Below are 102,959 nucleotides of genomic sequence, written 5' to 3'. Positions count from 1 at the left end.
CAGGTATAATATTTGTTGCCTATGATGTCATTAAATCAAGTCACCACATTATAGGCAGCCAATCAGATGTCAACGCATACAATGTTACCAATCAGGATTCAGAGTAACATCAGCAGCCAAGCAGCCTTCTACATAACAGCGAGTCATTATTCAGCGTTGAACAAGTCAATTCTATCCAATCACGTTTAACCATGACAGCCGGCCAATCCTGGCTGCAACACATACAACCTGGCAATGAGGCACAATGCATACGTCTCACCCAATCCGGTTTGAATAATTTACAGGTCTCTAAGTTTACATGGACAGCAGCTGGAAAATCAGAATTTAGGATATAAAGTTGAGCCGATCAAGATTGAACATAAAAACAGCAAAACAAGTTTTGAAACTGGTTGCAATGCATACACATCCTCATCTCGAAGATCAGAGGGGTATTAACTATTTCATACAATTATTAAGCAAATTATCTTATTCCGTGACATATATTTAAGAATGTGACAAATGCATGAAATACACACCAGCTAATACAAAATGTGCATTAATTAATAATAATAAATCTTCATCCTAATGATGTTGGTGTTACTGATATTATTGATTACCATGCTGCTGCTACTGCTGATTAATGATGATAATGCTTTAGTTGACAATGACAACGGTACAGATATTAGAATTAGCGTTCACGATGATATATCGGCTGACAATGACCAGGATTGCTACCTCTGGCTGATGACTATAATGACACATCTAGTTTTGCTACTACTGTCAAACACTGCAGCAACTACCACCTTAGCATTAAGATACTGCTGATGCTACTGCAGTTGATGATGCTGCTGCATATGATCATGCCATCAATGATAATGCTGTTGTTACTAAATGATGATGCTAATGCTGTGCTCGCCAATGATGATAATGATACTGCCCGTGCCGTTGCTGCCGACAAGGAAGCTAACAGTGCTCTGGGAAGCAGAGCTGGGGGTGAGCTGGGGGTGAGCTGGTGGGTGAGCTGGTGGGTGAGCTGGTGGGTGAGCTGGTGGGCGAGCTGCTGGGCGAGTTGGTGGGGGAGCTGGTGGGGAAGCTGGGGGTGAGCTGGGGGTGAGCTGGTGGGAGAGCTGGGGGTGAGCTGGTGGGGGAGCTGGTGGGGGAGCTGGTGGGGGAGCTGGTGGGTGAGCTGGTGGGGGAGCTGGGGGTGAGCTGGGGATGAGCTGGTGGGAGAGCTGGGGGTGAGCTGGTGGGTGAGCTGGTGGGTGAGCTGGTAGGCGAGCTGGTGGGGGAGCTGGTGGTTGAGCTGGTGGGTGAGCTGGTGGGCGAGCTGGTGGGAGATCTGGTGGTTGAGCTGGTGGGTGAGCTGGTGGGCGAGCTGGTAGGCGAGCTGCTGGGCTAGCTGTCCAGCTGACAAAGCAGCGCCACGCCGCGCTTGATCCAGTGGCGCGGGTGGCGGTCGGTGAGCAAGCGCATGCCGATGACAAAGTTGGTGGAGTGCCCCGTGGTGGACAGCGTGCCTCGTCGCTCGCTCGTCTTGTACAGAGGACACACGTAGTCGTCCGCCTCCTTGGAGCTGTCCTTTTTACCTGGAGCACAGCAGCACAAAGGGACAGTGGCAGAGTCAAGCGGCAGACAAAGCACTGACTGCCTGCCACAAAGGGACGCATCATTGTCACCATCATCGGCTGTGTTTAATCCACTGTTGGAGGAACGCCTCTCCCCATGCCGCCACTATCTCCCGCAACCTCGAGATGCACCATTGCACCCAGTGCCAGCTCGTGAGCCACTTTCATCACTTCATCTGCTCATGGAACGTCCTATCTGAAGCGTCCCATTGCCCGGCTGCCACTCCATCAGTATTCTTGACAATCGGCCAACGTCCCTTCGAGTGACTTGGCCTGCCTGAGCCCACTCACTTTTATTAACAATGCCTTCCAATTGAGGTGCGAGCACACGGCCAACAGCATCAATCGGTCAATAAACAGAACAATATTACAGATACCGTACAGGGAGGGGAACGCCCCAGATGCCCTTCAAGTATTAAAAAAGGGAACGTTCCAGGACCACGTGGAATAAGCCTGGACACCGTCAAAAAACAGGAGCTGCTTTTGGAATTAAAAAAACACTGGAGCTATTTAATAATATTGTTTGGTTCTTTCGGTAAAGTCACGTAGACAGAAAAATGATGAAATGAAAAAAAATCACGACATTTCAATCGCAACACAAGCAATCGTCCTCAGGTGAACAAATACAGCAGGCGGACTGCTGAGACAGGAAGAAATATAGCGAGATTTTTTTTCATTTTATTATTTTTCTACCTACGTGACTTTACCGAAAGAACCAAATAATATGAATTCCTGCAGTCACGAAAGCTTTAAGTCAAGACTATTGAATAATGTTTAGACAGAAATGGGACACTTCAGTCATGTAATGATGTGTCAATCATTCATCAAATCAAAAAGAGAGACAAGATTAACCAATTAGTCTCCGCCGATCATACCTACATATATAGTTAACTAAGATCAATGGGAAAATAATATATATACAATACTACTGTAATAAACGACTGGACCACGATGTCTGGCTCAGTGTCCTTTATTCGGTTCGTGCTGTACACCCACACGGCTGTCTTTACTCTGTAGCTTCTCCACGGTGCTGACTCCAATGTCGGCCCGATCCACAACAGCAGCTCCGCTGCTGTTTCTCTCACACAGCCCCCCTTGGCTGTACTCGCTGCAACTCCTCTCCCTCCGCAGCTCTGACAGCCTCTTGCTGTCTCTCTCTCTCTCCGCAGCTCCTCCTGGCAGCCACACCGCTGCCTCTAACATGCAGCCCTCTCTCTCTCTCTCTCCGCAGCTCCTCCTGGCAGCCACACCGCTGCCTCTAACACGCAGCCCTTCTGGCTGTCTCCTCTGCAGCTGCACACCACTCCGCAGCTTCCTCTTATCTTCGGGGTTGGCTCCCGATGGCCGTCGGCGCCCCCCCTCTCCACACTCGCCCGCGTGGCCTCACTCTATTCCGCTCACACCCCGACTGCCTTCCCCTTCCAGTTTACCCGCTTAAGGACCCGAACCTTCCCCCCACGTCACATGACTCCACCCCCCGTGACGTCACATCCGGAAGGTCGCTTACGCCCGCATTACACCACCCTCCCCCGTAGAAAAATCCCAGCCGACCTCGGCTGACCAATAGCAAATCGTAATGCGGCGAACCGAGCTTCCCCCCCTAAAGGACACTAAGCATACAATGTAACAGCAAGAACAACAACAACAACGCAATTAACATCAACGAACGTACAAAAAGCATGCAATAAATACAACTGTAAGAAAAAAATAACAAGACAACAACAATCAACGAAACGTAAGCGATTTGGAACGTGTGCGGGTCGCCGGCCCGTCCCGGACGGTCGGCGGCCCACTCGCAGAACGGGAACGCGATGAAAGTCGAGGAATGACAGGGGGTAATCCCCCTGTCGCAGCTGGAAGTCCACCGCCGTCCCGTGTCTCTAAAGAGTTAGTCTTGGGCTTGTCCTGTGACCGTGCCCGCAGCTGGGTCGGAAGGGCTGCAGGGCTCGAAGGTCCCGCAGACCTGGCAGGCGTCCTCCGAGCAGGGCCCCTCGTCCCCCGCAATGTCACGGCCGGCCTGTCTGGAACAGGTACGACAGGCGCTCTAGCAAGATCAATGGACGCAGGCAGGGGAGAGTCAGCAGCAACAGACCCCGGCGGGATGCCCAACAGATGAAAAATGACATCCGAAATAATAGTCGCAGACGCGCCGGAGTCGACCAAAATGCGTACGTCCACCCCTTGTATAGACCCCGGTACCGTGGACGAGCCCGTAGCGGCCGCGACGACTCTCCGTGCCAACTTGCGCCATTGCGTGACCGAGCGACAAGGCCCCGTCGAAGGGCATGCTTTAACCACAACGTTAGGATGGCGCAACGACGGTGATGGGTGAGGTGTAAAGCCTTGCCGAGTGTCTGGTGCGTGCCGACATGCCTGTTTCGGAGGATCTTTAGCCGACTTGACCGGTGCCGAGGCCTCCTGCTGCGGCGGAGCCGGGAAGCGGGCCCAGCAGTCTCTGGCGTAGTGGCCCCTACGCCCGCAGCGGAAACATTCGGCCTCGTTGCGCCGAAGCGCAGGCCTCGCCTCCTGACGGCCCCGGTCTGGTAGCGCCGCGCGCGGTCTCGGCCCGCCGCGTCCCGTCCATGGAGCGGAGGCGGCCGTCAGTTGTTGAGGGCCCCGGTCATCCGGAACATAGACAGCCTGCGCAGGGTTCCACCCCAGCGCATCCCCTTCTTTGACGGGCCCCCCCGTCCACGCCGTCACTTGTTTCCAGCGACGGAGGTTGAATTGCGCATCGAGACACTTAGCAGCCGTCCGGGAAGTTAGCTTCTCATGCCCACACACAGGCATGGGGATCCCTAGATCCCGAGACAGCTCCAACATTTTCCCTAATATGAGAGGCTCGAGCAGGTCCTGTGGCGTCTCAGGATAAGCTGCCATGGCCAGCTCCAGCACCGCACCCCTGAACGCCACGGGCGACTCCTCTGGTGCTCGTTGTCGTTGAGCGAATCGCCGATGCGCATCATCTGGTGGCTCATAAGCATCGGCCATTTCTTGAAAAACACCACATAAAGTTGCCTTCTTATCGGTCGTTATGGAACGGAAGAATCGAACAGATTCGTCGTCCAGGAGAGTCGGCAACACCTCCAAAGCCTCCGCATCGGTCCATCTTGCTGTGCGTACCGCCGCCAAGAAGCGGCAGGCGAACGCGCTCCAGTCCCCACCGACGGAAAATTCTTTAACCGTTGTAAGGTGGCGACTCCGACTCCTCTTCCCGCCGTCTTCCAATGGTGGTGGTTGTGATGGCAAATTCAAAATGGCGTCGGCCCGCGGCGTGGCCAAGATGGCGGTTTGGCGCCACGGAGCGCGCAAAATGGCGGCCTCTTGCCGCGTGGGCAATGGCGGCGGCAGGACAGGCAACGTGGCGGCCCGCGGAGCACCACTTGCATCATCCATCGTCCCTGGCGCGACGAGATGGCATAGATGCGCCAGGACGTCCTTAAGTGCCTCCAGTTGTACCGCCATCGCTTGCCATCGTTGATCCGCGTCTGATGATGTCGACGGACCCGCCACCGCGCCAACATCCTCCACTCCCGTTCCCGTGGTCGCCTCAGCCGGGCTCTCCTCCACCACCCCAACAGGATCCGTGGTTGGAGGGAGTTCGTCGTCGTCGGACGAAGAAGCCGATGCAGGCGCCGGATTAACTTTCTTCCTCACTTGTTTCGACATGCCGTTGCACTTCCGACACCAGTGTAATAAACGACTGGACCACGATGTCTGGCTCAGTGTCCTTTATTCGGTTCGTGCTGTACACCCACACGGCTGTCTTTACTCTGTAGCTTCTCCACGGTGCTGACTCCAATGTCGGCCCGATCCACAACAGCAGCTCCGCTGCTGTTTCTCTCACACAGCCCCCCTTGGCTGTACTCGCTGCAACTCCTCTCCCTCCGCAGCTCTGACAGCCTCTTGCTGTCTCTCTCTCTCTCCGCAGCTCCTCCTGGCAGCCACACCGCTGCCTCTAACATGCAGCCCTCTCTCTCTCTCTCTCCGCAGCTCCTCCTGGCAGCCACACCGCTGCCTCTAACACGCAGCCCTTCTGGCTGTCTCCTCTGCAGCTGCACACCACTCCGCAGCTTCCTCTTATCTTCGGGGTTGGCTCCCGATGGCCGTCGGCGCCCCCCCTCTCCACACTCGCCCGCGTGGCCTCACTCTATTCCGCTCACACCCCGACTGCCTTCCCCTTCCGGTTTACCCGCTTAAGGACCCGAACCTTCCCCCCACGTCACATGACTCCACCCCCCGTGACGTCACATCCGGAAGGTCGCTTACGCCCGCATTACACTACCAATCAGATTCTGGAGATTAAGGGCATTATTAGTAAGACTTTTAAGACTCAATTGAGGCTATTCTGGACAAATGAATGAATATTATTTCGTGCACGATGGCTAGGAATTGCTAGGATTGTAACGCACTACGTGAATGACAATACCATCACTCACAAAAGACAAAGATCACGCTTAAATCCTTAACAGACTGTTGGGGCAAGTGCTGTTAGCGAACACCTTTGAAGGCCGGCGCGGTATATGAAGGGGTGGGTGGCCAGCACCACACCCGACCGCCATTGTCTCCCCAGTGGCGATGTTTAACATCACATGAGGTACTCATTTGAGGCTGAGTCCACCTAGGGGAGGCCCAGCACAGGCTCAGATAATCGTCACTGGTGTTAGTGGCCGTGAGTGGGAATCGAACCCGGATCGGCGGGTTCATAGTGCATCGCGCTAACCGCTACACTACCGCTCTCTGCATGCATACATACACACTCACACATACACTCCCACGCAAATGTACTTCCACACATACACACACATACACGTACACACATACACGTACACACATGAACCCATTTGGCTCAGCTGTGAGAGCTGCATTTAAAATATACATCCACCCTCTCTCTCATACCTCTCACGTGTTCCCATGGTCCAAACAAAATAGAAATTATAACTTAGTGCGTTACAATTCTATAAACCTATTGGTTTATTGGTTTATAGAATCAGTCATGTATTTGTTTTATTAATTATGGCTCATTAGTGAATTATATTACAGACGCGACAGTGCAATTTCAATTACCACGAACTAATTCCAGAGCAATTATTTGTACCACAGCTATCCCATCCTCTGTTATTGCCCACAAACAACAAACATATTCACAGTTTAAGCCAATATGAAATTACATTTTAAAAAACGCACTGCTCGTGCGACGCCCTGATTTCAAACCACATTGAAAATTCAACTCGAGTAACTCACCGCAGTGAGCAGTACAACCAAATTCACAGCTGGGCGGAAATGATAAAAAGAACATATATACATAAATAACTAATATAACCAGGGCTCTCGCTATTTTAAATGCTAGGGAAACGTTTCATGAAAAATGAAAAGCCCCGACATTTCATTTTAATTGGCAATTTCAAAAATAATGTTGGCGTAGGCGGCAGTTTAACAAAAGAATAAAAAACCAAGCATAAAGGTTACGGGTGAGCACATGGGGAATTATGTTGTTCGGTTGCAGCTCCTTTCGACTCCAGCTACGGAACGCGTTCTGTTTATCCACGTTAAATTAGCGAGCACAACGCAGATCCTTAACCGTGCTGTGGGGATACGAGCATTAATAGCAAACGATCTGCTGCCACAGCCGCGAGAGGTCTAATGTGCTGGGGGGTTTTTTTTACTGGGTATCTCAAGGAGTCTCAGCTAATGGCCTTTGCATCGCTGTGCATCTCTGTGTGGGAGAACGTTTGTTGATTCTGCGATAACGCAGAAGCTCTCTTCATCCCCGAGGTGGTCAGGGTTCTCATAATAATAATGGCCCGGGCCGCCAGAGCACTGAGATTCGGAAATTACAATCCAGATTGAAGCCTTTTATGATTAAAACAAATTCTCAAGTAATCTGTGGGTCTTTTTAAACAACACTCGCAAGTGATTTCTTGGTTTTAGCATGCTCACTGATGACCAAAACTAGAGTAATAGCTACTACATATATAAAATAGGCTTTAGCACTCATATTAAACCCGTTAGATTTTTAAGGCAGCCATCAACACACTCCATAAATCCCCGCAAATCTAATAACACTTGATTATATTTCTGTGCTCTCCGAATGCTTCAATTCCCACTACATCTGGGACACGTGATCTCCATGACATTCCGGAATTCCTCAGTGGAATCTGTTTTCAAGACAATATTCATGAAAAGAAGCCATGTAACCCCCCACAACACTGGGTTTAAAGTAAATAACTTATACATATCATGTATCTAGAACAGATCTTGACTTAAAGCTTTCGTGACTGCAGGAATCCATATTCTTTTGGGTCTTTCGGTAAAGCCACGTAGATAGAAAAATAATACAATTAATAAAAAATAATCACAATATCACGACTTTTCGATCGCAACACAAGCAATCGTCATCAGGTGAGAGCTGCTGAAGCAGGAAAAAATATCTGGCGTGAGCGCTGCTGAGGCAGGAAGTTATAAAGGTTTGAGATGGGTGTAGCCCAAGGGTCAGTGGGCGGGGCTAGAGATGAAATTTGCATGTAAATGTAAGATAGGAGATATCTTGATAAACGAAGCTGTGGGGGTGGCCATTGTCTTGTGAGAGATTAGGCATGTCAATGTAAGATGTTGGTTTGTAAATTTAAGCTCAGAGAGAGCTCGGAAAGAAACATCGCCACATGGAGGTGGAAAAGGATGGCAAGCCGCAATTCACTAACACATCTAACGGTGGCTGTGTTAGTGAATGAAACGCAGAGAGTCGAAAATAACTGCTAACATAGGAAGGGAACACACAGCCAGTTATGACCTAAACTGGTTAATAACGTCCAGTGTGATGCTTCCAAAATTCGCCTCATCAGAAACAAACAGGTCCAAGCAGCAGTTTCACGCGACCGCTTCACATGCATCATTCAGTGACACACCACTCGCTCTACAAACCCAAGGCAAGGCCACAGACCACATCAATTGACCCCTACAGCTCCTAAGTAAAGCCAAACTTTGTAAATGGTATGCCTTCAAAAGAGCACTTCATCCAGGAAGTGATTTATCTGTTTAGAGGCAGCTCCCCCTTGTTTCTGGTTAGCAAATATAATGCATATGTATGTATGTATGCTGAACTTCTTTCGCACTGCATGTAGCCAACAGCACTAATCGGAGGTGTGGGGGAAGGACAGCAAACTTAACACAAAAAGTTATAAGGAAATTAGTTTTCAATCTACATTTAAAACATCTAGTATGATCTTCTCCAGCCGTTCTTTCTCTTAAAATAAGGCTTTGTACTACTGTATTCGGATGTGGTCAGAGTCTCTCCACCTGCTTTTGAGTGTCACAAGCATTCGAAGGCTTCGCGAGCACACCAAGGCTTACTATTGCAGATAATATGACAACTCGCGTAACCCATCTCCTCAATATAATGTTGCATAGCATCAACACACAAACCAAATCTTACTTTAATGGATGGGCCTGCCAGCTTCTTCATTTATGCAATGCAATTCACATTTTAATGGAAGCCGTGAGTTAAGCAGCTGGGACGATTTGTTTTTCAAAGTTGGGTCAGCAGCTGCCGTTGCCAAACGACGGTCTGCATTACATTGGACGGTGCAGCACAATTGCAGATGCCACGTAAATCAATGTGACACTACCAATGGGCTAAAACATGTTGCAGCTGTTGGTAATGTGTGTGTTTTATTGCCAAATAATCATTGATGACATCGGCGAAATATTCCTACGCAGAACCCTCTCTTCTTGTATAAAGAGTATTAAGACTCAGTGAGGCTTTCCTGAAAGAAACAAAGGGGCATTGTATTATTTAATTATTCATAGATCTTGTCTGCAAAATCTCCGTTTTGACCAAACAAACGATTCCACTTCTCTCGCTCCACATTCGTTTCGGCAAAGCCAACAACCCATCACGGTCAGAACAATAAAACAAACTACAGTTACATCGTGACTTTCCTTAAATAAGCTCTCAAAGTGCCTTACTAGACACACATTCCTTCACACACCCTCAACCACCAATCATGTAAATTCACCCGAGTAGGGCATTCAACCATTGCATGAACAATCCCCACACCATCGCGATCCCTCACGGTCCTGGCAATTCAACCATCCATCTCACTGAATTATTCCATAAACAAGCCACATTCCATACACGAATGAATCCAATACCTTCAAAATTACACCGCACATGGAGTTATAAGGATGATTTATAAATGTTGACTGTGAGGCTGCCAAGTATGTGCAACGGCCCTCATCGCCATTCGAATACCGTCCCCACCACCATCCCACCGTCCCTACAGAGAATCCGATTCCCAGCCTCGCTTGACCCCACACCTCAGAGAGAACCTGGGTACTAATTACTTGGACTGTATATCACGGACTCTCCTACACGTGTTTCAAGTTGTATTCATGAAATACAAATAATTGAATGTCACGCGAATGTGAATTTCAGTTGTACCGCCATAGCGCCCTCTAGTGACACATCACACCATGCTGGAGACCCCCCCCCCCCACCCTTGCACAACAACAATAATTATTAAATGTTATATAGCGCCATTCATTCTAACTGCATCTTATAACGCTGTACATTAATTATATATGAAAGTGGGAGTCTTGAGACTACAGTTCTGGTGACGCACAGCGCATGATGGGAGCCGCTCCACGTCAGTCAATTGAGCCCAGCGACGCAGGGGAGTTTGAAAGCTACAACGGTGGCGCTCTCATACAGCCGGTAGGCAGGATCTGTGAGGCTTTTCGTCACATGAACAGATTGCAGTGCTGTGTGCCAATGGATCAATATCGCTTTAGGGATGAAAAATAAATACATCGGTTGTTCTTCATACTTTCATGACATGTGGTGTATTAATAAGCCACAGCCTGCTGATGTAACTCGGTGAATTTGGAACAAATGCAAGGTTGCTGTATTGAATAAATAAACATTGCTGGGAAACACCGACCTGTACACAACCTCCCTAGAAAGTTGTAGTCAATGCAATTTCTTGGAATTAAATTAATCCCTTTGACGTCTATATATGTTTTTATTTACAGAATTCACAGTGCAGATCTAACCGACAGTGAAGCAAGCTTTAGCTTGTGCATGTGTCAAACAGGCAATACAGTGCCAATGAGCACGCATAGCACGTAAAAATAATTAACATCGTTGTGGAGAATATAAATAACAAAACAAATATGTCACAACAATAGCAATGACTGTACAGTCGAGTGTTATCAAGATGATGGGAAACACAGCTGTGAGTGGTTATGGCAAAGCACGTATGCAGTCACTTACTTGGTTTGATCCAAATGACCGGCATGGCATCAAACAGCACCTTGGGGTGCTGCTCGGCCAAGATTCCCCTGCGACACACGGTGGACAGTCGGTGAGTCTGGGCAAACATATCTCAGTGCACTGATGTAAGAGTGATGGATACAAACGGCAATAGTATAACATCACTAATACGCAAATTAACATCGCTTTCCGTAAAGATAGTTGAGTGACATCGGTAAAAGAAATCATTTTGATATAATAATAAACAACATAATAATATAATTACATGTAATAATAATTAACATAATAATCCTCCCTATAACGTGTATGTCACGAGGGGTTTTGAATATACTTCATCACACAGGTGAGTAGGGGTTTGTGATGGAGGGGTCTAGACCAGTTCAGGTATCGCTCGGCACTCATGCTCGCCCTGGCCAGGAATCAAACTCAGGTCACCAACTTCTGCCCGGCTGCCTTATAATGTTGCCTGAAACTACCAAAGACCCGATGTCATCACCATCATTTGCAAGAGCGAAGCCAATGTGTGGTGACATAATAGCTCAAAAATCACATCAGCATTTACAAATCACAAAAATTTGAAATAGTTTTGACTGAAGACATCAAGATGTCCCTTGAGATTAACATCGAGGGAGATACTTAATCCCACTACGCTCTCTTAATCCCACTACACTCTCAACAGAACACTGAATTAATTAATGAAGGAGCTTCAGAAATTACAATTACATACACAGCTTATGATGTTCACTCATTTATAAATTACACATGTATTGAACCTGGTTAATGATGGGCAATCAATTCAGATTAAAATCTTATTCCAGTCAAGTTTTAATTTCAACCTGAAATCAATAATATTTTCCGCAGGGAATTAATGTTGAATCTGAAAGACGAACACAATGCAGATCCTTATATGGCCAACTTATTTCGGGAGCTCTTTCATGTGAGAACTCAAATGTGTAATGCCCAGTGAAAACTCACACATGCCAACAAATAAAACTAAACCAATCCAAACAGGTTGGCAACCTACTTGCTCTACTGGCTAGCTCCACAGCCCATCAGATTAGGATTCACATGTAAGATGACTGCTGCCTCATATACCGACTCTGCCTGTAAAGTGCTGTATTACAGTACAGGAAAATGCCGATGGGGGCTTTAAGAGAGGTATTGAAGGAGGCTAAGGAGGGGGACTGCTTCATGTACAGTGGAGCTTGATTCCAGTAGATGGGTGCAAGGAGAGAGAAGGACCAAACACGGGATTGGGCACAGGGAGAAGCAGCCACAGAGGAAGATAGAGAGGAGATTGGGAACGAAGAGCACAGGAGGTCACATTGAAGGAGATGAGAGAGGCGAGACGAGGTAGGCCAAGAGATTTAAAGACTAGCGTGAGATGTTTGAAAAGACAGCGGTAATAAACGGGAAGGCAGTGGAGTTCAAGGAGTCGTGTACTCTGTGATAACTAAACACCTCCTCCAAGGAGTCGTGTAGTCTGTGATAACTAAATACCTCCTCCACATTTCACTGCTTTGGGCCTCAATCCAACAGCCACAGCACCACTGCAGCTGTTATTCCACCATGTCTAGCACTTAGCACTCATAAAAGAGCAGTAATACTCAAGGCATAAGCATCCATACCATGAAACATAAGTGCGTACTCTAATATGAGCAAATGCTGTTTGCAACTCAGGTAATGGATTGAGTACATTTTTCTGGAAATGTATATTATAAAAAAAAATGGTGTCCATATAAGAGAAGCATTAATGTAACACATGTCGAGTGATTCTATGAAGTAGATTTCAGTGTATATGGATTGTAATACCAGTTACTGTATATCCTGCATTTGCTTTTAGAGTCACTTCACAAGGCAAATCAAGATCCATCTGGCACTCCTCATCAGCCAAGCCTCACACTGTCATGTGAGAGAACGGTCATGAAAGATGACACATTACTAGAATTAATTCTGGGGTCACTTCAGTAGACCCCGCTAGCCCGCCACAATGACGGGCCAACACAATACCGTCAAGCTCTGTCAAAAGTATTTCATTGAATGCCAATCAGACAACAATCAAATATTTGTCTTTTTTTTAATTCGATCCTTCAGAGTCAGATAAAGTCAAATTAAGTCAAAGCTCACTTTATATATATGATCAGTAATTGGTTATTAAATTGATAATCTAGTCAGAGGTGTTTGCCTAGATTTAAATCAAGGAACGCAGTGATGCCATCTCAGGTACTCTGACATAAACGTTCTAAATCCCTGTTGCCATCTGGCCCTCCTCCTAATTTACTGCAATGCATTTACCGACCATGCTGGTAAATTGTGTATTCAATAGGGGCACACACAACACAAGCACGAAGACCGAGGCGGCTCAGTACTGACTTGCGTCTGTCCCAGCGTGCTCCGTCCAGAAAGAGTCCATTGATGTAAACGCCATCCTCCGGGGAATCCTCACTGCTATCCTTAGCCAGGACCTGCACGAGGAACCATTCAGCACTCAGTGTGTGGGTTAGCCACAATTTAAACCAATGAACAGTAAATATATACATATATTTTGGTAGCACAAGGGCAGTTCCACAAACAAGGCAACCTCAGTCAAAATTTCAGAATAACTTTAATTGCACATATGGGATGTCATTGGGAAGCTAAGTATCTATGGTTTTAGAATATCTGAGTTATTTATGGATTTCTTGAAACAATAAACTGAATGTACCACCACCATCCCTTTGTCAACGAAAAAGTTAATTCATCAGTGTGGTTGGTTTAAGATGTCTGGCCAGGTGAAAGAGTAGGCAAAATACTCTCAGATGGAGGCCCGTCCACCAGCAGGAGAGCGAGGAAGCAATTGCAAGGCTGCACCTTTACGTTTTTAACACGGTGTACGACCGAACATCAGGCACACACATCTTCTGCCCTCAGGGATTCTCACAGTTACGCACGTCGTTGTACAAATACCTCAAACTCGAAGCCCAGCAGGTCGATGGGGATGGTGTGCTTCCTGGCGTAGTTCTGCATGGCGCCCGTCAGAAAGGCTTGCGTGAAAAAGAACCCGGAGAGCCAGAAGACGTGGGGCTTTCCGTGGTCAAACCAATCCTGTCAGCACCCAGACAGCAACTTTGGAGGGTGGATTTGTTGTGGATCAATCAAGATGGAGCTGCTTGGTGCATATGTGTGTGAATGTGTGGTTGTTGGTGTGACAGCCATTTAAAAGACAATAAGGTTCCCACATGGGGCACCTTATGATGCACCAATCCCACTTCCAAAGTTTCTGCATTACCATTATGCATTCTTTTAACCACTTCATATATCTTAACCACAGCATCAGGCAACACAAAATCAGTTGTCTGGATTCAAACCCAGGTTCTCAGCAGTGCTGGCTCAGCAGTGACAGCCAATATGAGCCTCTCAATCCATCCGGTCACCTGAACTAGGACCACGACTTTTAGAGATGTGAGCAAACAGGGCCCTAGGTGTGGCCATAAATTTGTGTGAGCCACAAACCGTCGCCTCCAAGGTGTTGCATAGCAGCCGTGCGTCACCTGCAGGAACTTGAGGCGGGCGAGGAAGTCGGTGATGTAATTGCCGAGTGGTTTGAGGCTTGGATACGATCGCTTTGCCCAGCTCTCTGGGACCTTCCCCACCATCAGGCTGCTGGTCAGCGCCTCCAGCTCCGAGCTCATGACGACCAGACCCTTGATGGCTTTCTGCAGGTTCTGCAGCGTGCTGCGGATTGTCCTGATCAAGCTGGCAAGCGCACAGATGAGGGCGACGCAGTGCTGGTGAAGACCTCGAATAATATGCATTTTGCCACTAGATGGCAAACATCACTCAGCACAACTGCACATCAGAAGAGCAGTGATGTAAATTTTTATGCTCTGAAGCTGTAAAGAAAAGTAAAACCTTTTAAAGAATGAAGCTGCAGTGTGCACAACTGCTTTAGTACTATAGATCTTTACATACGGGTGAAAGGGCCATTATGTCAGTCTAGTATCTATCAGAAACATCTGAAAAATATCGATGATAGATAAAACACTACTAGTTCTTATCTTCATTAGACCTCCTTTGCCAGTACCAAAATATAATAATAGGGGTTTTCCCCTTTTTTCTGGCAACAAAACTGAAACCTTTTTACAAGTATGCATGTCTGCATTAACCACAATACTTGCAGTCAAAATGCAAATAAAAAAATTATCAGAGTGTTTTTTTTTTCACAGCCTGGGGGACACGGAGGCTTGTAACAATGCATAAACAAATGTATTAATTCAACTCATATATATATATGTCGATGCGAGAATTGATTATACTATTTACGATTCATGAACATTGGATGCTAATGTAATATTGTTACATGTAGGTTAATGGAGTAAATGAAACGACACAAACGATAGAGAAAAACAATTGAAACAATACAAGCAAGATGGCATAAATGACAAAATAAATAATTGTTTCTTTTGTTGTGAAATTCATCATTAAAGCGTGACAATGTATTGCTTCTCTGGGGTGAGGTGTGAATAATTCTATGTCTAGACATGCCTACAGGACAAGCCGAGGTAGGAGTCTACTCGACAAGGGATGTTCGTGGTATTGGTTTGCACGTTCCTTTAACAGGGAGGGTGCGGGGGGGGATGTTACTTGTTGAAGCGTTCCATTTCCTGCACCAGCACGGTGTTCATGCTCTCCTCGTAGCGCACGGGGAACTTCTGCAGGCCGGCCTCAATGTCAAAGTCCTTGGGCAGCTGTCGGTGGCAGGGAATTCGCAGGACAGGACACGTGGGAACGTTTCAGCGACAGATGAGTGCAGCTTCCTCATTGTCACTCTATTATCGTTATGGTACTGTGCATCACTTTATCGCCCTTCAGCGTGGTTGGTGTAGTTCAAGATGATTTGTTCTGTTTATTTACTATGCCCAGCACTTTTCGTACATTGTCCGTAACAATATTTTTTAAATCAACATTTAATTTGGTGACACGCCTTCAGCATTTGTTGCTATGAACCAGTCTCAGTTCCCCAACCTCCTAAACTTGATTTTTCAGGTTAGCTGTCTTGGTGTTGCCTGTAATTAAGATTTATCCTCTCCCTGGAAATGTTGAAGTGTCACTTAGATAAACAAGACTGTAATCACGTCCTGTTTGAATACGCTGAGGACAGAGACATCTTCTATGATATGAGTTTGTCTCTGAGAATAAAGTTAATTTGAAACATAATTTTTCCATTTGAGCTCCTGCATGTCCATATTTTACACTCCAATGCCCAAATATACTTCTTCTAGAAAAAATCATTTCCTGACAGCAACCGTATATGCATGACAATTTGACACTAGTTTCAATCGTAACCCAAACTCTGCCTCCCACTAATGCTCATCTTCCTCTGCCTCTCTTTATCTTCACCTGCCTCCATCTGTCTTGCCATACCTCTACCTGTCTTTCCCATCTCATCTTGTCCTTCTGTCTCCTGCTCTCTCCTTACATCCCAAGCATGCCACTGCCTCTTTTTGCCTTGTCTTCCTCTGCCTCTCTCAATCTTCACCTCCCGTCCCCTGCCTATCCTCGTTTTCCCTGCGTCTAATTGTCCTCCTCAAGCCCCTGCCTCTGTCGATTTGCCCGTGTACTTTGCTGAGGATGTCTCCAGCGATGTCCTGCAGGAGGGCGTCCGTGTTGCTGGCCGAGCCACCCTTGCGCCCACCGCCCTGCGTGAGGACGAGCGAGTCGAAGAGCGTCCGCGTCTGCTGCAGGTCCTTGGAGACGTCCACGTTCTCGTGCATCCCAAACACCTCGGGCTGCTGAGCGAATGGCAGCTTCTGCTCCGAGTGATAGCATGGGAGTAGGGGGGGGTGGAAGCATGGCGTGGGGAAGATACAGCACGGACGATTTAGAGTTGATGAATGGAAAGCGTTGGGTTGCTCTTCAAGAGGGTATGAAAGTTTTAGCAGTGGGAGGCATTGAAAGGCAGCTGAAGGTAGTTATGGAACAGATAAGCAAAGGGTGGCACAAGGATGTAAGGGACGAGGTGGAGAGACAGTCGAAAGTAGGTGGAGACAGAGGGAAAAGTTAATGAAGAAGTTAATGGATGTACAGCGGTGGGAGACAAGAAGTCAGGGGTAATGGGAAGTAGAGAGAGGTGGTGGAGAGCACATCATGCAAGAAGAGATAGAAGGCAGAGATAAGTCTATGAAGACAAGGAAAGGCAGTGGAATGCAGTAGAATGTAGAGATAGATGGGCAAACCCAGTGCACACTACTAGAAGCAGGTAAATAAAGATAGGCAACAGTGAGGTAGGGAAATTTGAGCAAAGGCAGGGAGTGGAAACAGTAGATGGAAGCAAGCATAGGCAGTGCGAGGCAATGGGAGGTAGTGGAAGGCAGAGCGAGAAAGAGATGGCAGTGGCAGAGATTGAGAGGCATTGGGAGGTGAAGGGATACAGAGGGAGGCAGTGGAAGTCAGGGGGAGTGAAGGAGGAGGAATAGGAAGAAGAGTTGGTGTGATATACAGAGAGAGAAAACACAGCAGTGGGCAGCAAGAGAAGGCAGAGATAGACAAGGATGTGGAAGAGGGAATCATTGAAAAGTGATTAAATGGAGGGGAATCAGTGTCAGATAGTAGAAGGCACACAAAGCCAGGCAGACGAATAGAATAGCAAGGAGAGTAAACAGCGGGTGGCAGAGAGACACAGGAATAGATGTTGAGGTTGCTACAGATGGCAACACCTTTATGAACTCAATGCAGTCTTCGTAGGTGCCCCTGGGTGGCGCACGGTAGAGGCCGCTCGGCGAGAAGTTGTAGTGGGCGTCCTCCAGCAGTTGTGGCGAGTAGAAGTCCTGCAGGACGGTGAGCAGGCAGCGACGGTCCCAGTCGTCTGTGACGCGCCCGCCATAGTTGCACTCGCCCGTCAGGTAAGAGATGGCCTCGAAGGGCACGTGCTCATACTCCGTCACAAAGAGCTGCGGCAAACGCAGACACATACACGAGCATGATTGCACGGCCACCTCCTGCGATCGTCTTTCAAAATCCTCTTGCACCATCCGGTCAGCTCATATCCTTACCTGCAGCTGACGTATGCTGATGCGCAGGTCGGATTCGTTGAAGCCGTATGGGATGTTCCAGCCGAGGGGTCCAAACTTTCTGCGCTCCTGCACCAGCCCGTGGAAGAAGCACACGCCGAATAGCAGCTTCTGCCACACCTGCAAGGGACAGAGATCCGAGCAGCACCGTCAGTGTGTTCCCAGGAGCTCACCTACAATCAGTGAGGAATCGGGTGTTGATGAGAATATCGCAAGGGTGCAGACACATACACACACAAATTATTACCTGTTTAGCCTTACAGGCTATAAGTAGTGTTAGCGAGCACCTATTAAGGCCGCCAAGGGGCGTGTGGCGAGTACCATGCCCTTTGCCTCTCCAGTACTGATGCTTACACGCTGCCCCAGATAGTCATCTTAAGGATGAATCAGAGAGTCAAGAAAAGATTCAGATACAACCAATCACAGGTGTTATCCATGGCTAGGAATTGAACCCGAGTTGTATAATTCCTAGCACAGTGTGCTATACATTGTGCCAGTCACCACTCACACCGACACACAAACCACACAGAGCACTGAGTAGTTTCCATTTATATTGGTAGGCCTGAGCCAGTGGTGTAATTTCTACACGATTAAGATGGGGCCAGCCCCTCCATGTAACAACTATTGAATTCCCACATGATGGTACTTATTATTGTATCAGTCCTAGAGAATGATAAGCTGAGTTGTCTCTAGACCTTGTAACATTAAATGTGCTCTACCACTGTCACCAATTACTATATCCCAACTGTGACATGGGAGTAACATCAGTACATCATGACCATCATATGATCATGTCAGGGAATGATCTCAGAAGGTGATACCACACAACTACATATAGTATAATGTGAATAGGCCTCTCTAACTCAACACTAAAGTATGCTCCCTCAACTGTTGTAAAGACAGGTTTTAATGCATGTTGATATTTCCCTATATATACTGCATGTATATGCATGTGTGTATTGAATCTAGACTATGCTCAATAACATGCCAAAACATATTATATGATGGATAACGTTTTGGTAGTCACTGGTGACCGAGCTGATACCACTAAATTAAAGGAAGCAAGTGCGTGCTGGTTAGCTGGGTGTGTCGCCACACGTCTGCAATCCGGCCCTTTTGAGGCAAGGTTGGTGACTCGTGCCGAGATCGCAGTTAAACTCCAGAGCCTGTTGGACTATCAGGTGGCCAGACGATGACAACAGAGCAAGTGTGTGTGTGTGGGACTTGGCCTTAAATGAGTACCTGGTGCAGTGTATAATCATGACCTTTAGGGAGACAAAAGTGGCCAGGTGTGGTGCTGGCCACCCACCCCCTCGTGTGCCGTGCCGACCATCATAGGTACTCGCTAACAGCACTTGCCCCAAGAGTTTGCTGAGGCTATAGGGGGGATCTTTGTCTTTGGGGAGTTTTCTCAGTGCTTCGGTTTGCTCTCACGTGCAAACAACTCACGAAAAAGGAAAACACCAAACAAGGGTGGACAGAGACAGCAAATGGGCTTCCTTGGATACATAGATGACGTCAATGTATTTATTCTCGGTTAGTGAACCTGCAATTCAAACCTTGGACCTCGGCATTGATGATTCAGTGGTCTGATAATAAAGCAATACAATTTATTTGGCTTAGCACCGCGTCAGCACAAGTCCCCGTGAAAGTTCATGTTGCTGTGGGTGAACTCACGTGCTCTTTTCCAGGACAGCTGTTGAAGAAGTCAGGGTCTGAGATGGGATCGCTGAGGTACGACTGCAGCAGATTCATGCGCAATCCGGTCGGAGGCTCGTTGGTCATCTTGACCCCGTTCTGCAGGATGCTCACGGGAAACTGGACACACAGATACATTTAAATGTACGTGCACATACAAGTAAATACACGGATTACCCATTTAGACTCATAGAGCATAGTAATACCTACTCATGAAGGCAAATCTCTTGAGTCCTGATTCTCACACAACGCAAAAGGTATGCATTTAAGGCTCAGTCAACCAAAGGGAGGCCCAGAAGAGATTCAGATAACACTCGCCAATGATAATACCAATGGCCGGTAATACAAGTCAAGTCAAGCAGTTTGTAGGAGAATGTGATAGCTACTGCGCTGCCACTCCCACAATCGCACACAAACACACGAGGTTAGCCTTGTCATGCTCGCGAGAATGTCATGGTACGTGTTGGCATATGCCGTGGTGGGTTTGTCACAACTACAGAAAAATGCATACTCAGCTGCTTTCGTCTCCATAGTACAGGTATTTACAACTGCACTGGGCATTCATTCATTTTAGACTGAGTTTCTCTCGAGGGGGGCCATGTATTGTACCAACATTGATAGACATTTTATGTTCATGACCACATTATACAATACTAGAAAAAAGGTCTGATTTATATATAAATGTTGGACTTCGTTCTGACACTTATTTCTGTAAGCTCAATAGGTCAATAACTCAACATAGTCATCACCATGTATGCTCCAATACTTTGATTCCTTCTGTCAGATTCCACAACTGTCGCACAATCGACAAGCGACTTCTTCCAAAGTATTTGTTTACAGTAACCCATCATCTAATTATAGGCCTTCCCCATGGTTGCCAACCACTGAGTGCCACTCCAATGCCTGTCTCAATAATTTGCCCTCCTCCATCCTGTGCAGATTCTTCACCCATCAACACCTACTCTGCCGGGTTACATCTATGATGCTTTATTGCCACGTTCTGTTCCGAACTGCCAAGTTGCCACGTAACTCTTAGCATCCTCGACATGCACGTACACTCAAGACAAAGGTTGCACAAACGAGCTCACAATGGTTCAATGTGGTTCTGTGGCTATTGGAGCCTGAACAGAGACCCTGTCTGATGGAATGGTCCTTAATCTCACTCGTTTCCAGGTCAAGGTGCCTCAGTGCGCTGACATATCGTATTCTTTTATCAAGGGCCCACTGTGTGCTTAATTCACAAGGCACATCAATAATTAGCTGTCTTGCCACTCCTTCGGGGACGACAGGGGCAAATCGTGTGTCTTCCTATATTATTTATTCCCTTTTCAGTGGAGTCATTTCATCATTGTCATCAACAACCTCGATGTCAACAGCAGCAACAGTTCGGTGGAGTTATATTATCCTTAACCAAATAATCTATTTTTCGCTGAGAAATTCCTGTGAGAACATGCTGCTCAATAATCATAACGCGCTAATGTGAAAGGCGTTTTTGTTGTATTGCACCGTGGAAAATAGCCACAATGCCATATACACTTTCTAGTGTACACATACACAGAGCAGCCAGACATGACCACCAGCTTAATCTAAACAAAATAAAAGTGCTATTCTTTTTGTCTTCCCATGTTAAAGTCACCATTTCAGTAGCATGTGAATTTCACCTGTATGAGGTATTGATAGTATCGCATATCCCTTTTACCTTACCATCGCATTGGGTGTGTTTGGCTGTTAGACATAATGGCCATCTCCATACCACGTGATTTTTAGTCACACAGGCACACTAGCAGAGCGCATTTGTAAGTAGGGCTTAAACAAATAGCACGAACACTTGTATTGTTGACATGCTCTCCTGAACCAATTGTATAATTCTGAGAAGAATGTAAATCAGTTATTATTCACCTGTTGAAGTTATGTACCTAGCTATGACTTCATTAAAATCCAACATCAAAGTGTCTGCTCACTCAGATGAGCAGTGTCGGAATTTCTGATCCATGTTGGCCCTGACACAGTTGTGTCAATTCCACATTCCTACGATGAGAATCAGTCTCTGGAGAGGACAACTGTTGCTGAATAAGCAAACAGCAATACTCATTGATTGATTTGACTCCCGACCGGGATTTGAACTCTCAACCTTCATACTGTGAATTTGGTACCACCCGGCCAGCAAGTGGTTCAAAATTTAGACCAAATTGTGTCCTATTCTACAGGGCCAATGTCATAACTTCTCAACACAATTGGCGTATCTACTGTGTTTCTACCAGGATGCGAAGAATTGTTTGGCAGGATAGAGTAGACAAGTTGAACGTTTACAAGAGACTGTAGCAGCAAGGGACTCTAGAAATAACCAGGAAAGCAAGGCATGTCTTCAGTCGGGCAGGTTACTGAGGCAGCCATTGGAGTGGCACCCAATGGTCAGTGACCAAGAGGAAGACCTCGAGCCAGATGGTGGTGATGCTGTTGTAAGAGTGGTCTGTGTAACGAGGGAAAGACGTCAAGCCAGGCGGTGGAATACATGTGAGGTGTTGTACCCGCAGCAGTATAGGTCGTGATAACCTCATACAATAACAATAACTTTTGATTTTCACCAGCTCGGCTATTTAATGTGCACAAGAGCAATGCTTTGGCCATGTGCACACTGTTGTGGTCGGCACCTTGTCCGACGGGTAGCTGGTGAGCCACAGCCGGAAGTCTGGATGGCAGTTGTCAGGGCTCAGATCTTCGCAGATCTTCTCAAGCGAGGGCATCCACGACACGGCCAGGTGGCAGTTCTGCAGGCACACCCACTTGCCCGTCCGCATGGCTGCTTCAATCATGCGCGCCGCCACGGGGCCCTGACCCTGGCCCAGGGAGATGGCGTTGAACTTGTCTCCCCCATAGTTGCGGTCGTTGGCAAACTTGAGCAAGCCTGTGGGTGGGTGGAGGATGGTGTGAGCCAATATGTGTTAATTTAATGATTGCAATTGATTGGCCACCCAATGATTGCAAAAAAAGTCTTCGGATTAAATTATATCTCTCAGGACTAAATATTTGTATTGCTTCAAAATATGACAAACACTCCTAAATGAATGAATTTCAAAATTGTATTGGTTCCAACTCCCTCCAAGTAATGTTACCAAATGAGGGGTACTCATCATTGGCAAAAGTCCACTCTCAGTAAAGACTCCAGTCTAGTTAAGGCTCCTAAACCCTAATGTTACACCGGTAAACTGTAAGCAAAACCTTGGAGTTGTCATTGACCCTAAGCTCTTGATATCTTCATGCATATCTCAACTCTGAAAAACCTCAAACCTATATCTGCGCAAAATCTCCCACATTCTCCATTTCCTCACTCAGCTACCACCAGCACTCCCACAGTAAATGTCCTTTTTGACGTCTTAGTCTCTCTTTTTACTGACACTGGTCTCCATGCCCAGTGGGCGTAATCACATGCTGCCCACGTGCGTGTGTGCTGGAAGCACTCACTGGCCATGGGGTCAGCGCCGGGCGAGAGCACGAAGACGAGGGGGATGGCGGCATTAGAGTCAGCGTAGCTCTTCACCAGGTCAAATGGGGGCGGCTCCACAAACTTCTTGCCCAGCTTGTCCGTCACAAAGCTCGTGATGGCCGGCACGACCTGTTGGATGGGCCGGCGGAGATACAGCGACAAGGAAGGAAAATGGCACCATTATCATTAACGCTGCCATATAACGCAAAAGTATATCGTACATGGTGTTGTGAGTAATGGTCCTTCTGCATAGCAGGGCAAGAGTGGTGAGATATCAGGTGTGTTTGGTGAGGGTGTTTGGTGAGGGTCAGGTGGATGACTGGCAAGTGGTGTCATGGGAGTGGTGAGGTGTCTGGTGAGTGTCTGGTGGGTGACTGGCAATGATGTCAGGTGATTATCTTGTGAAAGTGTCAAGTGGTGAGTAGTGTCAGGTGTCTGGTGAGTAGTATTGAGAATGGCCAACGGAGGAGGGATGGAGGATGAAGGAGGGTAGGTTAAGGAGAGAAGCATTGGAGCGACTTCCAGAGATTGGCAACCAAATGGAAGACCTAAAGCCAGATGGTGGATTACTGTAAGGAGGCACATTGGAGGATGGGTGTCAACTGTGAACGGCTTTAGGATCTAGCATAAGGAAGCAATGGAAAAGTGTGGTTGGACCAACGGCATTGGCCTTAATGACCTCTTATCCTCAATCTATTACGTGGAAGGGCTATTGCTGAAAACATCCTGTTATAAACATTGAGTGAGCTCTTCCCTGCTTATGTATGAAGGATTTGATTGATTGAATGCCGATGCAGGCGTGTCCACTGCAAGAGGCGGTAATGGATCAGAGAGCCTGCCTTGTCTGGGCGGAGGCACCGGATGACGATCATCTTCTGGAAGATGTTGAGCTTTGTGTCCCAAGGCTGTGGGAAGGGTGCATTGTGCGGAGTTTTGCTCTCGTATATCGCTCGCCACTGCTCCATTGCACTCTCAAAGTGCTCCCTGCAAAGAACATGGACATTATATCATCAACACCATCAACACCATCAATGGCATTTACTTAAATGTTTTACAAAAACCTATTTCAAACAAATCTCAACGCACTTACTCACACAATAAAAATGCTAGTGCTGCCTCTGCTCATGATGATGATGACGAAGCAACTGATTTTGCTACTGTTGGTGCTCTTGCAGGTGCTACTGATACTGCTGCTGCTGTGCCTGCTGCAGCAGCTGATCTTACTCATCCAGCTAATGATCACAAGGATGATGCTTTTCATTATGATGACGATGATCTTCTTATGACAAATGCACAATGCTGAGAATAACGATGTGTATAATGCTGCTACAATCACTGCTGGTGCTGACCTGAAGCCCTGGAAGCTGGGATTGTCGCTCATGCGACATATCTCGTCCCAGCTGCGGTCCAGAAGCCAAGTGGGGTCGGGGTTGTTGCGCTTGTTCTCCAGCCCCACTCCCCCCGTGAGCAGGAAGAGGAACTCCCGCATGTCCAGCTCTTTACGAGCACTGGGGGCACAGCACTCTCCATGTCACTGGCGAGATGTTAACTACCTCGCCTGGTATACAGGAGGCCGTGGGTTCGATCCCGACCCTGACACCTGTATATTTGGAGTTTGCATCATTGATGAGATTCGTCGCGTCGACAGCTCAGCCCAAGTCCAGGCTCAGCCCTGTTTTGCCTATGTGATCGAGTGCACTCCAGGTGATTAGTCGCAGGCACTTTACATACCAGCAGCCTTTGTGAACTATCATGTAGCAAACTGGATCAGTGGCGGCAAGCACACCAACTGGCAGGCTGCTCGTCCAACCTGAACAAAACAACGCAATCGACTGAGATATTTATGGTTCATTGAGACGCTCGCCCGTGGCGTGAGCACGACTCACATGAGAAGATTAGCACAGAGCACGAAGGAGAAGAGCAGCTTATCCCTCTCAAACAGCGAGCGGCACACGTTGCAGTAGAGGTTGTAGGTGAAGTGGTCGTTGAGGTATCGCAGGCGCTTGTCCAGAAGCTTGGACTTGTTGCTGAAACAGCATGGGCGGCACACACGTGGATATAAGGCCTAGTTAAACACACGCCCAGGTAAACCTAGTCGTTTGAGCTACAATGAAGTCTCAATATGTCAATCATGCCTCACCAGTTCACCAATCGATCATTTTACGCAATAATAATTTATTAGTCGTTTATAAAAAGGTCATGATTTTAAATCCCAGTCAGGGGTTGACTATAATCGCTTTATGATCAATAAAAATTTAGTATCACTTTGTGGAAAACAACTAATGTTATCATTCTCCCTTCACAATCTCGTATAACACTGCCTCAAATCAAGAAGCATATCTACTCTCATCTAATAAATATATTTATTCTGTCCCTCTGTCACCGGCTGCTTTGAATTACCGGCCTTAGGGGCTCTTCTAATGAGTCTCCGTTTATAAAAGTCACCACCAAATACAATTAGTTCACCTGTCCAGGATGGAGATGATGTAGAGGTTGGTGAACCAAGCCAGGGAGTACTGGTACATGGGGTCAATATTGGCCAGGTCAGCAATGCTGAAGAACAGGACAGCAGAGTGGCGAGCGATGGGTCTGTAGCCCTCCCGAGACTCTGCAAGCTTGAGTTCTGTCCTCTCCGCAACCTGAAGTAATGATATATACAGGCTGTTATTGCACTATACGGTTGCACGAGGCAACCTTAACACGAACCCACAGGTACCACACAAATCCATACCCTCAACACGTGCCCACAATCTCAACACTAACCCATAGCCTCATTACGTACACACAGCTCAAGCATGAACCCACAGCCTCAATACTAAACCACAGTATGCACTGTATGTATGTTGAACTTCTTTCGCACCGTACGTAGCCGTAATAGTACATAACTCCCACAAGTCATCACTAACCCACAGCTTCAACACAAGCCCACAGCAGCCTTAACATCAGCACACAGCCATGGAGAAGTACTTTCACCTCCATCACAAAATAAGAATCCCTTCATCCAGGCCAGAAAAACACATGTGGTAAATTTTGGTGCTCAGTACAGAGCTCATTGCATGTGAAAGAAAACCAACAGTTGCAACACCTCATCCTGTACACATAGGCCGGGATGTGAAAAGTGAGCGAGCAAATTTGACTATAGTAAGACGGCTTGAATCGACACTGTTTTGATGATGCAATATAATAGCACACGACAGTTTAAGCACAACCCTCTTCTCCACCTGCTGCTTTTTTGTGATCTCGTTGGACATGACTTTGGCCGAATCGAGGATGGTGATCGCCGACTCGTCCTCCAGGATGTTTCCCTGTGACGACTGCAGCGTCTCTAGGATCTGATCTTCGATGTCCTTCAGCTGCTTCTTGTTGGCAGCCGACTGCAGGATCAGTGCGTTCCTCTCCTCCTCCAGCTCCGGTCTACAAAGAAGACACACACACGCGCGTGCGACCCCATTCACTACTGTGTGGATTGCACTCACAAGTTAGTGAGCATCTCATAAGGCTGGCATTGCCAACGAGGGTATGGTCTAGCTTCCTCTTCTGTATGGCCTTGCTCCCGCTTATCTTTCACCTCGCATTTCTCCTTATGCTCCATCTAGACCCCTTCGCTCACAGCCCCGAGTTGCTGATCATACCAAAGACGAAAAATATGAATGCTGGCGGGCATGCTTTCTCTCTGGCAGCCCCTTCTGTGTGGAATTCATTGCCATTGCACATGCATCAGATCAGTCCCCTGTCAATTTTCAATTCACACTGTAGAACTTTCTTGTTAGCTGCTGACTATGACTGATATGTGCTGGGGTTTCGTGATGTTCACCCTTTTATGTGCTATTTCCATGGATGATGCTGTGTGGAATCAAACAATTGTTAAAGTCTTTATTCTTTTTTGGGACTACCAGGTAAGTAACACAATTATCCACAATGATTATGTTGTATAATTAGAACTATGAAAATATTTTAAGTTCGATTGTAAAAGAATCCTGTTAAAGTCAGCTGTTGACTTCATGACAACTGATCATTTATTAGCAGGAAGGAAGCAATGGTGAGTTGCAGAGGCACAAACTCATTGGTTAGATGACCTTGACTAGATAAAACACACAGACAAATGTGTTTACTTGGCAGCGGGACGCGTCCTTCTCCTCACCTCTCCTTGGCAACGACAATGCCCAGCAGCTGGTCTTCCAGGCCCTCCGGGGTGATCATGAAGTTGAGCAGCGACACCTTGGTGGCGAGTTCGGGAAGGTAGTGCGGGTTGCGCAGCTTGCTTGTCATGTAGAAGCGGAAGTCGCTTGAGTACTCGATGATGCTCTCGCCCAGGCGGATGCAGTCCACACCGCCTGTGCATATGCACAGCCACAGGGATTCACGTCAGCTGGTTGGCACACACCAATAATATAGCACTTCAAAAATGGGCTTGATGGATCACCACGTGCTGTGAGACTCCAAAATTGCCACGCTGCGAGGTGACTACGAGACAGTGCAAATGTATTTCTGACTTTTGCGTGCCTCTTGACGGACTTTCCCCTTATATTTACAGTCTACCTTCATTTACTCAAGTTTCCTCCCTCCCACGAGTATCTTACAGCACCCCCACCTTGTTTGAAGGTCTGCTTGAGCAGCAGCGGTTCGAGCGAGGGGTCCAGCTCCTGTCCCACATTCTCCAGCAGCGCGGGCGTCCCGAACTGGATGCAGTTCTCCAGACTGCGCATGTAGTCGCCATCTGTGAGCTTGATGACCGTGAGCTTATTGTCACGCTCCGAGTTCTTCACCCACTTGTTTGCCTGGCCTTGGGGGTCAATCATGAGAGGCCTGGCAGGATAGAAGGGGCAAAAGTGCAATCTTCTTCTGTGGTATGGAAATAGCAACATTTACAAGGGTAGGTATCGAGTTTAGATTGCCCGTCAAAAAACATCATCGCATGCGGAATGAACTTTTGTCGTCTCACCGAGAAGTGAATACAAGGGACGACTGCTCATGATACGTTAAAATGTCTGAATTTTGCCATAGTTTCAGTGTTGATTGTCTTTAATCGCCACTTGTGCATCAGACATCCACATCGTCCACGGGAGGTACTGGTGCGAATTATGATTGCCCACTGCCGCCAGGATTGTATGAAGCCACATGGTTTGGCAGTCAAGCGGTACATTTAGAGGGTTTTGGTCTCCACGTTGCTTCAAGTCTGTATATCCACAATAGCTAAATGTTGCCATCTATTTTGCAATACGTTAGTTACACGGTCATTGATAAGTACTTATACCCCATTGCTCGTTGAAGCAAGGCGATAATTTAACTTTTGAAAATTATCATTGATCAAAAAATCATGATATCATAATAGTCAAATTCATTTATGTTACCATGTACATCTCATCTCAAGCAATCCAATACCCTGCTGTTGTTTTTAAGTTTAATTATCTGACCTAGAGGACCTCCCGATGGCAGCTGTCCCTGTGCAACACACGGTGACGCAGTACTGGCGTGCAAGCGGCATTAGTCTGTCAGTAGGGGGGCGATGTTGCTCATGGTAATCCCGATTAAGTAATTTTCGTGTAATAAAAAAAAACTGCCAAATTTGAACCACAGTGAGTCTTCCACGAGTTGCCAGATGTTTACGCCTCAGGGGCTGAGTGCGACTGGAGGCAGGGGAAGGCACCAGCGTCTGGAGTTGTCAACGATGACGCCGTTGTCGATGGAGAAGTTGTCCGTGGGCAGCCCCGCAATGTTCCACGCGCGGATCTTGATGGGCTCCCCCAGTGTCTTGCTCAGTGAGAAGTCATTGGAGCATGGGATCTTCTTCTCCTGCAAGAGGTTTCACTTGTCTCATTCAAAGAAAATGCAATGTGTCCCAGGTCAACAGATATGGTGAACTCATCGCTGTTGGTGGCCCTCAGTCAGTTCTAGAAATTTCGCAACTCTCTGGTGGGTGACAATCATTACGTAGGACAAACAAAGTGGTATTCACTTTGTTGACCCCTGAAGGACGAAGGGATAAGTTAAGCCCCAACCAGGAATTAAATTTACAAACCTTTTCGGTTTGAGGCGAGTGCTGTAACCACATGGCATGCCATCCATATTCACCAGCTGCAAATTCCACTACTCATCCAGCTCAGTGGTTATGTGCTCTAGAACCAGACTCAATCATAAGTTTTGTCAGTTGAAATCCTGCTCAGGGGTCAACTCAGCCCATCATCCCTAACGTATTATAAAATGAATAGTACCACTTTGTGGGATATTAACAGGAAAACTAGTCCCTGCCACGTATATTTTAACCACTGGCTCAAGATCACCGACGAGATTAATCACCACCCATTAGTCATTTGAATAGGAGTTCGTTTGGACTAAATAAACGACTGACTGATTTACTGATTGGTTGAATGCTTGATTGACTGAACAGTTGACTGACTGACTGAATCAACGTCCGACTAATGAGCTGACTGAGTGACGAGGCTGCACCTTGCAAATCTGGGTCCAGCGACGCGTGCAGTCTTGTCGGAAGGCGGCAGTAAAGGCCCCGAGGTAGGCGATGACCCCGGATGAGATGAGCACGTCCCCCGTGAGGTTGTCGTACGTGTTCTGTAGGTCCTCTGCCGCTTTAGACCACCTGCACAAGAGTCAGAGTCCAGCAGTCAGGCGTGGTGACACACTATGAAACCTCTTTGACACGTGCAGAGACTGAATCAAACATTAAATTAAATAGCATGAACTACATCACTGTCGAGGATGCTGCCGTGATGTAATGGTGAGCGCACTGGACTACTATCCAGAAGTCACAGGTTTGATCTCCACATGCGGCAGTTCAAAAAAGGGGCAAGTTTCTTAAATCCTCGCCGCACCTCTCCACCCAGCATTAAAATGGGTACACTGGATCTGATGTTTTCGGTAGGTCGCATATGGTGGGGTATGGTGTGTATACTCATACCTCTTCCAGAAGCTGACCAGCATGACAAAGTAGGCCCAATACCCACGAATGCCAGGAGTGGCAAATGCAAGGGCAGCATCTTTAAATTGTATGTAGAGCAATAACACGGTCTCATCCAGGTCACTCATTGCTTTCTTTGTCAGCCACAGACTCCTCCATCACCACCCCCCTCCCCCATACTGTCCTCTAAGCACCTCGACTTCTCCCCGCCGAGCCCTCCTATGAGCTTCTCCGCCCGCTCCAGCTTCTTGGCGCAGAGGTCCACCTGGAACTCCAGGCGCACCTTCTCCTCCGTTTTTTCGTCGAAGGTCTTCTGCAACGCGGCAAGTCGGTCCTCCACCTCCTTGAGCTCGGCTCGCTTCCTCTCCAGCAGCGCCATCGTCTGGGCGAGCGATTGCTCGGCCTCGGCCAGACGAATTTTCTTGGGCGCCACAACCTGCGGTGGAATTATAGTTCTTGTGACTATCCTGCTACGTAAAATTAATCTTAGCTAATAAGACGTAAGGCTCAGGGCTAGCAGGCTAAGGAAGTGACGTGGCGGTGATGGGCACTCGGTGCCTGCGCTGAAACCTTCTCTCTGCATCACTTTCCCTGGCCCTGCTGGAATCACTAAAGTTACGACTAACTTAACACAAGTGGATGGCAGCATCTATGGCAAAAGCATTTCAAATAAACTCAAGACTTAGTCAACTTCGTTTGGATTTGAATTGTCAATACAGTGCAAAATTGCACAGAATTGCATTTGAGTGACTTAAATAGCCGAGTAAAACACGTGTGTTGTGAAACTTCTTTTGTCTGCATTAAAGTGTAGGAAACCTCTGGTTAATCATTAATAACCATCGTTTTCTTCCCATGATTGAATCATTCTCATTTAGGCCATGCCCTAACGCAATATCACGAGGCTCTACTGGTCGAAAATGTTTGATTTATTTGGCTCCGGACATGACTATGATGACAGATCAACAGATATAACTATCAAAAATAAAACTATACCTTGGCCACCCTGTCATACACCTCCATAGCCAGGATCCACTTGCAAAGGCCCTCAGCAGCAGAGGAGGCCTTAACCACCTTAGCTGGATCAAAGTCAGGGTTGGTGATGTATTCTGTACGGATCTTCTGCATGACTGACACCTTCACACACACACACATAAAAAGATCCGCTATTCAGTCTTACAGATCAGTGCTGCACAACTGGTGTGACCGAGGCAAAGTCACAGGTGTGCCGTGGTATTCTTTAATTGATCAAAAGACACACAGACAATGAAATAAAGCAATTAACAAACAAACAAATGGATATACAGACATCAACATAAAACAATGAAATAGACACACATAGACGTTCAAATGAACACAGTAGACATACACAGAAATCAAAATAAAACTATGAAATAGATGGAAGGCCATCCAAACAATTACCAATAATCCAGGCAAACACATACATACACACACACTGACTGACAAACACAAAACACAAAACTTCCCCCTCTTAGTTAACTGGCTGAGCCAGTGCTCCAGGCGAGCAATTACACCCGAGCCTCACACGCCTGTGGTTTTAATTGAGTCGCGACAGGACCTGGGGAACAAGCAGTGATTGAGGGGAGAGCATTCCACGTTTCCATGACAACACCAAGTCTTTCCCGTAGCAGCATATCACTTGAGCACAATCCACTGCTGGATGAAGGGCCCACGGTGTGTTTTGATTCAGTGTGCCGTGATAATCGAGCAAGCTTGAAAATGTGCCGTGGAATTAAAGATGTCGAAAAGCACTGTTATATTTCAAAAGGGCGAGAATTCTTTGTGAACACCTAATAACCCTGATGCATAATATGCTGGATAGTGTGGCTGTTGCCAAGCCCAACTGTTTAGGTATTCGTAGCATAAATATTCATGCACTATGTCTAGTAATCACTTCAAAGTGAATCTACAAAAGCGAGACTCGGGGCATATTCCAAAGAGCACGTACCACTGAAGTATATGACCAGTCGTTGAACCTAATTCCCCATTTCCACTGACACATTCCAGACGTGCCAGTAAGGGGCCATCAGAAAATATGGATAATTTTCCATTGGCTATTTTCTGAGTCAAGCCAGAGCTTAACCATTAAACTCTGGCCTCACAAGACATTTGAATCTGACTTAGGGCCAAACAGGGGTTAATACGATTAACTATGAAAGCAAGGGAGAAACCATTTTGTCAGAAGTCTTTGACCTATAAAAATACCATTCCTAGTAATGAAAATGTAGAATTTCCACTTATAGCTCAGGGCGACCAATGAAGAGTGGAAAACAGTGGTCATTTTCATAAAGAGACAGGACATTTTGACTTTGATCGCCAAATCTTAACGTTCACTTTAAATTGGTCAAAGACTTACCAAGCGCCTTCCAGCTTAACAAACGTGGGACTATGCTTGTTTTTGTACAAGGCCTTCATGGAAAGTCCACATTGCTATAGCAAGGATCACTCATTCCATGACAACCTACTACAAATGAAAGTGAGTTTCAAAAGTGGAACAAGCACTCTACACATACAACAGAAGTATATGGAATGTAAAACGCGTTACATAACTGGAACACAACATGCGATGGCAGTCTTACCGGGATGTTGTCCTTATCGTATTCCTTCAGCATACCCAGGAAGTTCATGTCTCCAAGAAGTCTTTTGCTTGGTCCCCAGAAGTCCCACACCTAAGCAACAAACATCATCACGACTACCACCACCAGTGTCCATAAAATCACCATAATAGACATGATCACCACCAACAATAGTGTGAAATAGGAAGTGACAGAAAAATGCTGTATATGTCATCGGGAAGCCGAAGTCATGATGTGTGGGGTTTGCATGCAGGATAGAGGAAGGCAAGTTACGTAGACAGGCATTTTTAATAAGTTTACAAAAGCAGTCCTCAGAGATTAGGTGTCCACTGAGTAATAATGAGAAGACCTAAATCAAGGTGGTAGTGAGGAGACTTTAAGAGCAGACCTTGGAGCTTGGGCGTTAACTGTGCAACAACTTAGAAAGCCAGCGGAAGGTATGCAAAGCACATTGGCATCAATGTCTTTGGTCTTGATGACCTTTTGATGTTGACCATGACAATCGAGAAAATGCACGGAAACATTGGCCCCTCGGCTGGACGCCAGAGTCACCTTCTGCCCGGGGTTGCTGGGGTCGTTCACTTTCTCGGGTTTGATTTCCTTCATGACGCACACGGCCGACATCACCAACTTCACGCCGGCTGGGGGGTTCTTCATGGACTTCACGATGGTGATGTCTGACGGCTGGGATAGGAGGCAGACAGCACAGATCCATTGCACGCACTCTCATTACTAACTGGGCATCGACATGCTGCTCCAGGTTAGGTCATCATGGCAGTCATCTGTAACCTTCAGGGAGGTTATCCTCAACATTCTCTGGCACAACGTCCTTCTACTGACATCTGAAGACGCCTTTGACAACATGAAACACCTGTACAACTGTCATTAGAAGTGTTAGAAAGAGGTTCCTTGGGACTGAGATATCGTATCGGCCAGTTGTGATTAAGGATATGGTAAGTTTCCTTGTTATGGTGAAGGTAAGATTAGGGGTTGTAGTGTTATAGTAGGGGATAAGTTTGGTGGATGATAGATTATCCTAATGGTGAAGTTTGGTTTAATTAGGTAAGGGCTCGGGTTATGATTAGAGCAAGATTTAGCTTCCGTGGGTATACAGCTGGGGTTAGGGGATATCAATGGCGATGTTTAAATATTAAAACGTCCTTAGTTTTTGGTTTGATGGCAACCGCTTGTGTTGCGATCGAAACGTCATGAGTTTTTGGGCTTTAATTTGAATTGGAAAATGGTATTTTCATTATTTAAATATTATTATTATTATTATTATTTCTATTTACGTGACTTTACCGAAAGAACCAAATAATATGAATTCCTGCAGTCACGAAAGTTTTAAGTCAAAATTTAAGGGTAGGGGTATTTCATGTTGGGCCTTTCCACTCATACCCTAAAGGTTGTATTACGTATTTTGAACTTCTTTCACACTGTACGTAGACAACCGTGCTCATTGGAGGTGCGGTTTAGGTCCTAGCACGGTGAAGAATGTGCTGTGAGCAGGGTTGCACCTTGAGAGTATTGAGGGCGGAGAGGGCGGCCTCCAGGGCAGGGATTGCCTCGGCGAGCTCGCTCTCACACTCGTCCTTCAGTGCCTGAGCCTCGGACGCCTTCACTGTCGCCACCTCCTCGTCCGCCTTCACCACGCGGCTCTTGGCTTCCACCTCAGCCGACTCCTTCTCAATGACCTGGTGTCATCACGGCGATTAAAGGTATCTCATCATCATCAACAGCATACCACATGCATATCTTATCTCCATCATCGCCATTACAGTTAGTGGCCTCTAAGGTTAGAATTTGTCACAATCGAAAGGTCGTAAGTTAAGAACATGGTTGGGAGTTTTCCTTTTATCTGAGATAATACACGGTGTACAAGCCATATAAAAACTGCACCAATTTGGAAAACATCTTATGTGATTCAAGACTGTCTTATCTTAAATTTGATAACAACATTGTCATGGTGGGTGTTGTGGTTTGTGGAGTAGAGAGGATTCAGAGGACATATATTTATATGGACCTAAAATGTGTAGTCTCCCCTCAAGGGAGAAATTAACTGGAAATAAAAGTTATGCATACACACGTGGATTGTGTAATGCTTTCCAACATGTGCTTGTCCTTGGAGATATCTAACGATAATAATGATGTTTCTTCTCCTCACTTATAAGGAGAGCTCTTGATGACATATCACCACTATGCATCCATGAACTACTTCAAACCAACATCCCCTTGAGATCTGTGAGACCGGAGGACTTGGATCTTCTCACTGGCCTGAGGTCAAAGCTCCGATATCAGTGGAACCATGCGTTTGCGTGTGCTGCACCAAAAATTCGGCACTCTCTGCCAAGACACATCAGGCATTCTGATTCAGTGAAGGCTTTTACATCTCTCCGAACGCTTATTTGTTCATTAAAAATATTAGTTTTTTTCCCCTCTATTGATTTTTTGATGTTGATGACAACGCCGATGCCTTCACTGATTTTGAATGCTTTGGACCTTCGGGTGAAAGGCACAATATACATCCCAAATATTGTAATTATTAACCATTTGAATACATTTTCTGTTTTGCTCTAGGGTACGTTGTTTGCTAATATAATTATTCCTGTCCAGTTTCGAATACACATACTGCAAACCTTCATCATGCTGGCATTCTCAATCTTGGCTTTTTCCAGCTGAGGCTGCAGATCCATCAGCTCCTTCTTCATCTCAGAAACCTAATGGCAACAGGGTGGGCAAAGTCATGAGTATTAGCAACATATCCTTATCATTGGCAGACCAGACAAGTGACATTAATGAGACATTTGCTCTGCATTGTGTATTCCCAGGTATATGAAGCAGGTTAACACAGAACAAGCACTGATTAGACATCAAATGCATTCAAGGTCTACGCTCGTCATCTGCTGAATTTGAAGATTAAAAAAAATATGTGGTGCACCTCTAATTCTTAATGCACACACAAGTACAGTGGTAAACTCAAGCGGACAATAGGTCATCATCGCCCATGTTCTTAAACTCACGTGGTTATCAGATGACAGTATAGCAAGTTGGTTAATAACCTGTCAGTGTGAAATGTTGCATATCAGCCCCTAGTTTGCATGGCTTTTCTCAGCGGTATAAAATTACCATCGCTCTGGAATATTTTATTCAAAGAAAAACCACTGCTGACGTCCTACAAAGTCTTCCTCAATGTATCGATCCCAATGGTTTGTCCTCCAATCGAGATTTAAACTCGTTATTTTCATCCTATCTTATCTAGATTTATACAGTGCCTAAATCCAAGGCGCTTTACAGCAATAATAAAAATGGTACACACGATGAAACTGGTTGAGATAAGGAGTGCGATTTAAAAGTCATGGTGGAGTTATGGTGAAAGTTTGGAGAATAGGTGAGAGAGGTTAAGGAGGGGTTTGGTTATGGCTGGTCGTAGGCTGGGGGGTGGGGGCAGGGAGTAGCAGCCGGGGTAGTTATTGGGGTAGGGGTGGCGATAGGGGTATTGATAGGGGTAATGCTAGAGGTGGTGATAGGGGAAGTATGTATGTATGTTAAACTTCTTTTGCACCGTACGTAGCCAACCATGCTAATCGGAGGTGTAACAGGGGTAGTGATAAGGTGAGAGAATAGCAGTAGGATGGGCTTGGGAAAAGAGATGGGTTCCTAGGGAGGAGTGGAAACTGGCTAGTGATTTAAGTGCTCTAATCACAGCACTATCTGGGTGGATAACTGCATCAGCGATCCACAAGCAGAACCCGACACTGGTGCTGTTATCGGTTGGTACTGGCCTGGGAGCCGGCAAAAGCGAGCTTGTCCAGCCCGTTCGTGTAGCGCAGCTTGGCCTTCATGACGGCATCGCGCTGCTCCGTCAGCAGCTGCCGGAAGGCGGCGATCAGCTCCAGGTAAGACGTGGGAGTCACGTAGTTGTGCCGGCCCAGCTCCTGTAGGAACCTGCACACAATATGCAAACCAGCAGACATCAAAGCATCCTTGGCAATTGGGACTTTTGTTTTAAGGGCAAGTAACATGGAAGCCTGGTATAAAATGTGGTAAGACACGTGACCAAGCAGACGAGCTTGCTCGTGCACAGGGTGCAAAAGTGCAGGTTACTGAGACAGATTCGGAGTAGTTTCAGTTTTTGATTCCACACAAATTCCCGCACCTCCAATTAGCACGCTTGGCTCAGTACGGTGCAAAAGAAGTTCAACATACATGCAACGGACTTACGACTGCGACAGCTCTATAGCCGACGTGTGGAAGAACTTGCAGATCGGCACCACCTCAGTACGCTCGTGATCAGTCAGCTCCAGAGTCTGCAGGAACTTGTTGGCCACCCGTTCCAGGGCATCTTCCGGCCATGGCTGCCAGGAGACACAACGGTAAAGATTTCATCTTGAACACAGACTGTTCCAGGAAACACAGAGCTGATGGGGTAATCCAGAGAAAACTACAATTAGTTTGGAAAAGTTCAGATGAAATTAAAGTCAACAAAGTCAAGGTAAATTATCTCTACATCTTCACGGCTATTATGAGCTAGTGGTGAAAAATCCACATTTCCATGATGGACACCAGTCTCTTAATAACTTTCCATAGTCAAGATTTAACTTTCCATAGAGTGGTACTCATCTTATTAACCCTGGAGAAATAATAAACTAAATTGAGCACCAATTAGAATATAAACTGAAAACCTTTTGATGGTGAGTCAAAACAATCCACCAAATGTACCATGCCACTTGATAACATCACAGATGTTCACACTGTTTTAATTCAAGAGTCTTGTTAATCCTCACATACGGCTGTCAGTTACAATAACTACTCATGACAAAATCTGGTAATGATTCACATTGTATATAATATACACTACATCACGTGGAGTCAAGGGACATCAACAGCCAGTCACTTGTAGCTGTAGCGACGATGGCCACGGTGCAACGTTGTCTGCACCTGGAACCAGTCAATGGTGCAGCAGTTGATGAGCGAGGGGAACTGGCGCAGGCGTGTGCGGAAGGCGTCCCCGATGGGGCTGAATGCCACCACCACGTGCAGGTTCTCCCGGCAGCGGTTCACAAAGAAGGCGAACAGGGCCAGGGGGCTGAGCTCAACATTCTTGTTGCCGGCCTGAGCCACCGGCCTCACCGCCTGTAAGACCCCGCACAGGGAGGCCCAGCGGGGACAGTGGTAAAAGCAGCAGCAGCAGCGTTAGTGACATCGCGTGGACGAGCGTTTTCCGCTTGTTGCCAGAGTTCGTGATGCAAGCCCAGCACCCTCTGTGTTTTAAAGTCGATGTTAAAGATCACGTGACGCTTTTCAATTAACTGTATGTTGTGTGTGCCAGCTTTCCAATTAAAATATACCACATTTTTACAAGATGTACTGAATTTTTATTTTATTTAAAAAATTACGTACAAACATCGCCCCCTGCCTGCAGACGACACTATACATGTCCGTGAAACATACCACCTTCGTGATAACCGTGCGTTATAAGAATGGTGCAAATACTAGATATACTAATGACTTGCTCACCTTTTTGTTCATCTTCAAAACATGATATGAGTGTTAAAGTTGCAGTGTCTTAGTGCTAAAACTAGCATTGGGGCTGTGCTAATTTCCTTAGGTGGCCCATGGTGGGAAGTCAGACTCTTCATAAGACAACCACTTTTGTATGATGTGTTTCATCGACTCTTGAATGGGATTTGATCTCACAACCTCCTGACATGGAGTCAAGTGTTTTACTAATTGTACCACCCAGCATTGTCGCCTCATATACCATATCCCAACGCAAGATGTGTATGAACTCTCAATTAACCTAACTCTGCCTAACTCTGCCTCTCTTTGTTGCTGGCTGCTATGCTTTATAAGCCTAGGCCCACTGATTATAATGCAATCAGAGGACCTGATTATAATCAGAGGACATAGGCATCGCAATTTACATCACAATTTATAAATCACAATTTATATATTACGACGTAAAACAGATAATATCAACGATCATGTGTGAACAAAGATGAAAAGTGTGGAACATGCTTGGTATAAATCCTTGAATACAGATGGAATGTAAGTGCCAATGAATACACGTGTATGAACAAAATTCGAATTGCATTGTGAATATCTCACAAAAGAAGTACCCACGATGCCACACAGGCCTTTATGCATACGACCCGCCCCGCACCTCCATGATGTCCTGGCGCTCATCGGCTGCGAAGAGGTTGGGCACCTCGCCCGTGTTTAGGAGGTTATCGATGTCCTCCAGGAAAGACTCCTGCTTGATCTGCGTATCCGTGATGAGGAACACGGTCTTCTGTCCCTTGGCGCCGGCACTCTTCAGCAGGGCCTGGCAGAGGGGAACCCAGCAGCGTGAGTGCGTACAGAGTTGGCCAATTCATCGATCCGCGTGTCCGCTACGCCCGCAATGAGCCAGCTGACGGCTTTTAAGGGTTCAAAACAAGATGGAAATGTTTTTATCGATTTAAAATGAATGAAATTAATTTGAAATCGATAAAAAAAATTAAAGCAAGTGTTCATGGGGGAGGGAAAATTTAAGAAACAAAAGTGCATATTTAGAACAATTTTTTAAAGTCCAAAGTTGCCTTCGTCTGGCTGTATGAGACTTGAGTATTACATCTGAACCTTGTAAATTTATGGTTACCTTGGTCTGCCAGTTAAAAATTAAGATGCAAATATTTATTTAACTCAGTTATCATAAGGGTGCCTTTGTTGGGTTTATAAAACTCGGGAATTTAAAAATAATCTCAATCATCTGAACGGTAACCTGCCTGGCTCTATGAGACTAAGGCAAGAGTATTAAATGTCAATAATCATTAGGGTGCCTTAGTCTGGTGTTGTGAATCTCATGCATGAACACTGAACATCTGTAATTCTAAGCGATCTTGAGTGTGGCACTACAACACTCAGGCATTAGCAATGACCTCTAACAGTCCCAAGGTTGCTTTGGTGAGACTCTATGAACCTCACGCATTACCACTGAACCTCTAAAATTTGAAGCACGCTTGAGTGTGACTAACTCTCAGGAAACTATCACTTTATGCGCCAGAAGCCCACGGTCTCTGCAAGCAAATAGAAGGCTGAGACCTTGACGTCCTCGCGCCACTCGGTGTGCCCGTAGCTCTTCGAGATTTCTGGCTGGAAGAGCGCCATGCCGGACATCGCCGTGGCGAGTCGGGTGAGCGACTGGCGGCCGCTCCCGCCGACCCCGACGAGCAACGCGTGGCCCCCAGGCTGCTTGAGCACGCGGCTGATGCGCGACAGGTGCTCCAGGACGTAGCTGAAGAGAGGGAGGGAGAGATCTATGTTAATAATGGTTATGATCTTTGCGTTCGTATGGGGCTTACACGCCTCAGCACCTCAAAACACCTTGCATCAGACTTCGTCTCAAACACCTGAAGGACACCTCCAGTAGAAGCTATCCCTGTGCGATACAAAGTGTCCCAGTACTTGTCCGCAAGTCGGCATTCGTCTGCCAGTCGCGGCGATTGTTGTTCTGTGTCACCCCAAGTGAGTAAATTTTGGCACAATGGCCTGCTCTTTTTAACTGACGTCAAATGATCTGTAACGTCCACTGTGAAGCAGACGATGCATATGTTATGGTTAATACACCAGCAGTAAGCCTCAATACAGGTTTTTCTGGATTAGATCTCGTAAATGTATGTGTTGTTAAACCTGCCACCACCCGACACAGCCAATTAGTAAGGTTTGTCACGTAAACAGAACATGCCAATTTGTTACTAGTACAGCACACCGGTGTATTGGAGAGCCAAGCCACAACATTTACAATCTGAGTACGACGTTTGGGTGGTGCCGGATTTAACGACACATTTATATATTTACGCGATCTAACCCAAAAAAAAACTGTATTATGGATGATATTGGTCGCGAAAGCCTAAGTGTTAAACAGAGTAAGCCTCCATTTCATCTGGGGCAAATATAGCGTACGATCCAAAGACTACTATGGGTGCTTTAGTTTAGCTCTATGAAATTGAAGCATTAACGTGAAAAATGATAAGTACTAAAATTGCCAGTGTGGCTATGAACTCTTAGAATCCTTCGTGTGTCAGTGTGACTATATGAGACCCGCTCATTAACAAAACCTCAAAGAGTATAAAGGGTTGTAATATGGTGTTTAACCTTGACAAATATAAGAAAGTCAGCCTCCTCTTTTGAGACTCAGACATTTAAACTTTAAGAGTGTTAACACTGCGTGGATTTTTATAGCACTATAACGATTCACCCTTTACCCTTCTACACCCACAATTTAATGAATTGGATCTGCAGTTGTAGCAGCCCTGTCTGCCAGCAGGTCATGTAATAAGCCGGAGAAAGGGATGTGGGGCAAAGGTGATAGAGGGGGCACGTGCGGTAAAGCCGAGGAACCTTCTAGAAGGTTCTAGAAGGGGGGCGTGGCCGAAGGTGGAGCGAGGCCACGCTGGGTGGATAAAAGGGGGACCCCAAGTGAAGATTCGGGGCTTTTGGTTGGAGTGGAACCCGTCGTGCTGCTGGAGTCTTCGTCACCATCTTCACCTCCACGGCGTTGTTAGTCAGGCAGCCTGTTAGCTGTCCTGACCATAATGTAGTTACTCCTTGTACCTAAGGCTATAATAAATAGAGTGCCTCCTACTATTAGTGTCTCTGAGTTACTCAATACACATACATTGTTAAATGTGTTTTATGCTAGCTGAGTGTCATTTCCATTGCTAATTAAATAAGTGATAATACTTGGCTAAAGGCCATAGAGTGGGTAATGATTTTGTGAATGTGGACTATAAGTGTATTAAATCATTGGTGTTCAATGTGATGGGTCCTCTGGCAGTATGTCTCTTTGCAAAACTAATTTTTGGAATATCACCACTTCTGAGCCAGAATGTGGTGGATAGATTATTGAAGTTCCATGGGTGGCACATCACATTAATGCATTAACTTTGAGTGAAATTAATCAGATTTTGTATCTAAATTTTTACTGGAGGAATCCGGTGAGCTGTAAAGCTATTTTTGCAAATTAATGTAGAGGTAGACTGGTGGTGCAAGTCCATTCAAAGAGAACAAGGAGGAGAGATATTTTGAACACTTCGAATTTCACGACGAGTTGGAAAATAATCTTGGAAGAGAGAATCAAAAAAAGAGTGGCAGACGACAGCCAAGATAATGTACGGAGAATAATATCATGAATAGTCCGCAAATGACAATGAGTGAAGATGAAAGACCAGCACAAGATATGATTCAGGGCTACAACATCTGAGATTAGGCTAAGCAATCTATGATAACAACAATGCACTATACATATTTTGAACGTCATACTCTATATGAGCTTGGCCAATGTTTAGAAAGCACAGAAAAACTGTGACATTGCAGAGACCTGATATGGTCAAAATAAAGTATCCTCAGAATATTAATAATCATCAGTTTGACTCTGAACCTTAACTAAATCTTAGAATGTGAATCTGGCTATATGAGAATCAATAACACTCTATATTTATGATCTTCAAACATTAAACGTTGAACATGATCATTGTTTAAGGTTGGCAAACCTGACTAAAAACCCAGAAAATGTTATGGCTGTCAATCTGGTTTTCTAAGCTAACACAAGCAGGCTGAAGGGACCTCTTGCAGCCCTGATGGAGCGACGCTCACCCGAATATCACGAGGTTCATGCGGTTTTTGTGCGTCTGGTTGTACTCCTCCAGGCACTGCTCCACAACGCTGCTGAACTGCTGAACGGAGGGCACCTCTGCATATAGTCGCTCTTCATCCATGAGGTCAGGGTTCATGTAGTCCCCAAACATTAGCTTGCGCATGTCCTCTTGGCAGAGCTGCATGCAGACAATTCGTCACAGGTGTGAACAATGTGTGTTGACTAAAGGGAATAATATCTGGTGCAAATTTTTTTTACCTGTCTAATTTAAAGTGTCCCACTGCTCAAATTAGCAATGAGTGATCTACAATGAAGGTCCTGGGGGATTGATATAAATTACACGTTTCAATGGCACCAGCTGATCTCACCATAGGAAACTATATATGACTTTGCACAGAGTGGTACTCATATATCTTTGTCTTGTGCGAGCCTGGACATCGTGTGTGTTGCTTGCACGTGCGCACAGCTGCTCCCACTCACGGGCCGCCCCTCCTCCTTGAGGTTCTCAAAGACGGCATCGAAGCTCTCCTTGAAGTGGTCGCGCAGGAGGTCGCGGCTCAGGCCGTAGAGCCAGCGGCGATCCTGGTCATCCACCAGGCGGTCGTGGAAGACGCGGTAAACCTCGTGCACGAAGAGGCGCAGCATGGAGCGGCGGCCGTCCGCGGCCTCGCGCCGCAACAGCAGCACGCCCTGGACGACGCGTGAGAAGTCGCGCAGGTTGAACGTGTAGTGCGACTTGGTCGGCGTGGGCAGCAGGTTCTGCATCGCCTTCTTGTACACCTGCATGGGGATGGGGGTGGTGGAAGGCAAGGGGATGGCGAGGACGTGATGTGGGCGAGCAGGCACACGGCTGACTGGCAGTTCAAGCAGTCGAACTAGTTAATTCTGCGGCTGTATTAGCCATAACATCATCAGGAATGCTGTATGATGTATAAAGTAATCTCGTGCATAATTCATTTATTTGTACATAACTGTAGTTGAGGCCTAGTACCCCCAGAACTCGTTTTGCCTTGCTTGGTGTTCTGTGCTTCCCAGGCAAGGAAATCTAGGTGAGACTGGAGTAGGTCCGACTTACTCTAATCATCCATGGCGTGTAATGTTATCAGAATAGGCCACGATGCTTACGCAGTGAACTAAGTGTTTTTTCTGTGAGTTTTGGCCAACCATCCTCTTATATAAGCACACAACTTTATCTATCTGTGTTGAACGCTGCACTTTCCGTCGTTTTCATGCAGGGGGCACTGCAAACCTACGCGCCCCCTGCATGAACGACTAAGGCGCAGGGACAGACGTTCGATTACGTTGGAATCGATCTGCATACGGCAGTCTTCTCGCACGGCCAGCAGCTCTATGTCGACCTATCTCTATCCCGCAATCCCAAACAGGTCAAAGTCCGCATCGAACCTAACCCCCAGCAAGGCCATCTACTTAACGACGAGAGAAAATTCACACGAAATGTCGTTTTCAATTAAGTCTTCCAGATGTAAAATGATATAAGCTTTTAATGAAGAAATAAAATCATCCAATTCAAAACATAATACAATTCAAAGATGTTTCATTTTAAAACTTCAAAACGGAGCATCGGGTGCTTGCGTGAATGCATCGTTCGTGTGAAATTTTTTTCGTGACTTTCCTGGCCGAAGGCCGTAAACGGTTGTGAGGGGCGCCAAAGGCGCCCCCGAACAACCCCTAGTTTGATATATTTTTCCATTTTTTTTTACCAGGAAAAACCAACACATTTGTATTATAAATTTTATTCACATAACATCACCCTTACAGTGAGCATGAGCCACACTACAGAAGGAAGACACATGGACCTAACGCATTAACAAACAGACAAACAGACTCAGGGATAACAACCAAGTGAAAAGTCTGGTGAAAATGCAATAGCACTCATCTGCATTGGCCGAATAGAGTGGCTTAAATTCCACATTCCCATGGTGGGGGACCAGTAACTCTATGAACCGAGCACCCATGGTATTACCTCCCCGCAGGGTGATACTAAAGGATGCGTACCTCCAGGGTGGCGCTCACGATCTGGTTCCCGACAGTGAAGAACTCTGGAGGGAAGTCGTTGTTGCGCAGGTAAAACGCCATGATGCTGGAGAAGATATGCACCATCGTCTCGTCGCTGAAGCTGTTGATGGTGCAGATGTTGAAGTGTCGCAGGAACCGCGCCGTCACGGCATTGCGGCCGCCGCCAGGAGGTCCCATCGCTGCCAGCAGCTGCAGGTCCTCAAGCCGGATCTTGGAAGTGTCCTTGAGGTCATACCTTGCCGCCATTCAAGGTAAGAGAGCATTCAAGATAAGACAGGATGTCAAAGGAGGAGGCTGAGTGTGTGGCTTCTTGCTGGACATCAACAGCTGCATTCATGGTAATATGAACGGAAACAATATTATCAGCAAAAGCATTGTTATCTACTTAATCATCAACATTATCAGCAGCACAATCATCAATTTTATGATTGTCATTATCATCACCAACGACAGCAGCAGCCTCGGCATTGTTAACTCGATCATCAACATGTTCATCAGCACTTGCATACATAGCAAAATCGTTATCATCATCATGGTCATCAGCAGCAACATGATAAAGCTTATCACCTTCAGCAGTAAGAACATAGGAAGCACTTGCAGCTGCAAAATGTGGTATGACTCCATGACTGAAAGTTGTGCAATACGACATGATTATAAGACAGAACTTGAGGCTCAACGTGGACAAAATACACTCACTCACCAATTGCCGTGGTCAAAGAACTGCCGCAGCAGCTCAATGGGCGGCTGAGCCCCGAACTTCTCGAGTGCCGGCATGTTCATGTCGTCCACGAATATCACGCTGCGCTTGCCCATTGGGGGGCCAAACACGCCCTTCCTGCGCTTGTCAAGCTTCGACATGATGATGTTCTAACGGGCAACCAAGGGGGACATGCAAAGGGCTCCGGAAATCACGCTACATGAACTACACCTGCAAAGCACCAGCAGCATTAGCATCACTATCATCAGCAGAAAAAATATTGTCATCACCATGAATATCATCACCAGCAACAAGGGCAATGGTAGCAGCAACAACAATTGATTATTGACATCAGCTTCAACAACAGCAGGACAAACATAATAATCTTCCTACTCAGCAGCATCAAATTTAGCAGTAACAGCAGCAACAACAGCATCCTCGTCACATTCAATAGCTCTTCCAACCTATGCTGGGGAAATATAGTTAAAGTACTTCCTCGGTATGGAGGAAGTCTGTAAATCTATTTCAAAGTTGCGGCTCAAAACATGTCCACGGAAATATCAAAAGCTGATTAATGTAATTCTGGTGTGCCCAGACCCTTATCAAAATATTGATATGTAAGAGGTGTAGTCTGCTTGTGTCAATGTACACTTGGCTTCCCACCTGCGTTTGGTTGGCACTTGTCTGGGCTGAGAAGTTGACAAAGAAAGGCAGGTACCGCTCCTTGTCCAAGTTGTTCATCAGCTTGTTCTTGATGTACACAGACTTGCCTGTGCCCGTTGGGCCCACAAAAAGCAACGGCCTGGAAACAAAAACACTTCTGCCTCAAGCGACAGCCCCATGTGCTTGTGATTGTCAGGCACTGAACTCTGGACAGACAGCATGGCCTCACATCGCATTGGGCATTGACCCTGAAAGAAGTTAAGTTTATTTGTTTAGCCAGGTGAGAACTCAAGAGACGATGATAGTCTTATTTGCAAAAATTACCTGTGGCATTAATCTGCATGGAGAGGGGCGATGATTACTATTCAGAATCCCAATTAAGGAATTTGCAGTGTCGTTTTTTAATTCGATCAATTTGGACCGTGACCCAACATACGATGGCCTACTCTTGACAGAAAATAAATTACACAGAAGCACTGTAGCTCCAGTGCCCTTTCTATGGGCCCCTTTAATAGAAATACAGATGAACAGACAAGTTGGATGAAATACATTAATTAAAAATAAACCCATGAACTAAAGTTATTTCCTTATTTCAGATTGTACCATCGCACCAGCATCCTATTCTGAAGATAATAATTCCTACAATCAAGAAAAAACACGAGTAATAGTCAACTATGACAGTTGATTTTAAATGATCACTGAACTTCTGTGCTGTCAGTTTCTCATATGAGAAAACTTTGTTGTCTATAAGGCAAGTTATGCTCTGTAAAATCTCAGAGCATAATCAAGGCAATACGCATAGCTGGGCTATGTAGCTCTAAAGATTTCTAAGAATAGTAAAAGCAGTACATAAGCCTTTACTGTGATAAGCTTTAAAAATTACATGGCCTTGAGAATTACAGTATGCGAGTGGTTTGGTTAAGCCGCCTTGCTTACATTGCACATCCACTTTAGTGTCTTTGACGATGTATTCAGAGCTATCAGGCTGGTTGGTACATTCGTTAGACAAGCTCAACTCTCAATTGAAAGGTTATGCACTCATATCGCAGTGTGGGAAAAATGTACCCCATTATCACTCTGGGGTGGCTATACTGGCGCCTGCCAAAAGGATGTGGAATTTTCACCACCGATTCAGGACTGCCAATGCAGATGAGTACTGCTCAATGTTCATTAGAGCATGGAAACACATTATCCTGTTGATAAAACACCGCACATCGTGGCTTCAACATGGTGCATTTCATTTGGCAGTGATACTGCCTATCAAGAAGCACACATGGTACCTGGAGTGTTGAATGCAGAGATCCATGAGGTAGGTGTAGCGCGCAGTGTCAATGGTGGGCACGATGATGTCCTGCACCTTGGTGCCTTTGTCTCCCAAGTGCGGGTTTTTGATCAGCTCGTTCCAGTGCACCCAGTGGCCACGGCCTTTCAGCTGTGAGACAATTAATCATTTAAAGGTTGTTTGGCAGTGGTGTTCAAGTACAAAACTCACAATCCCCATCAATGACAAAGCCTCCTGATTGAGTAGACTTATTTTGACTTAATCAATGGAGAAATATTACTGGAATTTTTTTATTTATTTAATTCAGTGGAACCTGATGCAGTCAACCAAGCACTCACAAACCACCACCTTGATAAAAAACATATAGAAACCTTACAAACCATCAATAGAAGATAATGGTTTTCATAATTTACAACTTGTATTGCGATAATCGCCACATGGTGAAATTGAATATTGTATTGCATCGTGAAATATGACATCGCGGCAAACGTCGTCCATACCTCGTACATGTAGTCGTAGACCAGGCCTCTCTCCTCCAGCGGGCACTCCCACTTGCCGACGGTGGGAGGCAGCGGGTGATCCTTGGACTTTCCCATGAGCAACTCCCTCAGGAAGGAGTCAAACTTGACGCGACCATCAGAGTCGCACGAAGCTCCCACCGACCACACGAGCGAGAAAGCAAAGCTGGCCTGCAAGCCGCGCGCACGCACATCTCAATTATGCAGCCCAAATAACAAACAGCTGCTGTTTTGTAGGTAAGCGATTAGGCCATATGTCCCAGGATATTCTATGTGTTTGCAGCTTTATTGAAGAGAATAAAAGCTATTTGCATGCATGAAAATGCAACTTTCAGGTGCAATGGAATAGCGTTCTCTGGTGATGTCACTGGAGTACAATTGTGTATGTGCATTAAGCCAACAACAAGGATCTTGTAGATAGCAGCGTATCCAAGCGGGTATCAGGGAAAACATATTCCTTCTGACTCATATACACACAATATTACTACACCCCACAACTACAGAGTGAGATGTCTACAAAATGAAGCTGCAACACTAACCCAGAGCCTCAACACGAACCCAAAGTTTCAACATTAACAGCCGCTGGGACCATTTTTACCAGTATCAATATGATGAAAAAACATAGGCTTTACCCTTTCCGTCAATAATATATGTGTTAAGATGTTCAAACACCACATAGACAACTATTGCAAGGCATCAAGTCTGCATGATAATAACGTATGCATTGTCTTTGAAACTAATTGGCCTATACCAGGCAGCCTCCGTTATGGCCTTGTCTCACCAGTGTTAGATATAACTGCTGAACCCAAGCTATTAATGCTTAAATATTTGCATTACCTTTGTGCAGTTTGCCTTTTGGCATTCTCGATACTAACAAAGCTTCAGCACTAACCCACAGGCCTTTGAGGCAAAATACAAAAGTTACGCATTAGGGGGTATTTTTTGTATGCGCAAAGAGAGGCAGGCGTCCTTGCTGAGCCGGCACGTCCGGTGGCACGCACCATTATCCACACGCGCACGTTCTTGCTGTCCGACTCCTGACCGAGCAGGCCACACAGCAGCATCTCAAAGAGGCGCGTGAGGGACACCACCAGGTTCCCATCCGACGTCTGCACCAGCTCCTGCACAGAACAAAGTGGTTATGTTCTTCCACTTCCTCACCAAAGCCCAGACAATCTACAATCTACAGACACGATGAGTGCCTTTGTGAAAGCCTCGCTGAGTCTCAACTCTTTTTCATGAGTGTCCTCAGAGGGACACACCTTGCATTGCTTGCGGACCATTCGCAGGGAGGGCGCCACCAGCCAGGTGAAGAGCTCCTGCAGCAGGACCCTGTTGTCCTCCTGCTGCAGGGTTGGCGGAAGGGTGCCAAGCCACGACTGCACCAGCGGCTGCCAGCCCAGCTGCGACGGCTCCATGTAGATCATGCCGCACCGACTCACGGTGGCCGGCTGAGACAAACAAACATCCCGTGCAATGATTTCACCGATTACTGTGCTCTGTGTCTCATCAGGCCAGGTGGCACCGTGGTTAGAGCGTGCGGCTCAAAGTCAAAGGATCGCAAGGTTAAATCTCGGTCAGAGATCGACTCCGCCCTTCAGGTCTCCAGGGTATATAAAGTTAGCACGACTTTGTTAGAGATGAATGGTGGCTGTTCTTTGTAGGGAATAGGTCTCTGTGTGATGGGAATATAGAATTCCCACTACTGGCTTGAGGATTTATGGACTGAGTCAACACCCACTCAGAAATCAAAGGAGTTCTGTATACAGTGCCACCCAGCTAGATATAGAAACACAACTGTAATGTTAAATCTAATGCAGTATTACACAAATACATGCCCGAGCTGTAATGTAATGTGGTTTTATGTCGACATAAAAATATTGAACAAAAATGTTTTTCACTTAACAGATTGGAAAAATCTTCTTGGTTCTTTCGGTAATGTCACGTAGAAGGGAAGTAATAAAATAATAAAAATAAAACATAATAAAATAAAATAATTCTCACGACGTTTCGGCTACAACGCAAGCAGCCGTCTTCAGGTGAAGAATGAGACACTACCAAGCTAGGAGCTTATATATAAGCTGGGTTGGAGGTGGAAGAGCGCCTTAACAAAAACATTTTTTTACGTAGTTTATACTTTAGTTTTCTACGTGGTTGTTTAGTAACTGCAGCTACATACTATTAACATTCCTTTCCTTTGTTAATGCTACTCCCTGCACCCCCCCTTGGTGCTGTTGATCCTGCATAATGCATGGGCATAATATGACTATGAAACCCCCCCACCCACCTCCTACGCATTTCCCATGAATATGCTAAATTCCTCTTCATATGCACATTATTTTTGTTAAGGCGCTCTTCCACCTCCAACCCAGCTTATATATAAGCTCCTAGCTTGGTAGTGTCTCATTCTTCACCTGAATACGGCTGCTTGCGTTGTAGCCGAAACGTCGTGAGAATTATTTTATTTTATTATGTTTTATTTTTATTATTTTATTACTTCCCTTCTACGTGACATTACCGAAAGAACCAAGAAGATGAATCCCTGCAGTCACGAAAGCTTTAAATCGAAAGATTGGAAAAAATCAAGCTATGGTAACTGGAAAATCAAGTCTATAAATACAAATGCTCTTCTTGGCGTCTGATGGTTCGACTTTGTCAGAAATGCCACTATTGCATCTAGGACAGGTCTACGCGCGATCGAGAGCTCAGTTTGAGGGACACGGCTGTCCCTTTGTAGACACGTTGCTCATCTTCATGCGGAAACGCCAGCAATATGCGCACTTCAGTTGGCGGTTGATGTTTGAAGTGGACTGCCACCCTCTAAAGAATGGTGCCACCCCTGTGGTCACCCCGTGAAACGTGGATCAAACAAATCACTCGAGACTCCGGTGTATGACAGTAAAAACAGTCGATGAGAATGCTGTCGCAAGGGGTCACACGTTTGGCGCAACGGTCCTTCGCTGACGTTGCGTGATGAATGAATGAATGAATATTATTTGATTTAAGTTGAGTGGGAAATGGACTTACGGAGGCTTGCGAGAGGTCCATGGCCTCAAAGATGAGGCTCATTGGTTGTGACATCTGAATGATCTCTCCACTCATGAGACACAGCTGCAGACACAACCACATACAATTACGTCAGTCACTGCATAAGCCTCGTGAATTGTGCATCTGTCACTGAAAGTTTTGACAAATCAATGGTTTGGTGTTTGTTTACATTATAACAACTTCTGACAAGTGAAAATGTTGATAATAAGTGGAGCAGGGCAGTGTAAACCGTGGGAATATTCACAAGCATTAAACATTCCTGGTGTTATAGGCAACCTGGTGTTGTAGGCAGGTGACTATTCAGCATTTGTTTAACATGCCACAGTCTTAATGAGAAACCAAAGTGAAAGCATATGCCTGCTTAGATGCTTCTGGAAAATATTAGTCCAGAAGGCCTATATATTTATGGATCAATTGTTAGATTATTTTTATTTGGTAAAACAGACAGTTCTTTGTTATCTTATTAAACCCATGTATTCCATGTTTATTGTGGCTATGTTTGTTAAGACATCTTGCTATTTTTGTTATATATTTATTGTTTGGGTCAGATGGCATATATGGGCCTTAGCAAAAAAAAACTGTTAGCCTGATTAACTGAAATGTATTTCATTGATTTCAGCTTCTTGGGCCTCATACTGTGAATGGCTGCTCCACTGTAAGCGAGTGGCTGCCCAGGATACACCATTCCATTTGTTTAATAAGCTCAACCTTGGCGATGAAACTCAGTGAAGAAAAACAGAGAAGTGGTTGCATTTTACTGTGTAAGAATAATCTGAAAGAAAGACCCATAGTGCAACGAATACAGTATTCCATGTAGTGATCAAACAATCCCTTTCACTATGCATTTGTATAAACACATCCTGGTCATGTTATCATACATTGGGACACACTTACAAAGGAGATTGTGGAATATTTACAATGAAGGAGAAACTAATGCTATATCAACATGTGATTATTGCAGCTCATTGTCAAATGCATAATTCCAGTAAAGTATTATGCATTATGCATCATCTCCTCTTGTCAGTGTGTGAAGGTTTTTAACATCTACTTTCTTCCTGAGCTTTTTTTTTATTAATTACCCACAGATATCACTGGTGCATAGGCCAAAAACGTAGTGGCCACTAAATCAAGCAGCTGCAAATCTACCAGTCAAATATGGTGACGTCATAAGGAAGAAAGGCCCCATGTTGTTCAAGGTCAAATGAACACGTATGCTTTTGCAACGGAGAAACAATATGATGTTCATGTCCATTGGAGGCCATGTGCCAATCGTGCAAATTCCACAATCACACGATTGGGGCCATTCTCTTCAAAGGATAACCACGGTTGACGACCCACAAAGAAGTATTTATTTTATCAGACCTTGAGATATGATAGACTAGGCCGATCCCAACCGCTACTTCAACTACCTTCTTGTTGTCGTCGAGCACCGTATTCATGCTCTCAATCCACAGCGTGTCGATGGGACCGTCAAACACCACCCACTTGCGATCCGGCGTGTCTGACGACGCAAACTCGCGGAACGTGTTGGCCACTATTCCGTCTGTCCACTGCAACGGCAAGGAGTGGAAAGTAAACGCAAACACTCCAAGTCACAGTGTTACTATGTCAAAACAAGCAGTGGGGGTATCACCCATCTCTGGTGGCAGCATTGTTGGAAATATCCCATTCCAAAGGTTGGGGGCCAGTCTTCAGTATAAATCAATATTCTGAAATATTATGATTCTGAGTCTCTCCATCGGACAACCACTGTTCATTGTTCACAAAGTGGAACTCATGTTACCAGTCCAGAAGGGTGGCACAAATGGTGGACAGAAAACAGTGAAGAGAAACCCAAATATAGAAGGCAGTGTTGACCACATATTTGAATTGCATTGAGAGGTAGGCAGTATTTGTGTAACCATTCACCCTACGACTGGAATTATTTGCACAAATGATAAACAATCAATTCTTATATACATTTTTAACGGTTATATGGTAAATCGTTTAAAGCCTATTCATAAGGGTAAGTAGACAAATCTTGACTTAAAGCTTTCGTGACTGCAGGAGTTGATATTCTTTGGGTCTTTCGGTAAAGTCACGTAGAACAATTTTTTGTTACAAAAAACTACGACGTTTCAATCGCAACACAAGCAATTGGCATCAGGAGAAAAAAGAGCGGGAAAGCTGCTGATGCAGGCTGTTTTAAAGGTGTGAAATGGGTGTAGCCCAAGGGTCATAAACGAAGTGAGAGGGGCGAGTGATGTTAAGGTGAGAAATTTGCATGTGGAGAGGCGGGCGCCGGCGTCACCTCATGTGACACGGGGTCAAACTGGCCAAACAGCTGGCCCATGGTGATGGCCTTGGGGTTGACGGTGCGCAACTGCACACGCTCCTCGCCACCCTGGCCACGCTCGCTCATCAGCGTCAGCGTGTCCGCCAGCACTTGCAGCACCTTGGTCTTGCCGGCAAACGGCTCGCCCACCAACATGAAGCTAGGAAAAGCAGAAACGTTTAAAATTGATTCTAACTCTCACGATGTATTGAATTAATGAATGAACTTGCATTTATATTGCACTCTATATGTCAAACAACAAAGTGTTTCGGAGCGCAGAGCCCCCTGTTGTCAGCGGTCCCCAGTGCAGCGCAAGGTGACAATACCTGGCTCGGCGATGAGCATTGGTCTGCCAGCAAGGGGCAATGCTTGCTATGTGTGTAATTTGTGGGTAATTTCATGGTGTAACAAAAAAAATTGTTCCTGAGTAGTAAGTGTTATTTCCTAATCGCTTATGCCTCAAAAGTACAGAAAATGGCTATTATTCCCCCCAAACTTTGCTTTTGTGACCAGGATGGTGATATTTTGAAATGCACCTATTTTCAATGAGAAAACGTGTGCATTTGTCTCTTTCGTTCACATAAAGTCCTGGTCACAAAAGCAAAGTTTGTGAGGAATAATAGCCATTTTCTATACTTTTTAGGCATAAACAATTAGAAAATAACACTTAGCACCCAGGAACAAAAATAGATTAACATAGTGAAATTTCAAGATGGACAGAAGAATGATGGCGTTGAGCTAACTCCTGATAAAAATCTGAACACATGAACTATCAAATATGAGGCAAGTGCTCTGCCACATGAATAACACTACTCCTGAACATGTCAATATTAGTTCGTGCTTTAATGGACACTTCTGTCCTGTGATTTCCACAAGTAACGTGGGACTGTCTTTTCAGATGAGCACTGCTTAATGTACATTTAAGTAAGAACACACTTGGCTGGATTATACAAAATCTTCAATACAATTCGTAGCTCCCAACACTGCAATTGTCATCAGGTATTGCATGTCATGCACACTGCTAAAGAATGAGCATGGCTTGCTGTGTGAGTGCGCATGGATCGTTACTGTGGTGTCACTCACCCATGCCGCACGATCATCATCTCGTAGGTCTGGATGAGTTTTTCCAGGAACACCTTGACGGGCTGCACGTTGTGCCGGCTGCAGCACTCTCTTGCAGCCTCGAGGAACAGCTGAAATCAATGAGAGCAGCAGCAGCAGCTAGATTAGGACCCCAAGCAGTGTGGGTCGTGGGGATTATTTGACCATACTTCACCACGCTGGTAAGTGTGGTTTGGTGAAGGTAGGGAGAGCAGATTTGGGAACATTGAAATGCAGTATAACAATGTATTTCAATGCACTGCTCTCAACTGCCCATAATAAAGTTTATACCACTGTATGGGAAATCAACAGTGGTTGTCCGATGGTGTAAATTCCTCCTCCAGTTAATTTTGTTTAACCAACTCAAGAAAACAGGATCGTGTCATTTTCCAGAGTGACCTGCGGAAATTGCCTGTCAGGAGGGGGCGATCTTTGATACGTATCATGCCAATTGAAGAATTTGCGATGTAATTTTCGAATTTTAAAAATGTGGACCCCTGAAGCAGATAGAGCACAATATGAATATAATTACCGATCGTAATTATCAGCACAGCCGCTGGATTCGAACCGTGAAGCCCTGCATGAAGCGGCGGGCACGCTACCGCTGAGCCACATCGCTGTCCCACCACAGGAAGGTGAAATTTACACCGCTGCCTCAAGACTGTAAACCCGAGGTGAGTACTTCCCCATGCTCCCTTGAACAGCAAACTAATTTGTCGTACAGTGGTTTGCGATATAACAGAATTAAATTCAGACGTGACAAAGTGTCCATCGACTGGCAGTCATGTCAACCTGTGTGTCTGGTACTGATGAAAACGCTTTGTGTAATTTGTTCTAACATTATGGAACCATCTTCTCTTGCAAGTTTTTTCATGAACTGAAAATAACTGGTTTAGGTTATGCCTCAAAATATTACTTTTCATGAAGAAGTTTCAAACATACTGTAGCATGGTTCATGAGAAGAATTTGCAGTCAGTGGTTGAATTATCTATTTGGGTAAAGCTATCTGACTGGCAGATGTGGAAAGGGCATGCATATTAGAAGACCTTTGAGTGACTTTTATACAAATGTTTCGTCAATATAAGCTTCATTATCATTATTAATATAATGAGTGTGGGATAAAGAATATGGTGAAAATTCAATCAGAGATGTACGGTAATCGAATATAGGTTGATTTTTATAGCATTAACAATAAAATTAGTGTGGAGTGATGTTCAACTAGAGGTAAGTGCTATCTGGCTGAATAAAAAAGAGACAATTTAGACGTATTAATCCTCATGGTTCTTCTGACACAAGAAATATATGTCCAGTACCGTGTAGTCAGCAGCTGGAAGGGTAATGCCAGGGAAGAGGTCACTCGTGATGCCATTGAAGAGTGGGATGTCGTGCGACAGGAACTTGGGCTCGTTCACATCCTTGATAGATCGCAGCAACTGCAGGACACAGCACGATAGTTTGGCTCTTGCAAATGCAAATAATCGACTGGCACCCTTACAGCAGAATTTATCTTAACTGTTAGCATCTGATGAAATAATAACGATCTTCCAAATGAGTAATGTGCAGGTGATTTTCCAAATTATCAATATTTGGACAATGACACCAGCACACAGTGACCTACTCTTGCAAATGAAGTCACGGGATCTTTAACTTCCATGTGAAGCAGACGGAGCATATTGTTATGGTTAATAGACATGCAATATTAATCAGAGCAGCCGCTTGATTTTAACCATGAACCTCAGCAACGAGCGGCGACCATGCTGCCACTTGGCCATGTCGCCACCCTATCTAAACAATCAACTTTTAATTGCTACTTTGCGATTGATGGGCATTGCTCAGATAAATGTGAAAATGTATTACTCAATTGTTTGTGGTCACATCGCCCGTGAACATTCCGCAAGGGCACCTTCATTCTAGCGAGCTCTCACCAGGATGTCCTCGTTCTCGTTCGGGAACTTGAGCTTGAGGTTGCCGGCCGCTATGAGCACCGCCTTGACCGCGCGCATGCCGTAGTCGTAGTGGAACTGCGAGGACAGCTGCTCCGAGCACAAGCGGTACGTCATGACGATCTTCACCGACAGCGGCTTGGCGTTGAGAAATCCGTACGAGTAGAGCGAGATCTCCGCGATCAGAGCATAGTTCGGCACCATCATGGCCACTGTGCGGAACAGCACCTGGTGGCGAGAGGGTCGCGGTGGGAATCAGCGTCTTCACCACAGCAGTGTGTTGCTAATGAAGGCTCAATACTCAAACAAAAGTATTTCGTCGGGCATGAAGATAAAAACGTGGAATCCAACATGTTTGAGGAAAGGGTCAGTGGATCCCAATGGGCTGCTAGGTGGCCAGTGCTTGTCTCTATTGGCAGCTCTGGGGCAGTTGTCAATATTCTTCATTTCCATGGTTAGGGTCAGGCTTTCCAGAGGACAACCACTGTTGATTTTCTAGAAAGTTCTATTCTATTGACCTCCGAGGGATGATGGGAGGAGTCAACGCCAGAATGAGATATCGACTCATAAGTTTCAAATTGTGAGTCGAACACTATCCACATCGTGTTGTAGTCTAATTGCTAAACCTATGCGCAGCTTCCAAAGTTCAACCACTTTCTCTTCAAACGAGTGCAGTGCAGTACTGTTCAACATGGTGACCTTGAACTTAATGGTGTAAATTACATATTGATATAGTGGACACAAGTATCTACATAAGACAACCATTAAGTCCAAATCCCATTCAGTAGTCAACACAGTCCAGTATCTCTCTGTCATTTACTAATCTATTGGACGTTGGTCGTGATTGCGCTATGAGAATACAAGCCTTCGTAACTGGCTCAGCACCACCAGCAGGGAAGAGCTTGTCTGAGAACGAAGACATGTTGACAAATTACTTTAGAGGTCAGCTACCTTAAGGTTGTCAGGCAGCTCCGAACGGCCAGCGTAGCCTGGGTTCATGGTTATAGCCACAAAGCAGTTGGGGTTGAGCACCAGCTCCGTGCCCTCAAAGGCGAAGGTCACCATCTTGGTCTGGATGGCGCGCTGGATGCACAAAATCTGCTGCGCCACCACGGACAGCACCTCCAGCTCGATGCGGTTGAACTCGTCAAAGCAGGCCCATGCGCCCGAAGATGCCAGGCCCTTGAAGAACTGTGGTGGACAGTGATTACACACATCCGGGCCATCCCACGTTCAATCCCGCTGCTTTAAATAGTCTATACAGACAGCACTCTAGTCAGAGCACGCAATTCACAGTGGGAATCCTGCAAACAGATTTTAACTGCATAATTACCATGGATTAATATTAATAATAATTTCAACTTGTTATGCACCGCACGATATTCGCTCGCTCTCAAAGAGAAGAAGACAAGCTCAAAGATACGAGGTACCACAGGCAAGTGGAAAAGGCAGCTAGGTGGTGAAACGGTGCTAAATTCCTCCCCCAAGTGCTGCGGTCCTCTATATATTAAGGTGTTATTGGCCAATTAATGAGTGTTTACATGTGGGAGGAAACCAGAGCACCCGGAGAAAACCCATATGTGCGAGAGGGCAACCCTCTATCCCATACAGATGTAAAGCCAGGGTATGGTACCTCGATGCCCACAGGAAGAGAGTTGCACAACATATGTGTGATCCACCAACCCTCACATCCACAGTGCAGGATTAAAGGTGTGCTTCACCACCGCTTGGCTATATTGTTTAATGCAATAGAATAGCGTTAATTGTGTTTGGAACTGTGTATTCTTTAATCCGTCCATCGGCAGAGAGAGGCACCTTGCTCATGGCCAGGTAGTCGAGCCCATCGGAGCAGTTGAACACCACACACTGCACGGCCAGAGCCTTAGCCAAGTCCTTCGTGGTCTCCGTTTTGCCAGTGCCGGCCGGACCCTCTGGGGCTCCTCCTAGGTTCAGATAGAATGCGCCAACCTACAGGGTAACACGGCACATACACGGACACATGAACACTCACACAATCAAAAGAATGGCCACATGCTGCTACTATCAGATGCAATGTATCGTCTTTCCCATGAATGAAATTCACACTCAACAGTCCAGGACACACAGTCTATGTATGCATCTTTGGGTTACATATTCTGCTTTACATCTGACAATTTAAACACCCTATAAAATATAAATATAAACAAAAAGTGCTTTAAAATATGTCTGGCCAGTATGGAAAAGAAGACCAATTTAGTATCGACAGGGACTCTCTAGAGCTCCCTCTAGTTAAGGGCCTTCCACCAGCAGTGATTGTGGGGTTGCACCTTTGTCTCATCTCATCAACCAGCTTGTGGCTGAGTGCCTGCAGTGCTGTGTCTCACCAGGGTGCGGTAGCAGCGGTCGGTGAGCGGCGTGATGACGAGGCGAGGCGAGTTCCCCAGGTATTCGTAGGCGTACTTCACGTTACAGTTGACGATGCGTACGCGCACCTGCTCACTCTCCCAGTAGTAACGCAGTTGTGCTAACCACTGAAAGTCGGTCTCATTCGACACCCCTGCGAGACAAGTGGTGTTGGGATGAAGAAAAAACTAATTAGGGCTATGTTTGCCAGAAACTAGCTAAGATCAAGCAGCAGGAAGCCATGTCAAGGTGTCGTGGCATCGGTGGAATTCACCTTGTCGACCCGTTAACCTTAACTAATCACCCACGATAGAGTAATTTATTCGCACCTTTGTCAATCATGTCTAACACGACGTCGCGCGCATGCACGTCGATCGTCACCAGGGCGCCCAGCGTGACACGCGTCTGCTTGGAGAGGTCTCCTCTCACGAGCTCCACGATGTCCTTCAGCTGATCCTGCAGCCGCTCGCTGTATCCGCGCAGGCCCTGCTCACAGAGACCGACACACGGACACCTCGTTCAGCCTCGTCGTACCATGCCCGTGCTGATATGTGAATATGAGATGTTATCCCCACTAGTGGTTCTAAGCCAGTGATGGAAATTCCACATTCCCATGGCAGGGACCATTCTCTCCAGAGGACAACTGCTATTAATACGCTTTGGGTCTTTCGGTAAAGTCACGTAGATATAAAAATAATTTTAAAAAATCACGACGTTTCAATCGCAACACAAGCAATCGTCCTCAGGTAAAAAAATATATGCTATACCTGAGGACGATTAAAAAAATATATGCTATATTTTTTTAAATATGCTATATTTTTTAATATATGCTATATTTTTTAATATATGCTATATTTATTTACCTAAGAACGATTTCTTGTGTTGCGATCGAAGCATCATGATTTTTTAGATTTTTTTTATATCTACGTGACTTTACCGAAAGACCCAAAGAGTATGAATTCCTGCAGTCACGACAACTTTAAGTCAAGATTTAACTGCTATTAACTTCCATTAAAGTAGGGCATATTTTATTTATCCCAAATAGATAACGGAATATGAAATCTTAATCTTCCAATTGTGAGTGATGTCCTCTATTTACAGTGCCACCCAAAAGGATTTAAAGTGCTGTTAGTGAGCACCATTTAACATCATACAATGTTTGGGCAAGTGCTGCTCGGGAAAATAAAAACATTTAGCTTTATAATGAAGACAGTAGAGGCAATGCTAAATGACCACCATGTAGCCTTACAAACCTTTGGGGCAAATGCTGTTCGTGAGCACCCATTATGGCCAATACTGTACCCAAGAGGGCAGTGAGGCGACCATTGGGCTTTCTTGACTGTCTTTATCTCCCCAGTGTTAAGTATGACCATACCACACCAGGAATTTACTTTAGGAGAGGTTCAAACCAGGCCAGGATACAGTTGTAATTGATGCTGTGTATCTCAACCAGGAGTCGGGCTGAGTCACCAGGATTGCAACACGGTGCGCTAACCAACACACCACACATCATCAGAACTGCCTATAAAAAAATAGCAAGTGGCTATGAGAAATATACATGCAAACCCTCTTCTCGGAAGCAGCTAGCTGACTGACTACTTAGCTACAACTTTGTGAGACATCAACAGTAGTAGACTTATGGAAATACTAGCTCCTGCCATGGAAATATAGAATTGTATCAATGTCTTGGGGCTGCCAATTACGATGAATGCTGCCCCCCTAATGCTGATTTCAGCAGGGGGACACTTTGACTTCAACTTGTCATTTTTATGATAAGCGAGATGACTTTGGTGTTAATCACCTGCGGGCCATCCTTGATGGCTTCATGCACTTCCGTTGTCCAGAACATCTGGGAGACACAGATGACCACTTGGCCTGGCCACTCGCGGACCCAGTCTTTTCTTTCGGTGTTGGCGTATGCCTGTATCAGGAGTCAGGGTAATGGTTTAATTAGCACACACGATGGTAAAGACAACGGAGAAGATTGCAAGATCATTCATAAACCACTTCATTCATTTCGTAAATTGGTCCATCAATTAATTATTCAGTCATCTACAACCATGCTTCAAAAGTGGTATATTACAGACATGTATAAACCACACAACATGGGATTACCAGTGCCTGTATTTGGTACATGATCAGTTCGGATAGGAATTAAATCAGAAGATACAAATGACAAAGCATGGATCAGAATACGACCTAATCAATATCTGGTCATGTCCTGATCAGTGTACCAGACTGTGTCTTGAATTGTCAACATTCAGGGTGACAATTCATTGTCATGCATGTTCACCCTTAAGCAGCTTCAGGGATACGACAACCGAATCACGTTAAAGCATAGTATATACACTGGAAATTAATTAATCTTACATGCACAATTCCATTTATGTATCCTGAGCATGAGGATGCATTATAATAAAAAAAAAACTGTGACATCTGTGTTATTTAAATTGCCACTTCGACCTTCTGAGAATCTTTGAACCCACCACTTTGACCTTCGCAGGGCCATATAAATCAAACGGTATTCTTTTCAAATTAAGCCTAATCAGCTGTTTAATTGTTGTTACTTCGATCTCTCGTAAATCAGACTCAAACCACACAACCTTCTAGTTGAAGCAATGCATTGTTACTTGCGATGCAGCACTTTGACTACGTACGCTATGAAAAGAAGTTCAATATACATACATACAAAGGTAAATATCTCCCCTATAACCTTAACCGACTGTTGGGGCAAGTGCTGTTAGCGAGCACCTATGAAGGCCAGTACACTACATGAGGGGGTGGGTGGCCAGCACCACGCTTGACCACCTTTGCCTACCCAGTGGCGATGTTTACACACCGCACCAGGTACTCATTTGAGGCTGAGTTGACCCAGGGGAGTTCCAGAACCGGTTCAGATAATCGTCACTGGTGTTGGCCGTGAGTGGGAATCGGACTCAACTCGCCGGGTTCGTAGCTTACCGCTCCCCAACATACATACACGCGCACACAAACACGGGCATCGCTCGGCGGGCGTCGATCGTTACCGTGCGCGCGCGGACAATGACGTCACGCACGCTGCGCAGCATCACATCTTCCACCTGCAGCAGCCACTTCTCCACGGCGCCACGCGCCTCACTGGTGGACACGCGCTCCACCAGCTCGACGCGCTCGCCCTCGCTGCTGAACATGGCGCCGATGTCCAGGTTGGGCAGGAACCCGAGGCGTGCGATGCCCTCAAAGCACTTCTTGAGGTGCGGCTGCACGCGCAGCGGGTCCTTCGTCTCCGACAGGATCTCCAGCATCTCGTCGTTTGACAAGAAGAAGAATCTGCAAGTAGTAATAAACACAATTGTGTCACGTGGTGTGATGTAAACGTCACAGCAATGGGTGGCAATGGATCAGCGTTCACGTCATGCCACGTGTCAGTGCCCGGCTCACACCGGGGAAACAAATGTTCCTCCCAGTGAACCCAATTCTCCGAACTTCTATTCGAAGAATTCCGGTATCATTGATAACAACCACCCATAGAAATATCAGTGGCTTCACATAGAAAGCCTATCAAGGAAAAGTGTGGGGTTGTTTTAACACTGTGCCATTGAGAAGCAATGTGTTTGGTACACTGTTCCAAATCTCTCGTGACCACCTCGAAAAAGTTATTCCTTTAAATCCAATTATTGTGGAAAATGTGGCAATGTCTCCATCACCAACAATGGGGAAATTCGCAAAGATGACATATATATCAGCATTTTGCCTGTTATATCAAACCACTCAATCATTTCATTTTCCTTTGAAAAGTGCATTCTCTTTTTTTCTTCTTAAAACACATGGTAATCCAGGTTCAGTGAGTATATTTTATCTCCATATTCTCTAGATTTTTTTCTAATTTGTATATATTTCATATAACACATGAACAAGACGATGTGAAACAAACATTCACTCTTTGTTGTAGCATCAGCTCTTCTATAGACTTCAATCACTAATAATAATGTCTGTGTCTGGGTGTAGAGGCCAATCATGATAGTGCAGACATAAAATCCAGTGCTCTAATGAAGAAAGAGTAGGTACATGACACGGAGATCATCATGTTACGTGATACTGTAAAACCCACTGGGGTCTGAGAGGTAGCCAGTAAATCCCAACCATGTATGTGTGTACGTGTGCACCTTGGGAAAAAGAGTCGTTTCTTCTCCAGGTAGGCATTGAGGCCCTTCATGATTTTATCCAGGAGGCCATTGCAGTTCTGCAGCTTGTCTAGGAGGCCCGTCATGGAGGTGGCAGCCAGCACCTGTAAGGAACACAAGTAAGACTCATTGAGCCACCTGGTGCTGAGAAAACTGGGTCACGTTTTCATTATGATTGCCTTGGAGGTTGAGGTGGAAATTCTACATTCCCATGATGTGGCCAGTGTCTACTAAGGACAACCACTGCTGACTGCCCACAAAGCAATAATCACTTTATTGACTCCAGAGAGATGATGAGTTGAATTAATCTCTATTGGGGCTTGAACGTTCAGTCTTCCAATTGTGAGTAATGCACTGTATTAACAGTACCACCAAAGTGGATGTAATTGGTGTTAGTGGGTACATCCCTCAAATAGACAATAGAAATAGATGGGAAGTGATGTTAGTGAGTACTGTTTCGTGTTATAGACAGTTGGGGAAATTTAATTTACGGAAAACTAATGAGCTTCATAGTGTGGACAGTACAGGGAAGTTGCACAAAGAGCACAATCGAGCCTTACAAGTGGTCAGGACAAATATTGTTTGCGAGCATGTATTATGGCTGCAAATATACATAACAGGGTAGTGGGATTATCGCCATGCTTACTTGACTGCCTTTACTGCCCAGTGCTAATGATGACTATACCACACCAGAATAGTGGGGTATAGTCAACATTAGGCTGCATCAATCCCTGATTTTAATTTGAACGTTCATGGAAATAAGCTCATAAAGTGATTTTTTTAATGAAAGCCTCACTGAGTCTCAAGACTTTTGCATGAGGACCTTGCATTAGAATGTGCAGCCAATGAATTTTCTAAGCATGTTTCACATGTGGAATGAATCCAGAAAACATTGGTAAAACCCACATATGTGAGGGGACAATATTCAAAATCCACATAGATGGTTAAGAAACCCCTCATAACCCAGAAAGTTGAACATTTCATAACATACAATGACCATTTAGAATATTCGTGAAAATGATGCTGGTGCCACTACTGATAATGATGTAGACGATTACAACTCAGCATCTCAGAGATGCCGTGTCAGTGTTTTGTCAACCAACCCATTAACAATATGAAAACTCACGCGGTGCAATAGCACAAACCAAAACTCACCATCTTCACAACTAACATGACCTTATAACTGATAAATACATCGTTGCAGTGGCGGCTCCTGCAAAATCTCTCAGGAGGGGCAAATGTCTGGATGATTGATAAGGATAACGTCCACCCATGCAATGGATAAATTAACAGCTTAAGCATGTAAAGGCAACTTCACTTCTTTAATATTAATGAAAAATAAAGTGACTCTTACAATACATCTTGTTTGTTTCTATACTCACTATTAATATACAATCCACTCAAGTTTCTTTTATTAAAGATTCCACTAGGTGGCAACAAATAATATTGTTGGATGCAACGTGCTTACGTATGATGACGTAAGCACGTATGATGACGTAAGCACGTTAGGGCGAGCCCTCCCGGAAGCCATAGAGAATGCATTGCAGCGCCCCCGTTCGAAAAAAAACATCTTTGAATGTAAGTCTATGGGGCCACTCGGGGCGATTCTCAGCCGGAGTGAAATCGCCCAAAAAGAGGCGGTACTCCACAGAACGTGACATGACGCTGATTGGACTATATCCAGAGGCACAATGATGGCTAGCGTGACTCTGTGGTTGAATGACATTGGTGGTGCGTCGCCCAATCGCCCTAATGAAGAAACCGCCCCTGCATCGTTGACGAACATTTGAGGCATCATGACAATGATGATGAATATTTCAGGCACTGGCCATATCAAGGCCCCATACCTTCGGGTCTCTGCTGCAGAACTTCATGACCTCTCTCCAGTTGCGATCGACTGTCTGGAAGAGGCGGCCTTCCTCGGGCATCTGCTGCATGATGTCCTGCGACGAGAAGATGGGCTCCAGGTAGAGCCACTGCGCCTGCACCTTGAGCCACTCGTCGAGCGTCTCCTGTATGCGGACGAGGCGCTCCTCCCACGCCTACATGTCGACAAAGGTGAGAGGCAACTGCATCACTACGGATGTGCGTGTGCATGCACGGATTGTTGCTGTGTCATGCATATTTAAGACCTGGGTCTGTTCCGTGACCTCTTAGAAGCGAGCCTTCAACACTTAGCATGGGCTCAAAGTGCATCTAGCCTGGCACAAGCGCTGTGGTGATGTCACCGGCACTTAGTTGGCGAATGGGGGCTGTTGTTATAATGCATATTTGTATTTATATGCATGTATATATACAAGGACATGTGTTTGTATGTATGAGTACTGGAAATGTATCAATATATATTTAATATTTGTACGTTTGTATGTATATGTGCATGTACAGCCCTTTGTCAATCCACTGCCGAATGAGGACTTCCCCATATCGTGTGGATCATGGTGATTATTTGACAATGATTCACCACGTTGGTCAGTGCGCGTTGGTAAAGGCAGGGATCATTGATGTGGGAGCATAGACGTGCAGTACAAAAATTGATTTTTCTGCACTACCCCCTTCTGCCAACCACGTAGCCATGTAGCCTATAACAACCGGTTGTGCATAGTAGTCGCCCATGCAAGCACTATCCAGGCTCAATTGTGCTTATCTTGAGATAAGGTGCATTCTGGGTGGATTGGTCAGAGGAGGCACATTTGTCCTCATGTCCATACATTTGTAGCTTTATAGAGTAAAAGCTCGGTAAAACACAGCTCTTGACAGCACGAACTCTGATATACATCGGGTCAAGTCATGTCAGCATGATGTCTAACATTTCGCTCCCGCTCCAAGTGCAGGGAGCTGTACAACATAAAAACCCAAATACAACCCGAAAACAGATCAAAACGCTTGACAGCATAACCACGACAATCTACGCAGTAGTACTCTGAACGCAATTGACCGCTCCAACCCTTGCAAAGCCGTTCATGTAGTCCATCAAAATCCAGCCCATCCAATAGTCATTTGAGCTGTTCCCACCACCACACCAGGTGAATAAGCATTCATATATCGCTGTTCCGCTTGACTCTTTCTGTGTAGAAACTTGCCTTGATCTCCTTCTCAAAGGGCTTGATGAAGGCCGAGCCGCGCATGGTCTGTGTCTTGACGATCTGATCGTCGAGTGTGCTCTGAATCTCGTCGACCGACGAGAGGATGCAGACACCGGTCTCGCGGTACTGCAGCGTGGTGAACGCAACGCTGTCCCATATCTCCACCATTGTGTGCAGCGCCTTCTCCAGGGAGTATTCCTACCATCACACACACACATGTTCAGGTCAACAGAATTAAAATCAGCATCCCTTCTACCTCAATACTGAGAGACCGAGAGAGACATGAGGATGCACAATTGGTATGACAGAATGTCTTAAGTGTTTATGAGGTGGCCAAGTGGATCAAACTTAAGAGCCCATAATAGGCAATGCCAGTGATACTACCAAACTTTGTCATCGCTTCTTCTTGCTAGATCCTTTGAGAAACAACATCAACATCTGGCTTTAGGTATTCCCCTAACATGCCAACCCATGGGTGCCAATGAAATGCCAGATTCTATAATCTGCCCATCTTCATCATACCTTCCTCTTCCTGATTAGATCTATAACATATTATTGTCAAATTATATTTCAAACCTCTATGTTGCCTATCCTATACTGTCATAATATTCTAAGCATATTCTGCGTGCAAATATGTTCAAAGGCCATTTTTATTTTCTAGTTGTTGTGTTCAAATTTCTTACCAAGACAGTACCAGACATTGAGCAAGTCTCAAACACCCATCTTGTCACCATGAAATTGCACCTCTAGGGGCTAATAATAGCGTATGAGACCACTGGGCGAGCACCGCTTAGGTGACTCTGTGTGGCAACGCTGGATGCTTTACCTTACTCGCTGCCGCGCTGATTTGCTCAAACTTGTCGAGGTAAGGGATCAAGTTCTGCTTGAGGACCTTGCGCAGGGTGGTACCCGAATCGGGGGTGATGTCGTTTTCCACGACCTCTGACATCTGAACCCAGTGCCGATCCCTGATGCCCGGGTTGCACAGGACAGACACCAAGGGGGTGTGTTCCTGCAAGCGTGTGTGGGCACGACAATGCACAATTACAAACATTTATTCACAATAAATAGCAAAACATACGTAATGCGCGTCAGTGTAACTTAGGCCAGCCAGGTGGGGCTGTTGTGACAAAGCGCTCGACTTGCTATCGGAAGGCTGCAATTTATGGCCAGGGGTTGACTCAGCCCCCCTTCCCTCAATAGAGTGAGCAAACAGAGTGGTAATTTGTGAGAAATAAAAAATGGTTGTCCAGAGCTGCGCATCACCACGGTATTAGCATTCAAGAGGCCGACTGCTGGTCTCGAACCACACACATCTGCAACATGCGGCAAACGCGGCACCGCTTTGCCGTGTCTCGGCTGTAGCGCTTAATAAAGCTGCACTTGTTAACTCCAGCCTAAGCCACCAGCCTCCCCCCCCCGAGCCCCACAGGCACCTTAAACTCCTTGACATGCCCCAGCACGTTGCTACACATCTGCACGGACGGATCGGACTGCTCCTGAGCTTCCTCGATCTCGGCCCCGGCACTGTCCCCGCGCTTTTTGCGCGGGGCGTCTCGCTGGCGCTCCTGCTCTGCCTTCTTTTGCCGCTGCTGGAAGAACTTGAGGTGCTTGTACATCTCTCGAAAGAACTCCTCCAACTCCGTGGCCATCGTCTCACCATTGAGCTCAAGGAACGAGCCGTCCATCCACCTGTGTGGGGAAATAGGCGACGACACAAGCGTGAGATGCACTTGCCAGCCCTTCTGGATGTGTTGAATGAAACCCAGAAGAGTCAAGATAAATCTCTGGAATTTGCTAATATGTATATACACAGGATGATTCGATTAGAGATACCCCACTGATTGAATAGTATGAGACGGATGGCACTTCTGTTAACAATCATCCCTTTAGGGTAGACACAATTAGTACCACTTGGCTGCAAGTCAATAATGACTGTGAAATGAGCATGGGGCATTGCTCATCCTCATGTTCAGCACAGGTAACATTCCATATTCCTATTGCAGGGACAATCCACACCATGAGAAAACCACTCGTGACCGCTCACCAGCTGGTGCTAATTATATTCACACCAGAGAGAGGATGGACTGAGTCGATCACAGAGCAGGATTTGAACTCATAACCTCCTGATTGCAAGTTCTGGGCTCTAACTGCAACACAACCAGCCATTACTTTTTGTTGAACCACAGGTGAGCACCACCACATCAAGTGTGTATTGTGCGAGCATAAATTAATGAATATAAAATTACCACTGTTGTGTGTCAAATGCCAAGAATGTGCCTCATGAACCCGGCTGACATCTCACTTTTTCTCCGCTCGCTGCCAGCGCAGTATGAGGGTAAAAAGCTTCTGGAAGGGGTCGAGCTTCGTCCTGATGGCATCCACCTCTGGGTAGGAAGTCAGCTCCCACTTGTAGAGAACCTCCTCCTTGTTAATAAATGTAATGGTGTCGTCAGCGTCCTGCAGCCGCTTGCTGATCATCCTCATGTCGCTGACATACTGCACGCATCAAAAGACAAAGATCCCCATATAGCTTAATCAGACTGATGGGGAAAGAGCTGTTAGCGAGCACCTATGAAAGCCCGCAGGGCACACGTGAGGGTGGGTGGCCAGCACCACACCCTTTGTCTCTCTAGTGGCAATGTTTACGCACTGCACCCGGTACTCATTTTAGGCTGAGTCGACCCAGGGGAGGCCCAGCACCGGTTCAGAGTGGTACTCATTTATCAACCCCCCAAAAAAAATAGGCCAATTCGATCTCGTGACCATTCTGTGAGTTGGGCGGTCCAACCGCGGCACCACGCGACCAGAGAGATGCACAGGGGGCGGCGGTGACAGCAGCTGAGCAAGCGAGCATGCGTCCAGCCCCGCGATGAACCCGAACCTGTGCAATCATGTCCAGCTCGCTGCACTCGGCAAATCCGTCGACGCGCCGTGACAGCTTGTCCAGCTCCAGCAGGAGGCGCTCCCTGCGAGCCAACAGCTCCGACTCGCCCTTGCGTTGAGCCACCTCCATCAGCTGCACACAGTGACATTCCAACGTCAATTGGGACAGCAGTAAATTCCTTGCTACACAGAGCAACAGGAAAACATTTTATATCAAAGGACAAAAGTATCATGTGCATGTACAGCCCTATTTGCCAATCCCCTGCTGTACGAGGGCCTCCCCGCACCATGCAGGTTTTAGGGGTTATTTTATCATACTTCACCATGCTCGTTAATGCGGGTTGGTGGAGGTGGGGAGCGTATTCATGGGAGCATAGAAGTAGAGGGTAGAAACATATGTTGCTTCAGTGAACAGAGAAAACCCACACCAAGGACAGGATAACAAAGGTCCAAACAGATGAGTTATTAGCTGACTGACTATTCTGTCATGCCCTGGCCACATCACAGCCCAGCAGATGAACATTTCATAGCTCATGATTTATGTGTGATCCACCAACCCCACCTCCCACGCACCAAATTAAAGGCATCCGCGACCACACTTCGCAGTCAATACAGCAGCACTCTTTTCTTGACATCACTTTAATACTTTACATTTCGGCAGCAATAATGTAACATTGTAACTGCAACAGCAGGTTCACGCACATTGGAGATCATAATTATGATAGATCCCCACCACTATAACACTAAGAATGTGCCCATGTGTGTTTTGTGCCTGTTCTCTCAGTCAGTCAACCTATGTCACCTGGGTCTGTTCCGTGACCTCCTGCCACGTGGGCTCAAAGTACACCTAGCATGGCACAAGCGCCATGGGGACATCACTGCCCCTCGGTGGCGAATGGCGGTTGTTGTTCTTGTTGTTATTTCTGTATCGCAGCCCTTCAGACAAACCGCGCTTGCTGAAGAAAATAACTTACCTCCTCATTACGGTCAAACGCAGGGGCGATCTCACGGGGCCAGCACAGCACTTGGGAGTTGAAGGCGATGTCCTCTGGCGACAGGATGTGGACATCAAGAAGGAACGACATCCGCCTGTAGCACTCCTGGACCGCACGACAGTCAGATGCATACGGGGTTACTTTGCAGTAGCAGTAGAATTAGAACTGTGCACAATTAATAATTATTGAATGGTGGTGCTTTAAGGCCCATGAGGACAAAGCTGCCATAAACATTCGAAATAAATCATTGTAACTTATTCCATATATGTTGTTGTTTGCAAACTAACCAAGATGTTGACACATTCCCGTTTAAAACGGTTAAAAATCGATCACCGGGTACATCCTCAGAAAGGTTCATCTGGTCACACATTGAAAAGGACGTCACAATTTAGGATGACCGGGCTATGGTAGTGTGTGGATAGTAATGCATCACTCTCTAAGATCGAGTGCTGCAATTCACCTGAATCTTGTTGTTGAGGTCCGCAATGCCGTTGCTGCGAGCGTTGTCCACGTAGGAGCCCAGCTCAATCATCTCCTCGCTGTTCTCCGGCACTTTGAGGCAGCGCTGCCGCATTACCTCAAACTCCTGGCAAATCCTGCACAAGAGAAACCCACACACCACTTCTCAGCAAACAATAGCGCCACCCTCGCATTCACGAATAAGGCCACTGCTGACAGGGGTTTTTCTGGGCACATTGATGATACTTGCCTATCACTCTGATATCCATACACCATTTAACCTTTTTATATGCAGGTAAGTTTGGTTGAAAGGAAAAGTCCTTGGTAAACAAGACTTTATTTCCAAATACAAGAACAAATATGTACATGAACATACAAACCACTGCCAGATGAGGGTCTCCCCATATCTTGTTTGTCATGGGGGTTATTTGACAAATACAAACTTCATACACTGGTGGGTGTGGGTTGATGAAGGCAGGAGAGTCCAGGACTGGTGGAGATATCCCTCACCACTGATATTATCCGTGACTAAAAATAGAACTAAGGTCGCTGGGTTCATCGCGTGATTTGCTAACCACTACACTCCTCCCCTTAATTACGTAAAATATATTATATAATTAATTGCATATTATATTAATATTGTATAGGGCAGCCCAGGACATACAACCTTTCATAGAAAGTATGTGTGAGTTGGCCATTCATGGCCAACACCAGTGATGATTATCTGAATCGGTCATTTTCCTCTCGTAGATCGACTCAGCCTCAAATGAGTACCTGGTGCGGTGTATAAACATCGCAACTTGGGAGACAAATGTGGCTGGGCGTGAAGCTGACCACCCACTCCCTTATGTGCCTTCAAAGATGCTCGCTAACAGCACTTGCCCCAAAAGTCTGTTCAGGCTATATAGGAGAGCTTTGTCTTTGGGGCCCATACATTGCGTTCTGGGCGCGGTGCTGGTTGAGTAGCTTATCCAGCAGCAGGTTGATGAAGCCACGCGCCTTGTCCATCAGGCCCTGCTTGAGCTCACTGCACGCTAGCCGCACCATGGGGAAGTGCAGCACCGAGGGCAAGCCCTGTAGTTCACGCACCAGCGCCCGGAACTCTTCCACCAGCTGCACTCACGGCAACAGAAGATTGGGTGAGGATTAGGGTACTAACTGCCTTATTGATGATCCATTCTTGTCTACTAGCATTCAATATTCATCTCACCATCACCATGTTGCCTCCCTTTGCCTCTTCCACCGGCACTCCTTATACTCAATGATCGACTGAGGCCAAGACCATCAAACTCTAAAAGCTTGAGTCCGTGGTTTAACTCTATGTAGCCTGGGATTCATAGCGATACTGGCCCAGTGATCTGACAATGGTGGAGCATTCGCCTGCTGTGCTATCCATCCACCACTCCACTGCATACCAACAGCACACATTTACCCATTTAAAAGAATTACAGAAAAAGTTGTTATTTTTGTGTAGATATGCCCATACGTTGTGTGTTCCAGGATGTTTAATATAATTTAGAAACTTTGTTAATGAGAAGAAAACGCTTTAAATAGATTTTCTGCAGTGACATATTAATGCAACATGTTACTCCGTCATGATAGAACTGTGGCGGCACACTTTAAAGTCATTTTATAAGTTCATTCATGAAGATTTAAACCCATGCCAGGCAACACACAGCACACAATGCCCAGCTATGGCTCTATACAATAAGAGCTATTTGGTCTTAAGGTCACATGTTGCTTTAAGGTATTGTATGGGTATGCGAGGTAGATGCCTTTTCGAAGCAGATATTTATTTAATGCTACGTGTTTATATATCTGATATACATACATAGCAACAAGTTTCAATTAATCTGGTTACTGTACAGAGTACATTTATATTTCACTTTGTAGCTCCCACCACGCCCCTTCATAGACTTCGAAGTGGCCACACTCAAGGGTTATGGATCCATAGACAAAAGCATACAGACCAACCGTACGGTACACACTTACTGTTGCACATTCATCAAAGGAGCGATCCTCTGAAATAAAAGAGTGCACCCGCTCTGTGGCGGTTCCATTCACCAGCCATCCATATCGCTCAACTGTGAACCACATGAAACCATTCCCAAGCAACGATTACACTGAGACCATCAACTCACTAAAGTTGTTTTCAATCAGTAGCATCTTTTTGCAGACATATAACGAACGGAGAACAACAAGGGGCACCTGGGCATATTTGAGAAAGCGCTGTGAATTTGTGTACTTGTGTTGCGAATACATGCATGTATGTTTGTGTGTTCATAATCACATGTCTAGGTTCATACAACATTTTGATGGGGTCTCACTGTAGCTCTGCAGATGTTCCTGTGGGCCCTGCATGTTCGCCTGCACTGCGTGCAGGAGTGCAGCTGAGGCACGCGTGAGCACATCCTCTGGGGGCTGCATCTTGATGGTCTCAGGGCTGCTGCTGCCGGCCAGCCAAGCATGCACCATGGGAACAGCCTGTGGAGTCAGCACCCATACAAATGCTCAACTACAGCTGCATGGGACATTTACTTTATTAAGTGTAAGCATTTCATTCCCCAAATGGAGCAGTCGCATAGTGTTTAGCACACTGCACCATGTACACGGTGGATTAGTATTGATTTCTGGACACATTAGTGCGAGTTATATCAGAGTCGGTCCTGAAAGCCCACCCAACACTTGACAAACCCCCAATGACCAGTATTGTGAAGTATAAACGTCATGGAATGGGGAATGTTTCATCTAGCAGATTGACAAAGGGCTGTAAATAAGAAAAGTTAAATAAATTAATGTAATCAGCTAGTGATTGGCCATGTGCTGATATTACAAGCAATTACATCAACAGAAATGAAATCAAACATCTAAAGGACTCATTCATGTAGCTATTTTGGCAGTAATTCTGGCACATTATTGTGCAATGATGGCTGTTTTCACATAAAGTTGACCCCATTCCAAAAACTGCTATTCACGAGGAGCCGACTTTTTTTTTTAAATAGCAACAGCCCGTTCTTCCAGAATTGTGGAGGTATAATGTCACGCCTTAAAATATCCATCATGGTCCACACAAGAACGATCCAAACATATACACACATGGACGGCATGACATGGGAGGGGGCCTTTATCCACTGGCGTATTGAGAATGAAATTCGTACAATGTGTTACTTTTACACATTCATTATCAATGTCAATCAGTTTCGACTTCAATCAATTTCAAATCGGCAGCATCATGTGACACCAAGAGGCCATGTGAGCAAGCAAGAAGAGGAGGGCACCTGCAGCGAGCGACCGATCCGAGCCGCCACGGCGAGCACGGCCCCGCGCAGGTCCTCGCTGCTCGGGTACGACTCCATGCTCTCGTCGTCAAAGGTCAGCTGCACCCGGAAATGTGGCAGCGCTCGCCCATCGGCGAGGTCAAAGAGCCGCACGTACGCCTCGATCGTGCGCACAATCAGGTCCCTCAGCTGCACGCGTCCCATGAACGACAACAACATAAACAGCAGGAGCAGCAGCACTGAATCGTTTAGAAGTTTATCAGAATCAGAAGTGAATTTATCAAGAAGCTCTCTTTCAAGGTTGACTCAAAACGAAAGCTCACCACCATCCTCATTGATCAATGGCTCAACCAAAAAAAAAGACAACGCTTATTTTGTGGCTGTGTGCTTGTGGATATGTAGGCTGTGTGCCCTGGGCTACCCGATATCCACCTCAATCTTTGTCCGTGTGAAAAAAAGACAATGATGGTCATGTTGGGTGTACTGTCACAACTCTCTCATAATGGAAACGCATTGATATTGCATTAATGGTTGTCTGAAGAGTTGATCAAGCAAGGTGATAATATGATTAGAGTGCTTGACTTGCAATCATAATGTTGCAAGTTCAAATCTCGGTCAGGGGTTAACTCAGCCCACAATCCTAAGGGTCAATTAAATTAGTGCCACTTTACAGAAAGTCAGCAATGGTCATGTTATGGAGAGTCTGGTCCGTGCAACAGGAATGCATACTGTCCATCAATTGCTCCTGACTACTAACAGATAATAGATGGGACCACGAGATCAGGTCATATGTAAGTGCTGGATGGATTGTTGCATTGCAAGACCATGAGGGAGGGTGGCAGCTTCAGGAGGCCTTCATCCAGCAGACCCTGCCTGATGATAATGATGCTTGAGAACACAATGACTTTTTAAGAAGAATTATTGTCCACCATGTCACCATTATAAATGAGATGATGGTCATGAAAAACAAAACAAAGCATATTAATTCTTATTATTCTTGTTTCCTGAGTGAATGTCCTCCTTTCATGCGGATAAACCGTGTGGCGGCAGCAGTGGCAACAGGCGCACCTGGTTGGAGAGCAGCGTGGAGACGCAGTCGTGGAAGGACTCGGTGGAGTCTGCCTCCGTGCTCTTGTGCTTGTCAGAGAAGAGGCTGACGACGCGGGGAAACCACGAGTGCATGAGCTTCTCCTCGCCCTTCTCCAGTTGCAGCGTCACGTTGTTGCTAAACGTTGTCAGCTCCAGAGGCCCCATCGCCCTGCAATTGTTAGCAGGTGACACCAATGCCTTGTTATGATAAAACATCTACCATTGTTTGAGTTAATCTTTAATATATATATCTCTGTCTGGCCAGGTAATGCTGTGAGCAAAGTTCTTGCATATCACAGGATAGTCTTATTTTTTTAAAGCTCCCATCTTCTGGAAGAACAATGTATTTCACAGGAAATATATTGTTCTCTAACATGTTGTGAGCATTTAATTAATCACGCAAAATTCTACCATCTTCCAAGGGTCCCGTGTAAACAAAAATGTACATTTGACATCTATATTGAGGTGTCAAATGAAAAAACGCATTTTCCGAAACCTTGGCGGTTGACAACCTAACTCCCTGGTGGCAGAACTACACAGCCAATATTCATATCTACACACAGACATTCACACTGCCAATACTGCTGCAGAGTTACATTGTCAGCAGAGGGCAGTGCGGGAAAGTCAATGATACTGTCCGATGTTGTAACAACCCTGCGTACCCTGGATTTCACCAGCAACCCGCAACGATCAGTGTAGTAAAAATATAGTCGAATGACCCTCACGACTCACAAAGCATGGGGAGGCCCTCATCCAGCAGTGGATTAACTACGGCACTGTACATGTACATTGAGACATAAATAATGTGAATGCGCGAAGTGTGGGTTGAAAGTACTTTATGTATCATAGTGTTACCGGTATCCAGAGAGGTCGAGAAGCAGCGTCTGCGACAGCACCGTGTGTCCCATGTCAAGGATGCTCCTCAACGCCGAGTGCATGATATGTAGGTTTCCTAAATACAAATTGTCCTTAATACATTACCAAAGTGGTGCTCTATACACATAGCCAGGGTACACACCATTAAGGGGAGCTAAACCACAAATCAAGAGTAGTAAGTCATCATGGTCAATGCTGTTCATGCCACCGCACCTTGCTATCACTCAGTTTCTTCTGCCAGCTTTCATATTTTAGACATAGTCAACACCCAACTTTAAAGGTATGATTCTTAATTAGTTTATTTTGGATGAGAATGTGGAGGTTGAATGAAAATGTTTAGCTTTAACCCACCACATACCCAGCAAATATGGCAATTGATTTGCCAGAGATTAAATCCAGCATCATCAGGTGTTACTAAAATCTCAGCTCTTCTAGGTCTGATTTTAGAGTTTGACATTGAGAAAATGTTCCAGAGTTTTAGATGAATCCAAACATTAAGAAAATCAGAGCAGATAAAATGTGTTTTAATAATACTCAACAACATCTTAATTTGCCGGTGTACAACTGGCATCTGAAAGTAATTAAATAAAAATCATAGTTTTTACTGTTGAAACTGTTAACATTTAAAATTCAGTGATATTTCCGGAAAAAAAACTTAACACGTAAAAAAACAAGTATTATTATTGAATACATTTTAAATCAAAATATGAAAAAAATCCAAAATTGTGGCAAAATGCAAAAGTAAACCAGAAATTGTTTTACTGGTAGGAACCTCCTGGTTACACAAGCCCACAGGGGATAATATGCCCGTCCGTCGTGCAGGGAGGGGCTGGGTGGTGAGGGGCTGGGTGGGGAGGGGAGGGTGGGGAGGGTGGAGCTGGGTGGGGAGGGGCTGGGTGGGGGGTGGGGCTGGGTGGGGAGGGGTTGGTCACCCCGTGGTGCCCTTATAAAACTCAACGTTTAACCTACTCATGCCGGCTTGTGCCCGCCCTCACAGTCGGGCATATTTGCAGAATACACCACGCCGTCGGTGACTCTGGCCATTGACCGAGCAACCCAACGTTCCTACCAGCTCCCTCCGCAGGAATGTGTTAATTAAAAACTACCATCGTCTGTCTTCATGGTTTTCCCACAGTCACAGACCTCTCGGTGTCACCCTAATGCCTTTCTGAGTAAACTGCCCTACTGTACCCTGCAGATGGGAACCATTACACCCCCCTGTACCAACTAAAGTTTGGAGATTAGCAGCTTATGGAGCGCATAACCTTAGAGGAGAGAGTTACGTTAATGAAGGTAAGCAGTGAAGAAAGCGTTCATTCGAGTTTAAGCCATACACTTATCAGGTTATCTTTATTACCTTTGATGTCCTTCCTTGCTGCTTCAAAGCTATCCCTCCAAGGGCTTGAGAAGTCCAGTCCCCTATAAAGCAGAATGCAAGGATCTGCATTAATACACTACAGATGGTAAAGAGACGCATGTAATAGCTAGCGCCATCCTACTGCAGTGCAGGAACGCACAGCGTGCGTGTGTGTGCTGATAGCCTACCCAATGATGCCCACCATCAATTGTGCCATCTAGAGGCTGCACAAACATTTTGCCTGTCAATTTCCCTCTCGGGCAGGATAATAATTTTGCTGGACCGCCTTTTGACTACCACACCCCTATCCCCAGCCACTTGGAATCAGCAGGCAAAACTGGAGATTATGGAAATCTGACAACTAGAAGTGTCACCCACATTATTCCATAAATGACTTTGCCCCTCCCTCACCCCAATCCTCTCTACCTCTAGTGGAGCGTTGGTGAAATGTACATTTTGGCCAACGTGCAATGGGTGAACATATTCTGCAAAAAAGGGCCCAAAAATTATACATTTCAATTATAGGAAAATATTCATGAAAAAAAAAACAAATGAATAATTGTCTCTTGTTACGGTGAGAATTATACATTTTGGCTTTGATCATATATGAATAGGCACAAGCGGCTGTTTTGGCAAGCAGAGTAGTAAAACGTAATACGAGACGACAAACCGTACTCTGGCTCCCGAGGTGGAGGAGAAATGTCTTCGTTTTCGAGGCCCTTCACGTCGGGTTTTACCAAAATGTTTTGAACTGAAACACAGAGCACCCCAAATCACGTTGGAATAGTATGTTACTGGACAACACCATGCAGGAAAAATCTAGTTGACAAGAATCCTAATAAACTAGAATTACTGTATGCAGGCTAAGACAACATCAAAATATATACACCGCAAGGCAGCATATTACATAGGATGCATACAATTATATGGAAAACCCCAAAGTACAAAACTACAGAATGCTGCACAGATATGTATGTTCAACTTCTTTTGCATCGTACATAGCCAATTGTGCTCATCGGAGGTGCAGGGGAAGGACAACAAACTAAACACAAAAAGCAGATATGCTGTTATAATCCAACTTACTGCCCTGCCTTCTATAAGTACCACATCGTCACTCAGTGTTTCACAGAAAATATCAAGGCTGTCTACTCTGCATGGTCCTTCAACACCATCTACAATTTTATAGATGGCAGGCATACATATTCATCACCAAATGTAAAAAAAACTGAAGTCAAAAGTCAAAGTGGATGAGATCATAATCATCTCCGTTGATGGCCACAATCCAGTATTGGAACTACTGGTTCACTGATAATTATTTATAATACGCAGAGGGATAATAATCCAGGCTACGAGCCAACATGGTGCGAGAACACTCCATGTCCATCCATGAAGCCCTGCGTGTGGAGTGAAATTATCAAACCGCAATGGCGGCACTCCACCCTCGAGGCAAGAGTTGGGTTTTGAAAGAGGATTTATGGGGTAGTTTTTCCAGAAGCCATTTCAAAAGTCGCATTGTTGTGAATCAATGTGGTTTTGTTAGTGCAAGATGTAATTTCCCTCGCCTGCAATGCAGGAGGTAATGCCGTCTGTATATTTGGAGCGTGCGTGTTCTCTCTCTCCGTGGTTTCGTGGATTTCTATTCCGTTCCTCTAGTTTTTCCCTCCACATTTAGAAACGTGCGTTTAGATTATTTGGTTGCCACCATATAATTTCCCACAAATGATAAGCCACTTTGTTGAGCTATCATGTGTGGCCAGGTCACCTATAAAATTCAGAGATATTAAATAATAGCTCAGTGGGCTTTAGCTGGTAAAATAAAATAGTTTAGTTGAAAATAGCATCCAAAATATTTATTCAGTTGAGTCTTTCTTTCACACCCAACAAAGAAGAAATTGACCTAAGTTGTCTGGAAATACAGCACTGTGATATTGGCATGAGTAAGGCACTGCCAATACCCTCACCCAATTCTCTCTCATGCCCTCACTCTCACCCATGCTCTTGTGCATGCTGCTCCGGTAGGAAGCGTCGACCTCCTGCAAAAGTTCCTTGAGCAGCTCCTCTTGCCTCAGTGGGACAGGCACCAAGCACAGCATGGCCTCCTGCCAGGAAGGCGGCATGGGTGCCACTGGCCCACTCTCCACCTGTCGCTTGAGCGCTAGGTAGTTCAACTGCATTGTTTTGGAAACGCATAAACACTCACACATCAACGATTTGCTATTCGCACGACATCAACGATGTGCAAAGCAAATCCGGATATGTACACTTTTGTCCCAGAGTCAAGAAGTTGTCACATCCCTCATATGCACGTGCATTCTCTGATATTCCAGTTCCTCCAACATGGGAAATGAACATAAAAAATATATCGAGCTAAACATCGCAATGTTTAGCTCGATAAAATATGTCCTGCAACCACACCAGGCCCTCACGTCCTATGCTAGATCCCTCAACTGTTGCAGTTGATGCCATCCTCCAAACTCTGTACAGCTGTACAAGAAATACTAGAAAAAAAAGCGAAGCATCCTGTTTTTCAATAATGCCTCATTTTGAAATATTGAGACTCTAAGTCTCTATTCGGCGAATGCATTCAGACATTCAGATGACAAAAGTCAACTCTTAACACGACAATGCGACACCACATGTCGATCCTCTAAGTAAAAAAAAAGTAGAGACGGGAATCAAAATAGAAAGTAGATACTGAACACAAATATTATTTTACAATAAAAATGTGTGTACGTTTGGCAAAACCATTTTGCATCCTCAAACAGATGGAAATGTTCCCCCAGTCTGAATCCTGCATATTCTTGCTGCCCACCCACAACATATTAGCACCAGACCACCTATATAACGGAATTATTATGACCACCCACTAAAGAAAGATCAAACAAGAGATGAAAAGGACAATATGTGTCCAGGCGTAAATAGAAACCCATGAGAATCTTCACACCAAATCAAGAAGGGATGTCTTTATCCCAGTTAGACAGGCCCAGCCTCATAATATAATAATTCCACACCCTCAACTGAGCTTTACTCACATCAACTCAAGGGATGAATAGTACTGGAACAGGAAGGACTCACCAACTCATTCAGGTTGCAACATTCAGAAAAAAAGTACCTGGATCTTCAAGCAAAACACATCGCCAGAGCATATGCAATCTGCTGCATATCAAGTAGGCCACAGAGCTAGAGGAAGGGAAATCCTGCAGCAGGAAGTTAGAAAAATCCATGTGTCCACAACTACACGAAAGCAGAACCCAGACGTCCAGAACTCAGCACAGCTCTTTTCTTGTCGCAATGTTTGGGGCGCAGCTTCGTGGGCTTGACGCCTCTTGTGCTGGACCCCTCCAACCCCTCTATCTCCCCTTCCTCTGCTTGAGATAGGTTATGCTATTCCAAGCTATAATCTATTATAGTACTTCACGTTCTTCCTTGTTTTTTTAACACAGAAAATTGACCTAAGCCAGAGCCAACATTGTGCGCATGTCTCCTCTGTGCCATCCCATGATGCCAGGATTCTTACCCTTGTTTTTTTCTGCGTGCTGTTCATCTGCAAAAGAGTCCGAAAAATATGTCAGTTTTGCAAATAAATATTGCATCCAAAAATTGTAATATTTATCCTCATGGCAAAAAGTGATCTTATGCAGCATCATAAAATGTATAGAATGTCTCCACTTTTACAACATTCAGTGAAACAGCATTAGGTTAACGAAGATAGTGCGATGCCATTGTAGTTGTTATGAATGTAAAAAATGCGTAGACTAATCATATTTACTTTTGTTCCAAAAGTTATAACTGAGGTACAGTATTTGGAAAAAGTAAATTATAGCGAAAAAAATTTAAAAACAAGCTTGAAACTAATTAAAAATGCTTCATAAAGCATTCATCATTGTTGAAGGCCTGTCTAGCCAGTGGACCATCTACCCAGGTTGGTTGTAAAATCGTTCAAGATGAAATTAATTTGAAAGAAAAAAATGCTGAAAATACCCTCATTTCGACAAGTATAATAGCTCATTCATAGTCTCATAACTCTCTGTCCGCAATACAAACAGTGGCCTACAGTTATGGCTGGGGGTTTGTTTCCTGAACTCTGGGGTGTCCTGTTATCACTCTTGACTTATGCATGTTGAACTCCTTTAGCAACGAACGCAACCGACTGTGCTAATAGGAGGTACAGGGGAAGGACAACAAACTAAACACAAAACGTAGTTCAAACAGAAATTAGTTTTCATTTTAGATGAATGATACTCACTACCAAGCTATACATTGACTAACTGGTCGAGCTCTGACACATGAGAGTGATTATTCACGATGTAAGTATATGTCTTGGCTGGACTGTGGCTAGGTATACTGACCGTAGAAGGCAGCTGTGGCTCAGGTGGAGATGGAACCCTTTGCCTGTTGTGTTCTGCTGTCCCCTCATAAACCTTTAGGGCATCGGCCAACCTGTACAACACAATGCGACAATGATTTGGGATTTCCACGGTAATACAGCAATCATGCAGTGGATAGCGCATGATACTATTAACCTAGTGACCTGGGTTCAATTCCCAGCCACGATTAACATAAATATTGGGTCATATTTAAAAGTCATGTAAAGCTATCAAATGTACTAGTTTGGCCGAAACAGTCCCGGTTTCTGAACGTTTTTCAAAAAGGCTTGCCGATAAACACGCATAGGAGAGATGTGTTGCTAGTTCTGGTTGACTTGGCTTATCTGCAGAATGGCAGTATGTAACTGGAGTTATGGTATAGCTTCCAAGGAGCATTTCGAGATGCTGCCTAGCTGAGGATAGATATGAATAAAGGTTGTGATTTGCTGCTCAAATATTGTGTGCTGTACCATCAATAACAACACCATCACCATCATCAATAGAAGTGGCATCATTACCACCAACATCATCACCACGACCATCATCACTGCTGTCATCATCATCATACTTGGTCCCAGTGCTGGATAAATGTCTCCCCAAATTGTTGCCATCTCTGATGATCCTGAAATGCTGCAATCCATCTCAATCGTGCACGTGAACAGATCTCGCTGCCCCACCTTGGCAGTGATCATTGTCGGTGTTTTTTGCATGTCCCAATGCAGTACAAATGCTGCACCCATGCAGGGGAGACCAAGGCCGTGCACAGCTCAAACTCAGTGGAACTTCATCCACCAAAAGTGCATATCAATAGCAAAATCATTCATCGTCATTATCGTCATCGATCCATCATTATTCTTAATACATAATCATTGTCAACACCATCAACTTCATCATAATCAGCATATATAATCATCATAATCGATCCATTATCAATACATTATACATCGATAATCATCCTAGTCATTAGCAATCTATCATCATCAGCACCATCAACCTCGCCATCATTCATCCACAGTGGGAGATCACAGATAAACAAGTACACATTGCATGATGAGGAAGAGTTTTCCTTGCAACCACGCTTATCTCTAAAATATCCGCTGAACAGGAGTTATATCGGCAGCAGATGTGTCTGTTCGCCTACTTCTGAGCGTGATAAATATCTTTGGATACTCGGAGCAATATATCCCGCGGATAGATTCTTGCAGAGGATGATGTAAATTGGAACACGCAGGCAAAACGTGTACAGGCGCCAACACCTACATAATCTGCTGCAGCAGCCGCCTCTGGCTCTCACTGCGCCGGTGATGCAGCAGCTTCCTCTGCTTGGGTGTCATCTCCCGCGATATCACAGAGTCCGGGTGGATAATTGGAGGCAAGTGAGGAAGCACAAGCGAGTCATCCTTGGAAGGCTTGGCAGCCTTCAGTTTGTTTGCCATCGCCATATCTGGAAAAAATGTATACACCATTCAATTCGGCTCAATTCAATATATTAAATGCATGCAAAATAAAGTCTGGTAAACTGCGTGGCACTGGATAGAGTTCTCAACTTACAAACTGGAGAAATGTGAGTTACAATACTGACCCGGAGGTTGACCCGTTTTCAGTGTGGACAAAATGTCTATTGTTTTGTAGAGGTCAGCAGTGGCAATTACATGGAGTGACAAATTCCGTGAAAATAAATGTAGAGATGGCACCAGCCCTCAGGGTCTCCAACGAATAGAATCAGCACCCCATCATGGATCGTACGAGCTCAGGAGATACAACCACTTGATGTAAATCACACACACGCGTACATTACATTAATTTACATCATTTACAATACACATCCCTCATAGTCACAGCGGTATGGGATGTATATAAAGTTGCAACATACTCATGTTAAGATGTCCCTGCTCATCCCTGAGGCAGGGGTGGACATTCCCCAATTGCCATGACAGTGATGAGTCATTCCATAGAACGCATGAACAACACGCAAGTGTTACAATAGCTACTTATTACCAGCACCCCCAGCATCAACGTGAAGTGTAAACAGGTTTCAAAAGTTAAGCACATCGTGTTTTAATGTTCGCAAATTCCAATGCACAATTCAAACACTGCGAATTAACTGTAATAACAACAACAATAAAAGTGCAAGCGGCTTACCGCGTTGTATTATTGAATCCCCGGGTCTTCGTTGAAGGCAATACTTGCCTATAAAACTGTGACAACCTTTACAAATTCATAAATGCCAAGCGATGTTGTGCCATTGCGTTGGCTGCGCAGAGCGCATTGCCGGTACAACAGCGCGGGTTGCCGTGGCAACGGCCGCCGTGGGTGGCGCTCGTCGCCGTGACAACCCGACGGCCATCTTGCTAAGGGGGGGATCCCCCGCAGTGTGAATGCCGTCACGCGCCAGCCACCCTCACCAGCCGTGACGACGACGAGGATCGCCGCGTAAAATAGAAAATATAAATAACATTTAATTAATTTTTCAATAAAAAATAATAATTTGAAAATAATAAAATAACCAAGATTATGAATTCCTGCAAACATGAAAGTTTTAAGTCGTTCATGGGTTGACGAAGATGACTGGCAGATGCACCACCTGTGTCTCCCCCTCTGTGCCAACTCTGCGTTTTAGACGCCCGGCCCGCTCGTTGTTGTGAGCAGCGACGTTCATAACGACCTTGACAAAGATGGCCGCCGTGTGCGACACTCGCTCGGCCAAGCCGCCAATTGGGGGGGGGGGAGGGGCTTGTTGCCAGCCAATAAGATTCGCGCGTTGTGCCCACGTGCGAATGTGGTGTTGCTCCGGAAACAGGAACTCAACTGGTGCCGCGTCGCGCACGCCACCCCACAGCACGGGACAGTGTCTGTTGTTGACAGTATCAAAGCTGTGAAAAAATAAGAATGGGGTTTACCATTACCTGGCAATAAAACACGTGTTAAGATGTTCACACACCAAATAGAACGGGTTTTTTTTGTGTGCAAACAATCAAGTCGGCGTGAACCACACGCAATGCTTGTGGTGAACGTGCAAACAGACACGCTCTGATAGTGATCATTATCACGATGTCGTGGGTACACAGGGAGAGCAGCGAGGCAACACGTTTATTTCAACAACACTTGTTAACACGATGGGTAGCTGCCCCTTCCACCAGGTAACTGGGGGGGGGTGGTCTCTCCAGGCTAACTCGCCCGAACGCGACTCGGGGGGGGGGGGGGTGGAGAGCTGTCAAGCCGGACTACGACTAGAGTCCTGGTCTTGACCCCGGGACTTCTTCAGGAGGACGTCTTCGTGTCTTCAGACCAGCAACAACCACCGGACCTGTTAAGGGGTCCGGCTAATATCCCCAGTCCCGGGGTCTCCCACGCCCCTAGGCACTGCCTCCCTTCTCGACCCTTCCAGAGGCCCCTGGAACCGGTCCCGGGGTCCCCCAGCCCCCTCTTTGGGGGCCCCGGTACCTCCAGCCACCAGCCCTCCGGGTTCATCCGGAGTGCCATGGCCCCCTGTCACCCTGCGCCGCTCCCGGCTCTCTCGCCCCCTAGCCTGGGAGGGCTGCCACTGCACGTGGAGTGCACGATGCACACTGCCGTGTTGTGGGTGGTGTGAGCAGCATGTCGGGCCCGTGCTTTACACACGGGCCGGCCCAACGTGGCACGCAGTGTCATCCCCCGATGCCACTACAATTATATATATGCGTTGTCTTTATGTAATTTATGCATTGTCTTTGAAACTAATTGGGCTACACCAGAAAGAGCAGCCTTCTTCGTGGCCTAGTTCCACCAGTGGCAGACCAGAGAACGCTAAAAGGCGAAGAGTACAAGGACAATGCCACTATCAGGGCATTTATAGGTCGGTGTGAGCAGCTACAAAATGGGACCTTTTTGCCAGTATCAAAGTATGAAAAATCACAGGTTTTACCCTTTCTAGCAAAAAAATAAATATAATTGTTTTTGCAAGAAATCATGTCTGCATTAACCACACGGCACTTGTGAGCATGCAAACACAAACACGTTCTGGTAATATTTACATTGTCTCTGAAACTGATTGTTCCACACTAGAGACAGATTTCTTTAGGGCCTTGTCTCAAACAGTCTTAGACCTGAGAACACCAAAAGAGAACAGCACAAAGACAATGCCACTCTCAGGGCATTTATAGCTGCGGTGTGAGCAGCTACAACATGGGACCTTTCCTGCCAATATCAAAGCATAATAATTGGTTTTACCCTTTCTGGCAATAAAAAGGTGTTAAGATATTCAAACACCAAGGCCTTAAAGAAAGCTGTCTCTGGAGTGGAAGAGTTTCAAAGACAATGCAAATCATGTCTGGTGAACTTGCCAACAAACATGCTCTGATAATATTTGCATTGTCTTGGAAACTGATTGTTCTACACCACGCACCCCAGAGCTGTTAACCCACTCGGTTGACGCCGTATTCTTGGACAGGGAAATTGAGTTTTCACGTCCATACGGCGTACAGCCGTTTCAATACAGGCAACAAAAATAATGTTCGTCTATTTATTCGTGTTTCTTCCTTGTGATGGGACTTTGTAGAGTGAACGTTGACATTTATATTGACACTGTGTGACCAATAAGGTCTGAATTGGTCTGTAATAAGATAGGCACTGATAAGGTATGCGCACCCCATGGGACACGAGTCAAAGCGTTTGATGACACCGCATTGAGTGTGCAAAAGCACAAATAACAAAACAATATCTCAACATCTTCTTGGTTCTTTCGGTAAAGTCACGTAAAAGGGAAATAATAAAATAATAAAAATAAAACATTATTATGTTTTATTAGTATGTTTTATTTTTAATTATTTTATTATTTCCCTTCTACGTGACTTTACCGACATAACCAAGAATATGAATCCCTGCAGTCACGAAAGCTTTAAATCGAAAAATATCTCAACATGTTCGTCATTAACACTGCCTCTTTAAAAGTAGAAAACAAAAACCGTGGCGACGTTTCGCTGTTCTTTACACCACGCGAGCTAAAGAGCGTGGATACGAGTTGGGAGACTGCACGCATCAATTTCATTCCCTGCTCAAATGACCGTCCTTGCCGTGCTCATCTCCTGTGTACTACAGCCCTGCAGACGACTATTGTGGCAACCTAATTTGGCTGACACAAGGGTGTTTTATTACATTAGGCGAGAAATTCTAAAAGGGATTATTATTTAGGCTTTGGTGAACTTCCTTGTAACGTTGAAGCCGCCTTCGAGAAAACATATTGTACAACTGAAAATGTTGCAGTTTCAACTTGTTATGGCAGGCGTTACACAGTATTCAATTGCAAAGACGTAACCGTAATCACAGCCCAGGCAGCACATACTCCAGTTTCCATGACACGCCCTTTGACACCTTCCTTCGTTGCCTTTGTGATAATAAAAAAAACCTCAACTCTTTTCGAACATTATTTGAGTAGCCGACATATTTTGCTGGCACGATATACTTCCTCGTTCAGCAAGAAATGAGGACTTGACAAAAAACGACTCGAATAAAGAGTATCAATCTCATCAATTATATTATCAATCTGACATGCACATGTATCTCAACCATTGTGGTTGTTCAAACACTGATGGCGTTTTATGTTCACATTCAGTGTTGACTCTGATCCACCGAGTTAGTCATTCCTGTCTCTCTGCTGTATAGAGCAGCTTAACCTTCTCATGCATGTCTAATTCTGCTTTTACAGCAGTTACCCAGTTTGTTGAGGGATAGTTGTGTGTGTACAAACCTTAGCTAGGTATTACCACAATCATGGCAGTGGAACAACATTCTCAAATATTATAAGGATTGCAGCTGATATGCAAACTGCCTAATTTTGTCGCCAAGAAACACTACAATACCACATGCTGTTGATTAAAAAGGACTGTGTAGATATGCATACGGTAGTTTCTTTTGGGATTAATCGCATGGTCGTGTGGGTTGTCAGCATTTCATTCTTCAATGCTGTACAGCCTACACCGTGCTCACGCATGTGTACTATTGTATACGTAATGTTTTATTTCAGTAGGTTACATCTAGATGTCTTGTAGTTTATGTTTATTGTTAAGTGTTAAATACTGATACACAATGTATATAAGTTACACATCACTACACCATCTCAATATAATCCCGTTTCAGGGATATAGATGTTTGTATTTGTGGTAAGAAAAGCATTTTTGAGGTGGCCGGATTAGCTTAGAGGTGAGACCAGTGAGTTGGCACGACTCACAGGGAAAAATAAAATATAATGATGGGTTTGTTTTACTGCATCGTTCGTACAAATTGCATCTCACAATCGGTGAGGAGCCACCGACTAGCTGGAACGCGACCGGCTGGTGAGCTGGCACCAACTATTGCTCTGCTGCTCCCTGTATAGTATGTGGGTCTTTCGGTAAAGTCACGTAGATAAAAAATATATAAATAAATCACGACGTTTCGATCGCAACACAAGCAATCGTCTTCAGGTGAAAAAATACAGCAGGCGGACTGCTGAGGCAGGAGAAATGTAGCGAGAGAGCGACTGCAGCCAGAGGTCATATCGGTTTGAGATTAATACAACCCAAGGGTAAGTGGGCGGGGCAGAGCCAGATACACCTCGGCCATTGTATTGCTAGATATTAGCATGTCAATCTGTTAATGTAACCCCACGACTACAGTGCTGAAAAATCCATTGTATTGCTAGATATTAGCATGTCAATCTGTTAATGTAACCCCACGACTACAGTGCTGAAAAATCCATTGTATTGCTAGATATTAGCATGTCAATCTGTTAATGTAACCCCACGACTACAGTGCTGAAAAATCCATTGTATTGCTAGATATTAGCATGTCAATCTGTTAATGTAACCCCACGACTACAGTGCTGAAAAATCCATTGTATTGCTAGATATTAGCATGGCAATCTGTTAATGTAACCCCACGACTACAGTGCTGAAAAATCCATTGTATTGCTAGATATTAGCATGTCAATCTGTTAATGTAACCCCACGACTACAGTGCTGAAAAATCCATTGTATTGCTCGAGATTAGAGATTATCATGTCAATGTGAGACGGCTCCCGCAGCAGCGGCTGTGTTAATGAGAGACATTCAGCCTATTAAACAACGAGCACCACTGCCGTATCGAAGAAAAGGGAGCAGCAGCTATGATAGTGAGACATTTAGCCTGTTAATGTAAAGAGATTTCACGACGTAATGTAACTCAGAGAGTCGGAAATAACTGCTAACATCGCCAGGTAGGATGGAAGCATCACAGCCAGTTATGACTTTACCTGGTTAATAACGTCCTTCCAATGATTTCTCAGTTTGTACCCATCTTCTCGGTTGAAATTGTGTCCGTGTTTATATATCTGGATGGCTTCATGAACAAATCTTTGTTGATAGCCAGTGGTTTTGCATAGTACCTTCGTCTTGGAAAAATCAATTCCATGTGTGCCCACAGCGTTAAAACAATGATCAGCGACGGCAGAGGTATTGGTCCTTCCGTATTTCAGATCTGCCTTGTGTTCGCGAACGCGGTCTAAGACATGTCGCTTAGTTTCCCCAATGTAACTACTGCCACAGACACAGCTTAGTTTGTAGACACCGGGGTATTGCATGTCAGGGATCACATCCTTCACAGATGGGATCAGATCACGAATTTTATGTACTGTGTTGAATCGGACCTGGATCTTGTGTTTGCTCATGATTCACACCATCTTGCCCAGAAGAATTCCCTCATCAAAACTTTACACTATCGGGCTCGTTGCATTTCTGACTATCACTACCTAGCCAGTGAACTGGAGCACGTACACCAAGCCCTCCAGATGAATGGATATTCGGATTGCACAATCCGTAAAGCTGTCACCCCAACCGTTGGGAGAGAACTACCTGAGGATCCAATCAAAACCATCACCTTGCCATACATAGCAGGGGTCACCAAAAATATTTCCAAAATCAGCCAATTAGTGAGTGTCTATACATGTCGGAGGAAACCGAAGCACCCAGAGAAAACCCACGCATGTGAGGGGGAAACACTCTACCCCCTACAGAAAAGACACATTATATTAGTCCACACTTGGCTGGACTGTGATCCACTGGCAAGCCAGAGCATGGCACCCCACCTCCACAGCACTGGATTACGGGTGTGCATAGCCACCATCGCCCAGCATGTTATGGAATGTGACACTGATTCCAATCAAAATGTGTACATTCGGCTCTCCGCTCCGTATTTGGATGGCAGAGGTGGTGAGCTACGCTGCGAGCATTGGCATTAATTCTCAATCAGAGATTGCTTCTCTGTGACCCTACACAAGCATAACACTGCTCACTGTCCTGACGGGGATCAGGCGTACCATAGGACAACCTGTTTTGACTGCCGCTGAAACGCTACTCTTTTTTTATCAAGCTCAACAGGGTATTGGGTGGAGTTGACACCAACCTGGAATTGAATTTACAATATTTTAACCTCTGAATAAATATTCTCTCCCACAGCACTACCTGAAGAAACACGTGACCCAACCAATGCATTGTCTTTGGCCAAACGTCACAATATAGGGCCACAGAGCTTGACCAATTGTTGCTGGGGCCCGTTTCTGGCTGCCTTCTCGCCTGTGTGGTTTCCCGGTCCCTCCGTGCCAGCACAGCGCACGTTGTACATTTTTGAGATGCAATTTACATGACTGATGCTGTACATAAATAAATATAGACATTCGAGTGCCATTTTTAATTACAGCACTGTACCAAATGACTGTACCCGTGATTTCTCAACACAGAGATGTTGAATTGTGCGTCACGTAATGTTAAGCTCCCAACGGATTCCCCCCCTGCATTGCAGTGAATTAGTACGTGTGCTACATGTTTTTGGGAAACTTCCAAACAGTAAATGGCATCTGCATACTTGAAACCCTGCCAAAAAACTATGCACAGTAACTGGAGACCAAAAGAAAATACATTTTAAAAGTTTGCATTAAACAATCTTCAAATAGTCATCACTTCAATCAATCAGGTCACAAATAAGTGCTATAACAATGTCAGTGGGGTTAATGTATTTGTTTAGAGTGCTTTGCCTAACCCAGGGGTCGGCAACCAAAATAACAAGAAGAGCCATTTCTTTCCAATTCGGTACAAAATTCAGTATTTCAAGAGCCGCAATGCATCTGAGTACATACTGTACATACGTACATATCGTCAAGAAGCAGCCCGTAAAGAGCCACATGCGGCTCCGGAGCCGTAGGTTGCCGACCCCTGGCCTAACCTGTGAAAGTCTATTGAGATTCATGGTAATATAAACTTGGCGGTGTCATAGTTACATAAGGAAATGTAATAAATAATTCAAGCAAGCTAACATCAAAGGATTTCAATGTGGTATTATGTTTGCTGCATGAGTGTACACTTACACTCTGTCCATCAAAAAAGCATAGCTTGGGAAGCACACATTTTAGTTTCTCCTGGGGAAAAAGTCCGTGCATTATTTAATAATACTGTCATGTTTAGTCTTATATAGTGTAATTCATGCACCTCACAATCGCTGAGAACGCACATACAAGCTGGAAGGCAGCCAGGCGATGAGCCAGTGCCAAGAATTCCCCAAGCTCTGCTGTCTTATATATATCAAGATGTTTTCAACAAATTAATTAGTTTTTATACATGTGGAAGGAAACCGGAGCATCCAGAGAATGCCTGCGCACGCGAGAGGGAAACACTCGATCCCACACAGCAGCGACATATTTATTTCGTCTGCACTTTTCTGTACTGCCTTCTCCTGGTAAACCAGGTTATGGCACCTCAATATACTCAGGACCACGAAGGGAAGTGAACACCGCCCTAAGCCTGTTTGAGGAGAGCATCTTACTATTTGATGTACCATTAAGTGTATACGTATAATCAGAATCCAGATATGTTTATACTGGAGGAATCCGATGAGCTTGAAAGTTATGCAACACTAAACAATCCACATCCTACCAGGCAAAGCCCACTGAGGCATTAACTTATTTTTCAGAAGCGACCTGGCCACAAATGATAGCTCAACAAAGTGGCCCATCATTTGGACACTCACAGCACCAAAATGCTCAAAATAATCTCAATGCATGCTTCATATTGAATTATCCTTTGGCATCATTCACAGAAGTAGAGATCAGTGTGTACCAATGTTTCTGCCAGCGTTATGTAATTGTCCTCACCTAGCGAAAGAACATGTTGAACCGAACATTTATATAACAAGACATCGGTGTTTCTGCAATGTGTTGCACAGTATGTTCTGTATTCTTTGTTTGTGTTTATTGAAAAATTGGCCACAAAAGCACTTGCTCTCTTAGGTGACTCATAGAACACGACAGTGGTTCCTGACCTTTCTGTTGTCCTGTACCCCCTAACAGACCGATCAGCTGTCCATGTACCTCGAACCAGCAGGTAGGTTTTATATTTTACCATGCCAGATAATTGTTGTCAGTTGTTTGCATTTTGCAAATCACTAAAAATGTTTAACTTTAATTACATTCACGCATAATTAACATCAAATAAATGTATATTCATTTATTTTGAACTTGTTTCGCACTGTACACAGCCAACCAGGAAAATCGCCTGATGAAGCTGGTTGTAATCACCAACGAAACGTCGTACTAAATTTGTAAATGTTGTGAGATTACTCTCCAACACACCGGTGTGCTGAAGTAGAGTAACTAACTGTAACGTTTTGTTTACGTGACAAAACTTACTCATTGGCTGTCGGGCGGTGGCGGGTTCACAACACATTTATATTTACGCGATCTAACACAAAAAACATTTATTATGGGCGTGCTAATTCATGAAATAGTTACAATTTAAGATGTACACTTTCATAAGAACCATCAACATAAAAATGGAAATTTCAGAAACTGGCTCCGGTTAGGCATGCTAATGAGCACTAACCTCATGCTCGTTGGAGCGGACAAGAGATGTTGCCTTTGTCATGCAAAGGCAATAAGAACTATGAACTGTGACAGATGCCTTTAAAAGACCAGTATTCCATTTCAATGGGCACTCAGATGCTTTTATATTTGTTAAGTGAGGGGTACACGGGTATGAGTTAACCAGCCTGGGTAAGCTGAAGACCCCACTTCAGCAGAAGTGAACCAACACTTTGCTCAAACAATAACAATCAAACTGCATGTACTGTGCAAATAGCTAAGAGGAAAGAGTTCCTTATAGAGAAGTGACATTTCCTTATTTTTGTTAGAGCATGTCTAGATAATCTAGATAAAGATAAAAGATCCCTCATTGAGCCATATAACCTCCTGTGGAAAGTGCTGATAGTGAGCAAGTATGAAGTTGTGGTTCTGGCCAGCGTAGTCCACAGCCAGTCACCTTTATCTAACGAGTATTCATGTCTATACAATACGCCAAACAATTGCAAATTACATGTTTAAGTACTAAAATATTTCCTTTAACTTCATCATAAGCCATGTTCTATCCATTGCTGTATGAAGGCCTGTAAGGAGCCAGATGGGGGGTGGACCAAAATGGTGAATCATTTACATCACAAATAGTTTGTTTTCACCAAGTGTGTTCCTAGTTGAAGAATTGCACAACATTTGGGACTAGTTATCAAGACTAGTTGGGCCCATGGACTACAAGCCCGTTGCTCGTCATCCTAGACTTTGCTCGATTCCTCCGAGCTACAGACTGTGCCCTCGGTTTAGTGGCTTTGGAGTAGGGATTGTACCAGAAATGTCTTCTTCTTGATTAGATTATGCCTTTTAATACTTTTGATATTTTACTTTAAAAACTTGGATTTCCTTTTTTAATTACGTTGTTAAATCCATTTACTGCATTCATCCCGGTATAGCTGAAGCCCAAGAAATTTAGACTACCATCAACTTTGAACTTGCCTCTTGCGCATGTGTTTTAATTGCCTTGTAACCACCGCGAACCATTGCGTGGTTCTTTGTAAACCCTTTTATGCGAGATGCCCTTAACCTTCATGGAATACAAGTTTATTTGTTCTGTTGATGTTTCTTTATAGTAATTTATGAGTTGAGGGTGAGAATACATTGGAGAAAAACGAGATGTGACTGGACTCCATCGCGTGTGGATCGGTGGCTGTTTGTATATGCTCATGGACCCCTTTTCTGGAAGATTTGATCTGGCCTTTTGGGAAGTTTATGAATTTTGCGTTTTAGAGGTTATAGCCCAGACCGATGCTCACAACTTCCTGTAATACTTTTCAGATATTTCCCATTTTATTTTTCAGTGCCCATGTTTCTGATCTATTTCAAAGCGGGTGGTATTCTGCAATCCTTTGGCAAGGTTCAGACTTTGTAAATAGAAACCACGTTTGACTTTTCACTTGATTTCTCACTTAAATGGACACCAAAGTGGTAATAAATGTATCTTACCCAAGGGCTAATGGGCTATATAGCTGCCTCAACCAATATTTTTACAAGTAACATGCTTTTGATTTTAAAAAAATAATGTATATGCTATAACCACAGATCTCTATTTATATCGGTTATGTAAATTGATACGAATAAAAAATATAGTGCAGTGGCCAAAATATCTGTGTCTCCATATATTAATAATTTGCCTCCCAGATTCAGTTCAAAATTAGTGTTGGGCACTTTTGAAGACCATAAATTCAGGTTACTCGTTTTATAGTGTTGTGTTCTCATCACTCCACTGATTTACACACAATGAGGCAAAGATGAATCGACCATAGGAGCAAGTGCTGTTCGCAAACACCTGTGATGAATGAGAAGACGTCTCAGGTTGTGTGTGGATGTGTGGCTTGCACTGTGCTTGACCACCTTTGCCGTCCCAGTGATAATGTTTATGAACCACATCTGGCACTCCGTTGAGGCTGAGTCAACCCAGAGGAGGACCAGGACACGATCAGATGGTACCACTTGTAACTGATGGGCACACCGCAAACACGCACGGATCCCCGTTCATCATCGCCTATTAATGGTGGACAAATGCATGGTCTTTGTTCGAATCCTGGCACATAAGTAACTTGAGTGGCCAGTCATATTGGAACCTGTTCTTGGCCTCCACTAAGTCGACTCGGCCTTAAATAAGTTATTGGTGCAGCGTGCAAATATGAGAACAGCAGAGACAAAGGTGGCTGGGCGTGGAGCCAATCTGCCCTTAGGAGGTGCTCACATATCTGTATGGTACACATGGGCGCATTCACAGTCATGCAAATTACAAAACACAATTTGGATATAGACGCAGAGGAAAAAAAACAGTTTTAATCTATTTTAAGAACGGGACTACTGTGACTATGACTACTGTATTCACGTCACACAAGCACTTTGTCGACAGCCATTATTTTCATGCTCAAATTTTTTTCTTTGGAAACGGAAACAGCCGCTGCTGCATTAGATGCAACCCAGCAGGTATGCTGTTTAAAGGTTAATGTCACAAAGGAATTTTTAGAAACCAGTTTTTGTTGTAGTGATCTGTAAACTGTGTATTTTGTACAGGAAATGTCTAACTTTGCATTTCTGCATAGGGTAGTGACACAGCACCGACGATCGCGTGGTCGCTGCTCGTTGCAGATGTTCACGGTTCAAAATCCAGCGGCAGCCCTGATGAATACTGCGCTGTCTAATAACGATAACAGCGCTATGCGCCGTCTGCTTCACAGTGGATTAGTCACTAATGGTGGCACAAAAACACGGTCTTTGACGTATCCCCACAATAAAAAGTCGCAGGGTGTAATGAAACGCACGCTGCACCGCAATTACGGATTCAGTCTTGCTGAACTGCAGAACGCAAAGCGCCTTGTGTGGCGGGGTCGCCATCTTGCGAATGACTGAGGCTAGGGGCTGTTTGTGCGCTGGGAGAGGCATCTCGCGGTCATCATTTGAAACTCTATGCCCCGCCCTCTCTATGCCCCGCCCTCTCTATGCCCCGCCCTCTCTATGCCCCGCCCTTTCAAGTGGTAAGAGTTTCATTCATGGGCGGTTCGTGGTTGCAGAGATATAGCGATTTCAAATCGGGTCCATCTTTTTTAAACACCCTGTAGTTATCCCGTTGAGAGGTTATGTAGCTAACCGTGGTGGTCACCACCCTAAGTCATTAACCCGTCGAGTGATTATATGGTTAACTCGTTGTATTAATAATAAACGTGTTGCCTCCAAGTTCGAGTGTGCGCCTCTGTGGAACCCACTAAACATTTTATTAGGTGGAACCAACTCTTTTGTTTGCCTGAACATGCAAAGCCTGAACATGCTAAGTGCCTAACTTGCAAAAGAAAATGAGTAACATGAATTGAATTTCACTTCTACGACTCACGTACACTTTGCACATATACATGTTGGTGATTGTGAAACATTCCCCTTACCATGCTTTGTTATTCATTTTGATATCCTTGAGACCTCAATTGTTCCTGTTTAACTCATAGCGCTTAAACAGGTGGAAGCATCTCAAGGAACCTGGCATGATCCGTGCCTCCTGGCAGTGTCTCCTACTAGCCTTGGCTGATAGCAACACGTTTACACTTCTTATTAGATGTGAATTATACAGGATCATTGTATTCAAATACGATAAGAAGTACTGTTCATGTTGCTGGTCATTTCTTCCCGTGATGTCATACAAAGTCACTGCTATATTATTTCACTGCAGCATTTTCATTTTCTGACACCGGTAAAACGTGTTTGCGTGCAATCAGTCCGAGCTTGTGTTTTGAAAGTACAATGAAGTAATGAGAGTCCCAATTTGATCGATGAATTTTAAAAAATGTAACTGACGAGTGCAGACAGATCCATCTCAGAATCCACCAATGTTTGCAAAACATGTCCACGCTGTGACCGTTGTTCTTTATCTCATTCCGTTGCTTGCAAGAATTTGCCTGCAGGTATTACACCATCTCGTGTTTCTTCATCTATGCAGGTTAAACCACATTTCACCTTTCAAGCACCTCGACTATGCAAAGCTCTTTTGAATTCAAACGTATGTAAATTTTATGTACTATAATGTATCTTCAAAATCACAGATGTCTCCCTGCTAAAGGCAGCGTTGGTGAGCAAGTCTTCATTTGAGCGCCACAGTGGCGAGATGTAAATTTTCTCGCCTGGTATACAGGAGGTCGTTGGTTCGACCCCGACCCTGACGGCTGATGTATATTTGGAGTTTGCGTGTTCTCCCCGTGGTTGCGTGGATTTTTCTCCGGGTCCTCCGGTTTTTCCCTCCACATTTAGAATCGACATCACGCGTTTAGGTTATTTGGCTGACATACATTTCCACGTGATAAGCCACTTCGTTGAGCTATTATTTGTGATCGCCAGGTCGCTTCTGAAAAAGAGCTATTTAGCTCTGTGGGCCTCACCTGGTAAAATAAAAAATAGTTTGGTGTAGATTTGGCGGTGCTGGTCAAACACTACAAATGCCACATTCCCATGGTAGGGGCGAGTCTCGCCATAAGACGGCCCCTGTGAACTACTCCACAAAGAGTTCTGTATTTATTTGTTCCTGACCCTCGATGAGAGATAGGTTGATCTGAAGCTAAACCAGGTTTTTGTTTTATGACCTACACTTACTAATCATATATGTTGAACTTCTTTCGCACCGTACGTAGCCAACCGTGCTAATCGGAGGCGTTTCACAGTTTGATTTGTCATTGTTTTGTTGCAACATTAAAGGGCGTTTGTGCACTGTGTATACTGGATGGGAATTGACAGCCGCGTATGTTTCCGCGGCCATGCTGCGGAGCTCCGCGGTGAGTTTTTGGGTTGTACCCGCATGTTTGTTCAGCGAATGCCGAGAGATTCATCATTTCCTGAAAAAGCTCCCAGTACCGAGCGCGAAACATCAGACACCGCGCCGAACCACGCACAGCACACTCGATATAACACATCAGAGAGCTCCAGTCTTATGCGAATTTAAATTATCGTTTGAACAGAAATTGACATGTAACTATTTTAAATTGTCCAAATATAATATGGTATATATATTTTTTAATCTACATATTTAAATGTGTATCATCAGAGAACATAACATAACAGAGAACATAACATATACTACATATCCAGTTAATGTCTAATACATTACACTATGGATCATGGGAACCTTCTAAGCATACTTCACCACGCTGGTCATTGCGAGGTTGATGAAGATGGGACAGCATAGATGTGGGAACATCGAAGCACAAGTACAACTATGTATTTGCCACACTGCCTTCTGATGTCCTGGGGAAATTTGTGAAAATCTGACATTTCTCCAGTGGCAGGCAGCCTGGGTACGGGCCGACTGCTGTGGACTTGCACACAGTCACATTGTATCAGCAACCCTGGAGAAAACAGAGGCCGGAATTGGACAACGTTATCTGAACTCATCGCCAGACACAGAGGCCTAGACCTTCCGTGCAATGTGGATGATGGCTATAAAAAGGCTGTCACCACCGGTATAAACCCATCGATTACACATTCAAATGCAGGAACTAGATTTGCCGATACACTGCCAGGATACTTCAGTATTACACCTGCATTACTGACACGTGCCAGTTTTTACACGTGAATCATGTATTTACCATTACATTGCTATCAATGACAGGAAATGATGACAGTGGTTTATGTTATCTACTGTTCTTTTACTCGGGAAAACAAGATTAAACCAACGTGCCCGATTTGCATATTATTGTACCATCAATCATTTCCTAAATTATAAATACCTCACGAGTTAAACTACCCGCATAACTATTGCCGCCCAAAAGCACACATGCAATAAAAAACACGTAATGATCCTTTGCTTAACCCGGAAAGGTGCATTGCTCTGAGTCACTCGGTTAATTAAGAGGCAGCAGCAGCGGTGATGATGAAAATATTCCTTTCTTGTGAGAATCAACACTTTTCTCATGCCAACAAAATCAGCCTTGAGACTCTCACCTGCTGTTGATGAATAAAGAATGCACCGCAAGCAATGGAAGTTGAACGTGCAAGTCAATGCAGTATGCCTGTGCACAATCTACCCTGTTGCCATGCTGTTCATATTGATGTATATTTGTGCCCCTTACCCAGAAAAGCCTCACTGCATCTTAAGACGTTTTTTAGGGGGGGGCTTTATATTGTTTGGCCAATTCCATTAATATCTTCTGCAGGAAATCGGAGTACCCAAGGAAAAGCCATTATACACTGGGTTGACACTCAAACGTTAAATAACCTTCACCATCACGACCCAAATTGTAATCGGAGTGTAAATGTTGTTTGATGTCCCCCGCCAGTGCTTTTGGATGTGAGACAATCCACCCCCCGCACTGGCCCTGCCACGTGTTGGGACCATGCGGGATTTTAGCAGCAAACTGTATTCTATTTTCCCAAAATGGCCGCTTCAACGCAACGTCCGCTCGCAAATTGATGCCGAACCGACGGTTCTCCGTAACTTGACGTGCAGCTCCATTTTACATTTTACTTTGTCCGTTAACATATTGGTCCAATGTTCCCCCTCGCGATCCGTTTGATGTTTCTGTAACTTCAATTGTCATTGAGCCATTATCAGTCGTAGGCTAATCTGCTCAAGCCAACGAGTACCCTTCACGGAGTTTTATGTTTGCAGTTGCTGAGTGTTGTTTGTTTCGCTTTATTATCTTGATTTGCTTTATTATTTTGATAACCCCCAAGTCTCCCCTGAAAATAAGTCTCTATCGGGGTCTCTTTGAATTCGCACTTAGTGTTATACAAAATCAACTTGAAACCTGCTTTATTTTACGCATCTTTATTCAACAGGTGTAGTTTACACACAAAACGACAATACAGCAATCACAACAGGAGTTCCTTAATCAAATTAAAACAGCGCTATGCTATCCCGTACACGAAAATTATAACAATTCGTCTTCATGCAAGCCATTAAACTGTTTATATAACATACAGCATATACATACAGACTTTGTATGTAGGTCTACCAGGTACATACAACATACTGTATATGGAACATAACACAAATTTTGTTTGGGTGAGATCGCGTAAATATGTCAATGTGTCGTTAAACCCGCCACCACACGACACAGCCAATTAGTAATGTTTAGTGTCATGTAAACAGAACGTGCCAATTCGTTACTAGTACAGCACACCGGTGTGTTGAGCAAAGCCACAACATTTACAATCCGTGTACGACGTTTCGCCAGTAATTACAATTTGCTTCATCAGGCGACAGCCGGATTTGTGAAGAAATCCTCCTGAGCCGTTCCTTAAATAGAGGGGTATGTGTGATGACGTCACTTGTGAGCCCTTCTTGGCTAAACCTGTGTTCGTTATCAGTGTCGGAACCCTCGTGAACAGAGAAGTCACATCAAAACTATACTAGTAACGAATTGTCATGTTCTGTTTACGTGACAAACCTTACTAGTGTCGAGTGGTGGCGGATTTAAAGACATATTTATATATTTACGCGATCTAACCCAAAAAACCTCTGTTAAGGATGATATTGGTCGCGAAAGCCTACGTGTTAAACTATATATGGAACATTCGCCTATACAGTACTGCATGTACGCTTGTAAATATAACGTATACATATTCATAAAGAACACAAACGATATGCGTGCAGCTGTGCATGTAAATATGCACCTCCATTTAGCACGGTTGGCCATGTAGGGTGCGAAAGAAGTTCAGCATACAGATGTGTCAATGAAAATGTATGTGCCACAGCTATAGCAACACTGCCAAAATGCGATTGCCGCTGCTCAGAAGACAGCAGAAGTCTTGTGAAAATTGTATTCAGTTATATTCCTGCCCAGAAGAGGTGCCCCTTGGCCGTGTCAGTTTCTAGGCCTCAGGAGTAAGACAATGAATGAGCTAATCATTTTTAGTCTTATGCAATTCGACATGGAGAAAGGAAAGTTGCTATGTTAACTTATAATGTTGTGTACAGTGTGATTTACAGTCAAGTTTATTTTTACTAAAAGATCAACGATGACATTCTGTTCAGGCTATTTACTCTCTCCTCCAGTGTTTCAAGAGTTAAACCCAACAAAGGTTCTTGCGATGACAGTTGCGGCCCATCAATATCTAAATCGCACTCGGCATCTGAACGCCAAGTGACACTTCGTGTACATCATCTACTGGCATACAACGTCATCAATTATACAGAAGTTAATATCAGTGAAGGTCTGAAATTGGGAGTGACATGGAATGGCTTATTCTTACAATAATACATATTAAGGGAAGTTTTATATCCCCCAGGTCAGTATATGGCAAGCTTTTTGGGCTTAACTTCCCATGGAAATTGTCATGGAGAAATTTAACTGAGGGCTACATACAGAGATCGTTCAATTGAATGAAACGCACAAAGGATATTTACAATTTCCCTACAAGGCAGCCACAGAGTTAATGTTAGCAATGCTCTTCAACGTAAGTGCTTTGCAAGCATTCTACATTACTCTTTGGGTTTTGAGTGTCAAGTTACAGTAGCATACCAGGAGGCATAAAACAATACGCATTCTAGAAACTTTAAATATCAGTCACCCGTCACGTTAAAGAAAGCCATGGGAAGAGACACCAAAGAATGATTCTCAATAACCATTAATTACCACAACCGCCAGAAGACGGGACTGCCACTTCATGAGTAGCGAGTATTTTGTTCACTGTCAAAGTTGAGGCCAAAGAGCCTCTCTTGTCCCAATGACCGTGGAGAAGTGGCTCATCGCTGGTGGTGGCCAAGTGCAGTGGAGACAAAAAAACACTCACCCCCAAGTACACCACACTTTCACGATTTAAGTGAAGCCCATTTTTTGCAGCATTCAAGTACCTCTGCTGAGGCCATCACAATTTCTTTGTGTTTGCTGTCCTTCCCCCACACCTCCAATTAGCGGGGTTGGCTATGTACGGTGTGAAAGAAGTTCAACATACACACATTCGACACACTTCAAAGCTAATGATTTAATACTCTATCGTACATGTGGATGGGATGTGAACCCAGCGTCTCAGCATGAGTTATCTCAGCCGCTACGCCCTGCTTTGGAAATTTCTTGAACGTACCGCACCGTGGAAAATAAAATCCTGGGGCTGCGGTGATAATGCCATAACAATTATTCTACCAACCAAAAAGTGCAACGTACAGTCGGCGTCAAATGGACTTTGGGAACCCAGTGCCTGGCAACTCCAATTGCAAAAAATGCACCACAAAATACGGCGAGGCAGTGTCGTGTATGCTCAGTGGGACGCAGAGGCGGTTCACGTGACTTTCATGTCAGCTGTGGTGCACACCACGAAGGGGAGTTGGCACGTTCCACAGTCTGTGTTCTCTTGGAGCTGTGTTCATGCCAATCGCAATAAGTGCAGGTGACAATGTTTTCCACCTTGTTGGGAAATAGGCAACATCGGATGGTGACACAAGGTGACACGCCTCAAGCAATATCCCTACAGTCATAGCAAAGCACTGTGTGAGTACTGTCTTTGGCAAAGTGTTCAAACACTTAAGTCACTTGCTACGCACTGCTGCAACTTAATATTTGGGGGCCAAATTGTTTGTCAATGGTTTTAGTTAGTAAAGTCGGCGCCCTGCTGATGAGGATGATTCAAGTTAAAATCTGCAAAGGTCATCTTATTTAAACGAACGGTGCTGAGAAACATGAATGTGGATAAGTAAATCCACGCGCGGAATGATTAAGTGCTCCTGGTATTTACTTTCTGCAGTTAGTCAAAGGCATTCAGCTACCTCTGTACTGTGGGAGGACAAACATGGCATGGCTTTTAAAGACCATCATAGCACACGGCGATTGCACACAAAAGACACTACACGTGCATTTCAAAAGGCGTGCATTACCCTATCAACGCAAATCAATCTCGTCGACCAATACGACACAAATTCCTACCGGTAATTCCCCTCTCTAATAACCAACCCTGCTTCTCGCCCACATTCACACACCATTTGATTGTAACTTGAACGAGTCTTGTCGAATTATTTTCCTCTCCCACCGATTGTGCCAATGCAATCGCTCTACGAAGCAACGTCACGTTACGCCGGGGAACAAACCTGGAAGAGAGACAACCACAGCACGACTTTGCAACGTCTCTCAATGCAACCAGCGGACGTAGAGTAGCTGATGCTCTCTCTACAACGTGCTGCCGGGTTAAGGAGGACGATCTGTTCTGCACGATGTTGGGGGAGACGCAGCGCGACCCACAAACTCATGCAAGAGCTAAAACCTGGGCAGTAGAATGGGCTTCTGTTGTACCAACTAGATGCGACATTGTATCCACACCTCATACTGGACGTCTGTAGGAAAGAGCTTCATAGCTAAACGGATTCCTCCCGTCTAAGGATTCTGATTCTGATCCAATTCAACCTCGATATTGTGCTCGACCTATGAAATGGCAAATTGATACGTGGTAAACCAAGTTGCTGCACTTTATTTAAAGTATAGCTTCATGTATAGTGGGGAGACTGGACTATGAATGTGGGATCTCAGCAGGGATGTCTCAGTGCTCAGTGCTCTGAGTGGCACACGAGGTCCCCACACACAGCGTCAACATTCACCGTGCTCCGAGCGCCTCGGAAGACGGCCACGAAGGAGCAAGCGCTTCTCCTTGAGAAGATCGCCGCTGTAATCCCCACCGTGCGTGTGCATTCACGTGAGCTGTGGGACGTCACATTACTCCATGTCCAACAATCACATTCTGCGTGTCTGTTTGGGGCCATCTCATTCGTACTGACAGAAGTGGGTGGCTGTGAATGAGAGGAGCATTCCACAGCATTTTTGTTGTTTTTATGCTTTGATACAAAGCTTTTTCGCAATTCTCATGCCCTTTTACAGTAAGATGTAAAAAAAACCTTGGGCTCCGAGGGGCAAATACACAAATCCCGTAAAACAAATCCTTAAAAAATAAAGAAATTCCCTCTTACCACGTAAAATCTCAATGTACGTTAAAACACAAATATTTTAGGAGTAGAACCTCTTACGCACTATTAATGTATGGTATTAACAACAACAAAAACTAAATAAAAGCTAACGAAATACCACTTACATCGTGGCCCCACCCATCAAGCCGTGAAGGAACGCCGCGATTACTGCGACTCTCACGGCCGTCCTCAGCGGTAAGCTCAGCTTTGGTGTTGTGTAGGATGCGATTCACAATGCCACAGTGCTAATTGTCTCGGCCTAGAGACTACACGCCAAACGGACTGGTACAAAATGAACAGGCGAGGGTGTTCATTTAATACCAACAGGAGCAGAGTATAATTGTTGAGGAGCGTGCTGCTCGAACTCGTGACTGGAGCCTCTTGCACTGATCTCCCTTGCCCGACTC

The 102,959-nt window shown here is 45.1% G+C and overlaps 1 protein-coding gene across 1 annotated transcript; it reads right to left on the bottom strand.

Moving 5' to 3' along the window:
- Positions 1–1,144: 1,144 nt before the first annotated feature.
- On the bottom strand, positions 1,145–83,033 carry DNAH12 (dynein axonemal heavy chain 12). The gene is made up of 75 exons (XM_078872283.1): positions 82,931–83,033; positions 82,049–82,232; positions 80,771–80,861; positions 79,939–79,965; positions 78,412–78,589; positions 77,097–77,172; positions 76,422–76,483; positions 75,044–75,140; positions 74,168–74,357; positions 73,100–73,288; positions 72,149–72,305; positions 71,814–71,905; positions 70,756–70,934; positions 69,823–69,958; positions 69,342–69,467; positions 68,366–68,500; positions 67,787–67,980; positions 66,918–67,173; positions 66,308–66,493; positions 65,479–65,679; positions 64,246–64,440; positions 62,381–62,502; positions 61,262–61,544; positions 60,037–60,156; positions 58,565–58,721; positions 58,217–58,389; positions 57,669–57,821; positions 56,805–57,044; positions 55,836–56,081; positions 55,224–55,343; positions 53,893–54,002; positions 52,786–52,969; positions 51,905–52,045; positions 50,475–50,558; positions 48,710–48,898; positions 48,449–48,568; positions 47,430–47,618; positions 46,928–47,079; positions 45,648–45,786; positions 44,988–45,154; positions 44,267–44,522; positions 42,731–43,030; positions 42,250–42,428; positions 39,697–39,889; positions 38,777–38,938; positions 37,552–37,746; positions 36,835–36,968; positions 36,396–36,558; positions 35,250–35,330; positions 34,131–34,307; positions 33,166–33,297; positions 32,617–32,706; positions 31,013–31,153; positions 30,214–30,455; positions 29,554–29,701; positions 28,754–28,899; positions 27,698–27,912; positions 27,248–27,440; positions 26,328–26,520; positions 25,573–25,745; positions 24,993–25,133; positions 24,456–24,614; positions 23,946–24,090; positions 23,085–23,235; positions 22,274–22,527; positions 19,602–19,742; positions 17,907–18,044; positions 17,571–17,804; positions 16,476–16,664; positions 15,499–15,602; positions 14,406–14,610; positions 13,822–13,959; positions 13,249–13,340; positions 10,876–10,943; positions 1,145–1,565 (listed from the first exon to the last, which is right to left on the bottom strand). Exons 2-75 carry the CDS (start codon positions 82,228–82,230, stop codon positions 1,375–1,377), a joined length of 11,901 nt encoding a protein of 3,966 aa, XP_078728409.1. The 5' UTR covers positions 82,231–82,232; positions 82,931–83,033; the 3' UTR covers positions 1,145–1,374.
- Between the last annotated feature and the right edge of the window lie 19,926 nt (positions 83,034–102,959).

Source organism: Lampetra fluviatilis, chromosome 34 (assembly GCF_964198595.1).
Source record: "Lampetra fluviatilis chromosome 34, kcLamFluv1.1, whole genome shotgun sequence".
NCBI lineage: Eukaryota > Metazoa > Chordata > Hyperoartia > Petromyzontiformes > Petromyzontidae > Lampetra > Lampetra fluviatilis.
The sequence above is the reverse complement of the archived record's forward strand: the minus strand, read 5'-3'. Positions and strand labels throughout refer to the sequence as shown.

Bases quoted from the DNA above. Each gene is read 5' to 3' on its own strand.
- DNAH12 (XM_078872283.1), bottom strand. From the start codon at position 82,230: ATGGCGATGGCAAACAAACTGAAGGCTGCCAAGCCTTCCAAGGATGAC. The intron at 64,441-65,478 runs GCAAGTTTCTAC...GTCGACATGTAG, and splicing joins CCTTTGAGAAGGAGATCAAG to GCGTGGGAGGAGCGCCTCGT. The intron at 25,134-25,572 runs GTGAACTAATTG...ATGCTGTTTCAG, and splicing joins ATCATCTCCATCCTGGACAG to CAACAAGTCCAAGCTTCTGG.